This window comes from Meleagris gallopavo, chromosome 3 (genome assembly GCF_905368555.1).
Source record: "Meleagris gallopavo chromosome 3, MGAL_WU_HG_1.1, whole genome shotgun sequence".
Lineage (NCBI taxonomy): Eukaryota > Metazoa > Chordata > Aves > Galliformes > Phasianidae > Meleagris > Meleagris gallopavo.
In genome coordinates, this window is record NC_139406.1 from 18,705,220 (window position 1) to 18,849,398 (window position 144,179).

Here is a 144,179-nt window from a genome sequence, read left to right on the forward strand (position 1 = left end):
ACAAATCACAGTCAAATATATAGCTTTAACCAAAACAAAACAATGCTATATTAACATCATAGAAACTACGTAATCACCTCCATAGAACATAGGGAGTTTCAGTAGAGATTGGCAGCATTCAGCCTCTTAGTCTTACATCAAAATAGTCCTTTATTAAATGGTAAATACTAGTCTAGACCTATAGTCCTGTATGAATTACCAGCAGTTACCCAGTAATTTTGAAGCTGTATGAAACATTTTGCTCTCGTAATTACTACACGAAAGATAGTCCAAGATCTGCTTAAGCATATAATAACCAAGTAAGTTCCCCAAATACACTACTGCTACTCCCTTCCCAAGATTAAGTTTTAAATAGTATTTCTGTCTCCTTCCTTTTCCCCTTGGGAAATTTACCACAGTCTTTTGGCAGAAAAATGCAATGTCCATAAAATATAGGACAGTAGTGTGATCTTTTTCCTTTATTGAATGAAAGTTTTCTGTCATTAGCAGGCTGAGATGTACTCTTCTCCTTGAGTAGGAGTGTGGTGCTCATGGTCAAGATATCACTGAAGCTGACACGTTGATTAAAACAGGTGAATTGAGCCCCAGGCTTATCAAGTACATTTGGTTCTCTCCATGACTTAATACTAGGGCACATTTTATTGACATTTTGTGATTAAGAACTTGCAAGCTTATGTGCTGTTACTAGATCCATTATTTTTTCCTGGTAGTTACATCTGTGCATGGCAGATGTGCAAATAGATAGATTTTGCTCTGTAACATTACCCATTTAAATGATACACTTGTTTTTTTCTTGTTTGCAATTTAATTCTTTTAGTTTTCTCTTCTTAAATGATCTTCAATGAAGTGCTACTCTGATTTCACTAATTTGAGAAAAACATTCTTATGGTGTAATTACATTTACTTTTAAATTTATTTATAATATTTAGACATTTTGATGGAATAACAGTCTGATGAGGAAAAAACTTACCTCTTTTTTAAAATCTTTTCTAAAATGTAAGTGTTTGTGTGATATATTTTTACACGATGTAAAATGAAGACAAAATCACATCCCTTTTCCTCCTCTTACCATCTTCATCAAAGCATCTGAACCCACAATAGAACATGTGCTATTTGTGAATACACTCCACTTGAGGTTTGGTTTCCCCTAGCTTTCTGTTTGAGATTAGAATGATGAGAATTAGAAAAGAATGATGAACTAAAACATAGCTATTATAGCAATAATATCATCATAGTTTTGATGAGCATAACTCTTCAAGTTAATTCAGGAATCTATAATGTGAATGAGAAAGGTCAGTGGGCTTGAACAATTCTATATTGAATACCTGAAACTTTGTTTCAAAGAAGAAGTCAGTTATATAAGTTCTGAAATGAAAAGATGTCTAAAAACTTCCAGTGTAATTTCAATTTGTTACATTCAGAGGTTTAAATTATATTTTCGATGCCTGTGTTTTAGAAAATTGCACACACCATCAACAAATGAGTTTGTTAGATTTTCAGTTGTAACAAGACCTACTTAGCTGGTGTTAAACACAAATAGTAAAGCTCAAAGTAGTTCAGCCTACTACATTATAGGATCAAAATTTAAAAAAAAGAAGGGGGGAGGAGGGGGTGGGTAGACACAGCAGCCACTTTTTTCTAAACTGGAGGTTGTGTATAATCAGGAGAGGGAATGCTCACCTTTTACTTCCTGCATGTCTGCAGCCATCAGGATCTAAGCAGCAGGTACCTGCATTTGTACATAAAGTCTGAGATGTTTTGTCACTTGGACACCTGTAAAAGTCAGATCTAATGGGATAATGGCAGGCTAGGTGAATCAGTCCCATAGCTAGTATTTAGATAGTTACAGCTAAGTCTCTAGAAAAGCACAGTCTTGCCTTACAGAAGTACATGACAATGATATCTTAGTTATGTGACTGATTCCTTGTTACTCTGCCTTTTGGAGACCATTTGTAGCTCTAGCATGTTAAAATCCTATTTTTTTCCTCCATTGAAAAAGAACAGCCAAATAAAATTTTGCTATTCAGCACTGTAAATTAATGTCAGGACTAGTTCAGAAGCCTTTTTGTTATCATTATAGTAGATTAAAACTTGATAACAGCACAATAGCATAAAAAATGTAGTGTCATAATAGAGTGATGACTGCAAGACAAAAATATATATTTGTTAGGATTATATTCCACTTAAGAAAAAAGAATAAAACAGAATTCATCTCAATGATTCTAATGTGTAGTAAAACACTGATTTCTCCAGAGTAGTCCAGCAGTGCTTTAAAACATATGAGCTGAAGTGAAATGATACGTGGAAATCAAGTTTGATATTAGCTTAATGTGTTTCTGTACAATTAGAAATACTAGCAACAAAAGTTAAGATAATACTGACATGCAAATAATTCCTTTATAGTTTTGACATTGTTCAGGGTCTTTTCTCATTAAAGGAAACAATTACAGTAGCATGCAGAAATTTACCAGTGAATTAGTAGTTCTGTGATTTGAGATGCTTAGTTTCCTCCTGGGTGAAGAAGTTATTTAACAGTTTTTATTTGTTTGTTTTCTATGCAAAAGTAAAATGTATTGCATAAAATAATTGCCAGTGAATTAAGTATGGTTTAAAATATTTACTTCTACACAAACCTTTGCTTTTTGTTTGTTTGTACAGGGCCTCATCCTATCACATAATACTATTCTTTCTGAAGGACGGGGATTTTTCTTGTGCCTGTTTAGTTTCTATTCATACATTTAAATGTGTCCTCACTTCCCTGTCTGGAAAAGGAACTATATCATTCTGAATGTTCATTCTTTGTGTTTTGCAACAAGAAGGAAACTTAAGCTCTAGTAAAACAATCTTTTTCTCAATATTCATTAATCCTGTGGTAAGCCTATACATTTCAGCAGTTTGCCAATGTAAACAGAATGATGTTCATAACTTACTATTGAAACCCAAACGTTGTCTTTTCCTGTGCTACCGCTTGAAAAGTTTTTCCATTTTTTTCTGATTGGCAACCTTAGAAATGCTGATATTTTTAATCTTTTGGTGCCATCTTGTGGCAAGATGATAATTATAAGAAAACTCTAACCTGAAGTTCCTAAGTTTATCAGCAAAATACAAAAAATGGATGAATTTTCATAGTAAATGCGTCGAATCAACTTATGCAATGGAAAGGACTATTTTTGATTGTTTCTTTTTTTGATCTGTTCAACTGCATTAGTACAAATATTGATTTTAGAAGTCTCAAAGAAAATGACTACAATTACCATATAGAAATAGATTTTTAGTCCTTAATGCATTAGAATTCCGTAGAATACTTAAGTGCTTAACTAGTTCAAGGCAATTTCCAATAGATTTGTATTGTATTAGTTCATTAGATCTCTGTAGAATACTTAACTAGCTCAAGGCAATATTCGCTCTAGCATCCAGTAACATTGAGAAAAAGCCAGGGCCCATGCTAGCATTCTTGATTTTATTTTCCGGTCTGGTCTTTGGAAAATTTATAGCAGCCTGTGTGTAGTAAAAGCAGTAAAAGCACAGAAATATTTGGGTATTTTTTTTCCTTGTGTTTTCACTGGGGCTCGGCAAGATCAGTATGTTAGAATTTGAACCAAATGAATACAGTATAATACCAGCTTTTCTGAAGGTAATTTTTGTAGATGTCTGCAATCAGTACAAATTACATTCTCACTCAATCTCATAAGGAATTTTCTGTATGGTAGTCTGTACTTGCTTACTTATTTATCCCTGAGTTCCAGTCATGCTGAAAGTATCTAGATGCAAAAATCTTTTTCAGTTACTGGAAAGAAAATCAAGACGTCAGTGCTGCTTTCACTTAAGCCAGGGATTCTCATTCTTTCAAAAGAAAGGATGATTTTTTAATTTTTGTTTTCTTACGCTTTGTTCCCCTGACAGACGTTTATTACAACCTGGTCCACAAAAATCTTGTGGACTTTGAGGACCAATTGCAGATTATAACATTGTGAGTTACTATAACACCCCTTTTTCCACTTGAGGGGTCTGAAAGCATATAAAAATTAAAAGTTTTCATATTGCAGGGATAGAAAACAGATCTTGAAATTTTGAATGTCAGTCCTGTGCCATTACAAACAAACCAACAAACAAAAACAAAAACAGAAAAAAACTTACAAGTACTTTTTTTTTTTACTCTTCTGCCTTTTGTTTGGATATCCAAACTGATCTCAGCTGAAAAAGGATCTCTTACCAAAATGAAAACACTTTTCATGTTCTGAAAACTTTGAAATTGAAGTAGTATTTCAATTAGATATTGTTGTATTGGAAGATTTAACATTTTCTGTACACATGGGCAGTACTCATTGTGGATGCTTCATGAACTTACACAGAAAATAAAATATGATAAAGATATATATATATATATATTTCCAGCACTGGTTTGATATATATTAAAATCCTAGTCATTACACTGTCTTTTTTAATAGGTAGTCACCAGCTGATGTACAGTTGAATGCTGTACTAGCAAGTGAGTGTAATAAATCAGTCAATGGTTGAAAGGGGTTTTTGGATGGTTAGAGTTCCTGCAATTTTTTTATTAGGTTTACCTAGCTTAGCTAGATATAAAACTCTGTTGTATGTCAGCTACAAGGCAGAGGAGAATCACGACATTAATTCAATAAGATGCAAGATTTCAAAAGTTTTGTGTATGTATGTGAGGCTGTGTTCATTCAAATTTCTTCTCACTCCAGTAAAATTGTTCTGACTTGATTGTTTAACTGTCTCTCTTTGTATCTTTTGGTTCTTTGTATGATGTGCTTCCCATACAAGAATAAAGTGGTAGAGGAATTAATGAAAGAACTGTAACATTTTGTTCCAGTGCATTCACTTGGAATGAATTTCCTTCGGAAATAAAAGAGAAACCTAAGTCAGAGGCATATATTTTTTTTTTTAATAAAAACATTATTGATATTGATAAAAAATATTTTTATAAGCATGTTATAATATTATGACATATAGAGTGTGGCAATAATAATTACGTTGAAATCCTAAGTATTAATTGTACATCTTTTTGTTCTGTAAGAATGAGATCTTAAAAAGCTTTCTAGGAAGTTTCTTATCAAAAATTTCATGTTCTAAATATCTTATTCTGGATGAATCATTTTCATTAGTGTATGTGTGGTGCTGTAATTTTTTTCTGCAGTTGTATTTAATGTCAATGAAGTTCAGATGTATTATGTCATAAAGAAAATTAAAGAGTGGAAATATAGCATCATATATACTTCTAATTTTTATACTCTAATATGTTTATCTAAAAACTGAAGCTGAGATAGGACACCATGATGATAAACTTGACATGAGTGTAAGAGAATAGCTTTGAAAGAGGAATGTAAAACAAATGTAAGAGATAAAAAGGTTATGGATGGTTAGCGAGGTGTTTTGTAAAGATAAAACGGTAGAAACTATCAATATCTCCACCAAAGTTAGAGAGCAAAAAGGAAACTGTCAGAGTGATTATTTCTGCTTGTGGTTTTATAGAGGTAAAAAGAGAACAGAAGTTGTTAATGGTTTTGTCACTGTAGTCAGGAACTCCACGTAATTTGCCTATTACAATCTCAGAATCTGTTTTTGGAATAAGTGAAATTACTAGAATTTGTTCATCACTATTGCCAAAACCTTAGCATGTCCCCTCTGCAAAGTGTACCTGTTGAATTGTTGATTTTTATCTTTCAGTCCCAGGGTGCTTCATTTAGTTAGAATTTTAGGCAGGTAAGTAAATTCATTATTTATGCTGAAAACTGTTAGAACCTGGGTATAAAGGGAGACTGAAAAGCGACTGCCGTAGAACTTGTCTAGATGATCAAAACGAAAAAATGTTTTTTAAAACTGTTTCTGGGGTTAGTCCGTCAGATAAGATTGATTGCTGATCTGTGGAACTTGTATATTTAGTGTGTTCTTCTTCTGACTGTCAAAATTATTTATGTCTAGTGTGACTACCAGCTAGTCCAAGCAATGTGCTGTGGCACTGAAGGAAGAAAATTCATTCTGCTGTACAACTGCAGTAATATATAACTGACAAGTTTCAGGGCCTGACTGCCTAGAGAAATTCTAAGCAAGATAAAAAGGTCACAAAAGCACAGGATCCCAACAACCACAAGTGCTGTTCTTATATACAAGGCAGAGGTGTGCCATCTTTTCAGACACCTGCAGTAATAGTCTAAGTGAGTTTGTTGCTATGACTTTGCCTTTCAGAGATTACAGTAGTCAGGGCAGAGCAGGAAGTACTATTTTAATTAAACTCTAATAGTAATACTGTTTTTTTTTTGGGGGGGGGGGGGGTTATGTATTTTTGTCATCAGATTAAATGATTTTTCCTTGCCAAAGTGAATTTATCTGTTTTGTCACAAAGATGAACAGGGAAGCTGAACACCTCTACTGTGAGGAGAGTCTGTGAGAGCTAGAAATGTGTGGAGAAAAGGAGGCTTAGGGGGATCTCGTCAATGCCTTTAAATACTTGAAGGGAGGGCTTGAAGAAGCAGAGCCAGGTTTTTCTCAGTTGTGTCCAGTGCCAATAAAAGAGGTAACAGGAACAAACTTGAACAGAGGAAATTACCTTTGAACACTCCGAAGCATTTCTGTGCTGTGAGAGGGACAGAGCTGTGCAGAAATTAAACAAGGAGACTGTGGTGGTCTCCTCTTTGGAGATCTTTAACAGCCACCTGGACATAGCCCTAGTCATCCTGCTCAGGGTGTCCCTACTTGAGCAGGAGCTGGACCAGAGTGACCCAGATGTCCCTTCCACCCTCAGCTATTCTGTGATTCTGATATATACACTGTCTGCAAACAAAGTACTTACTTGCTTCACTACCTTTTACAGTGTAGATGCAGTCTAAACTGTATTTGAGGTATGAACAGATAGCATGTGCTTCAGAAATAAAATTTTGTTTTCCTGAAACAAATTTACATCTATGTCCTTTGATGCAGAGCAAACTATGGAATACATGTAGATAGCTGTCACTTGAGTACTGTAAGAATAATTCAGGAAAGGAAAGACAAAATAAATTGTATTTCCTTAAAATGAGAGCAAAAACCTGGCTAAAAAAACTATGTAACTCCCTGATTTAACAATAATTCACAAATAGCCTCAAAATATCTTGTGCAGGAAAGAAAATTTTCAAAGAAATTACACCCTTGTGTATCTAGAGCTCTCACTTTCCAACAGCATTCAATCAAGTTCTCTTCAAGTTAAGGAAAAAAATAAAACAAATCTCAGTAGATATTCAAGTAGTCTTAGATCAAACTACAGCTATTTTCTTGATGCTCAAATAGTTTGTGACAGCTGATTAACATGGGAAAGATACGGTAACAATGGCCAGTTCTGGTGCTTTCTGCTGGTCAGTTCACATTCTTCTCTCTTTGCAGTTTTTATGCTTGGAAAAGACCACACCAGAGTCTTTTGTGCTCCTCATTAAAATAGAATAGTTGGAGGATAAATAGGTGAATAGGTGTTAATTTACACTGCCTCTCTCTGTGGTTTTTGCTTTTTTGTTGTTGTTTGGGTTGTTTGTTTGTTTTTTTTGGTTGTTTGTTTGGGGTATTTTTGATACTTTTTCTGAAAGGCATTTTGGTTAACAGCAACAGTCAGGTGCTCTTGGTGATTAGACCGTGCTTGAAACGTTAAGCACTTGTTCACGTGTAAAAGCCACGTGTCTGAGGAGCAAGAAGATGCAGGGCTCAGCAGCACTGCAGAAGCTTCTTCTTGTCAGCAAATTTCTGACGCTTTTTCCCTAATTAGTGGGAGAAAAGAGCTTGACGGTGACTCTATAGGGAGGACTAAAAGCCACCTCCTGCAATGCATTATCTCTTGGAGGATATACTAAACTGTAGAAGTTTGAAGGCCATGCTGTACTGTTACACTAATATGACTTAATGCATGGGAGACCCCAGTGTTCTGCATATGACTGAAGCCTGTGCTTTATTCCCATTGTAGTTGGCAGGGTTTGGTCATACATACAAATGCAAGCATACTTAAATTGCTTGCGTTAAAGTGTGAAGTGTTGAACAGATTCATGCGCTTTGGCCAACTTAGTTCTTAAGGAAAGCTACGCTTTGTTCCCAGATCTTAATTTTCTTGCAGAAAATAAAAATAAGATGGTTCCGTATTTCTGATATTTACTGTGTGTTAACCATCAACCTTATCTCTCTGTGTCGTAGTCTTTGCTTAGCTGTGCTATTATGAGTGGTATTAGTTAAATGGTGTATGTTCAAGAGTTCTAATTCTTTCAGACATTTTATTAGTTTTCACCTAGATTTTAAGAAAAGGGCAATTTTCATTCCTCACATAATTCTTAGATTGCAGTGTGTGGGTTTTTTTTTTTTCATAACCTTTTAATGATCTCCAATAAGTATTTGTCAGGATTTGATTTAATTGACTTAAAGACCAAGGTGAGCTTTCTGCCTCAGTAATGAAGTGCATAGGACAGTTCGAATGAATGAGTTATATATAAAATATGTGTGACCAAAACTTCTCCTGCAAGAGAAGAACAAAATAAGAACATATACAGAGCTGATCATTCTTATTAACTGGGAAATGCACTTCCGCTTCAGAGTGCACCAAACAAAAATTTTCACATCCAAAGCAACACATAGAATTATATACTAAATATATTATCAAAATGCTATCTCACTAAAAGGACTACAGTGTTGTAAGTCAAACTCTGTCAAATACCTTAGAATTATTAAATCTGCTCTGTAAGATGGATAGAAAACTATAAGGGAAATCAAGTTTTCATTTCTGTTCTTTTACACATTTTACCCTTAAAACTTTTGTATCTGTTGTGTTTTGCTTTTTTGAGTTTCTGTTCATGAATTTTCCAAAATTATAAGCTTGTATCAAACTTGTTGCTCTGTTGTCTTCCAAACTTGACCACTAGCATTCTTTCTGTGCAGATGCTGGTATTTGGTATATCACATTTTCTGTTTAGTACATCTTATGTTATTTGCTTCTCAGTTTATTTTTCCTGACAACAACAGATGTTTGACTTTAATCTGTATGCTGTACTATTATACTTACGATGTTCTTGCAAATAGGCAATTTTGTGTGTGTGTGTGTGTTTCTCTGTTCTCTTCCTGGATTTTATGTTACATGTTGTGACATTTATACACTTCACAAATATGAAATACTACCAAGTGTTCATGCTGTAAAGCTGTAGTTCCTGGATAATTTTCAGTATATAATAGATATTACTTAAGAACATGTAATTAATGATATAAAAATATTCACTTACCAGCTATTAATAGTTAGGTATTGTTTTTTGTTTTGTATTTTTTTTTCTATCTATTTGTCTGCTCTCTCCTTGTTGCAGAACAGGAAGGGCCTCATGGTTACTGAAGATCACTCTACTTAGTCTGAAGTGCCATTAACTCCTAGAAGTTTTCTGAGTTTGCACATGGTCAGGAACTGCACGAATAATATTTACTGAAATTTAAAAGAAGTCATAATTCCATAACTGATGGGGTTTTTTTAATTGATCATGAGTATTTGTTCTAGAAATAGAGCACTGCTATTATGATTGTTAATAAAATCAAGTTTTCTTTTACTTTTTAGAGCCATCAAACAAAAGATTATAGATACATATATATAATACAAAGATACGTAATGGGTAATGTGTCAAGTGTTATGGCTAATGTGCAAAGTAATATTTATACTATAATAGAAGTGCCTAGATGTAAAGAGCAGAATTCTTTCTCACTTTCATCTTGGGAATTTATTCTACTAATTGAGCTGCTTTAGATATAGTCCTTTCTTTCTAAAGCCACTCTGGTGAGAGTCATCTATGCTTCTCAAAATCCCTACATCTGCCTTGAAAGCCTATGCTATGGGATTTGCTTGTGAAATGGTTGAGTAAAAGTGCATATGGGGGAAGAGGGGAAACAGGAAGCCTGAACTCCCAAATGGGAGCTGGAAAATGTATCCCAAGGTGCAAAACATGTAAAAATAATAATAAAACAAATGCAGAAGAATGAGAAAAAAAAGTCATACGTTCTTTCAAGTCTAATGAGTAAGTAGTTTACGAATTCATCAAAATGTGGATTTTATGTTTTTACATTTTGTCTCTAAATTAAAAATTAATTATTTCCTTCTTCTGTTTCTCCCCCAGTCACTTTAGGAATGTAGTATTTTGTATGTGATGATAAATGACATATCACATTAGAGCTAAGTGTAATTTGAAATGGCTGAAAGATCTAAAAGAATCAAACATCATATTGAAGACAGGTCATCCTTAATAGCAATGTGATTATAGCTCTCATAGTATTTTTCCTCTTTCAGACTGCATCTCTTCTGCATACTTGGAATCATTTCACCTTCCTTTCCTTGAAGACACAGTAGGTATATAAGCATTAACCACTGTGTGTTCAGAGCCTTGGGCTGTGTTTCCCAGTGATGCTGAAAGGTACTTCTGAAAATCCAGTATTCTGAAGTGATAACTCTAAAAAAGAAGACATAGAATGAGCAACTACTAAACAAAATATGAGTAGGCATTTAGTGTTTCAAATTATGCTAAATCCCTAGAGGGCTGTGGAAGCCAACTATAAATATTATTTATTTTTTATTTTATGTTAAATCTAGGTTAACAGGACTCTTTTTTTCTTTTTTTCTTTTTTTTTTTTTTTTTTCCTAAATTAAGATCTGCGTAATCAGGATTGTCTCAGAAAACTACATTCTCGTACTCTGTTCATAGTCATTGTGTGTAAAAAAACTAGAAAATAAATGTTATATATAAGGCCTTTTTTTTTTTACTTTTTCCTGTGTAAATAAAATAAAGTTCAGGGTTGGTCTTCTGGGTATAACACTTACAAGATTATGGATGGATAGAGGTGGAAAGGGAATTTAATCTCCAAGACAGTTTTAGGAGATGGATTGTACTATGTAAATGTGTGCTAGTTCTGTCTGTAGATGTAATTATCATTAAAGTTACAAAAAATTCATTCACTGGGCTTTTTTTTTTTCCCTCCCAGCTACAAATCATCTAAACCATTACGTCTTGTCATGTTCAGTAGAAATGGATAACAGATTATCCTCTGTCTCTTTGCATAAGTCTTTTATATACTTAAAAGTTGTAACTTTATCTTCCCTCTCACAGGATTTTCTATTAGAACCTAATGGCATCAGCTTGTTCAGTTGTACCACAGTGGTCATGGCAGTTTCACATTGGCATCTACGTATCTATATTGAGGTGCAGTGTTCATAAATGGATTTACTGTTTAATCTGAGCTCTTCCTGTTGTTGCCTGAGTGGTGAAGATATATTTCATTCTTCTTATAGGTAGTAATCCTCTTTGTATGTCTGTTTCTTTTTACGATCCAGATTATACCGTTAGATCATATTCAGTGATCTAATCTGCATATTCAGTGATCAGTTTGCCTCACTAGCATTAAGAGGGTTGGCATTTAACAATTTTTCTCTGTCCACAAGGCGTGATAATTATTCAATTATAGAAAGAATTTAGAGTGGAATTGGAGTGGAAAATAAGTTTTCCAATAAGAGACTCTAATTATTCTGAAACTGCTTCAGAAAATTCTTGTTCTAATAGCAAATTCATTAGGCACAACACTTTAAAAAGCTATAATTTGCAGTGGCCAGTATGTGGCCCTTGAGCCATGCATGATTCCCACGCTGAGGTGGTTTTGTTTTATCAACACAAATGTGCTGACGGATGGTTGCTGCACTTTCTGAACATCTTGTCACTGAATGAAGAGTCCTGCAGCCCAATTGACTTGAACACCCTATCCAGTGTCACTCCCTTTCCCCCAAGAGGAGTTCACTTGCTACCTAGGAGCTGTTTCTGAAGCTTGTGGTTTTTGTTTTTGAATACAGTCTGTTACACAGCTGACAGGACTACAAAAGTCGGCCATTTTCATCTGAGTTCCTCAACTCCTTTATCCTGACTTCTTGTTTAATGTTAAGATCACACAGTCTTGTGACCAACATTAATTAGCTACTTGCTCTAAATTTACCTTTGCAGACAATACTGCTAAAAAAAAAGACATTGCAATTTCCAACTTCCTATGTTCTATTTGAAAAAGCTCCATTTCTCCATTGATCATGGAGCCAATATTTTTAATCATCCTCTGTTGCTAACATTTTTAGATAATTATTTCAATCTAGATGTGTCTGACCTCTCATCTTGTGCCTTGACTATTTCCATTTTATCTCTTCCTTTGCCTGCTCTTCTTTTATACTCATATTTAGCAATATCATATATTTTATATTTATGAAATACTTGCTTCCTTATGTTTTGAATGAAAAGATAGTGGCCTAGCGAAAGTCTGTTCTTAACTGGTTATCATGTCCTACTTTTGGACAATAAAAGCTTTCATTAGTGGTATATTGTCTCAAGAGCCATCTCGTTTTCTATCCCTTCTGTTCTTTCCTGCTTATAATATTATCATAATCTTCCACGCCTGTGGGATATTTCACCAGTTCTCTATTGTGTTTATCATATGATTTTCAACTTATTAAAAAAAAACCAAAACTTCACAATTTTCTGGGTTTGTTCACTGTATCTTTTGTATTAATGTATAAATATCAAGGAAGATAGATAGCTAATGCAGCAATTTCTTCATTCTTCTTGGCTTACATTCACCTATTGCTTTTACTTTGGAGGATAACCTGGAATGGTTTCCAGAAACTGACTCTTTATACCTAAATTATATGTTTCTGTTAGCATCCCCTTATTTCATCTTATTTTAAAATCCTCTTTACTAAGTTAGTAAGTCAATTTTCCTTCCTTTTTTCCCCTCAGGTCTCATAAGAAAGAACTCAACTTTACCTAAGAGCTCAATGAAAAATGTTTCTGAAGTGGGAAGCCAAAACAGTCTGGGTGATATTGTCAGTCATTAATGTATTTCTAGAACATTATGTTTCTGATGTTTCCTTTCTAATGAGAGATTTTTCTAAAATGTAATGAATAAAAGCAATTTGCTAACAAAAGGAGACAAAAAGGTTATTACAGATGTTGGTGCTGTGGATGATACTTTATTTACATTCCTTCACTTTGATGAGGACTGAAGAGAGGTTTTGGGGGAAAGAATGTTTCCATATTAACTATGCAGCAGATTGTGGAATGGGAGCTGGGAAAAATTTGAGTAACAGAGGCTTTCAAGAGGCTGCTGCCCAATTGTAAACCATGAAAAGGGCTACACACGCAGTGGGTGGAAATGACAGTGGCAGTGCTGCTGTTGCTGTCTGCCTGCTATCTGTGTGACTTGTTGCTCATGATCTGTCAGGTGCTGTTTGATATCCTACCACCAAGTCTGCCAGTGCAAGACTTTCAACAGTATCAAAGCGAATTTCATCATTTCCACTTTCGTCACTTTTTAAACATCTGTCCATGTCTTCTAGAGCTGATGTGTTTTTTCTCTTCCCTATTATGTCATTCTTAAAGATTTATACTGAGTAATGTGGTGAACCTGAAATGTTAAGATTAATTCATAGGCACAGGAAAAATTTACACTCCAATCATATAACAATTATTAGAGAAGATGCATGTATTTTACTTTATAATAGTGTATAAAGAAGAGGGAGGAACTCATTGCTTGACATTTTATCTAAAGCTTTGCTGATGTGTACATACATACGAAATAACATTGCGGTTCTTTGCTTCCCATCACTTTGAGAAAAATCTTCATAGATTCTTTAAAATGCTTATATATACTTCAGATATATATCACGTTGTGCTCTGAGTGATATCAATGAACATCTTCAACTAGTATACTTCAGTCACTAAAATAGCTGGCTTTTTGTTGCTGAAGCAGAGAACAGATCTTTGACATACCTTTAGTAACATAATGCTAGATTCTTATGCTAGTCTGCCTTTCTCAAACAAGTTTTTGGAAGACCAGAAATAAAATTAAAATGTAAAGAGAAGAAGGGAAAGCAGTCAATATACCAGTGAAATTCCATGTTCAAATACAGCAAATAATGCACTGCGAATGTCATTGGATGAAAAACTGGTGCTAAAGCGAATTGAAGGAGTCATTAAAAAGTTAATATCATTTATCATTTTTGCCAATACTGCCATTTAACTTAAGTGACTTTTAAGGCTTGTTAGGAATCATTTTTTGTCCTGTTTGGATCCACTGTTTTTCACACCTTTGTGAATGGTTATCAACTAGCACTCCTTGTCATTTTGTCTAAAGTTGTAAGTTTCTTAAAACTGCTTGCTTTAACATAAAGCAACCTGCAAATAGGAAGCTTTAAAAGTTCAGCATTTGCTTCTTCATGTTGATGCATTGAGTCCATGCATTGTTCTCAGTAGGTGTGAAAAATACTTCCCGAAGCAACCTGACAGAGATTCAGCCTTCCAGAAGTGAGAAGCTAGACTCTGTCATGTAAATATGTCAAGACAGATGGGACAAAACTTTAGCTATTAATTAAGCTACAGTATGCCTTGGAAGGAAATAGATTTTCTTCCTCAGTTGTGGTTTTGGTCACAGAAAGTCAACATGTCTTATGAAAGTCAACATGTCTTATATCGACACTTCTCACAATTTCTATTTTTGCAAAATTTATCTGGGTACATTGTATCTGTATGTGTACTTTTTTATGTGTATCTTTGTAGATAATTTTTTCCCAGACAGCTTATAGATGACAGCATTAGTAGAAGATGTGAGAGCTGGATTTTCCTGGTAACCCTGCAACCCAGAAATCCTAAGGGCTGTCTATGACAAACAGTTCTATGTACTTTTACCATTTTAAAACCTCTCTGTGTTTTGAACGAATCTGTAGGTAGAAATGGGCTGATCTGGTTCTTTGCTAGTCCAAATATGGATATTTTACATTAAGTGTCTTTGCTGTGGAATTTTGCAACATATTATACATTGTTGCACTGAAATATTTGTATCACATATGTCTATTTATGTAAAATATATATATTTTACACATAAGTAAATAAATTTCCATTAGATTATTTGCTAAAATCAAGCAAGGAACTGATTCTTTCTTTGAGAAATTTTAAGGACTCTGCCTTTAAGTAGGCGAATTCTTGATACCCTAAGAATACAGCTTTGTCTAAGGGAGTTTTCTCAGGGAACTAGGAAGTATTTATGTAATTATTTATACACTAATGCAGAAAGGACAGGATGGAATTCCACTTATCACTGAGAAAATACTTTGTTTGAGTACACTGTTGACTTTTGAAATTAGATAATTATTTTTCTGCATTCTCCTTGTGTTTACCTATTTGGGATCTTCACATAAGAGATTTCAGTTGCTGTTGCAGTCTTTTGGTAAGTTTACAAAAGAATATTCTTAGAGAAAAATATGTACATGTTGCTTGAGACACCATCATGTGTACAAAAATTGCATTGAAATGTGGCATATAATACAGCAGAAGGTAGAATTAAGACCTGTAAATACACTTTAAAACTTTCTGTAGAGGAAACTACTTTGTGGTTAGTAAGCTCCAAATATTAATACATCATTAATAATGGATTATTTGTTTCCAATTAGAAAAGAGACCATTGCTTAAAAGTTGAATTTAAATTAATAGTTGTACAAATTCTGATGAGGCAGTACCTAACTGTAAACAGATAAAAAAAGCCATAGACTGGATAGTAATTTACAAACATAAAGAATTCCAATAATTTTATGCCTCATAGTTCTCTTGTACAGTTATTTTTCAGTCAAACTGAATATTGGAAAAAAAAATCAAACTCCAAACCCACACAGCGTTTTTTGCATAGAAATGGAAGGCTTGACTTCTGATTTATAATTCAAATATAAACATTCAATTTACAAATGTAATAGTCATTTATTCATCTTAGATTCAAAGTACCTAAAAACAAATAAAACAAAGCATAGAGTCAGCTGAACAATTTTAAAAGTATTGCGTAAATAATGAATCATTTTACTCCCATGTAAAACCACAGAATTCATAGCAGATAAGGTAGATTGATTTAAACCAACACACTTTACTGGGCTAAAGGTAATCATACATCAGAATCTGACAGAAAAAAAAAAGTCTTTATCTCTCTAACTGTTAAATATATATATATGTTAAAACTATTCTTTGCTTAACAAAAGAAGAAATTAGATAAACCTATATCATATGAATCCATTTCTGCTTAACCACGGTAATTGTAGTGCAGCATCCTTAAATTGCCTTGCAGTCTGTTTGTTAGTTTATTACCTGAATTTACAGCAATATCCTGCATTCACCTTTTGTTTTCTGGTTAATGCAGGTTTAGCTAGATCTTGATTTGAGCAAAATAGAAATGCCCTTTTGGATAAGGTATGGACAGGGATAGTAGTGGCTTTTACAGCTTTACATTTCTATTTTGTAGAAATTTGTAGAGTCGAGAGAGTTGTCAGGGAACAGATATTCTGGATGTAATACAGAAGCCACCAGTCATTACTGATGGGATAGTTCATATTTTGTTCATTAATGTTAATGCCCAATAGCCATGTAAAAAGGGACTACAGCGCTACAGGAAAAAATAAAACCCCAAATGAAGCACAGCTGATCAAGTTGATCAGAGGAGATTCAGATCAGCAGAGAAATAGTGTAGAAGTAGTTTTACTTGAAACGGAATATGGAATAGAATTATTAATCAAATATATATGACAAGCAGAATTCCATCATGTGCCACCCACAGAAAATTTCTAAGATAGAAGGAAAGGAAGAAAATAGGCATAGATAAAAAGCAATTGTCTATAATTATTTAGAAACTATGGATCACTGTAATCATTAGGAATTAAGAATAACATAAAAAAAAAATAATAGGTCAAGCCAGAAAATAAAATTAAAAAAAAAAGGGGGGAAGGGGGGGGGAGGAGCTGCAAGAGCTGTAGAATTAAAGCTGCAATTTGATATTTTAATAACTTTTAGTATTATACTAGTTTCTTCTATCTATCTCTGAGTGAACAGCATAAAAATTCTCTAACTTATGCTAGTTTCAAATAATTTGCTGATAGGCACTGTAGTTGTTGTATATGACATGCCAATTGCTAATTCACACTGTTTACTTCAAGTGTTCCAGATTTGAAGTCTGGTTGGACAAAAAAAACAGTAAAAACAACAGGATAACTTCTGCGGCCGAAGTAATCCTTCCCTAAGTCTCACTCTCCAGACACAATTTTACAATGTATCAAATGCTCTCAGTAAGAGTAGAAAATTCCTTTTATTGTTTCAATTGTCAGTAATAAAGAAATTGGATGTGAAATTTATTAAATTGTCGGCAAATAACGTTGCATCTTTATTCTTTTGACTACAGAATAGTGCAAAGGAAGTTTAATTTAATGTGCAGATGATACTATCATTTAGTAAAAAACAAAAATAACAAAAAACAACTTCAACTTAAAAAACAGTACACAATAAAAAGAGTATTCTGTTAGCTACTGTCAAAGAATTTAATAGTGTGTTGCTTCAGAGCTATCATTGCTGCGGGTCTCTCCACTGACCACTAGGAAGAGGAGAAATCAGAAAGAAAAAAGAAAACAAAAAAAAAAAAGGAAGGCCCTTTTTGTCAGAAGGATTATTAACACTGTATTCTAATGTCCACCTCTGTAGAGTGCTTCACTTTTCAAATTCCTAATTAAAGTGAATATAGCCTGAAATTCGTGGCCATTGGAATTAGCAGTGATAGATACATAGCAAATTAGGTATTGTAAACCTCAAATTATGTTTCCAAAATGTGTTAGTACCTTGGAAAATGGTGATGAAAACACCATATTATTCTGGTTGGTGTTTTTTTGTTTGTTTGTTTGTTTGTTTGTTTACGTTGTTCTAGAGAAACTAATTGGTGTTACAAGCAGAAAGAAGGAGCAGTGAAGTGTTGCCAGAACACAGATTAGCAACTATAATGCAATTTTCTGCCTGGCTTTGATTTCTCTTCCTCTGAGTAGAATGACTAGTGGGTGACTGTCACTCCCTTTTAATTATTTTTTTTGTTGTTGTTTCATCTATTATTAAAAAGTCTACACAATTGAATAATTTCACTGTGAAGATCCTAAGACCTGGTGATCAGCATAGTCTCCTGGAGATGAATGGCCTCAGTTAATATCTCTGCCTGATTAGCTGCCATCTGTATTAAATTTGTGAATGATTTTGGAGTTAATGAAGTCACACTTTGGAGAGAAAATATGCTGAGGGAAAAAAAAGATCCTTTTAAACAAATGCTCCTTTCCTTCATTGATAGTTTTTTCACGATCATATTTTAGAATGTGTAACACCTGGTATGATTAATGTTTTGATATGTGATAATCTGGGGAAAATATCACAAGTGAAGCTTTTTTTTTTTTTTTTTTTTTTTTTTTTAACATAGGCTTGCTCAAGCTGCTACATTTGAAATTGGAATTCAAAGGCCTCCGATCCAGAAGACTTTTCTTAAGGTCTGACTTTTTTCCTTCTTCAAGACAGCCTGTGAAGACTACCAGAAAACATTTCAGATCATTGCCATAGTGTGAAAAACCATTTACTTTCCTTTCACAGCTCTCCTAAGAACAAACAAAATGCCAGGCTTTGTTTAATCCAATCACTGAAATACTGGTTTTCACTTCAACTGGAAGACTTTTACTTCCCAAGCTAAATCATAAATATGCACAAATACAAATATGAGATGAGCATTCCTTTTAAAGTTTGTTATAATTCAGAGCTACCCTCTTGATTGCTTCCTTTCTCTACTCTGGAATATCTTCATGCTGTATTGCATTATGTTGTTACTTCCTTACTTGCTGCTAAGCAAGGTCTGGGAGTTGGCAAGGAGAAAAGGAAATTAAGGGTGCTGGTCCTCTACAGTTCTTCTTTATCTCACTCTCCACTTCGCCCTGTTTGCCAGTAAGGACATTGTTTAGCTGTGCATTCTCCGTTGGCAACTGCTCTTGCACTTATCATAAGCGGCTTCCTGAAAATGTCTCAGATCTCACATCTTTTGAAGATATGTGCTGCTTAAACAATTTCAGTTTTGAGTAGCTTCTTTAGAGAGGTCTCTCTTGTTTGTCAATTTATCAGTTTCTTAAACATTTAATTATCAGTCCCTAGTATTCATGCTTCAATAGGTCACCACCTTCATCTTTTCATCTGTAATCGGACAAATTTTAAGGACAGCCAGTACCAAGTGTTATTTTATACACATTTGAAAATGATATATGGACTGTTAGAATTGCTGTAGCTGTAATAATCCAAGGATTTACAGATGAGGTATAGGTTTTTTGGATGAAGACAATGTATTTGACATGAACTTCTCTGGATGTATTTGGAAAAATATTACATTCTTTCAAGGAATAGATAACTTTTTTAGCTCTTAAAGAGAAACAATGCACTCAAAAACTAAACACATGTTGAGGAAAAAGAGAGTTAAGTAGTTTATAGCCTGTGGATATACAAAGATTAGAAGGAAGAAAGAAGTTATATTGTGGTGAAAGCTCATGTAGAACTCATCGATCTAATTTTCTACAGGAGTGTCTTGCTGAGAAGACTTCCTCTTCATATTACTGAGGTAGATACCAGAAGTGTTCTTCAGTATGTTGATTTTTTATTTATTTTTTTTTCATGAAGGAGTAATTTTAAGTATTTGTTTTGTAAAGCAGTGTTCTAATGTGTGATGATATCAGGACTGGAAAAGTGGTTTCCATTCTGGCTTTTGCCACAAATTCAGTAACTCTTCAGTAAATTCATTATCTCTGGAATACATTTCTGGTGCTATGGTGAACATCCAAAAACATAACCATCAAACAACAGTATAAACAACCAGCAGATCAACATCTTTTTGTATAACCAGCAACTATGATAGGCATGTAAAAAAAAAAAACCCACAAATTGCACTATGTAAAAATGTTCATCAGATTTCCTCCAAGAACATTTCCAAAAGCCACAACTGTATCTCTTTTTTTGCAATGCTGCTGATCCGACTGAATGTGCTGTGTTGGCCTAACAAACATTTATTGCCTTGAAGACTGAGGAGGTAAAAAAGGTTGTATAACACATATGTAGATATTGCAAAAGATTTGAATTCAAGACAGCCTTGACACAAATGTGGTGCCCTGTGTCAGAATATGCATAATTTTATTTACCTGATCAGCATCTTCCTATATATTCCCACATAAGTGTCAGTGGATGCGTAAGGGGTATTTACTGACTGGAAAGAGTTGTCTGAGTGTCCATATAAGAGCATTGTTGGTGGAGTTTCAATGTAGATGGAGGCATTCTTATGAGAAATTTTCCTCATCAGTGAAGTTTCTAGTTGACCCACACCATTCCGCAGTTCGCCATGCCCAATTCTGGTGCCTTGCTGTGAGAGCGATATGCTACTTAGGAGTAGGTATCTACTTTAAAAATTAGTCACATTCTTAAGAGATGGACAAAAAATGGGTCATTTTTATTATGTGAATTAGAGATCTTCAGTTTATGCTGGTGCCAAACCGATTTTGAAAAGATTTTGATTCAACCTGTTGTATTTTGATTTAAAGAAAGGACTATTTGAGCAAAAAGTAGCATCATCACATGTAGATTACGCCAGTAACTTCACATTGCACAGACAATATAAAATTATTCTACTGCCTCCATGGAACACCTGATGTACAGTGCTTCATCTTGTTGATGTTATACACATTATTTCAAGATAGTAGATGGTATAATGTTAGGCACAGGTTATTGTAAAATATACACATATGAGGTTTATTCTTAACAGTGGTTTCTCACCATAGAATAACACAATACAATTTCCAAACTAATTATAAATTCTGACTCACTGATGATGGTTAAATTATGATAATTTTATCAAACCAGAGCAAATTAATATTATAAAAGGTAATACCAATACGTACTTTCTTTTTTAAAATTTCATTCCAGCCCCAAAATCTGTCAACTCACAATGTAATTTTTAATTTGCTGTTTAAACAGAAAAAAAGCTAGTGTAGAACTTTTTAATGTATTGAAAGAATTAATTGAACACAATTTGAAAGTGGCTTAAGTTTTCAAATTTTCAAATGCTGCAATTGCATCATCTTGCCATTCATTTCTGAGATTTGTGAATATTAAGCTGTATTTTTCAATACTAATGCTTCTATTCGAGAGATACATAGATATGACTGAACTAGCTTCCTTACTGTTATTCTTTCTTAAATTTCAGGTGTGAGTTTCCATGAGAAATGGTTGTTTCCATTTTTTCATGTCTGCTAAGAGAGAATGTAATTCTCCTGCTATCATCTAATTAGAAGGAATGGGACTAACCATGCTGCAGGCACAGGCAATAACACAAGTTTGAGGAGCCACTGTGTAGACATCAATGAACACTTTATTAAATTATACAGTTTTCTAAGCAGGCACGATCTCTCAGTGCCCCAATTCTTTATGCTTTAGTGAACTGCCTGTGCTCTCTGAAGCTGTAAGGTTTCAGCTTGAGCTGAAGATATAAACTCCTGATGAGATTATGGTGAGTTTTTAGATATTTGGCACGCTTCTGTGCTTATTCTATTTCTCTAATAAAGCTGATAGTTTGCCAGCAGGTGAAAGCACTGGACAGCAAAGACTTGGAAATTTAAAATTCCACCTGCCCTGAAGGAAAAGCATGTCTTTTTTGTACCCATTTAGCATTATTCATTACAGTTCACTTTACTCAGGAAAACCCTTCAGGATAGAGGGAAAGAATATTAAGTCCTCAGGTCTGGATTTTCGGTGCTCTCAGATCTGACTCTTTAACACATCCAGACAGAAATTTCTGATCTTTTTATTAAATTAAAATAAATAAATAAATAAAAATCATAACTTATGACAGATGGACTGAGTAGAATAAGAAATTGTGATATTTACAAATTGTATTTATTATACTCTTCAGTGCTTGCTTTTGTATCCAGATTACAGTGATATATTCTCCTCTACTACCAGCACTTCCTTCTCCTTTTTCCCTATCATACATGCTAAATATCAGAACAATGACTTTTTATTAAGTAAACAAGGGATGATAGAAAGTACAGTCAAATACTAAAACCCGTAACTGCTTTTGTTTGCTTATTTTTGTTGGTGTTTTGTTTTGTTTTGTTTTGTTTTGTTTTTTGATAGATGAAGTAGAGGTCTGCCTTTATAAAAGGAGTCTGCAAAGATACCTTATGGAAGGTAGCATGGCCATTGCTAAATGTAATGGGGATAAGCATTTAGGAAGTACGTTGGATGAAGTCAGGAAAGAGTAGGAAAGAGACAAACATTCACTTGCCAGCTAGGAGAATATAGCAGACGGTTAGTAGCATAAATGCGACTCCAAAGTACTATGGATGATGTCACAGAAGACCAGCTCAGAACTTACCTAACTAAATAGGAGGGAATTATGCGACAAATACTGTGTCATTTTATGTGGAATTGTGTGTTACAGTGGCTGGAAAATAGGACAATTGAAGTTGTTTTCAAAAGAAAACAGGAATTCTGCATGAGATGAAATTGAATAAATGGAAAAGAGTATGATTGAGCTGATCTAAAAAATATGTATTCATATTTAGGAAAATAGGGTGGCCATTGGTGACTAAAGGAAGACATAATGAGAAATAATGATATGGAAAATATGGGATGGAATTCTACAGGACAGAGCTAAAAAAGGACTTTGGTAAATGCTCTGCTCACACTAGCTGTATGTAACCCATTTCCCAAAGCAGCCCACTTAGCTTGCTCGTTTCAAGCTTCAGTCCCACCTCATTTTAGCTGCTGATTATCCTTCTCAGTGTTTAACCTGATCACTGTAACTGAAATAAATTTCTTAAACTAGTTGTGGTAGACAAATAGAGTAATCTCTTATTTTCAGCACAGTCATACAACTTTCTCCTTTCATGCTTTTTTTTTTTTTTAAATCTTGAGTGTTAGACAAATAGATGCAGTTAACCTCTCCTTTACTTTTTTTTTTTTACACACTTTGTTGCCAGCCTCATTTCTAATCGTTTGCATGTTTGTACTATGATGTTAAAAACTGGACATTTTAAATGAGTCTCAGTGGAGAGAAAGGATTATTTAGTACTTTAAAATAGTAATTCTGTTCATATATTTTCATTTCCTCTATATGAGTTTTCTTTCATTATTTAGAAGATGCGCGATAAAACAATCCACAGTACTGAGATTGTTCAGACCTATTATACTTCTATGCCTCAATACTCTCCAGACCTGTGTATATTCAGGTTTTTCCTATGTTATTTAATTTATTATGACCTTTCCACTTCTTTTATTGTCATTATTAATAACAATTTTAAAAATAATATCCAACACCTTTCATAGAATCTCCTTATATTTAGAGGTAATATTTTATTTTTTTTTTCCCTGATAATCATCATGAAAGTTACAAGTAAGCTCTCTAATTTTCATCCGAATTATGCAGAAAAGCACCAGACAGTTAGCAAGAGCTGTGTAAGTTCCCTTGGTCTCTATAATCAGATATGATAGAGGCATGTAGAAGTGACAACAGGATGCAACAAGAAATGAAATGCTCTGAGTACCTGACAGAAATGATAGATTTAACTTTTGCATATACACAAGTCACTTACCATTTTTTGTCACTGCTGCATAAAAAAAAATCCCCACTAAATAAGAACAAAAGCAAATGTGTCAATATTAAATTTTGATTTATCATAATGGCATGCTACTCTTGAAGTCTTGTTGTGGAAACAAAATGATGATGTCATAGAGAGAGATGACTTACTGTTAGATGTCAAAGTATGTCACAAAAGCCTCATTAATAAACAGTCAAAATTGTTATGTGAGAAGATTTTGTAAAATCTGCCTTTTCTCCGTTATTATGTTTATTATTTCAACATCCCACTGTGTTCTAAGACTGAGGGTTTCTGTCTTCCTCAAGGACAGGGAAGAATTGCAGAGAATTGTCAGCATACACTAACCATATACTGACTTAACAGTGGTTGGCAGAATCTTTAGCTTTCTGCTTCAAAATCAGTACATGTACAAGGGCTGAAAGTAATGCCTCCTTCTTTATTATGTTTGCCCATAACATCAGAGACAGATGCTGGTGATATGGCAGCAGAAGTTGAACTTTTTCACCAGTATACCATTACATTTTGTTGCCACGTGATAGATGGCAGCAAAAGGGCAGTCTGACAGAATGTTGTCTGGTGTGGAAGTACATATGAAGCAAAGGTGCGTCACTGAATTCCTCCATATGGAAAAAGTGGCACCCCTTGAGGTCATCAACACTTGCTGAGCATTTATGAAGACTAAACAGCGGATTATTGAAGAGCATTATGAAGAGCACAGTGGGGTGAGTGTGGTGCATTTCAACAGCAGCAACAGCCACAGTGGGTCACCTCTACTGGTACAAACTTGTGCAAGCACAGCATACAGTCTCTTGTTCAACACTGGTAAAAATGCATAGCTAATGGTGATGACTACATTGAAAACTAATGCTTTGTAGCTGAGAGTGTACTCTCTCAAATAGTGTTGTTGTGCTTTTTGTGTCTGTTGTAGTTTTCATGGAAATAAATAGAGGCATTAGTTACAGAGTGACCCATATATATGTACATATGATTAAAAATAAGACGTAAGGTTTGAGTCTATGAAATCATTCATGCCTATAATATTCATTAACTTTTATAGGAAAAGTAATAGTGCTCAGTATTTCCTTCTCATTTCTTTTTTTCTGTCATTCTCCCTTGAACTATGAAAATACCATAATAATCATACATTTCAGTGAAATAACTTTGAATATATTGGAAAATAGGATTACTATAGCTAATTAAATTACATAATTCCAGAAAAGTTAGTTTTCTTTTTTAGTTTAGAATCAAACTATGAATACTCAAATTCAAAATCCTAACTGGATCAAGTATTGCAGGACTTCATAAAGGCGATTAAGTTCTGAAGGTCAAAGGTACAGCTGACTACTTTGCAAATTCATGTTATAATTTATAATTTTGTAACTGCTTGGTGGTCACTGCACTGTTTAAATGTTCTGCTGGAGGCTACAAAATGTGCAGCTTATTGACAATTTACCAATCATCTCCTTAGTTCAGAACTAGGCAATTATACTGTGAACAGCTTTAGATTACTTCATTGGGATATAATAGATACAGCAAATAACATAAATCTATAATAAAAGGAATAATGATATTAGAATCCATTAAGAATCGATCATTTGAAATAACTTATTTGTTTGCTTCAAGTAAACTCTTACAAAACCTTTATAAAATGTCATCTTCTTCCCCTAAGGGATAAATTGTACTTGTAAGTTACACCTATGGAGATAAACTCTTTGTTGTATTTCTAAAAGTCTCTTGCAAAGGTATGTTTTTCAAGTACTTGCTTCTACAGCATTAGAATTCTCCTCCCCATTTTAATAAAGACATGGCAAAAATTATTAGAACAAAGTATGCTCTTCCAAAGCTGACCAAGAAATGGGGCATTTTCTTCACATTTTAAGGTCTGTAGCTTGTGCTGGTAGCTCTGTAATGGTGGCTGGAATGAGAACAAAGATGGCAAAAAATAAAGAGGAAAATATAAAATGTTTTTCACTGTGAATATATATAGGAACAGTTCTATTGATGTCACTTCTGCAGAACAAGAAAAAAACAAAACCAGAGTATGTTCCACCTTGTTCCACTGGTATAAAATTAAAATTTTGTTCTCATAAAATTTCAGTGCAGTTTAACCTAATTTGTTGCAATGCATCTTCAGTTTCAAAAGTGTTTTCCTTTTATAAAAAGACAGAAAAAAAATGTATAAAACACAAGATTAGAGATCCTGACTAGATTATGGCTCTCAACTGAAAAAGAAATGGAGAAGTCAGAAAGGGCAGTGCAGAAATATCTTCAGGCTAGTTATTGAAATGTTTCAGAATGTTTCTGTTAATATGTTGATTGAATGTATTAATGTCCCATTTTATGTGTCCATTAAATCTCATGAGTTCAAGTGAAATGAAATATGTCTTTTGCATCATTAGATGGTTTTCATAACTGAGTAAAGAAAACATAGTGTTTTTCAAATTTTGAGAAAATTAGACCTGAATACAGTGTGATTAATCTGTGGAAAGTAAGAATGGACTAACCATTTTTAAATTGTGAGCTGAAAGCTAAACGTGAGAAGATTAATAGCTTTGCCAGTGATTGATCCATCTCTTTCACACTGAATATTCCTAAAATAATAATAATGATAATTAAAAATAAACTCCAAACAGAAACCTGTATAAACAAGAGCAAGGTAGAGCACCATTTTTCTCTGTATATGTTTAATATAATTAAGTGGCATGTTGCACAGACATACAAAATTTTTGTATATATTTGGTATTTAAATTTTGCGGTCTTTTTGTTTTTCTTTTTTAATTTCTATTGTGGGAGAAATGGAGAAGTCATCCTTTGGAAGAAGAAAAAGATATGTGAGGAGAAAGACTGGCTAAATAATTTGATTTAAAATAATGTAATGCTTTTTAAAACTATTGCACTACTGTAAAAGGTTACTTGAAGCCAGAACTTAACGCTGTGTTCTCAGACACTCTTGTAAGTTACAAATTTCACTAAAACTTACACATTTAAAAAACAAAAAATTGCAGGGAATTTCAAAAAAGATGATACATTTATCTTTCTGCATTGACTGCTCTAGTTCTAGCAATATATCACATAAATCAAACAGGTAATGTATTACAGATTTGGGACTTGTGACTGTTTTCTGTACTTGCATATTAAAAGGTTTCCTGTATTTAATTCACTTTAACAATTGCTTTATTTTTCCAGTGCTTTTTATTTAGTGACTTTCTGCCTATTCATTGCTCTTTGAAAAATACGAGGGTTATTGTTTGTTATTTTTAAAGATAACTTATTGCTTTAGTGTAGGTGATTGTCAAACATTTAGGTCAGGGTGCTGAACTCTATCAAGAGTCTCAAAGGAAGGAAAAAGCCCTACTGATACATACATCCATTAAGCAACCATGCTTGCCAAGTCCGTGTACATTAGCTACTTCTGAAACTTTAACAAATTTCATCTGAGCTTTCATTCTGCTGACCTAATTTAACAAGAAGGAAATTCAATAACAGCCCCTAATATTGAAGCATTATTTCCCAAGAGGAATTTAGCAACACTCCTACATCAAATAATAATGTGTGAATAGTGGATTATATATAGGGATGGCAATAAGAAGAGGAAAAAAGAACCAAAAAAAAAAAAAAGAAAAAAACAACACCTCAAGAGGGAACTACTATATCTCCTTTAAAAAAAAAAAAAAAAAAAAAAAAAAAAAAACACTCACACAAAATAGCTTTTCAATTTTTACAGAAACTAATAAAAACCTGAAAAGCTAATTTCAAGTTTGAAATTCCTATGGTCTTTGAGAAAAACTTTTATAAGTTTCTGAGAATAAATCATAGTTTCTTGCTCGTTATATCTTTATTTCAAAAGAATGTAAATATGAGTTGTGATAAATAATTTCCAAGGTGAAGGACCACAAATTCAGTTTGTATATGTTAATGGCTTTAAACTGGAAGAAGGAAGATTAGACCAGATATCGGAAATAAATTATTTACTGTGAGGATGGTGAGACATTGGAACGGCTTGCACAGAGAGGTTGTGGATGCTCCCTCCCTGGAAGCATTCAAAGCCAGGCTGGATGGGGTTTTGAGCAACCTGGTCTAGAGGGAGGTGTCCTTGCCTATAGCTGGGGGGTTGGAACTAGACGATCTTAAAGGTTCCTTCCAACTCAAATCACTCTATGATTTTATGATTCTGTGATTATGATGCAATTTGACATATGTTATTAGTGGCATACTTTAGACTTCTTGTTTTGAATAATGTTCAAACTCAAAAATAATTTTTTTCAAAGTTTTATGAGAAAAGAAGAAGATGTAAATGATAGGATACATAATCTGTTGTTTATTTAGACAAAAATTATTGCTTGATAGTTACAGGGGACGAGCTTGGGGCTGAAGTCCTTGAAAATGGTGGCTGTGACAAGTTACAGAGTCTTCTTGGAGGAGAGGTGAAAATGTTTCTCCACAGATAACATAATTCTTAAAAGATGGTTCCTTAACCGAATTTGTTCAGTCATTAGTTCATTACACAAGCACACATTCTTTTATCTATTAGAAACCATTACCTTTTATAAGCTTTTCACTTTAAATCCCTGACATGTTGCTGTAAACTCTTTAATAAAATCATCACTTACTGGAAATATATTGCATACCACATTATTATCAAAACCAAACACCAAAAGAATGTCTGTAAATTTTTACATCGTTCCAATTTGAAAAATGAAATATTTAAGGTGATAACTGGCTAGAGTATAGTGTTATTAAAATGAGAGAACACATGGGACGGCTGTGCAATATTACTGATCTATCAAAAATCAGAAAAGAGGATTAAAAAAAAAACAGGGTTTTTACCAGTTGACTTTTGCTGCCAAAATTGGAGGAGTATACAGGGTACCGTAAATCCAGTCCATAAGTTTGATTTTCTGTGAACGTGTTAAAAAAAAAAAAGATTAAAAGCTTATTAAAATTTGCAGAAAATATATCCTATTAAGAAGGCGAACCATAATTTTTATGAGGTCCTGAAGGAAGTAATCATCAAATGATGTCACTAGCATAAGTACTATTCTTTAAGTGCCAGTATTGAAGTGAAGAGAAGCTGAAGAAACTTGTCTTGCTAAAATAAATAATGGCACTGTTAGAAGAAGGACAATCCTAAGCATAACAAAGAAAAAAAAGTGGAGACAAAGCAAAAATGATTTAGGAGATTGTCTTTCCTCTGCTTATAACTCTTCCCTGGATAAGATTTATTTCACTATTTTGCAAAATTAAAATTATTCAGAATACTTCTAGATCAGGCCTTATTTTTTGAAATATTTTCTACATTTTAAGGGGAAGTTTGTACTTCTCTACCTATTTTAAGATCACCTCAAGAACTTGTTATACTTAAAAGCTTGCTTCTTGTCATGTTGTATAATTTCTGATGCATATGATGTTCTCTTTTGCCATTTAAAACACCCTGGAGAACTGGAGTTTTACCATTTCCTCATTTCTGAAACTACTTTTTGTTAGCTTTTCAGTCCTCCTGATAGCAAGATTAATAAAACACCAGAATTCTTGTAAATCAAATCAGTCGGAAAACATCTGAAGTAAAGGCTGCAGTACTTAATGTGTATGTTCCAATAGTAATAATACTCCAGACTATTAAAAAAAAAAAAAAAATCTTAAAAGTTTCTAAATTGTAAGGTTTTAATGGGGAAATTTATCATCTGAGTACACACTTGTTCTTTCTCAGGAAGAAGCATGTTTGCAATGTTCCCCTCTTGCAAGACAGCCTTTAGCTTCCTAACCAAGTAGCTTTCCATGGCACAGTTTTTTTGATCTGCAGGGTAGCATGGGATGTTGGACACTAGTGAGTAAGTATATTCCAACTTACATTGTCTCTCCTCTGCTTTCAGGATCTGGTTACTATGTGCAGTCCAGAGATGAATTGCTGTAAAGGGCTTGGCTACATCAGGAACTAGAAACATAGAAGGCAAGTCAGGAAAAACAAAACTGTAGACTCCATTGCTGACCGGCTCAAACAGTATCAGTAGTGGATAATTATGACAGTACAGCAAGTTCTGTTACTTCTACTGCTCTGGATGTGGCTGCTGCATCCCTGCCGTACAGAAATGCTGTTCAGAAGGACTCCTGATCTCAGACCTAAAGGCTCTGTTGGACGTGCATCAGGGAGTGACGGAAAAGCACTTCACCGCCAGAAGCGAGGCTGGATGTGGAACCAGTTTTTCCTTTTAGAGGAATACACAGGATCTGACTATCAGTATGTAGGCAAGGTAGGTTTCTCGCTAATATTTCTGCATTATTGTCAATTTTCCTCATTGTCCTGATTTCATCATCAATTCCGACTCAGCTGAAACCAGGACACTCGTTTCTACAGAGCTCTATTTTCTACGTTTTACACTCATGCTTAAGAAGCAGATTTTTAGGTAATATATATATTACCACTGATTGTACTGTCAGACTTGCTAAAAGTAATATAGCTATATTCGGAAATATTTCAATGAACCAAATGAAGACATTTTTTACTAGCTGGTATTCCTTATATCACTCCTATCAGCAGCCCACTCAGTTTCTCTTTTTTATTAATCTTTTATAAAATCATTTTTTAAAATTATAAAATCATTTTTCAAATATTTATCTGAATATTTCATCTTTTGTATAGAAGAACACATTCATTTTCTGTGCATATGCTTGAAGAATGCAACCTATTTAAAGAAAAAATATCTGTCTTTAGTTCTCCTTGTGATAAATTGCACTGAGTAATGTCCATTAAAAAATATGTGAAAGGAATGAGGTGGCTAACAAGTGAAGTACAACAGAAGTCTGATGAAATTCTTGTACAGCTTGTTTTGCCATGCAATTTATCAAAAAAATAAGTAAGATGTAATGTCAAATAATATTCCAATAGGTACAAGAAAGTAATGAATTAATTCAGAATGACAATTTGCTTGAAAGTGGAAGTTAGTATAAGTCATGGGTACCAGTTAGCAACATTGGCAGATGATAAAAACATAAATTTCTTTATCTATATTCCAGATTTTCATATCAACGTGCTATTTCAATTGTAAAATACTGCAGAGAAATGTTGCCTTGTTGAAAATTACAGAATCACAGAGTAGCCAAGATTGTAATAGAGCTTTGGAGATCATCTAGTCCAACTGTCCTACTCAAAGCAAGGCTTTGCTCTGGGTTGTGTCCACTCAGATTTTAAATATCTGTAAAGATAGAGACTCCACAATCCCTCTAGACATCCACTTCAAGTGTGTTACTACACACAAGGTTAAAAAATTTTTCTTATATGGAAAGAGAATTTCAGTTTGTGTTCACTGCCTCTTTTCTGATCACTGGGCACCAATGAAAAGTGTCTGGCTCTTCATCCTCACTTCCTCTCATCGGGTAAAATTTATACATTAGTAGGATCCCTGCTTAGCCTTCCCCTCTCCAAGGTGAACATTCTAAATTCTCTGAGCCACTCCTCACATAAAAGATGCTCCAGGCTGTTAATCATCGAAGTGGCCGTTCACTGGGCTATCTTCAGTAGCTTCATTTCTCATTTACTAGAGAACTAAACCCGACACTCCATATGTGTCTCACTGGTGCTGAATAGATCAGAAGGATCACTTCAGACAACCTGCTGGCAACGCTTTTCTTCATGCAAGCCAGGATGCTGTTTTCCTTCTCTGCTATAACAGCACACTGCTGGCTCATGATCACCTTGCTGTCCTCAAGGACCACTGCATCCATATCTGCAAAGCTATTTTCGAATGAGTTGGTCCTTAGAACATACCAGTGCATGGAGTTATTCCTCTCCGGGATCATGACTTGGCATTTCTCTTCAATGAATGTTGTAAGGACCATGACAGATTTATTTTTTATTTTATTTTTTCCCAGACTATTAAAATCTCTGTGAATGGTAGCAGATCCATCTGGTTTATCAATCGTTCATTGTATTTTGTCAACTGTGAACTTGCTGAGGGTGCACTCTGTCGCATCAATTAGGTTGTATAGTCAATACATTTCTGGATGTTTCTTTTTATCTGATTTTCTCCAAACCCAAAGTGATTTGGATAGATGGATTACATAAAATGCCACCTATTTATTTTTTTGAAATATGATGGAGTTTGGAAATTATGGGAGCACAAGCTAGAAATAAATTATTTGTGACCAATGACTAGAAGAGAATGTTTATCATTAACAGGTCTTAGTCAAAAATAAGTACTAAATATTTTAAAATACACTACCATTTTTTTAAAAATTGAGAATAGCAGTTAGATGGCAAATGCATCAGTGAAAGGATCAGCATGAATTGCAAAGTGAGATTACCAGATTCATCTGGATTTGTGAATTTACATCTGCTTGCTTTCTGAGCTCATAAATGCTATATTTTTTTTCTTAAATTTCTCATACTGTATCAATATATCTGTCAAGGGAGATTGAAAACTGTTGAATATCACATTACTCTTGAAACCACTGGCTAAAATTCAGAATAGAATTTGTGTATTCACTTATTTACTTGTTAAGTCAGCATGAAAAGGCTTACCCAGAATAATGATATGGAAATGGGGTTCACTGAATGAATGGGATGCGTAATCCAGTAACTGTGGAAGAGTCCCTTAACTCATTCTTGCCTGTGAAACAGTAGCGTAGTCTAAACAGGAAGGTCAGCAGAACTGACTGGTTCAGTACATTCACTGGTGGCTTCAGGTCAGTATTTATTATTTTAGGAAATGAAGAAGGTGTGATAGTTTAATGTTAGCTGGCTGCCCTATGTAGACCAAGACTTTCTCTCATTCCCCTCCTCATCAGAAGGGAAGAAAATATGATGAAAAAGCTCTTGTGTCAAGGCAAGGACAGGAACATCAATTACTGCTGTTGCAGTCCAAAGTTAAGGAAGAGTAATTTAATTTAATTTATTACCCATTATTAACAGACTGGGGCAGTAAAAACTAAAATCAAACAAAAAGCATTGAGTACTGCTCTCCACGGCTCCCGGTGGGCTGCAGCTCTGGCCAGGGATGCTCCTGCAAGGATATCCATGGGCTGTGCCTCCTTCATGCCTCATCCACTGTTGCTTCATAGGCTCTTCCTTGGCTGCACAGGAAGATCTGCTCCACACAGCTTGTGGACTGTAGGGGAATGTCTTGCTCCTCCATGGGCCTGCCCTGGGCTGCAGAAAGCTGCTGTTCTGCGCCGCTTGCTCTCTTATGCTGACCTGGGTGCCTGCAGGGCTGTTTCTCACTCTTGTTTTGCACAGCTGCTGAGCAGCAATTTTTACATTTTCTTAACTGTTATATAAGAAGCAACACCAGTGATAAGGTCACGGTGGTTCCCTTTATGAGCTTGCTGGAAGTAGCTCTTATCTGAAATGGGGGCAGTCACTTCTCACAGAGGTCACGCCTGCAGCACTCCTTGCTACCAAAGACTTGAAGTGTAAAACCAATACTGATAGTCTTCACATAGTACATAGCATCCCTGGGGTAAAAATCAAAACTATTGAATAATATTAGGTAAATTTTATGTATGTAGAACCTTAAATAGTAGTTACAGTGATTGGTTATAGTAAAGGTAGAAACCATAGAAGATCAGTGTGGGAAAGGAGACCATATATTTGTTTCACAGTTTACTGATCTATATTAGAAGACAATAATTCTGATAAAGGATACCTTTAAAATTCCAGAGAAGCAACATGGGAATCTTTCAAATAAACCTTAAGCCTCATATCAGAAAAGCCATTTTACTGAGATTTGGATTTGGAGTTATGATTAATACCACCTTTCTATTATTATTTCTTTTTCTGTGCAGAAAGTCTACGTATGCTGTATTATTCTTTCTTAATATATTGAAAGCTTATTCACAGTTCTTATTTCTTTTTGTTAGTATATAGTTTAAAGGCCCATATATTATTTTTTCAAAGTGGTGCAGTTACAAGGAATTACTCATTTTCAAATTTGTTCTGAAAAAGAGCATATATTTTGAGTTTAACTAGAGAAAATTATTTAACATTTTTCCTTTAAATAATGACAGTTGTTCTCTTAATGAAACACTAGTGTACTAACAGTGCCTTAATCCACAATTATTCACAATATAATTGTGAATCACACTATAATAATAATCTAGTTCCAACCCCCTGGCTATATGAAGGGTCACCAACCACCAGACCAGTCTACCCAGAGCCACATCCAACTTGGCCTTGAATGCCTCCAGGGATGGGGCATTCACAACCTCTCTGGGCAACCTGTTCCAGTGCGTTACTGCCCTTTGTACGAAAAAATTCCTCTGAATATATAACCTAAACCTTCCCTGTCTCAGTTTAAAACCATTCTCCCTGGTTCTATCACTATCAACCCTCGTAAACAGTCATTCTCCCTCTTGTTTATATGCTCCTTTCAAATATTGGCCATAATGAGGTCTCCCCAGAGTCTTCTTTTTTCCGAGCTAAACAAGCCCAGTTTTCTCAACCCTTCTTCATAGGAGAGGTGCTCTAGCCTTCTGATATCTTTGTGGCCCGTCTCTGGACCTGCTCCAAGAACTCCACATCCTTCTTGTGCTGGGGTCCCCGCGCCTGGACACAGAACTCCAGACAACGCCTCACAAGTGCTGAGTAAAGTCAGACAATAATCTCGCTCTCCCTGCTGGTCACCCCTTTTTTAATGCTGCCCAGAACACAGTTGGCCTTCCGGGCTGCAACCATGCACTGTTGGCTAATGTCCAGCTTCTCGTCCACCAGGATCCCCACGTCCTTCTTCACAGGGTTGCTCTCAAGGAGTTCTTCTCTCAGTTTGTTTAAATACCTGGGATTGCCCTGGCCCAAGTGCAGCACCCTGCACTTGGCCATGTTGAACCTCATTAGGTTTTCTTGGCTCCACTTCTCCAGCCTATCCAGGTCTCTCTGGATTGCTTCCCTTCCCTCCAGTGTATTGACTGCACCATCAGCTTGGTGTCATCTTCAAACTTGCTGAGGGTGATAGGTAATTGGCAGTGTTACATAGCAACCACTGTACCTACAGCACTCCAAAAGTACTGAAGTAAGGTAAAATGCATGAAAAAAATTCTATAGGACACTAAATTTCTTATATGCATCTATGTCTTAGGTACATATAGATAATTGCTTGAAAACACTATTCTTGGTACAGGATGTTTTTCATTTAGATGGTTACAGTTTTATATGTAGTTTGTATAATTCCAGAAGTCTGTTTTTGTTTCCCCTTGGCCTCTCAGGGCCCTAACTATTATTAGATTTGACACTGTTAATGATCTTTAATTGAAAGCGAAAGCAAGGAAATGTAATTGTTCCTAAAAAACTGAAATGGTATTTTGGGGGATAGCTGGAGTATTTGCCTGGTTATCATCATTACTTTAATAATTTTTTGTTTTATTGATCCCTTAAGGAAAATAATATTAAAATTGCCATTTCTTCCAGGATGTACAAAGCAGAGGGAGCTCTCTGAACAGAGTTGTTAATTAGTTGAAAACCAAATGAACTTTCTAGTTCTTTCTCTCCAAAGTGACTCTTAGCAAGCATTTAAAAACTTCCCATGGCAATCATGTCTTTCACCTGCTACTAGTATGTTTAACTTCTGAGGCAGTGCACTGAACTGTACTTCCTCTATGCTATCCTATGGCAAAGGTTCTTATTGCTTCTGAATTCATAGGAAGTAAGTTTTGGTACAAAAGATAACTGTGATGGGTTGACCTTGATCATCTACCAGCAGCTCACTCAGTTATTCTGTCACTGCCCTTGACAGGACAGGGGGAGGAGATTAGATGAAAAATTTTGTGGGTCAAGATGAAGACTGGAAGGTCACTTACAAGTGACCTTCACAGGCAAAACGTACTAGTTTTGCTCTCTTACACAGACTCTTCCTGAGGTGTCGAGCCACAGCTTATGGGTCTGGCCATGCCCTACGATGGAGCTGTTGAAGTCAGCTTGTCTGGCATGGGGCATCCTCAGCATTACCTCATACTGCGGCCCCACAGGCCCCTGGAGCGTGTCTGGCACCCACACCCCATGCAGTAGCGTATTTAACTCATATGTTTTAAGTTATTTTGTATTTCCTTTCCAGGAGATCTCAGTATTATAGAATCACATACTATGCTTATAAGCAAGTTAACCTGTTATGAGTACCTGACAAACAACACTTTGATAACCGTTGAGCAGGAAGGATGGGTTTCTCCATGAGTTTGTACATCATTCTGACTGGTTTCATATACAGTTTCATATGCTTTCTTCATCCATAAATATATTTCAAATCTTCTCAGAAATGAATGTATATATGAGTAGAAAGCAGTATCTGCATATTGTTTTTTCTGTGCATCAGTGGCAGCTAGATCATAGAATCATAGAATCATTTGTTTTTCCATGCTGCAGGGTATGATGGTAAATGCAAGCCAGGAAAGTATTAAGGCTGCTCTTAAAATAATGCCTCCTATTTCATTATGTTGGTCAGTGACGTCAGAGAAATGTTGGTACTATGGTAATAGAGATTGAGCCTTCCCACCAATGCTCTGTTACATTATGTTGCTGTGTGACAGAAGACAGCAGAGGGGCAGTCTGACAGAATGGCATCTGACATAGAAGTCCCTATGAAGCAAAGGAACATCACTGAATTTCTTGGTGTACAATAAATGGCACCCATTGACATTCTTCAATGCTTGCTGAACATTTATGGAGACCAAACAGTGGATGTTAGCACAGTGAGCTGATGGGTGGGTTTCAGCAATGGCAACAGTGATAGTAGGTCACCTCTACTAAGTGCAGATTTGCACAAATGTGGCATGCAGGCTCTTGTTTAGAGCTGGTGAAAATCCGTAGCTTATGGTGGTAACCATGTTGAAAAATAGCGTTTTTTAACTGAGAATTTTCTTTGTGAAAGAATGTTATTGTGCTCTTTGTATCTGTTTTTCTTTCCATGGCAATAAATAGGAGGCATTACTTTCAGAGCAACCTATGTGTTAATGTTTTCATGGAGAGGAGAGGAGAGGAGAGGAGAGGAGAGGAGAGGAGAGGAGAGGAGAGGAGAGGAGAGGAGAGGAGAGGAGAGGAGAGGAGAGGAGAGGAGAGGAGAGGAGAGGAGAGGAGAGGAGAGGAGAGGAGAGGAGAGGAGAGGAGAACTGGGGGAAGGAGAGGGAGGAAGGGGTGGGGAGGGAAGAGAAAAAAAGAGTAGTTTAGTTGGAAGGGATCTTCAAAGATCGTGTTGTCAAACTGCAATAATAATAATAGAGAATCAGAACCTGACAAATCAAACTGTGATACAAACTGTCAGAGAGATTTCTTTTGTGATTGTGTATGGTTTTGATCAGCACACTGTCAGGTACATGTAAGACAGACTTCCTTTTCCAAGTACAGAAGAGATAGCAGTTACAGCATGAATAATCCATTGAGTAAAGGATTGATTCTGGTGTTAGTTTGATGGTGAATGATAATGAGGCTGAGAGGTCAATATGACCCCCATGTTTCCTGCTACTGCCTTTCTCAGTCTCTGAGAAAACTATTTTAACGTTTGATTTGTTTTTTCCTAATACTCCCAGTATCAGTGATCTGCCATTGTGAATCTAATTTCTAAAAAAGACAATTTTTTCCTGTGTAAACACAAAGTACAATACTGTTGATGAATTGTCAGGAAGAATTACAGAGGGAATAGTTATGGACATCCTCCCAGTGGATATAAAACCACCAATAAGATGCGTTCTGCTGTCATCGTAGATAAGAGTTATAGCTCTCTTGGACTGAGTCCAAACTCAGAGGTTGTATGAGATTATGCATTGCATTCAAAATAGCATAACGCTTCAAAATAGTATAAGAAACAGGGAAATAATTTGGTCTGAGCTCTCCAGTTCCTTTAACTTCAATTTCTCCTTCAATTTTAAAATGGTATCTGGTTGTCAAAGAAAGATATTCCAAAAAGGAAAGACTGGAATGATCTATATTCAAAGCCATAGCTCAATAAAACTAGAGTCCACTTCAGATTGCATTCATTCAATCAAGGATTTAAAAAACATCGTAGAAAAAAAGAATTTAGAAATGTTTGACCTACACATTGTTTGAAACAATAAATGTATAAAAAGCCAATAGTTTCTACATCAATTCAAAGGCTAATGCTTTAGGGGCTTTTTCATCTCTTTTTTCTTTAAATCAAATGCAGATGACCTTTTAAATATCTTGTATAAACAGATAGCAAGGAAGAGCCAGGGGTAATACTGAGGGAAAATCGGTGGCTTGCAACAAAATACCCATGAGGGAAAAAGTTCTAGGAAGTTAAAAGTTGATGTTTACCCTTTTAAAATGCCTTCCTGCTGGAAGCATTGCCTTATTTTTGTGAGCGTTTTCCTCTTTGAAGATAATTAAAAATAAGCTTAACCAAAAAGACTGTAATGGCAGGTTTTATCAAACCCTCCAGTGCTTTCTGTTTTATAGTTGTACAGTCAATGTATCTGAAGCCTCCCGTGAACAGAGCATCATTTGTTCTCAGAAGTAAACAACTAACATTTTCCAATACATCATTCATTTTCCTGACACTTCCTCAAACTAAATTATTTCTGTTTCCTGAAACTTTTCAAAACTATTTTTTAGAGGATGTTAAAGGAGGACTGAGCCACTAAGGGGAAAAAAAAAATTGCTCTATATTTTGACAATATTTTAGTCTATAGCAGTCTGAGTGCTCAATTGCAACTCTGTCAATGTCTTCTGTTAACTTTCCTAGCTGTAGAAATGTTTTTTTTGCCTTCACATCGGCTCTATGTCTTTCATGTTTTCTTTCATGCATCAATGACTTCAGTACAATTGTGTTATTATCTGTATTTAGCATTACTGCTTCATAGGCAGTACAGACTCACACTGAATTAATTTCTCTCATGTCACTTTTATTTGGACAAAGAGGTAGATACTGTCTCTATTTCTTGTGTTTTATTATTTCAATCCTGCATTTTTTGGAACGTGACTGCCTATATATCTCAAAGCACTGGTTGGAAGACATGAATATAATACATTCCCCCTTGATGTAATGTTTGGGATACTTCATTGCTAATACTTTGCTGAAGCATGGTTGTTCTTTCTTAAAAATTCTCAAGCAAATGACACTAAGACAGCAAAACTGGAAATAGAGGTTGGATTTTTTTATTTGAAATACTATGGGATAAAACTGTAGTTACAAAAATTCAAAACAAGATCAAAAACATTTATTTATAGAAAAACATGGAAGCATGAAAGATTGATATTCTGATTATTTGGTAAAGTGGGGACATGATAGAGTAGAGGTGGTCATGCGGAATATTTTATGCCTTCCTCATACAAAAAATGGCCAGGGAAAGAAGAAAACTCTTTCCACTTAGTTTAGAAATTGTCTTGTGTTCCTAGTTCTTTCTAAAAAATTGTAATAGATTTTGTAATTACTGGTATATATTACAATGATTAGAGGAATAAATTATATTAGACATGTGGAGACATGAAGTAGTAATTAAGATTTCATCCTTTTATTGTAAGTATTCCATCTTTTAAGAACTTTTGCATATTCTTTTCTGAGGTATGGCTTTTGATGTAAAATACGCACAAATTAAAATTTCACATTTTACAGTTCCATCCTAAATGGGACATTTAGGAAGTATTATTATTTTATAATATAACAGTTAGCAACTATTACTACCTAGGAAATTATCATGATTGTAAATTTTCTTGTTTAGTATTAGATGATAAAAATGACCTATATATTTCAAATTTTGGCAGCGAGTAAAATGACTACTTAAATTGTGTAAGAGGTGAAGTAAACAGAATAAATGAGAGAAATAGAGAAATCCTATAGTTTTTATAATGTAAAGAAAAGGAATTTAAAGAAATGCCCTTTCAGGAAAGTATACGAAAAACAGAAAGGATGGTTTGGCCAAAAAGTTAGATAATATAATGAATTAATATATTATAAATTGTAATGAACATAGCAGTTCAATCGTGAAATGCTAAATTTATATGACAAATACTTGAACTGCAGATGTGACTAAAATTGATACAAACAAATAGCATATAAATAAATTTATGAGAGGCCAAAGTCAGGAGAGGTAAAAGACATTTGTAAGCTGATAGAGTTTTTTTACTTGTAAAATCTTTCAGAACTGACCACTCTTTTTATTCTTTAAAAATATCTCTTGCTTGTAAGAACTAATGTTCAGGAGTGACGCTACATTTTCATACATTGATGCAACTGAAGATGCTCCACAAAGGATTTCTAAGAGGATTTAGAAATACCTTAGCTATCAACAAAATGTCTTAGGTCATTCAGAAAGAATAGCGAGCCTGCTCATAAATAACGCAGCTAGAAAATAAAGAAACTGATTGCTTAATTATCTCTTTACTTAGGTAAGGTTATGTGGCAGACCATTCTCCATGTGTCAGAAGTAGCACATTTGAAAGTAAAAGCCAAATAACTTAAATGTAAAGACTAGAGGACCATTGATCAGTGTGTTGCTGGAAAGAGCTGCATGGTGTTAGACTAAGTTTATCATTTAAGAATAATGGTGCAGATTTGAATAATGTATTTGTTAGGAAGGAATAATGACAACTATAGAAAATTTAGTCACTGACAGAGCAAGGAATACTATTTCGAGTACCATGTAAGACTGTGTACCTTAAAAGAGAATTATGAAGTTTTCTAGGAAGGGTGTAGAATTCTTTATAATGCAAAGAGAAAGAAGAAGGAAATTGCCCTAATGTATAGAGCAAGAACTAAACCTTCATGCAATGGCGTAATCCTGGAATAGAGAAAAGAATGAAAAATCTCTCAATGACTATATAGACAAAAATAACTGAAATTTATATTTATAAATAACAATTATACTAGCGCAGTTATTAAAAAATAATTAAAAAATCCCATGACATAACTAATATAATATGTTTTACAGGAAATTAGGAAACAGAAGATTAGGTAAAGAGTATTACTAAAGTTTTACAAATACCAGCAAGTGTCATATGGAAATCTTGGCCTGGCCTATTAATCAGTTACCAGAGTTGGAAATGATAATACATGCAACAAATTACTGAAAAAGCAAATAAACAGGAAAAGTAATTAATATAATAGTATATATAGTAGTATATAGTAGTATATGGTTTTTTTAAGAGTGTAATATCCAATATCTGTAGTTGAGAAATACAGTTCACTGTACGGTAGATGTTGTTGATAAGATAACATAAGACAAGACAAGATAGGATAAGATATTCTATATTAACGTTGCCAAAATTATATTCAGATATGTATTTGGCATCTTTCAGTCTGATGCTGCTTTCATAGGGCAGTTTTTGATTTAAATTTCAGTTAGGAATACCTGCCTAGTCTTAATATAAACACAATTAAATTAAGTTAAATTTACTTATGTAACTGTAATGTAGTTGTGTGTAGTGTTTTAAATAGCGTGTTTACTTAGTATTAGGTGTATAGTCATTATTTTTCTTAAGAGTGTTATTTTCTAGAATAATTTATTTTATAACTCATTGAAAGAAATAAATCTGATGGGCAAATAAATATGTGAGTTACATTTAAGGGTTTATGCATATTCAATATCTCCTCTCACAGATCTACCTGCAACACCTTGAGTATTCTTGTAATGTTACAAAATATCAGTACATCTCTCCTGGACCAGGCATCTCTTAAAGGACCAGCTTCACTGACCTCTTGGGGTTATGAAAGGAAATCAGTAAGGACTGTTCCAAGACACCTTTGTTTCTCTTTGTTTGAAATACTGTATTAAATGTAGTGTCAGTTCAGATTCATCAGTAATTTCTTGAGGCCAAAAGAAAAATTGAAAATACAACCATAGTCTCACCCCTCTACACCTTTCCTTGGGATTAAGTTCACCGTAATGTTATATCATGGAAATAATTTTTAAAAAAATTATTAAAATATTCCTTTAGTAATAAAACATCAATTTAGTTCTTAATTCTGCTATATACACCTCTCATCTAAGCTGGCATTTACCACTTTTGGGGTAGATGCTGTTATTCACTTCTCTATGGTATATTTGTTTTTGCCCCAAGTATATATCTTTGGGAGGCACATATACTGTAGAATATTCATGAGGAGAAATTGCAGACACATTAAACATAGAAGTTCTTCACTGCTCTTGCTAATCACATTTTATAGTGATTAAATTTGGAAACAAGAAGAATTGTCTTAGATGTATTTTTATGGGGCCTTCAGAAGTAGGAAAAAAAAACTAAGCATCATTGTTTTCAATTGTGTTGCACATTTGTTTCAAAGAAAAAATAAAAACAATGTTTTTTACATATAGTGCAAATTGTCCATTAAGATATATTTGTGCTAATTGTGCTCTGAAATATATAAAAACCAGTAACTAATTTTTTTTTTTAATATTGTTTTTTTGATTGTTTCTTTGTTTTTGGCTAGTACCAAGGGTACTTTAAGAAGACATATATAAGCTGTAACAAAAATATTCGTGTTATCAACAAAAATCATTACTTAAAATCAGTTCTTAGTTACTTCTTTGTTGTCATTAATTGGTTCTTAATTTAGCCCATTTCTTTAATGAATTGGAACCTGAAACAACAGGCATAGGCTTTTTTTTTTTTTTTTACTGTATTTGTTTATATCCATTTTAGTCACATCTGCAGTTCATGTATTTGTCACATAAATTTAGCATTTCACAACTGTCTCTTCATTCCATTTTTCCTATCAATATACAGTCATCTACTGGAGGTGTTAGGCCAAGATACCAGAAAGTAAGGGCATTGCAATTCTAGTGCCAATTCTTTACTTTCTGTCTGCATCTAACATAGAGATTGTGTTCATTACATTAATAGTAGAAGAAAACATGCATATTGGCTCATGGAAAGAGCCTTCAGTGTATGAAATTCAATTAGTCTCAGGTTCATGGTAGCTTCTGTATTTTCTAAAGTAGAAACTGTAACAGTCCAATGAAGCAAAAAGACTCTTGTTCTAGCTCTCTGAATATCAGCTAAAAACATTGGCATAAGAAAGGAGTATGATGGTTCATGCGATACATCGTAAAAAAGGAAACTGCCCTTCTTAGCTGATAATTAGCTGATGTCAGCAATCTAGGCCACCTACCTTGTCCAGACTGTGATTTTTCCATTTAGAATAAGCCACAGTAATGTGCAAAAGATGCAAATATAGGGATGAAGTAATATATTTGGTGTATTTCCACAGTCTGTGGAACCTGAGAATCTTGCAGACGATATCTCATGGTTGTGATGTTTGTAGAAGACTGAGAAAAATCACATTCTGATTCTTTGATAGAGGTTACTTCAACAGGGATGTGTACAAAATATTAAAAAATTTAATTTGTATATTAGCATCTTAAAATATTAATTATTAACAATAATAATCTTGGTCAGCAAGGAACAGTTTTAAGCTTTCCTTATAGAAATAACAATAATGATTTTTATCTCCTTTGGATAATGACTCAAATTAATGTAAACTCATATAATCTAAAAATGCACTGCAAATTGGTGCTTTTCATTTCTACCTTTTTGCTGCTCCTCAGGAAGCAAAATAGTTTCTTTCCTCATCTCGTTCTAGCTGTTATGCTTTGCTCTTGCTTTATGTTTCTTGAACTCATAAAATTTTTCTTTTTGAAATTTGCCATTTTCCTTTTCACTTCTTTGTTAACTAACATAAACAGGACTTGAAAACTGGCAATATGACAGAGTGAGAAAATTAAATGTGTGACATGTCTCATTAAAACTTAGTGTAAAATCTTTCTTAACTTAAAAAGAGTTGCTTTGAATGTTACCTTAAGGATAAATTGAAATAAGTTAATCTGGTGAGTAAAGCTGGTTCAAAGCTAACGTAGCTAGCATAGTTAAATCTAGCAACCAAGAGACTATGCAAAGGACATAAGAGCGAGGGCAAGGATGAAGGTCTTTTTTTAATAATTTCAGCTAACATTAAACAACTGCATCATTTAATAGCTCAGTTCATGGAGCTTAAAATAAATATCCCTGTTTGGGGAATTCTATGCCTATTATTCTCTGCAGATCAAATCTTCCCACTGTCAGAATACTTTTAGTGAGACTATTACATTATGCTAAGAAGTACCCAGTAATATTATCATTTGTGCTGTAGAAAACTTAGAGTGAAATTGTGAATGATTCCAAAGGTGTATTTTGGCATCATATGACTAATATGATTGCTTAGAAAAGAGTTAATAGGTAATGTTATAGCCCTGAAATTTGTCCATAATGAAGGGAAATCCAGATCTGGTTTGAATAAAATCTGAAAGATTAATTCTGGAGCATTCTGAGTTCTCGTTGTTATTGCAATACATGGATTAAATGGAAATGTTGGCAAATATTTTGCAGACTGAAATAAGAAAAACATATTCTAGATTATATAAAATAATAATTAAAAAAAAAACATTATTTTGAAGTAGGAGAGTAAAATTATGTTTAGCAAGGTGATAACAGAGTACTCTTGTCATTTCATGAAGACTTCAAAAAAGTGTAAACTGTATTAGAAAGTTTCCTATACATTACAGTATATTAAAACCATGTAGAAAAATGACCTGAATTATATTAACAACTACAAAATTCAATGTAAAAATTATTCTATTGTTTGTTAATACATCCTATTCCAGCCTCTAGATATCTAAATACCAGTCACTTAAAATTTATAGAGATTTCTGAATTTCAAATACAAATTTGTGGTAGAGATTTTAGTCTTTATCTGACATTAGCATAAATCATTACATGTTCCATAAGTATTCTATATAGTAAAATATCTCTATCTTGATCTACTCTGTATTTTCACGGTAACAGCTCCTGACTTTTGGAATGAAAATAGGGTTAAGGCTCTGTATGCTGTTAGAAAAAAAGCTCACAAAATTTATATTCAATTCGGAGATTTCAGACTAGCCTGGCAACCACAGGGGGAAAAAAAAAAATCACTCTTGTAATTGGCAAGTTTGATCTGAATCATTGGAAGACAATTAACATAGAATTCTCGCACTATAATTTTCAAGTCATTTTTAGAGGAGAATTATTATGTTGTTCATCTCACATCTTCTGAGGGATCATTTACAAATATGAAATATGAGCTAAATTTGATTCTAGCATCTTTTCATTAACAAATTGTATTTATGACTGCATGTACCTTAAAGAACAAGGCAATGTATCTGAATTAGATGCTTTTATTGTAATTGAGACAAAAACAAACAAACAAACACACACACAAAAGAAACTCTGTCTTGGATTGATACCTCAATTTCTTTTTTTTAAGTTGTAGTGGAAATACTAAGTCACAGCCTGAACTAGTGATTGAGTACATGGTGGGAAGGCAGGGTCAACTCAGGGAATCTCAGGTGCAAGCAATGTGCCTGAGTGACCAGAATGGGTAGAGCTAGGATCCACCTCTTCCCAGAACTCATTTAAGTGTTGGCAGTGGAGGAAAGGGTATCTTACTGGAGATCCCTGCTTACCTAAGGTCTTTTAAGAGTATGCTGTCTTTTTCCTTCATGTCTGTATCCATGACTGCTGGACTTGAATTTGGCCCTATTTGCTGTAGCTGAAGACTTTGCCACCTTGCTATTATCCTTGTACTTTCCACTACATTATATCACAACTGAAGTATTCACAGAACACTCTTAATTTCTCCTGCCCTCATTTATCATCTATTTAGCAACACCTTTTTTCATTTTTTTTAATTTTTCTCAATTTAAAAGCCTATTCCAATAGCTTAAATAGATGATTAAATATGCAAAATTGTATTTTATAGTACTTGCAGTTCCTTTATGACAAAACAGGGCTGTATAAATTTAAACTAGCAGGTGAAGTATACATACTGCTAGCACCTGAAATGGGAAGTTTTTTTTCTGCAGAGAAACAGTAAGAAATTCACTGGTACAACAGTTTTCAAAATGTCAGTAACAGATATGAAAATAAAACCACTGCTTCACAGCTGATCATTTGGTGCAATAAAATTGCTGACTGAAACAGAGGTCTCTCTGTTTCTGAGCTAGGCTGATATGAATAAGAGATGCTCATTTTCCAAAATACCTATAGAAAACATTTTGTACTAAAAGTTGTGAAATAAAAAAAGGTTTTTTTTTCTTTTTTTCTTTCTTTAATACTATAGTAGACTGGCAAAACTCTGCTGTCCTGATTGAGACACTACTCATGATTTTCAGACCCGGGTAAAGTTTGGTGGTCAAGGCTGCTAAGTATAGAGGGCTACCTGTAGCCATCTTGAATCATCTAACAATATCTAAATTGATAGAACTGAAAAACTAAAGACAAATGAGGTGAAAGGCATTCTCTTTCCTTGCTAATATAGAGTTCATTTTTACTTATTAATTATTTCTGGAATCTTTGCTCATAAGATCTTCTGAAATGTCATTCTGGACTTGAAGTTGCCCTGAACATCTGTGGACGGTTATGTATATATTAAAAAATTAAGAACTTCTTATTTTGTCAAAGTGAAATGATTAACAATTTTTAGAAAATGTAAAGTGTTACAGTTTTAAGTGTTCTAATAGGTCTTCTTTGTAAATATGCTGTTCAAAAGCACAACTATTTCTTCTATGTGAAGGTCTTGAAGTTCAACAACCTTTCCAGAAATAAATAAAAATTTATATTTAAAAAAATATAAATTTTGAATTGGAGGGGGAGAACAGGTTAACGATTTTTTAAAAGTGGCACATAAAGAACATTTGTCACTTTCAAATTGTTTTAGTAAGAAATTTTTATACACACATAGCAACAGGAAAAGTGAGAAAAAAAATCATCTGTGTTGATGTTACCTTGAATACTTACCAAATAAGTACGTTAAATGATCTTTACATCCTTAATTGGGTATTTTTTCAAAAGCTTCACATATTGTGGATTTTCATCTGTCCTCTGATGTAGTTCTCTTCAGTACGCTGTTTCTGTACTCCTGGTGCCAGACAACATCCCCAGGAAAAAGAACAGAGTTTTCAGGGTTGATAAATTACTAAATAAGTCCTAGGAATGTTTTGCTAAATATCACTCTCCCCAGAAAATTCCATGGAAGCTCTGTGGGTCACTTTTGACTAATACTATTTTTTGGGACAGCTTTACATGGGACCATAGTAAGATAATTTGACAGAAATGATGTTGCCCAGCACTGCTAGATGGCTTCTGAATTTTCAGAGACCAGGCGCTGTGGCCTCAATATATTATCACATGGCCATTGAGCTTGAATTTATAAGTATTTGTAATGCCAGACCTAGCTTTGTGAGACAAGTGGGAAAACTATAATTTTTCATTTTCACTTTTAAAAAATAATTTTGCCCCAATATTTCATACTCAAGGAGACCCTTATTTTTTATTTCTTGTGCAGATATCTGAGGAAAACATCCCCCTGTAAGTGTCCTTCATCATCTGCCATGAAAATACTTTATCTGGTGGTTACGGGCCACTAGTGACCTCCTAGTAGTAAAATATTTTTGAAGATAAAGTGGCACCCTAGGAAGCCCTTAAGAAGAAAGAACTTAGTAGGCTTTTGAGTTAAACTAAAAGACTTGACAAAATGGATTACCAACTGCAAAATATTGTCCAGTCCATGAAAAGAATGTATCCTAAAAGAGTAAAAGGTCACACTGAAACATGCTGTCTGAGAAGAGGACGGAGAATTAACGTTTATAAGAAAAATTAATTTCCCAGAAGGGGAGTGGGAATGTCTTGAAAACTACTCTTTGAAGTTTGTGAGAAAAAATAGGAACAATAAATAAATAAATAATAGGACTTATCTACAAAGGATTTCTTCTACATCCATTTTCCTACTCACCATGTTTAGCGGAGGCTTCTATTTCATTCTTGTGGAATGAAATAAAGAAAGTAAAAATAAGTTTATTTTGTAAAGTAAATATGCATTAGATATATTGGTGTTTGCAATATTTAATATGCTATTCTTTAATTAATATTTATTGTGTTTCTAAAAGTTTATTTCAAAACTGAAAGGAAGTAGAAGAAACTTTATATAGAACACCGAAATAGTTAAATATCAACTGTAACTTTCTAAATTTCTTCCATAAATGCTTTCATTCAAGATCCTGCATGAACGCTTTTTGTTCCACATATTGTGGATTAATCGCATATTGTGGAACAGCAATCAATCAGTGTTTGAAAATATTTCATACAGAAAAGTTCACTTTTTCACTGGATCTTATTCCACCACTCCACTATGGATGGTTTCAGCACAAAGGGCAAGGAAAGTCACATTCAAAAATCTGATAGTTTGATATGATATCCCTGGAAATGACTTAAAACAGATGCTATGGAAAACAGTAGAAGGGCGCCACAGAAGAAGAGAAAAAAATCCACTTTCTTCTTTTCAAGGGAGATATTTATGTTGTGTGATGTTTTTCATGACCTGAAATGAGCTTGAATTAACAAAAATCCTTCAGATAACTATATATGATCTTTGTGTAATTCTAATTGTTGTTTATAACGTGTGTTCAGTTAACTACATTTAGAAAGGAAATGGTTCTGTCAAAAAGTCTTGGAACATTCTGATATTTTTAGAGTCTTAATTTTAAAAACAGTCACACTCTAATTTCTCGTACTGAAATATGTACTGGAAATAATGCAGATAAGAAAGTTTTATAGATATATTTTTTTGCATACATGTATTTGAAATACTACATAAGAACTAATGAATGGTCTTCAGGTTTACGATATAAAAATCACTAAAGAGCTGTCATTTATACTTACATCACCTGCAACTCCCTGAATCTCTTTAAACTGATCATGTTTATCCTTTCTGTATGGAAGTACAAGTTTAATGAACATAGTTAATGTACACAGGTAGCTTCTTGTCTATATGCTACAAAATGTGTTTCTTATTGCTGCATGCATAAAATCAAAAGTATTCAAAATATCCATTAAAATTAATCGAGACTTCTTCTTCACATAACTCTTCTGCTGAATCTAAAAATAAAATATGCATTTCATAGTGATAATAGACCTGAATTCCAGATTCCTTCAGTTAGATATGAAATCAATGATACAGGTGCAGAAAGGTGATGAGAGAAATTGTGATAAGTGTATCCAAAGATATAATTAGCCAACTATAATAGGTACTAAAAAAAGAAATGCAATAGAAAAGGGTTTTTTCAATATAGATGTATTCAAATAAGTCTGTAGTGAAGGTCGTTAATAAATGAATTATATTACTTGTATATTAAATAGTATTGACTTTACACCTATTATCTGAATTCCTAATAAATTTGTAAATTTCCTTGAGGTTATTTACATTTGTTGATGGAATTAAAAGGATAATGACTTCAAATGAAATAGTCTGGTTTAGAACAAATATAAATAATACAATATATAAAATCTAAAATTAGTCTGACATGGAGACTGTTGTTCTGTTTTCCTTAATTGTCATGTACCCTGCCATGTTCTTTATCTGCTTAGTGAATTTACAACAAGCACAGCAGGTTGTGAATTTTTAATAGGATCTCTTCAAGGAAGGAAAAGGTCAGTATTAACATAAAAATCTTTAAGAATTGTGGTGCAAAGGTTTCTTAGTAGAGAACAGGTGTTGCTGCAAAACTGAAATCTGCCATCGCAGTCAAGTTAAAAGATTCTTGGAGCTATGTTAAGAATCAAATGCTTCAGTATAACATCATGACTTCTAGTCAGAAGTGATTGAAAATGACTGTTTTCTTGTTTGATGGATTCAAAATAATTTTATTTATTATAATAATAGTAACTAAAAAATGTTTTCATTACTTCTAAATAAAATGATCTATTTTTGTTTATTTTTCACTTCAGCTTCATTCTGACCAGGATAAGGGAGATGGATCCCTCAAATACATTCTGTCAGGAGATGGGGCTGGTACTCTTTTTATAATTGATGAGAAAACAGGTGACATTCATGCTACTCGGAGAATTGACAGGGAGGAGAAAGCCTTTTATACACTGCGTGCCCAAGCTATTAACAGAAGAACTCTGAGACCAGTGGAACCTGAATCTGAGTTTGTCATCAAAATCCATGACATCAATGACAATGAACCAACATTTCCAGAAGAAATTTATACTGCTAGTGTTCCTGAAATGTCAGTAGTGGGTGAGTGCTTTATACTGCAACAAAATGCCTGCTCTAATTATGTTATTCAAGAGATATTTTCCCCATCTTCTGAAAATTCACTTATATCTGGAGATCTTTATGGAAATAAGTACTGTTCAGGTTTGCTTGCTCTTACAAATACTAGAATTTCATCCAGAAAGAGATATTGTGATTTCTACTAAGAATGTTTAAAACATTAACTTAAAGTCATTTGGAATATAAACAGAAACAGAAAGTAAATAATGGTGATCACTTTCCTCATTAAGAATTATTAGAATACGATCAATAAATTATTTTTTTTGAATGCTTAATGAACTTTTCTTTCATTTTACTGGAAGTGCCCAGTGATGATAAGCACTACGTGGAGAGCTGTCTTGTCTTTCACTCTTTCTGTGGCCAAGGAAAGTTATTTGTTTGCTCGTGTACTGTTGATGCACTGCCTGTATGTAGACCACCTGCTCTTCATTCTCCTCTTTGCATTCAGTTTCAGGCAGAATGCTTATCAAGAACTTTACACTAATGAAACCCTTGTCATTCCTTGATATATATGTGCCTAGACTCTTCCAAGGGTTTTTTCCATCATGACTCCACATCTGAGTAATGCTGAATTGTGAAAAACCAAACTCAGTTTGCTAAGCATGATCAAGTGTTAAGGGTGAGATAAACACTATTCTCTGTTCATGTCAGAATTTTATCAAAATTAATGCATGAACTAACAGAATGGATTTTTATCCACAACTACAAAGTTCTGGCCTGTACCATGCCAGGTAGTCAGAATCAAACTCTGCAGTATTTTGGAATGCAGGCTTATATTTAATACAGATCTATCTTTAGACTTAAACAGTCTAAAGTTTTCAAAATATTCCCTTAAAAAAAAATAATTCACTTATTCGTTATACTACCGTAGATAAAATGTTAATTTCTAAATATCCAGAAAATGTCCACAGTAGTTTCAGTACTTTTTATAAATTATTACTGTTTTAATTATTGCCACTGAATCCACTATTCGATCAAATAGTGCATTTAGATGCTTTATACATACAACTGTTAGAGTTTTTTTACTTTGGTTAATGTTTAAAGAGTAGGAAAATAATTAATAAAAGATAATAGCAAAGCTCTACAGCAATACATGAAAGTGAAGTACAAATGTTCTATTCTTAAGAAAATATTTCTGTCTTCTTGTGAGTTGTGATTGAAACATTAAAAAGTCATCATTCAGCAATAAGTTTTTTGTATTCACAAATGGAAGGCAGGGAAAGCAAATGTATTAGATTTTTGCATATAGTATCTAAATCACCTGAACTACCTAAAGGAGACATATAAGAAAGCTGTAAAAGGGCTCTATCAGGATAAGAACTAAAGACTTTGAACAAAAAAGAGGGTAGATTTAGATTAGACATTTTCTCGGGTTGGTGGAAGAAGTTGTCTAGAGAAGCTGTGGATCTCAGTCCCTGGAGGTGTTTGAGGCCGGGCTGGATGGGGCTTTGAGCATCCTGGTTCTGTGATTCTGTGGTTGTATATTGGTCTGCACTGAAATTCCATCTGATGCAGAACTGAAAAGGCTTCCTTATTTATTGTTCTAAAATAGGAATAAAATGTAATACCAATTTTTACTGGTTTTGCTGATTGGATTTCTAGAATCATGCCTTTTTAAAAATGTAGATACCTTTAGGGAAAGTATATTTAAAGAACATTACAGAATATCCTGGAGACATGTCAAGATTTCAGTTGAATTAGAAGAAAAAAATCTTAGAGCTTCCATTTTCTTTTTCATGTTGACTGTGGACTAAGGAAGTTTAAGACTTAGAGATAAAAGAAATGTAGAGATAAATTGCAGTCTAGCATTGCCTTGTTTTTCCCTTCTTTCACTTTTTTTTTTTTTATTCACTTTCTTACACTGAAATTCTGGTTTTTACTACAGTCTTCCGTTCTGCCTCTTCTTCACTCTCCGTATCTTCTTGACCAAGACTTCTTTTCAGAACACTACACCATTTCTTTTATATGATGTTGCTTCTCTGTTCATCTATGGTACCTAGATACAATTTAATCATTATTTATCCTTATTTCATTCTATATCTTCAGTGCTAAGCAAAATTTTATGAATCTTTTTCCCAGAAGCACTTTGCATTTCTAGCTGTCGTGCTCCCCAGCAGCTATTTTCCACTTATGCACTACAGATAACAATATACACTTCAGTATAATCTCCCACTGGCTTTACATGTGTGATCTACAGGTTTGGTCTCCCACAGTTAGCTTGTCATCCCTAACTGTGGCTATCTTTTTGTCTTCAGACAGCATTTTGAGTTATTATTGTTTGGGTTTCTCCCCAGGCTTTTTGTTCACTCCCTCATTAGTGCTGCTTCAACAACTTCCAGAGCTTACTCCTTTTCTTCTGCCATAGCATTTATCTCATTACACTCATTTCTTTTTTTTTTTAATAACAATTTTTCTTTACTCTCCTTTTCATAGTTCTCTCACCAAATCTTTTATATTTCATGACTTGCAGTTTTATAATATTAATATCAGATTATGAAAATTGTCGTCATATTACATATTTAGATATTTTACAAACCATCTTAAAAGTACCATTTTAGAACTACAAGCATTGCCTGACATCCTTGTTTCCAGCTTATTATTTTCCAAGTTATAGTATGACCATGTAAGCAAAGCTTGCTGACATAGACTTCTCTGAATACGCAACCCTTTCCACTTCTGTTATTATGCTGTATTAAATACTTTGTTACAGGGGAGAACAGATCTCCTCTTTTCTACTAGATTTCCTCTTTTCTACTAGAAAGATCAGAAGGTTTCTGCTAATTCAACTTGTTACTTGAATGGATAATTTACCACTGAGGGCAGTTGTAGTTAAATAGTTCATAACTCACTTGAGTATAGGAAATAAGTTACAAATTCAACTCTACGATAGATATCTGTTGTTTATATCCCCCTCCTTACTCCCAGTTAATTATCTTCAGTGATTCTTCTCTAATACCTCTATATCATAAATGCACAGTGAGGCTGAAGTCATTAATACTTGTATGTTGTCTGGAGACGTTTGTAAAGAAACCACTTAAAAGGGCCAAGTGTCTTAATTACTGTTATAGTATCAGACCTTAGGGAAATTCAAACAGTATAATTAAAATTATTTTCAAATATGCCTTCTGACAATTGCAATAACCTGACAAATAGCAGTTTGTTTCTGGGCCTAGCACGCATCCATCTAATTCTAGTTTATTGTATAATAAAACTTACAAGAATATGAGAAGGAAGTTATATAATTCAAAGTCTTATTCATGCCTGAGTAATACTATTGCTATATTCTTCGTAATGTCATCGCTGTGTCCCTTATGTCCTACTGTAGAGTTCAGATTAGCTTTTGGATCCTGAAGATCCTCACATAAAAGGCAGAGAGCAAGACTTGGACTAAATGGCGAGGACTAAGTCACATCACAAAGCATCATGAATGATCAAAATCAGTGCCTTGGGATGTCCAAACTTCAGACTGGTGCATACAATATGCTACTAATATTGAGTTATCAGTTCTCTTCAGTGACTTCAGTGGATGAATAAAAGTAGAAGAATTTTACTTTTTGTTTGAATAATTACATGTTAGTCTGCGCTTGCATATCAAAAGTATTTGCCAGTTTGTGGAGGAAAGAGAAAGAATTATATCCTGAGAGCTGTGTACATAAAAAGAAAATGACATCACGCTGAAGAAGCACTTGTCTGTATTCTTTTAGTTTTCTTTTTCTATTGTTTTATTATTTTAACTCCTTGTAGAACTTAGGTTACCGAACATTATTTGTTCTTATTTTTCTTTTACACAACACTACTTTGCTATTTCAGAGCAAGTAATGTTTAGGAGCTAGCATGCATAATAGTACAGCAGTTTGCTGCATGCTAGGATGGTCTAAACAGTGTATTTCAGATTCAATGAAATACTCCATATTCAACCACAAGGCCTCTGTATCTTTTAACAGAAACATCTTTAACAGGTTTAAGACAGAGTTTAGTGTGGCCTATATGAGACACTTGTGAATCAGAAATTGGCCAAGTTTTTAAGACAGCTGTCCCAACAGTATTTTAGTTAACAAATGTTCTCATTTTCAGTTTCCACCCTATTCTGGATGCTTACTAAAACAGTCATTAGTTCTTTGGAAAGTGTTCAGAGCTTCCTTTTTTTTTTCTTCATTATACTTGTGTAGCTTTTTTAATTTTTTAATTTTATGTTTGAGGCTCTGTTGTGTTAAATCAATGATTCATTCTATTTTAAAATCAATAATAATGTACCTAGGAATTTGCCTGTTATTGACTTCTTTATGAGATGCAAGTACTTTTAGGGCCTTGCTGAAATAAGCATTTCTGTTCTAATACAGTTGAAACCTAAACATTTCTGAAAACTCATCACTGACTAAACAGTTAGGTGCATAATCATCATTGATACTGGCAAAACTGTTCACATGATTGAACAACTGATTTATCAAAAGTAGATCTGTCATCAACTTCTAAGTTCTCAAAGAAACAGAGGAAGCTTAGCTTTTATTTCTATTTGCTTTCCTATGCATGTTAGAATAAATATGTAATGTAGCTGAGAGGGAATAAATAGTTCTTCCGTGTTACTTGAATTTACAGATGCTTTATTTCACAATATTGGGCAGTATTTAGTTGAAGGGATAGAACTGAGGTAAACAAGACCTTATGATAGTATTTCTTCTGCTAATATCTGTATTTCCACTTAGAGGATAGGTAGAACTGATGACCAGTTTTTTCCAACTTCTGATGACCTATTTAAACATTTTTTTCTGTCACGTGTCTATGCTTAACATTTTACTAATATAAAATGACATTGACAACAAAAGCAAAACAAAAGAAAACATAAATTGTTTTGGGGAATGAAAAGCAGAGATCTATTGCAATAAAAATGAACGTGTCCTCTAATAAGAGAAAGTGAATACATAAATATGAGTGAATGATAGCAAGGTAGGGATAAAAATTCAACCTCTGCTATCACTTACCTTTATTAATTGCATCTTAGTTACACTTGCGGGATTAAGGAAGTTTAGATCTAATTTATATAGAATGGAACAGAAAAGTGTGAGTCTGAAGTTGATTATAAGATGATAAAAATATTTGAAAAATCCAGCATTAGATGAAAATTTCTGTGGGGTCTACTCAAATGGAAATTAAAGTTCTTGGATCTCTATTTGGTACCATGTGAAACTAAGCTGACTTTTGATGCTTAAGGTACCTCCGTCGTGCAAGTAACAGCTACGGATGCAGATGACCCTTCATATGGTAACAGTGCCAGAATCATTTACAGCATACTTCAGGGACAGCCGTATTTCTCTGTGGAACCAGAAACAGGTAGGGAAACTTGCTCTTTCATTTTGAAAATCACCCTAGGAAAAATTTAAAAGCTAACTGAAATGGAATAATGTATTTTGCTGTTTTCATCATAACTTATTGTGAGTTTTTACATTTATATTAAGAACTATTATTACTGTTAATGCTATGAAGTGTGAGTAATGATACAGTGGTACAATTGAAATAGCTACAGCAGTTTGAGGATCTAAGTGATAAAGGCAAGAAGAAGGATTTGTGTACCAGAAAATGTTGCTTGGGTTTTTCTTATGATTCTTGTTAGTCTAATAATGTGTTCTTTCTACCCACTAACCTTGTCTTGTGTAAGTATCTTGAATCATCTTTAGCTTGAGATGTAAACTTGAAAGGGAGCTGTGATGTAGAATGAAGGGGGATTTTTTTTAACAGATTGCACTGAAGACTATTTATAAAGCTTATGAACATAAATTTGTACTTTAAAGCATGAAATGAATATTTTAGAAATACATTTCACAGACTAATACAAATAAAAGATGCAGTAGATTGCTGCATGTCAAAAATAAAAGGATGATTAACAATTTTTATTTGGTCTTTATTTAAGGCATCATCCGGACTGCTTTACCAAATATGAACAGAGAGAACAGGGAGCAGTACCAAGTGGTTATCCAGGCAAAGGACATGGGAGGCCAGATGGGTGGATTATCGGGGACCACCACTGTGAACATCACTTTGACTGATGTCAATGACAATCCACCTCGATTTCCCCAGAGTAAGCTGCATTTAATTGTTGTCCTGCACTATAAGAGCTTCAAACTAAAGAGTTAAGCAATGACCATCTGGTTTAATTTAGAGTAAATCTAGATTACAGGGCACACATGAACAACAGCAAAAAGGCTTATATACTGACTTATTCACTATTATTAAAGCAGAATATTAAATGTTACAGCACTTGTTTGTTAGGAAAACATTTACATGATCAGCTATAGCGATGGCAGGCCTAGGATACCTTCCAGTTGTATGGGAGAGGGTGAGAGGTGAATTCATAAGAGCATTAGAGCAGTTTTTCTTTCCCCATAGCTATTGCTTAATTCCTAGAGATTCCCCTACCAGAAAATAAAACATGTAGTTCTTGCAGATATACAGAAATGTTTGAATTGTATTATCTGCTTAAATATTTAATCATGGAGAACCTGGAAAAGGAATTACTTGAAGGAAATCAAGCAGATTTGTACTTTTCTACTTATAGTGCTCCACAATCTGACAGACTTCCGAAAGTGAAGTAAATGACATTTAACTTACTTTTTGATTACTTATGTTGACCAAAGCATTTTATACTGATTTTTGACTTTTGATAGTATAGCTATCAAGGCATTTTATCCTCAAATTAAAGTATGAAATCATTATTAGTCTCTACATAACGTGGACATTTTATCTAACTAGAAATGCATTAAAGTTTATGTATTTTAAATGTATTTGAAATATTTTGCATGTACTGAAATCATAATATTTGCAAAATGGTTTGGTCATAAATGATTTAGTTTATTCTCAACAAACAGTTTTTCTTCTGTGTAACTCCACTAAATCCAGTAGTTACTGACGATCATCCTCTAGGCTCAAAATAAGTGACATTGGTTCTAATGGTTCTGACTTTATTATGTTCTTTATGGCACAAATTGAGTATGCACTTTTGTTCAATTTAGCATTGTAATTAAAGCATATATGTATTTAGCTAAGATGTTTATCAGCATGGGACTTAAAATACATTCAAATATGAATATCACAAGCAAAAGAATATTTACAGTTTGTGCATAGCTGCACAAGCCCTATTCTGGACAGAATTTATTGTTAATTTGTCTTTTTACATCCTTCTGTATCCCCACAGAATGTTTTTAAGTATTAAATAAGCAGTTAAGCCTTCCCTGTTCTCTTCTCTCTTCTTCCTTCCTTGTTGTCTTTCTGTTTTGTTTTTCTTATTCCTTAAATATTGTGTGAAATTAATACCTAGAGCAGTGGAATCAACTTTCTAGACTGTGTTTACATGACTTATGTGGTAGTCCACCACCATATTCATTGGACTCAGATGAGGATCTGGAGTAGCATCCCAGGAATATATGTGCACTTTTCAACTGTCAGTATGAATCAGATGGGACTTTTTGTTTAAATTAATTTTAATTCTTGGTGGACTTTTGTTTTACTTTGTTTTTCTCTCTGCCAATAGCCATGTTAACTACAAACGTTTCACTAGAAATGAAATGTAAAGTATTTATAAAGGTTAATGAAATTTCACTGGTTATAACAAGGTTAAAAGTCAATGGTTACTTTTTTTTAAGAATCTTTATTTTAATCTCTAAATAGAATTCAGTGAGACTGTGAGAACTGATGCCTATTCAGTTCTGTCCTACTAATAATAGACTCCTGTTAGTTTCATAAGATTATTGTATTCTTCTGAAGTTCATCAATTATTAAAATTTTTCATGTTTTCATAGGACTCAGGAGCACAAAAGGATGAATTAAATTTCTCCCACAAAGAAACTCATTGGAATTATGAAAAACTATGAAAACTATGAAAAAAAGCATTGATTCCTTTTTGCCCTAATGTAGAGACTGGGGCCTCTTCAGATTATTTTTCCAGTCTTAAGAATCCCTTAAAACTGTATCTATATCAGTGACTGTTCCTCTGAGTGAATGTTCTTCTTGATCACATGCTGACATTTAACACAGAATTTTTCCTCTGGACCCACTCCAATAGCTCCACAACCTTCCTGTGCTGGAGGGCCCTGGGTTTGGACACAGCATTCCAGACAGGGTCATACAAGGACAGTAGAGGAGATCAGTTACCTCTCTCTTCTTGCTGGCCAATCTTCTTTTGATGTAGCCCAGAAAATTCTTGGCCTTCTGGGCTATGAGCACACACTGCTGGTTCATCCACCAGGGCTCACAATCCTTCTCTGTAGGATTGCACTCAATGAGTTCTTCTCCCAGTCTGCACACATATCTGGGATTGCCCTGATTCAGGCACAACACCTTCCATGTGGCCTTGTTAAACTTCATTAGTTTCACATGGGTTCCATTTTCAATTCTGTCCAGGTCTCTTTGGATGGCATCCCTTTCTTCTATTGTGTCAACTGCACTGCTCAACTTGTTCTTCTTAGCAAACTTGATGAGGATGCACTCTATCCTCCCTGCGTAGTTGATAGTGATGTTAAAAAACACTTGTTCCAAAATTGACACTTGGGGGCCCCTACTTGTGACATGGAACCATTGACAACAATGCTCTGGCTACAGTCATCCAAACAATTCTGTATTCACTGAATAGTCTACACTTCAAACTCATCTCTCTTGAAATTAAAGATAAGAATGTGATGTAGATCCATGTCTAAATCTTGTGTAAGACCAGATAGCCTACGTCAGTTGCATTTCCTTTGTCCACTGATGCTATTGCTCCATCATAGAAGACTATGAGATTGGCCAGGTGTTATTTGCCCTTGGTGAATCGTGCATGTGCTATAATATCTATTCCAGGAAAATCCACTCGATCTTCTCAGGCACAGAGGTGAGGCTTACCAGCCTCTAATTCCCCAGGTCTTCCTTTGTCCTTTTCAGTTACTGGGGGTTTCACCTGGCAACCTCAACTTTTCAAATAAGATGGAGAGTGACTTGACAACTAGATCAGCCCTCACACTCTGGACACGTGCTCAAAAAGTTCATCAATCTGGGCACACTTGCACCCATGACATTCTGTTCTTCCTTCATGCCTGATTCTGGAATTCCCCACAGCTGAAGGTCTGGGCAGGTCTTTCGCTCCTCTGAGGGTGACAGATCAGCAGGGAAAGGCCTCTCAATATGGGTTTCTGTCTCAGCCTGCCCATTGTGACAGGTGGTCACCCTGTTTGTGTCAATAGAGTACTGCACTGTAGTGTTCCCAGATCAGACGAAAGCAGCACCTTTTGCCCTTCCTGCTCTGCCTTCACAAACCTGTTATCAAGGTTCTGAACAGAAAGGCAATTGAAGACAGTTTTTGGATCATTGTTTCAGTTGTCATACTTTCAACTGTTTTCCAGAAGTAAAGATATTGTATACACTGACACAAATATGTAGACAATCTTTCATCTTTCTTCCACTTTCTTTGGCATATGGAAAAGCTCTTTTCTTCTCCATCTCAAGATTCTTTCAATCTTGACCAACATCTGCAAGAATATCACTCTCTGGAATAAATGCAAACAGTATATGACTCTCACTGGGGAAGAAGAACAATGAAACAAAAGGGATTTACAGTAGAGTTCTGAAAGACTAATCTAGTTTGTGTAGTTATGTTCTGACACAGTGGGTAAAGCTACACTACCTCCCATGCTTAATGTCCTAAATGATTTCTAGTCATCAGTGACAAAAATAATAAAAGACAATATTTTATATTACAGTGCAGATTTCTATTAATGTATAGTTTCAACATAAAATTTAAAATCGTCTGTGCTGGGTCTGGTCTTGTTCAACATCTTCATCAATGACCTTGATGAGGGGATAGTGGCCACCCTCAGCAAGTTTGCTGATGATATGAAGTTGGGAGGACTGGCTGACATGTCTGAAGGCTGTGCTGCCATTCAGAGAGACCTGGACAGGCTGGAGAGCTGGGCAGTAAGAAACTGGATGAGGTTCAACAAAAGCAAGTGTAGGGTCTTGCATGGGGGGAGGAATAATTGCATGCACCAATACAGGCTAGGGAATGAGCTGCTGGAGAGGAGCTCTGCAGAGAGGGACCTGGGCGTCCTGGTGGACGACAGGTTGGCCATGAGCCAGCAGTGTGCCCTTGTGGCCAAAAAGGCCAATGGCATTCTGGGGTGCATTAAGAAGAGCGTGTCCAGCAGGTCGAGGGAGGTGATCCTCCCCCTCTACTCTGCCCTGGTAAGGCCTCATCTGGAGTACTGTGTCCAGTTCTGGGCTCCCCAGTACAAAAAGACAGGGATCTCTTGGAAAGAGCCCAGAAGAGGGCCACAAAGATGGTGAACGGCCTGGAGCATCTCCCCGATGAAGAAAGGCTAAGTGAACTGGGTCTGTTTAGCCTTGAGAAAAGAAGACTGAAAGGGGACCTGATCCAGGTTTATAAATATCTGAGGTGTGGCAGCCATAGTGGTGAGGCCAGTCTCCTTTCAGTGGTACGTGGAGACAGGACAAGGGGAAATAGACATAAGCTGCAGCATAGGAAGTTTCGCACGAATGTGCGTAAGAACTTCTTCACGGTGAGGGTGACGGAGCACTGGAACAGGCTGCCCAGGGAGGTTGTGGAGTCTCCTTCTCTGGAGATATTCAAGTCTCGCCTGGACGCCTACCTGTGCGACCTGGTGTAGGGAACCTGCTTTGGCAGGGGGGTTGGTCTCGATGATCTCTAGAGGTCCCTTCCAACCCCTACAATTCTGTGATTCTGTGATTCTGTGATTCTGCGATTCTGTCTTTCAGATGATAGATTTCTGCTTATTTTCAGCATCTGTTTCCACTGTGTTATTTGTACTTAGCACTTTTAGATAAATTAACAAGGTGGGCATTATAGTGGAAGTCAACATAGTGTCCAAAATGCACTGATTGGGGATGTAGTTTTAAGCAGACAAAAACCAAACAACTGAAAAGAATAGCTGACACACAATAAGGCTAATTATAATATATAAAATACTTGCAAAAAGAGCAGTCTTTCACTGTAGTCTCACACAGGACTGAATAAACACTAAATAGGAGCAGAGGTCATTTTTTTTTTCTTTTTTTTAACATTAACAGATTACACAGAGATTAAACACTAATGTAGCAAAGTACACAGATTTAGGTTTTAGATAGAGGTAATGAATATGTCAGAGCAAATGCAAGATAAATCACTTGACTGAAACACCAAAAATCAACTGCACAGAAATTAATTCATATAAATAGAACATGGAGTGTTTATGGTCATAAAGTATTAATTCTGGTGCTGTATGCCAGTTTCATATCAAAAGCTACTGAAAATTGTAAGAAATTCAATTTTAGTCTTTCCTATTCAAGATTTAATAAATAAAGTATATGTGAATATGTTTGAGGCTTTTTTTTTAGATTGTATTTCTTTTTTCATGTTGGCAACTACAAAATAATGACAAAGTAATTCTGCAGAATAAGAGAAATTCTTCAACTTTTGAGTTAAAAAGAGTGCTTTTGTTTTTTCAGTCAGTATCCTCAAACACAGTAATAGTACCTTTGTCACTCTGTAGTTGCCTTGCAACATACTCTATTAAAAGAAATTGAAAATCCTCACTTCTGTTTTCCTGAGGATATGTTGGGATTGTGTGGCCACTTCTGTTCCCCAAAATTCTTTCTGATCACACATAATTATTAATTTCCTTTATTGATTTACTTACTTGGGTATATGCATGCTGCTTCCTGAGTACACCTGCTTGTGGATTTTCATAACTTTTCCCCCTATTTATTTAATACTTTACCTGATCATCTAATTTTGAAAGCCAAAATTTCAATTTGCTTCTTTTACTTGTCTGGAGAAGTCAGGGAAGTTTTGGTCTTTCTATTGCTTTCCTGATAGTATAGATGTAAAATACATCCCAAAAGATTCACATTAAATACTATGCAAATTAAATTATGCAAATTAAAAAAAATACAATTGATCATTTTCTGGAAAATAAAAATAGGAAATAGAAGGCCTTTTCAACTCTATTTTTCTAAGATTTTTTTCTCTGATTTTGTTTTTCTACGGTTTTCACTCTTCTACCCGAATTCTCCCCTACATATGTTTTTTTGCCTCAAATGCATTACAAAGGAATATCTCTAGTATAAAAGATAAACAAAATTCTGCACATGATGTTACTTAATGCATATGTAATGGCTTATGGGGCTCCTGAGTGGCTCTTTGTCTCTTTGACAGGTACCATCCATCTCCGCATTCCTGAGTCTTCTCCAGTTGGGACAGCTATTGGCAGCGTCAAAGCCACAGATGCAGACATTGGAAAAAATGCAGAAGTAGAGTACAGAATTGTAGATGGTGATGGGACAGATATGTTTGACATTGTAACGCAGAGGGACACACAGGAAGGCATCATTACTGTGCGGAAGGTGCCTATTAAAAAGTTTCACTAAATGGCTTTGATGTCAATGTTATGCAACAAGTGTTCTTTCTAAAAAAGTGCTTAGATCATGTGATGGTGATTCTAATGTTTAATATTTGCAAATATTTCCCCGCTGGTGACTGAATGGTACTATTTCCCTTCAAGATAAACTAGAAATGACACAAGGAAGCAATATCAGTGAGACACAGAGATGCAGGTTTAAAGCATTATTGCCAGCTAGGCATGCAAAGAAATAGGCCATTCACAATGTTACTACTAATTATTTCTGTGATTTCTAATATATTTATCTAATATTCATGCAAGTTATTCTCTTCAGCAATCAATATGCAGTTAACTCACTACTGAATAACATAGGCTTTCCTTCTTTGAGATTGTCATCTGCTCAGTTTCAATTTAGGAGACCAATATATGCCAAGAAACACAATTACAATTGTGGAAACTACCACAAGCTATATCGTTTTATTACTGTTTCCAGCAGGTCAGCTGGTTTACACAAGTAGTGCATAATGGTAGCGTACTTGTTTTAGAGGTAGCTTTAGTTCTGTTTTCTGTCGCTAAGCACTTTCATAGGTGTAAGATCTCAGAGATAGAAATGTCATTCTCTTGGTCCTCAACAATTTTTCCTCCAGAAGTGCCCCAGTCCTTTTCTTCGGGATTTTGAGCATTTCTAAAGAATCTATGCAATATTTCTAACACAAAATAACACCTTAAGCATTATGTAACAAACAAAACACTACTATTCAACAGCATCCCTTTCCTAATCTCTTGCTAATGACAACGAAAGTAAAGATACATTCTGCAAAGATGACAGGGAGTTCCTTTTTGTAATCTACGTTACTTTGTGTTCTTTCACTGAAATTTATCTGAGAAGGTTTGAAAATACCAAGTTAGGGACCGGACTTTTTTCCTTTTCCTAGAAGTCTGTGAAGGCTTGGGCTGTTTATTTCTTGCTTGCTTGAGGTTTCCTACACAGACTTCTATTATATTAAATCAATAATGTCTTGAAAAACATAGACTAACAACTGGATCAAGTGTGAGAAATTCATGTTATAAGGTATCAGCTCCAAAAATGTCACCAATGAATTATAATGAATGAATTCTTCTCTTTTTGACATTAGCAACCTGACACTTTCAGAAATTACCAGGATGCTTTCTTGTATTGATAAGTAGCTTATCATTCAGAGAGCACAGATAACTGTATTAACAAGCAAGAAAAAAAAATGCTCCGACTGTTCTATTTTGAAAGTATTTATTATTTACACACTTTATGATTTCAGTTTTCACTGGTGAGTAACTACAAAAAAACTGGTATTTCTCCACCAAGTTCATCAGTTACTACATATCAGTGTAAGATAAAGATAAAATAATTGCTTAACTTCATTGTTGCTGTGTCACAATTTTATATATTTGGACGAACATGGCTTCTTTTACTCTAGGCTTGAAGGCAGCTTCCCTTAAAAGCAGCGTGCTGCACTTTACAGACAGTATCAGTAGTCACAAGTTTAGCTTGTATAACAACACTATGATGCACTTCCTACGTATATTCTTAGATATTCTTTCTTTTGCTCTGAGTACTTTTAAAAGAAAGTTTGAAGAAGTGTGAAAACTACAATTCTTTGTCTGGACTGTGTCTTTCTGCAGTCCAGAAAGGGTGTCTTCCTAGCATCTTGCATGAATAATAATTTGTATTTAAAGGCAGCAAAGAGAAAAGAAACAAGTCTTCTACCACCCATTTTTGATGAAGGAAAATGAGTTTGGTATCTCCATGAGATTTATAGGGAATTAAAGAAGTATCATTTATTAGCTAATACTTTCCATCTATGAGAGTTGGAAACATTTGAAGGAACAGATGAACGTTACTTTATTTTCTTGTATCTACAATTGTTTCTAGCCTTAAACCTTTTGCTTCCATTTTAAAAAGGAACTGCTGACAGAAATGTTAAATCTGCGAAAAAAAAAGAGAAAAAAGATGTTTCTTGAAATTCAGTGATGAGGAACAAAATTAAGTTCTTACTGTATATAAAGCACTTTGAATCCCTGTCCTTAAAAAATAAATAAATAAATCTACCACTGATTTTGAAGGCCAGGTATTTGTTTGATAATTAAAATACAGAATTTTGAGGTGTGTATATTTTGTGAATAGTATCACTATTATGCACCTTGTTCTGCAATATCAGAATTTTAAATTAGTGTTTTAAGACTTTTAAATGCTTATAATATTATTTTATATTCCTATGCCTGTGAAAGAACTGCAAAATTTACCGAATGACTAGTAAATTTGTGCTGACAAAATCTTTCTGCAATTGGTGTTGTGTTATTTCAAGTATTATTTAGTTACAGAAACTCCCCTTAAAATTTCTGAAAATTCTGAAAAACTGAGAATTTCTTAGTAGGGAAAGTGGTTTTTACTCTGGAAAATTTGAACTGTGTTAGGGTTCTCCCAACTTAGAACAAGACCTGTGAAGGCTTCAGTCCTTGTTTTATTGTATATATAGGTTAACATTTGTTCATACATAATGTAATTTACTAGCTTATCATCATCTTCATTTTTAGCCATTGGACTATGAGACAAGAAGGCTTTATACCTTGAAAGTAGAAGCTGAGAATACCCATGTGGATCCACGCTTCTATTACCTTGGGCCTTTCAAAGATACAACTATTGTGAAAATTTCTGTAGAGGATGTAGATGAGCCTCCTGTCTTCAGCAGATCTTCTTACCTTTTTGAGGTTCATGAAGATATTGAGTTGGGGACAATAATAGGAACAGTAATGGCACGAGATCCTGATTCAGCTTCAAGCCCTATAAGGTAATCTCTGATTCTCTGTAAAGAAAGAATTTTGGTAAAGAAAATATTAAAAGACATAGTAGAAGGTGCTCATGTTCTTTCTTATATTTACTAGTGTGCCAATCAGACAGAGTTGAAAATGATGTTATCTATCTGTAAGCCCCAGACACTTCAGAGAACAGGCATTCACTTACACACAAGACTGAGAATAAATGCTTCTTAGTACTTCCTATCTCAGAAAACTTAAAATTGCACACTGATTTCAAGTAGGCTCTTCAGAACTGCTTGCTTCAGAATATGAAAAATTGCAAAACTAGTGTTTTAGTGAGAGATTTAACTTCTTTTGCCATTTAGTCCTGGAAAATATGCAGTGCCAGGCTCTGGTTCCTGCTATACAGGCTACCAATGTGATTGCTGCATAGAATAGAATTATCCTAGTGTTTACTTGAATTCCCTAAGAAATTAGACACTCAAAAACTAATCTTCAAAATATCTCTTCTATGGATATTGCTTGATGCTATTTGCTAGATCACATCTAGCTGGATATAGTTAACTGCATCTTGTTTAGTTAGTTTGCTTATTGTTGCTAAAATACATAACTCTTAAGAAACAGATAAGACAAATCTGTCCAAATTGGATATGTCTTGCCTGAAATGCCTAACAAAGTATAAAAACTATATTTGGCAAAAAAAAAAAAACACATTATTTACTAACGTTGAAGTAAATTGTCATTTGCAGCTGAATGAGGCCCAGGTGGAAAATACTGTGTTAGGAATTGAAATTGAATCTAATTTTCTCCTATGGTGATTTAAGTGTATAGAAAAGATAGCAGATGAAAGCACCAGGCCTCTAAAATTGTAGAATATATAAATAACTTAGCATTCCATCTTTATCCACTCTAATTTCATGAGACAACTGACAATTTTAGCAGTTATGTTTCATAATTGTGAGTGGAAAAGGAACAAACTTGGCACTTTTACTCATTTTGTTGCTGACACAACTCGATGAACTGAAGGACTGTATTTCCTTCATCAGTATTACTTACAAAGAATAGCAATTTAAAAAGTGTTTTATATAATTTTTCTGTGTTCTGTTGATGTCTTTGTTATTTTCCTTAAAAAAATATCTTAGAAGAGGCAGGTTGGCAAAATGAAAATAATGAAGAGGAAAAAAAAGCAAATAATGAAGGGGTTTGTTTAGATTTAGTTTACTACAAAAAAAAAAAAAAATTAAAAACTGTGATAATGTTCTTCATGGTACACAACTTTTTTTTTTTTTTTTAATCTTTCTTTTAATGCTATACAGTTCAAGACAGGAACTTTAACACAATTTGTATTGCATAGCTCAAATTCTTCTCTTCAGTATTTGCTTTGTCTCACAACTTCAAAGAATAATTGTGTACCTAGAGTAAGCTCTTACAAGATTTTACCTCTTCCAACACCAATATTAAATACAAAGTAATATGTATTCACCCCTAACTTGAGCTGACATTTAAACCAAAATATTTTTGAAGCTGTCATATTTTTTTTACATTAAGGCAATTTCTATATTTAAAAGCTAATGTTTAATAAAAAAAATCACAGCTTCAGTTTGTAAAATTAATTGAGGCTTCAACTTTCTTTTTAACTACTTCTTTTCAAATACTAGTTTTTGTTAATCAAAATTCTAAATAAGTTCAAGTTCCCATAAATTTATTGTTTGCAGGTTCCTCTTTCAGTATTTTTTTTACTTCTATTCAATGAATGGAGGGTTTTTTGAACTATTAATTCCAGTAGAATTTGCACGCCATCTGGAGTGGGTAAAACTATATACTTATCTAATATGACAGATAGTAAACATGAAACGGCATAGAATTTTATAATCAGACAATATGGCATAGATTTTGGAAAACAGTAAAGTGATTATTGCCTATTAAAAATAAATAAATAAATAAATAAAACACAACAAAACAGATTACTGTCAAAATAAGTTATTTTCTTCTTTAAAGCTCCATGGATGAAGGAAATCAGTTTTTCTATCATATGAACAGAATAGTCTTAAGTATAATTTCTCTGAAAAATATAAGATTTTGTTAAATTCTAACTTACTTATAGACAACTGGGTGAGGAAAAAAATTACTTGAGCAAGTTTTTCCTGTAGTTTCAGAAGATTTTTGACTGTTCTAGTTTTCTTTAATTTTGTTCTTGTTTTGTTTTTACTCATTTTGGTGTTGGTTTGGATTTTTTTTTTTTCTTAATTGTTGTTACATATTTATTTTGTTGAAAGTGGTGAAATGTAGAAATGAAATTCACCAAACTTACAGATATTTTCACATCTCAGCATTTTTCCATTTCACTCAATCCAGTTAAATATTATATGTAAAAATTGGCACACAATGAAATGTTTAGGTCAGTCATAAAAGTTAATAAAAACATAAATGATATTTTTAACACATTGCACAATAAATTGACCCAATACTGCCAGAATTAGACAAATGATCTTTATCTTATAAAATCTTACATTTTACTCCACATCAAAGGCTTAATCTTAACTTTGAAGGCAGTGTTGAATATTAGAAAAAAATGAAGTAAAGAACAGTTCGTTGATCATAGTTTGACATATCTGCCATTTTATGATAGAAGAAATTTTTCCTGAAGATGTATAGCAACTATAACACCATGAAAGATGCTTTAACATTCATAAAAGTGAAATTTCTGCATATGATCTAATTTTTATAGATTTTTTTTAATTCCATCTCTGTTAATTTAACATATCCTAAAGCACAGAAATGGAGTTTATAAGAATACTTTTGAAAAGCTCAGAAATTAGCTGTCAGTCTCAGTCTGAAGGAACGGAACATCAAAGAGAATTTTCCTTTCAAGATTAAAACAATTCTTTAATTCTTATATTGAAATTTTGACTTAATTTTTTTGTGATCCTCATATATGCCTATGAATGTTCTGATGAATGTTACACTGCTATATCATACTTATGACTTATGACTTATGAAATCTATCAATTTTTATTCCTCATTCTAGAGAGCTAATCATAAGAATTTTTACAAATTTGCATGTACAATTTTAGATATAATCTCTACATTAACTACCAAAGATCAGTAGGAAAAAAGAAAGGAAGCTCTTCATTTACAGAAACTGAATATTTGTGTTACAAAAAGCAATCTTTTCAATATAATGTATAGAACCCAAAAGCTGTATTGACTTGTGAAACAAATGCTATCTTCCATTTTTTATCAATTAACAACATTTTTTCTTTCTTTGAATATAGGTTTTCTCTAGATCGTCATACAGATCTTGACAGGATATTCAATATTCATTCTGGAAATGGATCCATCTATACTTCTAAGCCACTGGACCGTGAGATATCACAATGGCACAATCTCAGTGTTATAGCAGCTGAGATCAGTAAGCTAGTTTGGTATTTTTTCATTCCACTTCCCTAGCCTTTCCATTCCAATCTATGAGATATTCTGGGGAATTAAGTTGGGTATAGCTAACAGCAGCTATCTCCATGTAGCATTTTTCCACCTCATCTTCTTCTAATAATGAGCATTAATATCCAAGCTACTTCTGAAATGTTATTCAATTAAATAAATTGTTTCCTTCCTTTCCTTTAAGGAAAATGGCAGGATTTTGATGTTACAGTAGCAGAGTTCAGGATTGTAATCTATGTTTTATGTATATATATTGTTTTCTTTTTCCTCAGGGGAAAAAAAAATATCTTTTACCAACATCTACAATTCTTGGAATCAATACATCTTAAAAGTTAGCTAGGTTGCACTTGATCACTAAACCATAACATTTCTTGGACTATTCAAATTATAGCCTTGTAGATATTTTCATGTTGAAAGTACAAAGAAGAAAGATGAGGTCCTTCTACACAGTTGAGATTAAATCTAATACTCCTGCAAGAAAATTTTCTAAGTGACAAAAGTCAGAACTTTGAAATAGCTAGAGTGGATCTTATGCTTTCAAAGCCACTGAATTTTTAGGGTTAACTCTAAATCACTACAAAAAGCAGAAATTGCTGATCATTAGTGAGGTACAGTTGGCAGGAACTACAATGCAAAGAACTCAGTGGAACACCATGTCCACTCATTTAACCACTCTTAGCCTTCCCAGTCCTATTTCTGTAGTCAGGACCCCAGGTGTCTCCTGCCATGGGCTGGTTATACCAAGCACATCCAGTAGCTGTACATTTTTCTGGCAATGCATGTTCCTAAGCTTGCCCTATTTCACAGCCTTGCCCACTATTGTAAGAGTAATACTCAGAAGTACTTACATAACAAAGAAACTTATAATTTTATACCTCTATCATAACATTAAACTTACTTCCTTGTCAGGATAGTTTGAGAGAATTTACACTGCAGACCTAGATAGAGTAGCTAAACTTCTCCAAAGGGATACAATAGTTTTGGAGAAAGTATGGAAGGAGGAATTTAGTTTAAAAATGTTAACTCTGAAAGTATGACGCAGTCAGAGATCAACTGTAAGAACAGAACATATTTGGAAAGTTAGTACAAAAATGCAAAAGGATGTGTCCAAAACCTGCCATTTTAAACATTTCAGCATATTAAAAGACCAACATCACACTCTCCAACAAAAATGTTTTAAGTTACATATGAATTTAACGTTTCATGTTTTATTTGTTGCATCTTAAAAGGAAAATAAAACCAAAACAAAAAAATCCCAAGTAATTTTGAATAATTTCTATTGTTATTTATCTATTCCATTAAAATAGCAAAATCATATCATTGTTAAGCTATTGGATATCCACTGCAATTCCAAGTAGTAGTTGCATTTTTAATCTAAGGCATTATTTCAGATTCTTTGTAGGTCAGCTCGATCTGCAAGGGAGCACATTCTAAATGATACTAAGGTTAGAACATTTGAGGAGATGAGTTAAAACCAACAACAGTAACTGCTTCTAAGGTCTGAAAAATTATATGTGTATTTTTTAAGGGAATTTAAGCATAAAAGCTCTAATTGATTCTCATTTTTATTGGCATACTTTGACTTTTTTGAATTTTCTCCCTGCTTGCTAAGGCATAGGAGAGCTTTAATAATAAGTCTCTTTTATGTTAAACCAATTGCAAATCATTTTATAATTCAAAACCTTATATCAGAAAAATACTTGAATCCACAAAATAAATTTGTCATTATAGCAATGGACATACTTTCTATGTGCTATATTTACATTGAACATCAGCAGTGGCAGCCACTAATTTCATGTAAATGTCTTAATTGATCACTAGATCCAAATAAATATATATTTTTTTTTAATCAAGGTCATCCTCTTACTTTTTCACCAATTTCAAACCTAATCTTAAATATCTCTTGCTCATTAAATTTGGAAGATAGAATACTTTTGGTAGTAAGTTAAATTCATTCTTCTTTTTCTCTCGTCAGACAACCCCAAAGATACTACCCGTGTTCCTGTCTATGTAAGAATTTTGGATGTTAATGATAATGCCCCACAGTTTGCTGTATTCTATGATACTTTTGTTTGTGAAAATGCAAGAGCCGGACAGGTATGACTTTGATAAAACACTTTCTACTGTCTAATTTGGCTATGGTACTCAATTGTTGATTATTCTTGCCTATTATTTGGGAGAAAATATGTTCAAAACATCTTTCAAATGTTGAAAATGAACATAGCAAGTATCATACTATGTGAGACTTAGAGTGAAATATAAATTTATTTCAACAACAACAGCGTGTGAATCAGCACTGTCCTCAACCTAACACTGTAGTATTTTTGCCTATTTAGATCAGCTCAAGAAATATGGATATAATTAGCTTTGCCGTTACCTTCTCAGAGAAAGCGAAAAGACCTTTTCAATAACTCACAAGTGGCAAACCTCACATATCGTTTCCATGCTAGTGGTGATTACACACATATGCATCTGTCCCACTTTCCTTTTCTTTTCCAATTGTAATATTTGTCTTTCATTATTCCAGCAAAAGTTTTTGAAAGTAAAGCACAAAATATGTATTTTTTTGAAATGGCAATATATGATTTTGATTTGCTTCTTACAGAAGGCATACTTGAATTTAAGCAGGACTGCAGTGCTTAATATGTAGTTCCTAATAGGCAGCTGCATATTAGAACCGCTAAGAACTGTTTGCCTATTACAGTGCAGCATGTCCCAGAGCACAGTCAGGCAGCAATAAATGCTCTAAAGTGGTCACAGTAGAACCTTAATGCAAGCATTTCAGATGGGAAAAGTGTTAGCTTCTCTTAACTGTTTCAGTCCTACAGGTATTACATTCAGTTTGCATCACAAGTTTTGCACTCAGGCTGCCATTCTTTTTTCTAAAGCAACAGTAGTCAGAAAGTACAACAAAGAACCATTTCATGGTTATAACATATTAAATACTTTAAAATATTGAGCAATATTTGCTACTAGTAGAATTTCAAGATGATTAGAGCTGTATAAGTAGAAACCTTGGGCAAAACATCTAGAATTTCTGATAGTTGTATCGTCTCCTATGATAGTTGTATTGTCGCCTGTGTATACTAATATAAGATTTTAATTAATTTAAATTTAAGATATAGAATTAAAATTAAAAATGTAGAATACTGATTTTTTCTCCCAGCACCAGCACCTCTGGCTGAAAAAAAAACAGCAATGCATTAATGCACAAATTAATCACAAATCTCTTCACATTCAGAAATGGTCATCAGTTAAAAAAGAAAATAAGAAAGCACTCTAAGTACTTAAGACTAATAAATAAGAAGCTAAATGCATGTACAAAACTATACATGTTTTTTTGAATTATAAAGCTCAGAAGGGTCTCCCTTGTTAGAATGAAGTGCCAATATTAGATATACTACATTATGATAACTAATATTATATTTATTATATAATTATAATAAATAATCATTTAAAACAGTCTGATTTTTAAATGAGTCTTTAAATAAAATCAATTCACAGGAAGAGAAATGAACAATACAGTTCAGGATAACAAGAATAATCTATTTGAATGTAATTATTTTCTCGCTTACAGGTAGATCAGTAATGAGTCATTACTTTAGAATTCAGTCTGTCCTGAGGGATTGAATTAAATTAATCCATACTAAGTATGGCTTGGATCCTCCCACATCAGCTATTTTTCTTTTCTGTACAATTTTCTCTTCTTTTTTTTTTTCTTTTTTTTCTTTTTTTTTTTTCCTTTTTGACTGTTCACCATGCTCTGTTATTCTGGTCACTTTTTTATATATATATAAATATATGCATGTGTGGGATTCTAAATTTATGTGAAATGGAATAATAATGAGTAACATACATACAGCCAATGGTATAGGCCTTGCAGTAACAGATCTGGATAGCCACAGGAACACAGCAATGCTCTGGTCTTTTTAAAGACTATGCCCTTTCTCTGAAGGACTTCATTCCTGAGCTAGACACAACAGAGAGGTATACTGCATGTTTCCTTGCAGCTTTGAAAGCCTTAGTCAGAAATAATTAGGAAAGTTGTGTTTTTTTCTGTTAGGGTCTCCACGTATGCAATCTTCCTGCTATAAAGCTTCATTTTACTGAATCTATACATACCTACTATCTTTTTACTTGCTGCAGCATTATATAAAATCAGTCTATCTCATTGTGAATTCTCTTTCAAAGATACTTTAAAATATGTATGATTTATTTTTTTCTTGTTTTTCCCTAAATCTTAAGTCCTCATAGATTATATAAACAGACTTGATTTCTTTCACCACTTCTTTTTTTTATATTGCTTCTCATCAACTCATTTGACTCATATATTAAAAAAAAAAACAAAAAAAACCACCTTTATTTCATCAGGAATATTTTTCCAACAATAACATTGCTTAAAAATGGTGCAATGCTATAATGCACCTGAGTTCCTCTGGATTGGCTCTACCTTCCCATCAGGTGCTCAATCACTCGTTCAGGCCATGATTTAGCATTTCTGCTACACGTGGCTTTTGATATCTTTATATTTCCAACAATTTCATTACATTTTATATATTCCAGTGTTTATAGCGGTGTCAGAATTTTCTTCTTGAACCATTTTATTCAATAATTCTCAAAGCTTTACTCTGACTTACTGCAGTAAAATAAAACTTATTGTTTTGTTTATGGAATTCAATATAATTTTCAAACTTTTTTGTTGTTGTTTAATAACATCTTTTATGATTATTTTCTTATTTATTTTTGCATAGAGTTTAAAAACAAATGCTTAGCTTATTTAAGTTAAAAAAAGATCATTTACATTTTCAGAAGACCTAAAAAACACAAAGGTGAGTTGTTTTGGAATAAACAACCAATGCAGCAACCGCCTTTCTACTGTTTTATCATTTTTTTAGTGGCTAACAACATTCTTTGACTAGTTTTGTTTCCTTATATTTCTGCCTGTTTGAAACTGGAGAAACTGTCTCATCTTCCCACCAGTTATTACTGCTTCTTGCCACTGAAAAGCTACTTGTGTGAGATTAATGGAGGTATCCCACAGTCAATTAATATGAGAAAATAATGCTGTATGAAACCATATAAATTGTAGGATTAATACAGTTATTAACAACATCAGAAAATATATGCAAAAATGTGATAAAATGTTTCCACCTTCTGTTTATTTGTTTTGTTTAAGTTATCCCCAAATCAACTTTCTCTCCCCACTTCCTATCCCAGTGGAGTTAAACAGATAAAAAAGCACTAAATGTAATATTTCTGTTTTGATACACTGCTTGGAGCAATGAATAATTTCCAGGCTTGCCCCTCATCACCTCTCAAAAACAAATAAATTTCTGTAAATATTCTATTCATATTGATACATATTATGTCATGCAAGAACCTCTTTAGATTAGTAATGACATTGTGTTAGCACAATTACCAAAGCAGCTCCTCTAGCCATAAAAGCTATGAAGAACAATTTTCTTTCAAATTCAGGGGAAAAAACAAAACAAAACAAAACAACAACAAAACAAACAAACAAACATAGCCAGATTTCTATTCTTTGAAATTCCATTGACAGCATTTAAACTTCCTGATACAAAAAGCTATTTCCTGGTAGGCTTTTGTTTTCTTTCTGGAAGCTTGTTATGTTAAAGCAGTTTCTCATGAAAAGGCATAGGGATAGTCGAACTTGGTCATATCTATTTTTTTCTTCCGTGTTCCATGTACTTCAACAGGATTTGTAATTAGATATAAGTGCTCCGATAGATGTTTATTCATTTATTTAACATTATTTAAAAAAAATGATACAAAATGGTACAGACAAATTTAAGAGAATGAGAATTGAAAGCATTAATGTTTCAGTATCATGCAGTTTCTCTATAAAATAACAAGAATATACATTACCAGTAGCAGATATGCTGTAAGACAAAATATCTATATTTAAAATGTAACACTGAACAGTATGTGGCCTGTAAGGCTGAGTTTACTGCCTACCACTTCAATTCTACTCAAATGCAGATTTATACTTAGAAGACACTGAGAAAGGAAAAGGCTACTAGGAAACTAATACACATCTTGATTACAAATAAAGAGGTGTACCCAATGAGAAATGTTGTCTTGTTCTTCAAGTGGATTTGCTTATATTTAACAGACTCTAGTTACCCTGTGATCAATAACTGCTCAGAGGTTTCTGAGTCAGGCAAATAAGAGTATACTAAAGGCTATATGAGTCCTTGAAGCTTCAAGAATGAGTCTGTCTTAAGTAAAATACAAATAGTATTCCAGGTGGCTGCCTAGCAACTGTGCAAAAGGGAAAGCTAGTGCAACACAGCTCTCATGGTTAATTGCACTCATAATTAGTTCCATCAATTCTGTGCCTGTAAACAGTTGGATAATAATCAGATGAAAATTGTTGATTCATTGGATTTACCTGCAGAACACAGTGGTAGAGTGTGCTTAAAGTGTTTAGATTTGTAAAATGATTAAAAATTTGTGTGAACAAAGGCATATTTTCATAAGATGCATACAGTGCCCCAGGATGGCTGAAAATGAAATACTGGAGTAGCAATCACAATAAATACAGGCTGAAAAGCTGTAAAAGAACACTTACTGGAAGAATCATTGTCACATTGTAGTTGCTTGGACTGGGTTAGACTCCAACTCAAGCCTTCATTAGACAAGACTTGGAGAATAGAAGGAACTAATGGCTAGTATGAAAAAAACTGTAAACAGTGGCTGTTCTACAGTAGGGTTACCAGTGTCTCTTCTTCTTTGTTTTGACAAGAACCTGTGAAATAACAGACACTGGAGGAAACAAGTATAAAAGAGCTACTTTGACAACAAAAAACAGTAAAGTACCTGAGAAGCATACTTCAACCTACCCTCAAACAGAAGTTGTGACAACTCTTTTTGCTCAAGTCAACACAAAGCAAGCCAAATATCCTTTTTGGACATGGAATCTTATCTGCCATCCAAGTCTCCGATGATGCTGTTATTGTCTTCAAGAGATACGGAATAGGCAAGCAAAAAAATCTAACAACCCATATCACTGGCTGTGGTCTACATCTGTATTTTGAGTGCGTCCTGGCAAGATATCAGGACAGGAACCAGCTAGACAGGTCTTAGTCACTGGTATGTTGTAGCCATGTATTGTCTGAATACACTTCAGAGCACAGTCCTTGAAAGACTACATAAGAATGTGCAGTGCTTCAAAAGACTGACAGAAAGATGCTGCTTTCTTCAAAGACCACATGTACTGATGTAAATTAACTCCATCCACACTGTTGAAAAGCACATGCTTCTTATGATGACATACAGGTGGAACTCAGGTGCTCTAAAAGTAGTGCAAGGAGAACTTTCCAGGCTGACATGTGAGATAATGAGTGCTTGCTTTATGAATATATGCCTTTATTTGAAAAGTAGCTATTAATGGACTTCCTGTGTAAAATTTCAGTAATATCTTCACTTGCAAGAATTTCTGTAAATATATTAAAATAGAATTAAAAAATATATCTCTGGTTCCAATTGAGAACAAAAGCAAAACAAATGATGCTTATTTTTGTGGTTTTTTTTTTTTTTTGCAATTGAATTTAGAGATGTTGTAAATAACAATGTATCTATGCACATTATCTCATTAAGATTGTCCCTGAAACTTTGCCTTTTAAAGATACACACCAGCATCTAGTGGAAAAATGCATAATATTTAGTCATTCAAGTATTTGTTAGTATTTTTTAATTATGCAAAAATTTTCAATTCTGAAGGATGTTTGCAACCTAAAAAAAAAACTATTAAGAACCTACAAGCAGATTTTTTTTAATATCCTAAGTAAGCTAACTATCTAAATGACAAATAGAATGAGTATTTGAAGAAGTTCCCAGAGAACTTCAATTGCTACAAGAAATTATAGACAAGTAGAAGATATTTTCCTGCTTCCTACTGTTCTGTTCATTGATTGGCACTGCTGTAGCAGATTAAAAATCTCTGAAAAATTTTAGGCAATAAAAAAATTTATATACTCATTCTAAATTATAGGTATGGGCAATCAGAAGAGGATTACCTGATTTTCATCAGTTTAACACCTACAACAGACCACTTTCATGGTCTTCACTTGTGAAATAAAATTGACTTCTTTTTTCTTGACTTAAAAAATACCTCTAAGTTTATGAAAATCTCTAAAGTTTTTTTTTTGCTAGTTACTTATACAGTCATTAAATAATTAAAAGCTTCATTCTTAAAAGAACATATTATGCTTTTATCTATTATCTTTTATTTTTTACCTATTCTGCTTTCCCAGCAAGTTATTGTAGGTTCGTGTGATAAAATAAATTTACAGAAAGAGAAAACCCTGGATGAGAAAGCTTGCAAGATGATGCATTAAACAAATCCAGTCCCTGCCTCTTGAAGAAATTTGTTGCTGTATTTGGGATGTACAAGAGAGAAGTTGGGAGTTAATCATGCATTTGTAAAGGCAAGCAGGAGAACAGTGCAATTGTTGATGTTAAAAATGATCAGTCCTGACAAAATCTGCGATATGAAGAGAAATGGCTGCATTTGGAAGAACAGGAAGTGGAAAAACAGAGTTTAACAAGTATGCCACAGGGAAGAAATAATGTCAAAAATTTGAAGTTATTGCATGCTTGGAAAAATACTGCAATTTAAAATGATGGATTAGATATGAAGAATAAAAAAGATCTAAGTTAAAGATTTCTTGTAGTTTAACACAGAAGGTAGCTAAGCACTACATAGTCACTCTCTCACTCTGCCTCCCCTTTCCCAGTGGGATGAAGAAGAAAATTTAAAAAAAGAAAAAGAAAGAAAGAAAGTAGAATTTGTGGATTGAGATAAAAAATATTTACTAGGACAGACAAAGGAAGAGGAAAAAAAGGATAACAGTTAAGATAATTATATATATATACAAGACAAGTGATGCATAAGCAATTGTTCTCCACCTGCTGAATGATGCTCAGCCAGTCCACAAGAAGCTGAAAAATTGAAACATCCTTGCCTTTGTGTAGCACTGCTCAACAACATCATGAAATATCAGTGTATTATCAAGATTGTTTTTCCCCCAAAGCCAAAACACAGCATCGCATCAGACACTATGAAGGAAAAATCGACTCAGTTCAAGCTGAAACCTGGACAAGAGTAAATTATTTTTGGCACTTTTAACTGAACATATACACCCTCCGAAAATGTTAATCATAAGTATTTTTTTATTGCTGTGGGACAAAACAAACAAAAACAAAACCAAATACTGAAACACAATCAATGAAGATGTAAAAAAATATATTTTATTTGGAAAGTGGCATCTTGTCAGCCTTACATCTAGAAATTTCAGTGGATAAAAAAGGCACAAGTTCATTTACCTGACAGATAAACAAATGTTAATGAAACCCTTGCTGTTACTTCCAAATAAAGGTATTACACAAATCTTTTTGCAGGAATTGCAGAAAGCATTCCATCCAAGTACCAAACAGATACGACATATCTGTGACACTGGATTTAATCTGAGGTGGTGAATCTGTACATTATCTTATAATGTGTCTTACAAGTAGAAATATAATCTGGTATTTAGTAGAAAGATAATCTAACATGCATTTTTTTAATTATGAAAATCTTTTAAAAATAATTTACTTTAATAAGAGATAGGAAAATCTTGCTTTAGAAAGAAATGTTCTTATTTTGAAATATTATTTGAAACTTTAACTTCCCTATTAGAAGCATTCTTTGGCGACATAACATTTTCATCCCCAAAGCAAAAAATCTCCCCTGAATTCTTCTCTTAGGTGTTGATTTTAGTTTTGTCACTTATATAGTTACAAAAATATATAAACATATGTTGAAAAAAGAAAAAAAAAGAGAATTAAGTTGCCATTTTGCTTGTGAGCACGTACCACCATAGAAAATATATATGGATGTTAGAAAGCTTACATATTTGTTTAAAATTTGTTCAGTTGATATGTCCTACAGTTTAAGTATTATATCAATATCCATATAGTTCAAATAAGAAGTTTCTTCGCTCTTCTAGTCTTAAGATATTCAGACATCAAAACCTAGATTCACTTTGGTTTTTTTTTGTTGTTGTTTGCATTTTTTTTTCTCCTGCAGCTTATCCAGACCATAAGTGCAGTAGACAAAGATGATCCTCTTGGGGGACAAAAATTTTTCTTCAGTTTAGCAGCTGTTAACCCTAATTTCACTGTTCAGGACAATGAAGGTAAAATTCCCTGATCCATGGAAGTTTGATCTTTACTACCTGGCATACATTCCTGCAATATTTTGAATTTACTTCTATTTTCTATCAATAAATAGAGAAGCCCTTAAAGCTGCTGTTAACATCAAGATTAATTTTATTTGAATGTTTGTGATCTGGGACTCCTATATGTTCATCTATGAAGGGAAGGCAAAACTTAGTTAGGAAAAAAAAATAGGATAAAATAAATTATAAAGAAAATCAGTGAAAGTTGGTTTGGAGTGAGTAGACAAATAAAGGGAGGATAGGACAGAAGAAAGCTTAAAAAATGGCTTCACCTTCCAAGCTCAGATGTTTCACTTTAGCTTTCTGTCACATTTATGTCACCTGATTTTCTGTTTTGCTTCTTTCTGATGATTAATGAAAATTATGGCTGGCAACACACAGCCACTTTAGCTTTGCTTTGATCCTTGATCAGTCCAGCTTTTATCAGGAGATGTGTACAACACATCCATTTCAGCCTTCATCATCAGTTCAGTAGGGAGCACTTTAGATTACAAAAGAAATAAACGAGGGGAGATATAATAATACCTAAAATATGTTAAAGTTTTTTACTTGGCAGTGGGAATAATCCTCTATCAATGATGAAGATTACATGAAGTAACAGGCTGCAAACACCATGAGGAAGAATTGGTTGAAATAAATTATATCAGTAGATAAAGTGAATAATTGAAGTTGAATGTTTAGGTACCTTATAGATTTCTCACTAGCAGAGAAAGGTATTTAAAAATACATCAGACACATTGGTTTTGATGTTGAGTGAAAACAAATAACATAGATACACAAAACAAATCAAAGAATGCAGTAAAAGAGAACTGTGTTTCAGTTCATGGAGGCCAGGAAGAAAAAAATCATTTAATTTTTCAAACTAAAGTATGTTCTAATGACCATGCAGAGGCATTGACCTTGGTATTTCTGTTCTACATGAAATTATTTTCTTTATTTTGTATTAATTATTTTAATTCATCTTGAATTTGGCTCACAAGACATTTACCATTTACCTCAAGGAATTCATCTGTGTGATGACAATGAAATTTTCTTCCTAATGGACTCAATCTGTATTTTCTCCCTTTCGAATTTACAAGTTAGCAACTCTAGTGTTGGGTCACAGTTTTATAAGTATAAGGTAGCTTTGACAATAGAAGTAGCAGTCTTTTACTGTTACTCAGACCACCTTCATTCCTTTTCTGGCTACTCAGTGAATAGATTTGATGCTGAAGCATACTGCATGCATTTTATTTTTGTGGGCCACAAGTATAATTTAGTAAATTCACTTCTCAAAACTGTCTTTTTTTTTCCAACAAAAATGTGCAAAGGTACATAATTCATTGTTCTACAGTATGTTGAAAGTCTTTTGGTGTGGAAAATCTCATCCTGTATTTACTGATAGCATTCCCCTGAGTGCTGTCACAGAAGATCCATAGGAGGAATCTCTCAGAAAAGAGAGCTTGTTGAACAGCGTGAAGTGGAAGGTTATTTTTTCTCTGTTGGCCACTTCATTTCAGGGCTTTAGCCACGGAATGGAACTGTGTCGTGCACTGCATGCATTAATCCATAAAACATTTTAAGCTTTCAGAAATCCTCTTTTCAAATTGCACTCAGAGGTGTTGCAAAGGCACAGAGGAGCAGGCCAGCTGTATGTAAAAAATTATAAATAGCTTTCTGATTAAATAGGAATGTCACTAGAAAAGTCGGATATGACTATGAAATGAGGACTAGCCCATTTCAAAATACTAACGGTGACATAAAATATTATACTTTGCATGTACTATATGCGATACATTCTTTATTTTCCTATGCAAAATAATTATATTTTAATCTATCTAGATAACACTGCCAGAATTTTAACAAGAAGAAATGGTTTTAGTCGACATGAAATAAGTACATACCTCTTACCGGTGGTGATATCAGATAATGACTATCCAATCCAGAGCAGCACTGGCACACTTACCATCCGAGTTTGTGCCTGTGACAGCCGAGGGAACATGCAGTCCTGCAACGCGGAGGCCCTTCTCCTCCCTGCTGGCCTCAGTACAGGGGCACTGATTGCCATTCTCCTCTGCATCATCATCCTGCTGGGTAAGAAAAATGTATCTTTCTCCCTAGAGCAAATGCTTCAGGCCTAACATACTTTACAAAATCATGCAGATTGGCAGAATAAATGATCATGGGGTTTACTTCTTTTGCAAGAGACACTCAATGCAAAATTAAAAGAAATAAAGGCAAAAACTGCCTGACAATTGGAGATAGTAAAAATGAAATCAAGTTTCAGACCGTTAAATGCATTTTTATTATTTTCTTGTCTTTAAAAGGATTATCAGACAGAAGGAATAATGTAATAAAAAATCACTTTCATGTCTTTCATTTTAAATTTTTTGAGATAGAGAATGTCTTGTTTAAATAAATGCTTAGTCATCGTGCAGTTTGTATTTCACACAGAATTAGACAGAAAATAATATTTTTACCATATTAAATCAGTTTATCCAAAGGTTTCTGTGGTGTAATAAAAAATTTGTAAATTTTTTCAAGTTTCCATTTTGTGTTTCTCAGAATATCACTTAATGATCTGTAGTTCAGATGGAAAACAGTTTGAACATACTCCATACTAAAAAATGCAAAAAAGACCTTCAGAATAAACCTGGCTATTTTAAAACTCATCGAAGTTACCAGAGGAGCACATAGACAAAGCTCATGGTTCTCTGCAAAAAATAGCACATTTTGATACAGTCTCTACTGTGATATAGACAGCGATGTTGATCCATTTATCAGGTAGAAATGAACTGGCAAAATGTAGATGAAATAAAGCTGTTGTATCTGATGGAATCACTACTAAAAATTGTTCTATCCTTACCTGTTCTTTCCTCTCCCTTAAAGTTATAGTGGTGCTGTTTGCTGCTCTGAAGAGGCAACGAAAGAAAGAGCCTTTGATCCTGTCTAAAGAGGACATCAGAGACAACATTGTGAGTTATAACGATGAAGGCGGTGGAGAGGAAGATACCCAAGCCTTTGATATTGGCACACTGAGGAATCCTGCAGCTATTGAAGATAAGAAGCTTCGACGAGACATTATCCCTGAAACATTATTTGTACCACGGAGGACTCCTTCAGCACCAGATAACACAGATGTGCGAGATTTCATTAACCAAAGGTTAAAAGAGCATGATACTGATCCTTCTGCACCACCGTATGACTCGCTTGCAACCTATGCCTATGAAGGAAATGATTCAATAGCTGAATCTTTGAGCTCCTTAGAGTCGGGTACTACTGAAGGAGACCAAAACTATGATTACCTCCGAGAATGGGGCCCTCGGTTTAATAAGCTTGCTGAAATGTATGGTGGAGGAGAAAGTGACAAAGACACTTCTTAACCTACAGTAGGCTACATTTTTTGTTCCTCTGAGCGGAAGTAATTTTACAGATACCTTCTGCACTCAACAGTATTTAACATTCAGGAAAATTTTCCTGCCACTCAGCACAATGATTTCCTTTAGAATTTGTTTTCAATTTGTCCATTTATGTCATTCATTCTTTCTAGTAGGATGCCACTTGGAACACGTACAGTATTTTATTTAATCACCTTCCAAGAGCCAAAGCTATGGAAATTCAGTGTTGTCCATTTTAGTAATTAAAATTAAAAATACCTTACCTTCAGAAATTTGAACAGGGTGATAATCCCTTAAGCAACCTCATGTACAAGCCGCTTCTGTTAGGTACATGTCCTACCCTTGCAAGTGCAGCTTTTAAGAAGGCAAAGAAGAAAAAATCCAGTATGTTCTGTTCTGTACATTAAAACTGAAACAAAATGTACACGTGGTGTTAATAAGTGTAATATGCAGCTGGTTTAAAAAAAAGTTTGTGCAACTTCATTTCATCAAATTCTATCTGCCGATGTTTTATATTTATATTTTTGTATTTATTTTTAAGAAATAAACCAGTTTTTACAACTATTTTGATGCTTGCTTGCCTTTTCTGGCCATCAGTTCCTGTCTTGAAGAAAGCATGATATTTCTCCACAGGCAGCACAGACAAGTGTCACTGATTCTATGCTGCTGTCTGCTGCATGCATGTAGTGCAGCCAGAAGTACATAAACTCACGGGGAGAGGATCAGGTCATAGATCTATTTGCTTGTTCAAAAGTGTTACTTTCTACAATTGTCATGTTTAAGAAAAGTTTTATTTTTGAACTAAGTTAATGATATCTTATGTAGAAAGATGAAGTGCTATTTTGTCTTGAATTACATAGCTCTAAAAACATGTCGATAAAATTAACCCACCAGAAGAAAGAACTTCTTTCTTCTTTGGAAACTTGGATTATTTATTCTAATTCTCCATTCTGGATCATGATTGCATCATTAGAGGTGATCTCTAATTGCAGTGAAGAAAGTGTAGAAAGATGTTAAAGCAATGATTTTTAAGCACCAACCTTCTCCTATGGCAAATCACTTGATGACAAAACACTGCATTCTATTGCAACTATCTGAGGATAAAGCAATCTCCTTTAAAGCTGCCAGGCTGAGGACTGACAAAATGTCAGTAAAACTAGCACAAACTCCCACCCAATCTTCTCAGTTTTCTGATGGCTTGGAAAAGATTAGTAAAAAGAAAACCAAGCTATTAGCCAGCCATGATAGAAATCACGCTCTAGCTATCATATAAATCACACTCTAGCTATCATATAAAGTAGGCATTCCAAAATGTTTTAAGATATCTTTTCTTCACACAGTCTTTAGATTACACAAACTTATTCAGCGAACAAGCATTCTGGGAACTATAGACATTTCTGAGATTAGATAATTTCAGAGGAAGAGCAGGATGTCGTAGAGTCTACATTTACTTATTTATTGTGAAAGAAACACATGTGAAGGACAATCTCTCCTTTTCTATCTCCCTTAACTTCTTACTGGCATAAAATCAACAAATATTGAAAATACATTAGGTCTTTGTAAAGTGCATTACTACATTCTTATTATATCAGATATTTCTTCTCCTAAATTGAGAGATTAAACGCAGCGAAGTTGAAAGCTGAATACAGTGCCATTATGCAAGCTAGTTTTGTTCAATGAAGAATGAATTTTTATTGACTTAATATCAAATTAAGTTATTTGATCCATTTGAAAATTATGGATTTCTCTTCATTTCAATCAAAAATATCTTCATTTTGATATTCTTTAAAAGAAAAATAATTCCTAGAATATTAAGAAATATCTTAGATATTTAGATATTATAAAGTTCTTTTGACAGTGTGACAGGCCATGCAAAGAATTGATTTTTTTAATGACTGTTTAGTGAAATTGGTCTCATATTTCTTCCCTTCCTAACCTTCGTTTGTCCTTTAGTAGCATGTACTAGTAAAAAATAAACAATATTCATTGATTCAATATGTTTATAGCCAAAAGACTCTTCCAATACTGTTTTCTCTCTGTAATAGTGTTGAGTTCAGATCAATGCCACCCAATATAATTAACTGAGTACATACCAGGACAAGATAAAATAGGCTATAATACAGCTGTTTGTCATTTTTTGCTAAAAATAGCTTTTGGATAAATAAATGCAGTCTACACTGTTACATGCAACTCAGTAAGAATCTCTGGGAAAAAAAAAAACAACATACAACTCTCTTAAATATATCAGCAAATATCAAAGAAGATTCTATTATTTTTGTTTGTGCTACAATAATTATTTCTGAATATTAAGTTTTTGTCTGTCATTGTCCTTAAGGAGGCTATTTTATAATCTTTTACCAGAATTTGAAACCATATTTCAGACGGAGCTTGTGAATGACTTAGAGGACAGAACTAACAAATGTTTAAAAATTCAGAAATATTGAAAATTATGGCCACTGGTTCCCAAGAAAGCAGTTGGTTCTTAGAGTCTATTCAAACAGATATTAATTGATTAATTAAAATAAAAATATTGGAAAGGAGGGATGTACAAGATCTTGTATTAATAAATTGATATGAAAATAATAACAACAAAAATCATATTTGGTAGGGCCTTCAGGGAAAGTGTGGATGGTAAGAACTGTCAAAAATTAAATAAATACTGAGTAAACCACCCCAAACAAACAACACCTAAATCAACAAAATCCTCACACTGCACGTAATCAGATAACTGTATGCAACAGTTGCCACCCCTGGGAGTTCTGATATTTTTAATTGCTCACTGTCACTAGGTGTAGCATTTCCAACACTGGTATTTACATAGCATGTAAAAATATTATTCACAGTCCTGGAAAAAATGTTTTGTAATGGATCAAATTATTTATCAATAATATCACTATCTATCAATTGTCTACTCTTCATTCCTCCCAATCATTGTCCAGAGTGACACCATTGTCCAAGAATCAAATTTTCCAACAATAATTTTTGAATACATCTTTATGCTGCCTATTACACAAGGTTACAAGTAAAATAATCGTATGCTACATTATTAATGTCCAAGCCTCTTCTAAGTTGTTTTTATTTGAGTAACTACATAAATATCTGTTAAGGGCTATATAGCTTCTAACCGTGCTAGACACAATTAGTGGAGACTGACAAATCAACCATTGCCCCGTGTACTTTTCAGACTAGTTTGCCTTTATTGTAACAGAAATCAAATTATTTGCATGGTCCTCTGTATTTATCCAACACTGGGAAGGAAAGTCAACTAAGTATTTTCTCTTGCCCTATTATTAACTTCTATGAAGAAAAATCAATGAACATATTTAGAAAGCTTGATAGCAACATACATGCAATAACAGCATATCAACAAAAGAGTTTAGGCTTCCTTGCTTTTCTCCAAATCAGGAAATTACTGATGTTATTACAAAAGTTATTAAGAGCTTTCCACAACTTTATTATTTTATCAGAATCTGTTCACAGCAAGATTTCAAGTACTGAGTGAACCTGATGAGGTTCAACACAGCAAAGTGCAAGGTTTTGCACTTGGGTCGGAGGATTCCCAGGCACCTATACAGACTGGAAGGAGTGGTCCTTGAGAAGATCCCTGTGGAGAGGGACCTGGGGGTCTTGATGGATGAAAAGCTTAACATGAGCCAGCTCGCAGCTTGAAAAGCAAATGGTATCCTGGGCTCCATCAGAAGATGGGTGGCCAGCAGGGACAGGGAGATGATTATCTCCCTCTACTCTGCTCTTGTGAGGCCCCATCTGGAGTACTGTGTCCAGGTCTAGAGCCCCCAGTACAAGAAAGACAGGGAGCTGTTGGAGATTGTCCAGAGGAGAGCCACAAAGATGATCAGGGGACTGGAGCACCTCCTCTATGAAGACAGGCTGAGGGAGTTGGGCTTGTTCAGTCTGGAGAAAAGAAGGCTGCGGGGTGACCTCATTGCAGCCTTTCAGTACCTAAAGGGAGCCTACAAACAGGAGGGGAATCAACTCTTTGAAGGGGTTGATAACAGCAGGACAAGGGGAACTGGTTTTAAGTTGAGGGAGGGAAGATATAGGTTGTATGTCAGGGGGAAGTTCTTTACAGAGAGAGTGGTGAGGTGCTAGAACAGGCTGCTCAGAGAGGTTGTGGATGCCCTGTCCCTGGAAGTGTTCAAAGCCAGATTGGATGGGGCCCTGTGCAGCCTGATCTAGTATTAAAAGGGGAGGTTGGTGGCCTGCATGTTGCAGAGGGATTGGAGATTCATGATCCTTGAGGTCCCTTCCAACCTTGGCCATTCTGTGTTTCTGTGATTCTGTATTCATAACATTATCTATTGTGTTCAATGTATTATGTAAATAGTAAACACAAGGAGATAAAAGTAAATAAAAGAAAATATGTGAATATAATTTTTTTCCACTCAATAATGCCTATAAGCCAATAAGGCTTCTCTATAATCTCTGCAGTTTTATAGTGAAATATTAATTCTCTCCTCCAGTATGTTTGAATTGGTTGAAAAATCACTTTCAACTTAATTGAAGATGTAAAAAATAGCAACAACATCACAATCTTTATTTGCAATAAAGCAGATAGGATCCTTCTTTTTTTGTTCTTCTTATGTTTTCTCTTTTTTACAGTTAATCTTGGTTGCATTCTAAAGGAATATTATAGAATTTTAGAATCATTAAGGTTGTAAAAGGCCAATAAGATAATCTATCCATCCCATCAAGGCAGGAAATCAAAATGACGGCTTTTAAAGTAATGCTTTTTCTTGAATGCAGATTTCTCTTTAAAAAAACAAAACAAAACAAAACAATTTTTTTAATAAAGGGGAAATAAATCTTAACTATGATTATAATTGAGATTAAGACCAGTAAATAAAATGATAGTCCTATGAACCACAAGGACATACTGCAACCATGCCTGGACAATAAATGAGTATATATAATCAATTTAGACTGATGTGAAGTGATGCAGTTATTATTATTACAAGGAGAAATCTTCTAAAATCTAATTGTATGAAAACCTTAGCTCAGTATTAAGTAAATATAGAAAACCAAGCATTAAAAATTATACAGAAAGAATAAAAAATATATACTGATATGCTATCATCTGTTATTTATTAATTGTCACATTGAATGCCCTTATAATCTTGCTCAGATGACATAAGTTAAGCCTAGAAAAGGTAAGGATGTTGAGAGATGACCAAAGGCAGATATTCTGGGCTTTTTTTCTTGTTTGTTTTGTTTAGGTTTTGTGAGGAATTATGAAGCAGGCTAGGATTATTCAGCTGACATCAGAGATAAGTCTATGAAAACATGAATGATGAAATAGGAAGAATCTGCTGTTCACTATGCTTTTTAGTAAAAGAAACAGGAGTCATTCCCTCTGCCCCCCAAAAATCATGGGTGATTTTACAAAAAAATGCTTTAACAACAGCATCTAGAAGAAAAGATGGCAATGATAGAAAAAAGAATTCCAACTTGTTAAACTCAGTTAAACACACCTTGCCTTTTAACATAAATTGGTTCAGAATATGAATTTATTCTAAGAAAATTTAACTTTTATATTTCAAAGACTTTGCTAACAGTTGTTAGGTTTAATATTTATATATTTAGGTTTTGTATTTAAATTGCCATAAGTTTCTTTCTTTGGATGAAGTCCATCAGACACATTGAAGAATATTATATTAAATTTATCTGCCATAAACAGCATTTTATTTAGCAACAGAAATGGGTGAAACTTGCTGATGAAAACTGTATTATTGGAAGGAAACTTGTCTATCTCCTCTTCTCTCCTCCATGTTTGCAAGTATTGTTTTGCTAGCTACACTTTATTGATGCATTTAAGGCAGAATAGGAAACAAACAAACAAATACACAAAAATATTTTGACTGTCAATATTGTGTATATGGCAACTGTATGCATGTGTGTCCTTAATAAATAGGCATGACATGGAAAACATGTTTCATTCATATTAACAAGAACCAATTTTGGAAATGTCACAGTAACCTTTCTAAATGACACTTCCAGCAGAGAAACTTTAGACAGCTCCCATGCATAATTCTGCCAAAAAATGCAAAAAACCTTTCTGTGTCATCATCTCAAAACAGTGACCTGAGAAGTCTTGACATAAATGAGGCTGGGAGTAAAGGAAGTGAAAATAAATAGATTTTTAAAAAAGCATGAAGGTTGTCTTCTGGCCTTCAGTTACAGTATCTGGGGAAAAAAGAAAAAAAAGAAAAAAAAAAAAGCATAAAAGAACTCCATTGTTGCTAAGAGTTGAATCTCTCTGGCCTTATTCCATAACAGCTCACCATCAAAAGACACAGAGAGAGAGAGAGAAAGAGGGAGAAACCTACTCTCCCACTGAAAATTTCCCAATACACAAATTATTTCCATAGCTCCTATATTGTCACTTACATTAGATCATGTTGCTCTATTTTCCTTAATTATACTTTGGATAGGCTTGCTTTGGGAATGTTCAAGGCTCCTACATAATGACTTTTTTGGCAGAGATTTAACTATTTTTTATATGGAAACTGGCAGATTGGATTACACATATTCTAACAAAAACTACATTCTTACCAGACAAGTAGTATTCTACCTCTATTACAGAATCTAAAAAGAAAATAAAATAAGTATTGGTAATCATTACTCATATAGTCTGGAATTACTGAGTTCCAGTTTTGTTAAAATCATTTCTGATATATAAAACCATCAATCCTTAAGACTGACAATTTAGAGTTAGGTATTTCAACATTTTCTGGATTTAAGAGTTTTTTCTTAGCTTCACATTTGTAAACTGGAGATTTAAAATGAAAACTATCAACTACAACAACATAAACAAAAAATCCACAGCCCTAGGCCTTGGGGATTTTTCTGATTAAACTAGTTATGAGACACTCTCCTTCTGTAGTGATGAGCAGCATAGGAATGACTGGAAAAAACATAATACTTGATAGCCTGTTGTAAGCAGAATGGAGCAAATGAAATGATGTTTATTGGTCAAGGATATTAGTTATTTATGAAGTGCATTCTGGCTATTCTTCACATTCAGTAAAGCAGAAACCTTAAAAAAAAACAAGACATATGACTGCATTTAAAAACTAAATGCACATAAAAGGAAGAAATAAGAACGAACAACCTCAGTAATGGCATTTTTTGCAACCTTTGTACTAAAGTATTTTTGGAGTGCATTGGCAACTATTACGTGCTAAAAGTCATCAATTTTTTCTTTTGAAATACAAATCTTTCCATACTGCATTGTGTAATAAATAATGCCATGGGTACAGTTTTTCAAATTTCTCTGTTCTAAGACTCATTTATAACTTAAGCATTCATAAAAATTTGAATTAATTTCAAATTTGATTAAGTCTAGATTGCTTCACTGTTCCCTGTCTAGCAGAAAAGACTCTACTAGTCCTAAAAAACAGAAGCTTCTACCAAACTGCCCAATGAAACTTCAGAATGCTTCTATGATTTGTATCAGGGATATATTAATAGCAATTAAAAGCTTTTCAAAAAAATCAAAAAGAAAACTTGTGGGAGTCAGTGCTATAACACATTGTGATGCCTCAGTCAAATGCTGTTATTTTCAGCCAAGACTTTTTTTAAAAAAAGGTTTTTATTAATGTAAACAAAATATTTACAAAGAATTTCTGACCATTAGCTCTAAACATTCATAAATTACTGAGAAATATTAACTCAAAACACCTCTGTATTTATTTTCTCTCTCACTGGACAGAGGTTTGCAGCTAAGATAGAACACTGACATAATTGAACACACAAGATATTAAGTTTCTGCACAGAAAGAACATAACTGCTGAAATGATAAAGACTAAGAAGTCAACAATATTTTGTTTTGTTTTTTAATAACTTTCCCGTAATACATTTATTTCTGCTGTATCAAGTTCTTCCTAGGCAAAGTTAATGATCAGGGGCCTCTTTTGAAGGACAATGAAGCACAGGTGTGGTTATCATGCTGCGGTGGATTGACCTTGACCATCTGCTGGACACCCACCCAGCTGTTCACTCATCCACTACTACAAGACAAGAGGTGAAATGAGTAGTTTTAGAAGTCGAGAGGGTTTAGATAAAACAAGATTGCTTATCAGTTACCACGATGGACAAAACAGACTTAAATTGCATAAAATAAGTTAGACTTCCTGATAATTAAAATATATTGGGTAATGAGAAATAAAAGACAAAAAATAAAATATCTATCTCTCACCATGTATGTTTTTCCCCAGGCCAAGCTTCACTCCTCCATTCCCAACTCCCTTCCAGCAGCACACAGGCTGGGGAATGGGGCTGGTGTCTGACCCCAGCAGTTCCTCCCTGACAGTCCTTTTACCTCACAATGTGCCCTCTCTTCTCACAGAGGCCACCCCTCCAGCCTCTCTTACCAGCACCTGGGCATCTTCATCCAGTGCTCCTCCCTCATATCAAAAGTGCAGACACATTTTCATTTTCTTTTTAGTTTTAATTTTAGTTCAGTTCTGGATAGTTTATTGGCTTTTCCAAGTGCAGTTGACCTGTCCTAACATTAAGAGTCACTTTCCTGAATTTTCTCCCATTTGGGCACAGAACTTTAAGCCCTTGTCCCTGTCATTTAGTGTTTCCTTTGTTTTAAGATAATGGAGACCTGACGGAGAGAGAGAGGAAGGGCTATCACAAAAGGCAGTTTGAATAGAAGATTCATATCCAGTGTTATGAGCAACATGTTGAATAGGGGATTGAATTTTTAATTTTTAGTGTCAATTAAGTTATTCTCATTGAACTAAGTAGGGCAAAATGTTGGACCCCAAGACTTAACACACTTTAATTTCTTCTGGAAAATATCTCCAGAGTTCCCTTTGACATTTCAGATTCATGAACACAAGAGGTTACTCAGTAAGTATTTAGAACCACTGAATATTGTGTCCATAGATAATATTGTGTCCACCTAGATATGATTAGCCATTCATTAATTACAGGTTTAAACTCAGAACAGTCTCTTTATCCAATGCTTTGTACAGATGGAAAATACCGGTGGAACACAAGAGGAGAGAAGAGAAATCCAAATGCGAGGAGTATTAGAATCTTTGTAGTTTGTACTTGGTGACCACTACAATTAAAGGACAAAAAAATCAACTCCTAAAGGAGAACAAGATCCAGAGAGAAGCTGGATGTCCTCTTTACAAAGAGGAATCCTCTTTGTAAACCTGTATATTTTGAAATCTCTTATTGCCCAACTGAGTTGCAAAGCAGGAGAAGAGAGAGATAAAACTGAATTCTAGGGATATGCACCTCAAAATTCATTATAGTCTCTTTTGGAGGCCTATGACTCAGTCTCAAATGGGATTTGATAGTTGTTATGTGACAGAATTTAAATACACCCTGGGATTAGTTAGTAAAACTATGAATGTTTGCTCGTTGTGATTTGATTCACAGGCATGTCTTGACTCATACTATAAAGCTTCCTTTTACTCTTGACTATCAGAATAATATCAAATTTCTAAAGCGAAACTACTTGGATGAAAGTGGTTTAGCCTTCTACATTTGGTTCAGGACATAACATTATTCTTGCAAATACAAAACAAGCTTGTAAACTGAAAAAGTGTATATTAGTTAAGAGACCAAACAACCCTCAGAGTATCTGCTTTCAAGATTAGAGTCTGTATAGCTCCAACGCTATAAAGCTGATTGATTGTTCTTCATTACTAAGAGATGCTAGCGCTTTCATCATCAAGAAAAGCATGTGCTACAAAACATAAGTATGCCTTAATACAATTAACTAGAATGGCAGTAGACTTTGTTGAAAACACCAAGAACAGATTTGAGTGTACCTATAAAAAGCTGTAATTGGAAAAGAAGAGAAAATCTTTCTCAAAGTTTGTTAAGAAGAAAAAATAATAATCTACGAAGCTAACAAGAATATTCAAAGTTTGGATAGCAAATCTTCAGCTTTGTAGTTATTTATCACTTTTCTCCTTTTCAATGAAGACTAAACATTTCTGTGATTACATCCATTAATTTAATTAATATAACTAAAAGCAATATTAATCAACATTTGTGCGCATATACTGCCTGTGTAAACACACTGAAAATAACTCCTTCCAGTCAGTGTCCGCTATTTATAAAATTCTAAGCCATTTAATGCACAAATAATCTTACATAATCTATTAAGGGGAAAGCAATTCATTTTTAAAAGGAAAATGCCAGACAGGAAAGGGTAGCACTCCAGTTTTTGCCTAGCAACTAAACAGTATAAAATGGATGAACATCAATTCATACCGCAATTGGATAAATTAAATCTTATTTATAAAATAACAGAAGCTGGACAATAAGTTCCACTGATTCTTGAGCTGTGTAAGTATAAGACAAATTGTTAATATAACAGTAGAATATTACTGCATTGCTTTTGAAAATGGCAGACTTTTTTCTATCATGTTAGTTTTTTTCTCCCGTTAGCAGTAGATACACTTTAAACAGTTGAAAGGTTCAGTTCAGTTTTTACAAGCACAGAAGTCAGATGATGACATCCACAACCTACTTCAAAGTTTTTAGGCTCTAGAACCTCTTGGTACCTTGATATTCTGTTGTTGATGTTAAATAAAGTAGAGCCCTAAGTCTGGCAATGGAATTTGATTTACTGTAAGGTAATGTTCATGTAATTTCAACAGCATCCAATCTGAATTAATAAAAATCAACTACTTCATGGTATCTGAGTTTCCCATCACTTTCACAGTTAGAGTGGATTTTGTCATGTACCATTCAGAACAGAGAGAAAACAGGCAAAGATAAAAACATATAAATAAATAAGAACTTCCTATTATAATATACTGCATTTGAGAAACAAGTATGTACAAGGAAAAATCAACTTGTTTATTTATCCTAAAAGTCTACCAGTCCCTCATTTGTTCCTCAGTGAAGAACTGTTACAGAGCTAAAAAATGTAAAACACAAGACTACATATTTCTTAATTTTCTTAAGTATAGCTGGTCATAAAGTAATCTGTGTTCTGGGCATGAAGATAATTAACTTCGAAAAGACTTTGCAGTAGATTCTACTACTATATCCTGGTGTCGTTCCAAAAGGAAGTTTTATTAACTTACTTTCTGTGTCAGATGGATAGGGAAAAGAGCAGGAAAGAAATAAGAAAACCAAAAGAAGAAAACCAAAAAAAGACAGTGGAACTTCAAAATCTGTCCTGATTCATAAAAGCAACCAGAAACAATGCAGTTTGTTTTCACTTTAACTTAGTATCCAAAAAACTATGTAAGATTGACAACTGCCTGTATCTTTGTCTGAAATTTCTATGACTGAAGATCTCCCATATCTCTGACTGACACTGTTACTTTTCGGTGAAAATATTACAATTAGTATTTCATAATTTCTTTGAAAATCAGACCTATACATGCTCATAACACATTGCATTAAATGATTTCAATATACTTGGTTACAGATTGGTGTTATCTTATCCAGAAGGATGGCAAAAATTATACAAACATGGTCCATTTTGTGATCTTCTTTGTTAAGTGCTATTCCTAAAAGATACACATTTTGAAAATAACACCAGGGCCACTAAGGGGAGATTCAAGCTTATCTGTCTGCAGAATATTCTATACACTAACAAAGTTCTGACTTTCAGCCCTGTATTTATAATGCCCATGGAAGATATAATCTCTTCTGCTGAATATGCAAAGATCAGCATATATCAGTCATATTTTCTTCAGTATATTCAAATAAAAAGATGAGATGTTAAATTTAAAAGCTAACAATGGTGACTTAATGCTTTCTTATTAATTCTTGAAGAAAAAGTTATCTTGACATCCAGCAAACTGCAGTTTATTTTTACAACATGTAAAACTGCAAGTAGGTTAAATGTTAAGTATTATGACATTGCCAAGATCTTCTAAAACTAAACTCTTGCCTCCTATCTTAACTGCATACAATGAGCAAAAGAAATTTTAAAAAGTATGCAGGAATCCAATAAAGGACTTCAGAAAAACAAGCATAGGTCATGACATTTCCAGTGTACTGGAATATCAATTTTCTCTTATTGAAGTACAGCTAGTTCAAATTTCAGCATATCATTAGAAGTATTAATTTTACAAAGATGAAGTTGCTCACTAAACATTTCATATAGATTTTTGACTGCACAAGCTATGCTATTATATGACTAAGAGAGGTATATGGAATAGCACAGGGACTTTGAACTAGAACACCATATTTCTTTTCTAGACAGAATCATTTTAAAAACATTAACTATCTCAAACAGTGGGTGGGTGAACCTGCCCTTGTCTCTGTCCATGAACGCTTTTTTCATTGTGTTTTCTTCCACTTCAGAAGTGGTGGAGTTCAGCTGTTCATCAGGGTGAAACCACAATGCTAATCACAACTTTTTATTTAAGTACTGTTTTCAGGTGTGGAAAAGAGCAAGTTACATTGTGACAGAAAATGTTTATTAGTTTAGCTTATTCAGAGACACTTGTACTTTTTTCATATCTTAGTGGGTTCTTGCTAACAGATCAGGACATAATGAAACACTTTTTTTTTGTTTGTTTATATTTGATGGGGCAACTCATTAAACCAAGCAAGGAAGTAAAATCACAGTGTAGTGTAATGATATATTCAGAAATCAATATACTTTTTAAACTGGCTTAAAATCCTTGTCTTTTGATTTGTAGCTCTGTTCTCCCGCCTCCCAAACAATATTACTATTCTATTCTATTCTATTCTATTCTATTCTATTTTTTACAATTGGACTATGATATTTTCAGCAGTCATATTAAGCAACAGTACTACCAAACTGCTTTGAACTTAATATTTTGGGCTCAATCACGTAATGAGAGCATTAATTCCTTCCACATGAATTATTAGATTGTTGGAATCATAGTTTTTTTCAACTGTATTATTATAAGTCTTTTATGTAAAGGATACACAAGTACTAGATGTTCCATAGTGGCATTATAAATGTAATTTGTAAAGTACTAAGACGAGTTAGAAAAAGGACAAAATTAACATCTTTCTCTTGCAACAGTGTAACACAAGACCCCATAACAGTTTGAAGGCATGCAGCAAATTGCCAGGCTACACTGTTCTACCATACCCACTGTATAGAAAGACAAGATGAACTGCAACATTTTCCTAGCAAAGATGCCATCATAGCAGCTGTGAAACAGTGGGCCACCTCTTCTGGTTCAGATTTTTATGAGCACTGCATGCAGGCTCTTGTTCATTGCTGGGAAAAATTGCATAGCTAATAGTGCTGTCTATGTTGCAAAATAATATTTTGTAGCAGAGATATTGCTCTATCAAACAGTGTTATTGTGCTTTTTGTATCTATTGTAGTTTCCATGAAAATAAATAGGAAACATACTTTTGTAGTGATTGATAGACTGCACAGTAGAGACTGCACACTGACAACTTGGGATTCTCTTCAGCATCTCTTCTGGATGAACTCTTAGAAATGTTTTAGCTCATTTTCAGTTGGCAATGGCATCCTATTCAGGATTTAGACTTTCCTGGTCAGTTAAACCTTCTGATGCCTAAATGCACGGTTATTGTAGCATCTTTCCACAGAAAACCACACTTATGATTAAAAGATGTATTTTGTTTTTCAAATACTATGATATGAAAATACAATGGTGTTGAAAGCTTTCCTGAAACACATTTCCTTCCAAGGTGATTCATTCTTCATTAAGGCATTCATAGTCTAGAAAAATGGACATAAAATTTTCTAAGGAAGTTATATCAGTGGTTGCAGAAGGCATATTTTTCAGGCTGGAAAAAAAAAAATGTAATTTTGTACAGAGTATTATCTAGGAAAAAGTGCTTTCTAAAACGTAGCAATTGAACACCTGATTTAGCCAACTCAAATTCTGGCATCATAACATCTATAGCAGTGAAGCAGATCTCATTTTCCTCCATGCAAATTTTGAAGGAGGTACAACTTAGTTATTTTGCATTTTAACAGAACAAAATAAAATATTGACATGCTCTCATGCTCCTTAAAGTAAACGTTAGAGATTTTTTCTTTAAATATCTTCTTCTATTTATTTTTGTTTGATTAAAAAAAAAAAAAAAAAAGCAGGCAGGAGTTTCCCTTGAAAAGCACAAATCCTTATTTCTGATAAACCTTTTGAAAAGGTGTTTCCCAGCTTATTTCTGTGGATGTTACATCCTATCAACTTACTTTTCATGCTAGTTCGTTATCTCAGGCATTTTTTCCGAGTTTGCTCTGCTTCTCCTTTTTACTGGCAGTGTGTGAGAGTTTGCTTTATAAAGTGAAGGCATCATTTTGTGAGGGAGACCTTATCTATTAAAGTCAAGTCAAGAAAGACCTGAATTCTGACTTTCTCGAACACCCGCTGCTCTGCAACCTGTTCTGCAAAGCTTGACTATCTGTACTGTTTTGCTTTTATTCTGATCATTTACTAGATTTGGCTAAGAACAGAACAGATGTGATTAAATGCAGGAGACATCTACTAACATTCAGTGCTGGCCTAGAGGAAAAATGGCACATGTAGCTTAATACAAACTGTTACTTCTGAACTTATTTTTGCCAAACCACAATACTCCTGTGGAAGGCTTCAATTTACTTGTGATTAAACATAATGCCACCCACACAGATGGACAAGGAATGTAGGTGACCAGAGGTCATGCATGCACATCTGTCATTGAGTGGGGTTTGAGGTTTTTTGTTTCCTGTTTTTAGGGGCCTTTGGGGAAACATTTCCAGTCATGAATTTGAAAATTGGCTCATTGTTATTTATGCATAACATGTGTGTTCTAAGAACAGTAAATTATAGAAAGTTTTTTTTTTTTTAATTACAAATAAAATAAGTCTGAAAAAAATTCCACTTCAGTTAAATAAAACTTAAGTCTAGTTTAAGATTGAGAAAGCTCCATCTTTCTTGACTCTTCTTGTTTTTTGCTAGGTAAAGCATTAGTAATTAGTCTTGATACAGACACCATGTGTGAGTACGAAACTTATTTACTTCAGCAATTAAAAAGAATTTAGGAAAAACTCCATTCCAGTAGCTTATTCCTTACACTCCTATATGTTATCACTTTCCTGCAGAGTATGAGAAGCATCAAACATTAAAATATGTATTTTCTCAAACTTATAAAGAAGAGGTAAATACAAATAAACAAATAAACCATTTCAATAGCGATAACAGTAAGCAGGTACTTGCATGGAAAGACATTAACTTCACATGAATAGTAGAAGCGTGTTTCATTGAAACAAAGCAAAAATCTGCATAAGAGGTGTTGCACGTTAAATAGATTTGATTAAATTGTGCTATGAGGTTGTACTCTGGTTGGAATTGCTGCTGGTCTTTACATCTTCATTTCATTCGTTTTCTTCTAAGCTTTCTATGTCTATGTTGTAGAGTGCCTATCTGAAGACAAAAATCTTATGTGGTGTTCAGAAGTTGACATGAATACATCCTTTCTGCATTTCAGAATTATGGGACTAAAACTCAACACTCCAAAATACATATGCCCATATCCGTGCAGTGCTGAGATCAAGTGCATTTTGTACTAACTACAGCCATCAGGATCCTTGACAGTATTGTCTCCCTCTGTCTGACTCCAGTGGCAGTAAACATTCCTGAAAGACAGATCAATAGGGAAATGGCCGCAAACTATCCTGAGTTCTTCTGTTCCAGAAGATGCATACAATTATTCTTTGATTTCAGTAAGTCCAAGTTGTCTTTAAACTGTTCAAGTTGCAGATGTTAATCCCATCTCTCTAATCTTTTTTTTCACACCACGCTGTTTTCAAAGTGTAAGCAACATATCAGCAGAGAGAGACTGTATTTACCTCTTTAAGGCCAGAAACAATGAATGTCATTTAAGCATTTTGCATAGATTGCAGTAAGTACAATACTAACTTGCAGAGCTCTCCAGTACCTTCTAGGATCAGGTCTCAAAATTGCCTTACAACATTTTCAGTTGACAATGACATTGTATTTAAGGCTTCTAGAGATAGTTCTGGTCAGTCATGTCCTATGAGCTTTCTCAGCTTGTTTTACATTGCTTCTGCTGTTAACTTTCTCTGCTTTCTTGCTTACTTATGAAAATTGCCTAGATCGTAATCTGATCATGCATATGAGAAGCTTCTTTAAAACTGACCAAATGCCAACTTAAGAACCTTAAAAATGGCCCTGGGAAATAAGAAATAAAACATTAATAGCTGTTTTAAACTTCATGATAATATGCCAAATGAAGGCCATACAGATTAATATCATTAATGCTTCATTGACTGCTGCTACTGCCTAACTTTTAGGTAGCTACTTTTTTCTACTTTCTCATCATGTGCAGTCATCTCTGACAATAAAATTACATACAATTTGGATTTTGTTAACTGCATCTTTACATCACAATTAGATAAACATAAGCTAGCAAATATAATTGTTTTTTTGCACTAGACTGAAATGAGCAAATGACTTTTTATGAAGACAACAGTTTTCCTACATACTTGTTTGAAAGTGGAGAGCTGAATCCGCAAACCACTGGGCCCAAGGTGATTGTACTCCTTCAGGTGAATATGTGGATCCATATCCTATATGAAAAGTATTCTTTAAAACACTTGACCACAACCTGTTCCTACCTAAGATTCCCCAAGATCTGGACACCTACTTAAATATACTCATTTTGAATATGTTAGGTTTCTGTTTCTCTTTCTCTTCACTGCAGCTTCATCCAACAAAACACTCTTGCTTTTAGTCAGATAGATATGGGAAACAGAACTAGGGAAAACCATACAGTGAGTTTTCTTCCTTTTTTTTTTTTTTTCCTCTTTTTTTTTAACAAATGAGGAAAGAAAGAAAAACATAGGCACTATATTTCATTCTGATGCAATATCAATGCACAGCTGGAGATGAACATGCTTTTGATGCTAGATGAGTCCAAATGAACGTGTGGAGACATTAACCTTTTAGGAAAAAGTTAGTGATAACGAGCATAGGAGAGATGTCACTTTAAATGTCTTTACTTGTTATCTAGAGAGCAAAACAAAGTACTGAAGCATTTGGTGCGTGGATTTGTCTAATGCAGTCAGAGCTGTATTTACAAAAGCTTTTTAAACTTACTGGAAGGACAAACAAGAAGCCTGAAACATAACATGAGCACTTATTCATTTACATGAGGTACTGAAACAATTTTCTAGAAAACAGATGTGGTTAAGCAATACAGATGTGCCAAATTACATCACAGTTGACACTAAAAATAGAGGTTTAATTCCTACAAGGTTATTCCATGTGTCTCATACATTTCTGCATTATTCTGTCACCTACTTCATGATGACTAGCACTTGTTAGACTGCAAAATAATTTACTAAAAGATGAACTAATTCATCTCAAAAACTCTGCAGAAAACTATTCTCTCTTTCTCTCTCTCTTTCTTTCTCTCTTTCTCTCTCTTTCTTTTTTCCTTCAGCTTTCAGTTGTATTTGGTAAAAAAAAAAATAAAAATAAAATAAAAAAGATCAGTGGATCATTATAGTTATTGCAATGGGAGCAACAGAAGCACATTTTCTTCTGCTGGAGGAAATCTGTGGCAGCAAGTTTGCCTCTGAGACCAGTTGTTAAGATTGCTCAGATGAACTTGAGATACAACCTTGTCGTTTAGCATAAGGCATAATGCCTAGTACGTGTTTGAGATGTGCACAATACGCATTTGAAATATTTGTAATAGTTAGAATGCAACTTCCTTGGAGGAGAAGCTGGCTTCTCAAGAAGAATTTTAAAATGAATTATGAATTTGTAATATGTTTATCATCAGTTTCTGTACAATGTTTTGGTTGTTGGTTTTTTTTTTTTTTTTCCACATGTACATAAAGGACAAAAAAATTTAAGAATGAAGAAAACAAACAAATTGTAATGACAGAATAGAAGAAGGCAGTCATGGTAAAAATGTTTTGAATGAGACCAAATTCCACCAAGAAGAGGTTAGAAAAGTTTTTGGAGCATTTTGGTGCATCTGCATGAAGTCTCATAAAGGTAGTCATAACTCATTATAAGTCTGATAGGGACAACTCTCATTCTGATAATGTAGAAAACTAGAACATAAGCTCCATATACAAATTTTTAAATTATTTTTGTAATAGTCAGTTATATTTTTTACTTTTTAAACTATATTTTTAAATGAAGTTTAAACTTAATTTTTAAATTATATATGTATAATACATATTTATCTTCTGTGCCTGGGTATATTCTCCCATATAAAACATTTATGTCTCCTGTGTTGATGGCACAATTTCTTTAGGGGCTTTTTTTTTTTTTTCTGGGCTAATACCCAGAATAATTCTTCTCCACTGACTGCAGGTCTTTACCAAATCAGAGCAGACCTTTCTTTGTCACAAAGATCCAAGAAGAGCCATGAGATGATAACATGACCAAGAACATTCAGCTTTTTACATAATTCCCGTAGTTTAAAATTAGCAGCATCTAAATATTTTCTTGATGCACTAATCTCAGTATGAACAATGTATCTAATTAGAACAGCCAAAAGAGCATTGAATTTTCATCTGATTTATACATATTAGTTCGGGGAGAATTAATTTTAATTTCCTTTTTAAATACATGCAATCTTTTTAGTAATTTGAGACTCCAGTTTAGTTTTCAAATCTTAAATTGCTTGAAGCTGAATATGCCAAAGTGTATCAAGCTGTTCTTTGAAATGATATCTGAAGACCTAGGATGTGATTTGCTGCTTCTTCCATTGGTATATATCAGGTTTAATTCTGCTGAAGCTCATAAACAACAGCAGCATAAAATTACTGGAAGAGAAGCCATTTCCTTTGAATTCTTTCCACATTTTTTGTCATTTGTGAACTGGTTCCTGAACTTTCTTCATCCCGATTTTTCTATCACCATAAAAACAATTTCTAGAATATTAGAGAAAAAAAAAAAAAAAAAAAAAAGGAAAAGTTCTATTTTACAGTCAGTGGTTGTCTGATCTCCATTAGCTGATAATTCATTGCATTCTTCACAATAGAAAATCTTCACTATGATGATGATGAGGCACTGGAAGAAGTTTTCTTAAGAAGTTATGGATGCTCCATCCCTGGAAATTGAGGCCAGATTGGATGGGGCTTTGAGCAACCTGATCTTCTGGAAGACATCCCTACTCATGGCAGAGCAGATTGAGTAGATGGTCTTTAAAGATTCTTCCAGCCCAAACCATTCTATGGTTCTATCATTCCATGAATACATGAAAATCATATTAGCATGTCTGATTTTTTTTTATTCTATTTAGGACAAGTAAGCTAAAGTCAAGCTCCAGATTAAACCATCTTCAGTTTTCTTAGTTAATGAAATTACAATTATAGCAAATTTATTCAAATACAAGTGTCTGTGACTACACATATGCACAAAAATTATATTTTAAAAGTGAAACACATGGATACAAAGCTAACAAGGAGTTAGATTACATAGATTCTATCCCATGAAGATCACATCACAAAATATTTTGACAATACCTGTACTAAATAAAACTGACCCGCTAGTAATTTGAAACAGCCTCGGTTTTCAATCTGGCAAAAACCTAGGAAATACCACACACTTGGTGTTATAATTATGAATGATGATTAACTGAAGCAATGAGACAAACAAGCCAAATAGCAAAACACCATGAAAATTAGAGTTTTCATGTGTATTATTTCAAGCAGCTGTCAGTTTTGGCACAGTTGAGTTCCATATGCTTTGGGTGATTTAACATATATGGAGGAAAAGACTGTTATAACAAAATATAAAAATGTGCTAAATGGATTACACAGCTAGTGAAAAACTTCTGCTGTCAGCCACCAGTTCTCAATGAACAAATGCAGCTCTTCTAAAGTATCTCAAATATCCGTTTTTTGCAAAAGAACAGTAGTTTCAGTGGTGAAAGTAACGCATAACTAATGACAGAAGTAGCTTGATGATCAATGTACATTTCGCATTAAAAACAAAACACTTTTTCATTCACGATGGTAAATATGACAGTCCTAATATAAATGGAAGTGTTCTCCAGAGGCATTTGCTTTAAAGTTAAGGTCATTATTTCTCTTCTCTTTCTGCCTCCATTACATGCTCCCTACACTGGCGATGAGAGAAGGGGCAACCTCCAAGAATTGATTAGTCTGCCACATGCTCACAGGGTGGCTCCAGATGACATTATACACACTATAGGAATACAGACATCTTAAAGCAGTTCTGCACCAGTTCTGTCACAGTAAGATAAATGTAACATTATTGCCCCTAGGGCTTGTATGTATTTCATAGTACCTGAATGATTAATATTAGCTGATTATCTAGCATAAAGCACTCTAAGTAAAATGAGAGAAAGTAGGCTAAGCTTGTATCTTGCTTAGGATCATTTCAGCATCTCTTTAAAATTAGATACATTCATTATCTTCCAGGACAATTTCTGTAACTATTCATTCATAGAATGGATACTATTCTTTCTTTGCCAAAGCTATATTTCAAACAGTTAGTACATGTCAGGACATTAGTATATGTGAGTGGGAAGATTACAATCTCTTTAGTATTATTACCAAATTAATATTTTAGATCAAACATTCCCTGACTGTATCTCCCATGTAGCTAACAATGATCTGTAAGCTATTTCCAACTTTTTTTTTTCCTCTTCAGCCTGTAGAAGTATAGAATGTGAAGTAAGAACATAACATTACCTTTTCTGTATGGGACAGACTTCAAAATGTCTCTTCATCTCCATATCTCTTCCAAAATATTAAAGGGAAAAGAATGTTTGGATTCATTGTCCATGCGCAAAATCACCTAAAATTGTATGTCCAATAGCTCTTGGATGCATAGCATCTATAAAAGTTATTTTAGGTGTGCAACATCTGAATAGTTGAAATCTCCCTAGCAATCATTTTCTACTGAAAAGGGTATCCAAGGCAAATATTATCACTTTAACAAAGCTATGAGTACTCTTAGTCATATAAGTCAGCCTTGGAGGTCGATGCAAAGTAGGAAACTATGGCACACAACAATTGCCAAAAACCAATAAAATTTATATCCAGCGAGACTACCTATTTCTACTAGACTATTTGCATATTCAATTTCTCTCTTTTATCTCATATTCCGATTTATAATTACACCATTTTCTTTCATATAATTCTTTACACTTTACATAATCAGAATATCACTTCCATGATGTCTGAAATCCTTTTATATATTGCATGTCAATATACTTTTAATTTATATGTATTTAAATATATTAAAATGCTTTATTATTTCTGAAAAGATTTTAAGACAGTTTAAGGAAGGATATATTTTATAAAGTCTTTTATACAGAGATATTACTTGTAATAGTTCTCTGATTAAACTTGCATATCCTTGGCATCCCCAATGAATATTAGGATATTGTTATAAGTGTATAAATATGCTATCAACAGTTAATCTATAAATTAAATTATCTGGGATAATATAGGTAAGGAACTCTAATCAGATTCTGAGAGACTGAGTACTTAATGAAGTGAATTAGTACTGACCTATTTACAGTCACATGGTAGCTACTTCAGATGATGGCATCAGACTACTGAAGATACTTTTCTTCTCAAGCTTTTATAACCTATTACATAAGGAGTAACTAAGTTATATTTAACAGCACAGTTTGAACCTTTTATAAAACTACTCTCACTATTCATTGCAAGCTACAATACTATTACAGTATTGTGATTTCCCTTGTATTTTGAAGAATAGCAATAAAAGAAACTATGTAATATCTTTGCTAAAGATTGCTACTTACTAAATTTCAATATTGATACTTGGTTTGCATTGTCTTGGAGGAAATACGATACATGTTACTCAAGAGAAACTATTTAAACTCAGGTTAATTCAGTACTGTAATCTACAAAAGGTGAATTCAAATTGGATTATTTGTTGAAGGACTGAAAAATATCACAAAAGTAAGGGTACTACGTAAACAATACCAAGATCCAGATGATGAAAGTCGCAATGTAATAGTTGTTACGATTTCTACTTTTTTTCTTTCTTATGAACAGCTTTTTATTCTAGTACTGAAGATAAACAAATTAACCAAATAAAGTAGGACATCATAATGATATATTTTAAGAAAGAGTGAAACCAGTTAGCTTTTAATTAACAGGGAAAAAAAGGAAAAAAAAAAAAAAAAGAGAGAGAGAGAGAGAGAGACATATCTGTAGAAAGAGAGAGGAAAAAAAGTAGAAAAAGAATATCAGCAGACTAACATTCACATGCATAGAGTTGTTTAGGATTTAACTTTTCATTATCAGGGCATTCAAAATTCTGACAAAGTAGAATTTGGAAATGTAGAAAGAAAAATGCAGAATACTTTTAACACTGAATTTTTTAAATCTACAGTCATCTCTGGAACTCATTTGCTAGTACTTAAGATATCTTATGAACTTACAATTTTGTTTTAATACTTCTAAATATATATTTTTAATCATGATACATTTGATGCACACATACACACACACAAAAAAACAAACAAAAAAACCCTTAATTTTTAATATTACCACAGAAATTGTAGCTCAATGTTTACAAAATCTACATCTGCTAATTAACACAGTTCAGCATGTACTGAAAATTGGTGAGCAAATAATTGCAAAGAGAAGTTATGCAGGCTTTAACCTCTCATACTTTGAAAACTTTGGGAAAAAGAAAAAAAAAAGCTCAACTATGGAGGAATTGAGTTTACAGGACAATTTAGGTTAGTAAAGGTAGATTCATTCACAAATTAATAGTATGCTTGAAGAATCAGAGACTTAGATCTTAATAAGAAAAATAAACATATACACATATTTTGAGGATTCCACACATCAGATGATTGATTTTTTTTTCCTTAACTACATGAAATAAGGATTCTTTTATAGTGTAGGTCTAAATACATGGCTCTACATGAAAACGTGAATAACAGAACTGATATATTATTCAAGGCCCTAAGAATGCATTAATCAGCATTCCTTTTACTTGCTATTGCTGGCTGTAGACTCACTTTGCAAGGGAACCGTGCACATAAACACATGTGTAAACACACACATAGACACTGAAGCAAGGCTGTTGTATGTGAATTCCTTGCTAGTAGCTTACAAAACAGCCATTCAGTTTCTGCTACATCTTCAGAATATAGATTATTTCAAAAGATATTGTTTCCACAGCTTTCATGAAAATGAATACCCAGACAGATAATTAAAAACAAACAAACAAACAAACAAACAAACAAACAAAACTATTAATTCTCCAGTTCACAGGAAAAAAAAATAGAAAAAAAAAAAAAAAAAGAAAATTGAGTGAATTCAAAGAAGCTCTAGTGTGAAAAGGTAAGTCCACCAAAAACTGTTTTCAATAGTTCTACTATGAAGAAAGATCCTGCCTTAACTTCCAAATCAAAAAGAAAAAAAGTTTTATGTACAAAGTAAAAAGTAGAAATTAATGAGATGTAGAGATCTGTAAAGTTAGCTCAGTATTGACATAGATGTACAAAGTCATAAAATCACAATTTGGTGGAAAAGGGTTACATCTTCTCATAAGATCTTTTTCCCATTCTCCTTATTTTTAACATACAGCTGTTTCTAGCTACTCAAAGATGATGAGTATTAATGTGATTTCCAGTCATAGAATCATAGAATCATAGAATGGCTTGGATTGGAAGTGACCTTAGAGAACATCTTGTTCTAATTACCCCTGCCGTGGGAAGGACACCTCCCACTAGACCAGGCTCAAAGCCCCATCCAGACTGGCCTTGAACATCAAGGAGGGGGTGACCACAACCTCTCTGGGCAAACTTTTCCAGTGTCTCACCATACTCACAGTCAAGAACAATGAATGCAAAAAGTTCAGATTACTTATACAGCCTGGCAATAAAATAAATAAATAGATAGATAAATAGATAAATAAATAAATAAATAAATAAATAAATAATAATAAAAAAACATTAAATAGGTATGCAAGTACTCTCACTGATTAATTAATCTAGATCCAAAGTATATTTACCTAAGCACAGCATGCATTTTTATAAAGGTTTATGTTGAATTGTAGGAATTCTTTCAAACTATTCCTCACATTATATAAAAGTGTATGTCTGCTGTATTTATAGACCAATATATTCCTTTTTATTGTAGCATTACATAAATGTATGGTGTATACAAAAGATACTAAGGTTGTATCTTTATATATTATAAGTATATATCTTTATTTATTATGTATCTGTATTAAAATGACATCTTTATATACTTTTATTAATATTAAAATAGTTTAATGGTTATTGCTCTATTAATAAGATTTATAGATCATCATCCTAAGAATTATTGTAATACTAGTAAGATATATACAACACCTCTGTAATGGTTACTGCATTTTAATAAGATATATAGAAGACATAAGATGGTGGAGTACTACATATTTGCCTGACTACAGAACAAGCTGTTACCATGATCAGTATAAGAAACAGTGGAGAGAGGTCAGTGATTACTCCATGTAAGAACAGCAATACAGCAACCTTAGCAACCTAAACAAGACCCATGGAAAATGAAGAATGAGAAAAAAAATCATTAGAAAAATCCGACAAACAATGCAAGTTATTCAGTGAGCAATCTAAAATTAGACAGTAGAAAAACATTTCCCATGTATATAAAGTGTATTTATATGAGGTTTATATAGAGTTTAAGAATATTCAGCCTCTGACTTTCCAAGAATGCAGACCAAGTCATTCTTTACTAAGGCAGCAGTACAGTTATCTGTACTGTGGCAGCATTTAAAAGTTTCTCTCAGAGCTACTTCCTCAACACAGTGGAACTCAAGTGGAATAACTATGGAGAGAAGAAAATAAATAGCTTAGACTTAACAGTATCTGATAAATATTAAGTTGGAACTAAGGCTTTTCAAGAAGCTCGAGAAGCTGAGTTTTGAAAATTTTTACCTTAGATTTATTTGTTCAAATGGTTTAAATAACAAAGTCCAGAAACATGCAAAATGAAAAAATGTGGCAGAAAGGACAAGAAAAGTTTCACATAGATTTAATTTCAGAGTGCTGTTTTTCAGAAGGAAAGGTAAATAAATGTGCATAAATTAATAGATTTTTTGTGGAGAGGAAGATACTCTTCTGGAATATAGCACAGAAATTTTATATTGGCTCTTCAACCTTGGTAGAGGAATCCAAAGATTATCTGAAGGATAATAGTAGGCCTTTAGTATTTTTTATTTGACAGCTCATATCTCGAAAATGTCTGAAAATAAGTGGCATGATCTTCAGGTCTTCAAATACTTTTTTTTTTTTTTCCCTCTCTCTCTCTTTTTGTTTGTCTCACAGACCCCAAATTTTTGCAAATTGAGACCCTCTTGTTTGCTTCAGTCCACATGTCTAAGTACTGCCTGTAGCACTCCTACCCTTCATGAAAGGAATTCCTTTTGCAGCACTACTTTGTAAAAATTGGTAGTAGAGTGTCAAACGGTATGAAGTATCCCTGTTGACTTTATCTTTTCTGAACAGGTGGGTAGCAATCTGTTTCTTGTGTCTCTACAGGCTAAACAGATGAGTATCTGGTGAATACGTAGTTATAAACTTTCTCCTTCAAAAGCACTCAATTATACAGATAGCACATCCTACATGCTTTCCTTTGTAACGTTTCCTATCTAAAGGAAAGAACAGGAGTAAAAATAATCATGGCTTGCATCCTGCACCTGTGTTGGCCAAACCTGAAGAGTAAGACAACTGTAGAACGAACTTAACAGAAGAATATGGCATTGTTGTAAGTAAACAGACCTGTAAATTATCTCATGATGAAGAATGAAAGGAAGTAATATCCTATTTGTAAGCTCTTGATCTTGCTCTGCTCTGGTCACTACTGAAAGAAAGAATCATATATTCGAATGACAAAACGATTGATACTTTCTGAAAAATTGGGTTTATTACAGCATCAAGTGTTAGCTATTAAAATAATTAAAATCATAACATTACTAAATGCTGCTGAATATTTTAGTTGGAGACCCAGGACTATAACATTACTCACATGAAACTGAAGTTATATCTCCTTCTAAAGTTGTATTGCAACAGAATTCAAATGCTGGAAAAGCTACACCACTGTGTTTTGTTTTTATTTTCCTAACAACAAATAATATGTTCCAAGGGCAAATTAAATTGTGAAGTTTAATTTACAAGGCAAGTGAAATGTACAAGGCCTACTCTGAAAGTAATGCTTCCTATTCTATTATGTTGGCCCATGGCATCAGAGGTGAATGGTGATGGTTTGGCAGTAGAGGTTGAACCTTCCCACCAATATTCCATTACATATTGTTGGCGTGTGACAGATGGCAGCAGAAGGACAGTCTGTATGTGTGAATTGTATATGAAGCAAAGGTGTGTCATTAAATTCTTCCATGTGGAAAAAATCTTATCTTACTCACTGACATTCATCAGCGCTTGCTGAATTTTTAGAGAGATCAAAAAGCACCTTCTGTTCAGGGTAATGAGAAATGGATCAAGTGGACAACATTTTCCTATCAATGATGCCACCATAGCAACTGTAAAACAATGAGTCATATCCACTGGTGTAGATTTTTTTGAGCACAGCATCAAGCTCTCGTTCACTGCTGGTGTAAATGCATAGCTAATGGTGGCGATTATGATGAATAATAGTGTTCTGCAACTGAGAATTTTCTGTCAACAATTTTATTGTGCTTTTTCTAGCTGTTGTAGTTTTCATGGAAATAAATAGGAGGCATTACTTTTGGAGCAACTTACAGTTCTCTTCCTCATTTTGCAGAGATCTCCTTTTGGTGATTTATTTCCAATATCTTCTACTTTTATCAAAGAATCTGCGTTTTCCTTCCTTATCTCATTATGGTTTCATGTGCAAGGTACTGTAGGAAATCACCAGACATTCTGTGTAAAAATACAGAATGACCACAAATCAGCAGAGAATTGCAGCTTAAGCAAGCATGTGATTTATTCAATGTGGTTATCTTGCACTGGGCTTGAAAAAAGGCTAGAGTTGAACATCTTGTATACCTGGCCAATGCACCAGACAGACTAGAGATATGCAGTTTAACATCCTGCCTGAGGCCTATGGACTATGGGAGTTGAATGATGTTTGGAGTGACACATCCTCATGTTGTTCCAGTAAAAATGTTGTTTCAGTAAGGACGGGAGAGCAACCCTACCTCTGTTCCAAACATTGGACTGAGCACCTCCCCATCAATCCCTCCCACTCTCCAGTTAACACAACAAATCTTGTTAAGATTCCTATCAACACACAGGACTCAGTCCCACCTCATTAAGACAACCTCTAATGCTTTGTTGAGAGGAGATACTCCATCAGCTTGGGCTTATTATGGACAGATCTGACCCATCGTCCTCACCTAGTCAGCAGGAATGCCTCTCACAGCAAGATATCACACCTCTGCTACTCTGTGGATGATATTTGAGTGATTTATTGATTAATTAACTGACTAGCCTTGAGATAATAGTACTAACACAGCTAGTTCACTTATCAGGAGGCAATTCCATATCTGTTATCTGTCTCCTGAAAAAAATCATTTATTTTCGGTTGTACAAACCTGCTACAGTGAAAGTCCTGGGGAGCTCTGTCACCCAGACATTTGTGAATTTGTTTCAGTGGAATTCCTTGAGAGGGCTCTGAAAAGAAAGTGTTGACTATGATAACTGGCTACACACTATCCTTTAGCCATCAGCCCTTGATCAATCCAGGACTTGGACTGAAGCAAGCTGCACTCAGACTACTCTGAGAAGTTTAGAAAACGATGTTCTTTTCTGAACCTTGTATTTCATTGGTAGGTTTCCCTAGTGAGCCATCTGTCAGACTTATACCCTTAATACAACAGATACTCAAAGGCCAAGCATACTTCTTGAGGCATATATGGATCCATCTCTTCCACTGGTCTTCCAGGTTTCTAAAATATACTAAGTTAATTCTAAGACTTTCAAGCCTTTGGGGTGTTGCATTGTAAGTTCTGAATGGGTTCAAAAACTATCAATGGGCAGTTAAACATAGAGGGGAGACATAGTGATCTCACCAGTCTTGTCGTTTTAGAAAGCCAGCAAAGATTGATGATAGAGCTATGCTAATTAGAAGCTGTTCTAAACAGAACTTAGAAAAAACTGTAGAAGTTTAATTATCAGCCTCTATGTTAAATCCAGTTTCTGGATCCAAGTTGTTCTGCTTATTTTTCAGAGAAACTGAACTCATAAAAATAACATATCCTATAATGACTTATACCTTAACTAAACTTCTACTTCTTAAACTGCATAATTCAACCTCATAATTCAACCTCATCTCTTAAGCTGGAACAGCTTGAGAAGAAGGTTTCATCCAATTTTCACAACTCCTGCGGATAGGAATTCGTCTCCTAATCAGGGAGAATAAGAAAAATCTCAAGTGTTCTTCATACTCCAGTCCTTCAGCAATAAAACTCAGAGCACATCAATTCATAGATTTCAATCCATTTCAACATGTGTATTTATCCCACCTTCAGAGCTATTCTTCAAAAAAAATGAAGTTCAATTTTAGCACAAGGTCTGTATAACGCTGTTTCCAGTGCAGTGGAAAAAATACAATGGACTGTGTTTTCAGTCCTAATAATAAGAGGGGGGTTCCTTTGTAGAATCTCTTTTTTCAAGCTTTCCAGAGGGAGATATTAAGAAAAAAAAAATCCTCTGACAAATAGAAGTGGAAATACCAAAGACATGTTCCACTACCTACTGAATGTTCAGATCAGGTAAAGAAGTAATTTTGTGAATCTGATTATTACTGTAACCAAAACAAATGCATTCATGATTTCCTCTGTTGCCTCAGAACTAGCTCTACATCATCTATGCTCTACATTTGGCTGAAATATATTTTGCTCCCCCAAAACTCTTTTAAATGTTTTGGGAAAGGGACAAGTGATGGAAAACCTACTGTTCACACAGTTACAACAAACTACTGACTACATGTAATGATTTCCCAAATACTTTAATTTCCTTGAGCAGGACAATTAAAAAAACTGAAATAAAGATTTTAGAATTCACATCTATGGAGAAATGCATTTTTGAAATTAAAAACAGTGCTACTGAAAAAAAAAATATTTATATAAATAATTTCAACTAATGAGCACCATTACAGAGAAGAATGTAAAGTCACAACAAAAATATGAAGTAATCTGAATGTAATGGAGCTGGACTGAAGTAGAATTCAGACCTATCATATTCAAATCCAGACATAAATATTCTGCAGAATAAAAAGCACTCCTACATTCTGTTTAGATGCAAGATCAAGTTGCATCTAAATACTAAATAGCAATATAGTTATAGTATTAAAATGTAAACAATGACAGGAAAACAAATAAATAGGAAATAATGTACCAAAATCATACTTGGAATACGCTTTGAATTAATAGTGTAGATTGATTGTGAATGATGTTTTTGAAAAAGAAAAGTAAACAACTTCAATAAACTGTCCATAAGGACACTTTGCATCCCACAGTACCTTTTTTATAGCCTAGTTTTAGGGTGCCAGGTTATAGAATCTAATAACTAAAGAGCTTTCACAGAGTATAGTCAGAGCTACAAGAGGACAGATCAAAAGAAATAGAAAAAGCAAGCAACTTTTCACATTCCTACAAAACTTCTTGACAGATGCTAAATTGAAGAAATTATCTGATTATAAAGCAATCATGAACATGATTGGAACATTAGTATCCTGAAAATTTCATCCAAATTACCACTTGAGATTCTAAAATTACTCTAACTTCTCAAGGAAGATTACTTAAAATAATTTTTGAAAGAACAATTTTAACAGTTTAGCAAAGGCCAATGAACTTAAAGCTCAAAAACAAATGAAAAGTGATTTTTAAAAATTTCAATATATTTTTTCATAACAGAACTCTGTTTTCAAAACTATGATGACAGAACTGGTTGTTCTTGTCTGTATCATCCTGTCTATCCTCCAATCTAATTCTGAGCACAGTGTTTCTAAATACAGAATAGTCTTATTCTTTATCAATATGAATTCTGACTAAATATTTTTTTTAAGTTTACTCTGAAATATGAATGATAAATACCACTTTGATTTAAATACATACATTGAGCACTTCACAAATTATCACCGAGGGTTGTACGAAACCACCATACAACCCCATGCAAGTGCAGATGGCCAGCGATAGTAGCCAAAAGGGGATGGAGTTTCATGCTTGCTTAACCTTATGAATATGTAGGCAGTGGGAGTTTGTTTCTTCTGTATTAACAAGATGGATTAATATAGAGCTGCATGTATAAAAAACTGGAATGAGCAGAAGAAGGGAAGAAGGTGTGCTTGATTTGTAGAAATATTTCACCTGGCACCTTGTGCAGAAAATAAACAGTGTGTCCTCTCTAAATATACAATGTGTGTTTTGGGAGAGCACAGTGTTTACATTTTCAGTAACAATACCAGTTGCCCAAAGTTAGTAAATGACCCCTCCCTGCAATGAGGGTAAACATGCAATGATAAATGAGTCATTTCAATTTTAAAAGCTACCTTAGAGATATTATCAAAATCTCACAAAGACCCATCTTTGTAACTTGCAATTTAAAATATTTATATTTTATATTATATACATATAATATATATACATATTAAATCATATGTATATGATATATTATTAATATATTATATTTATATTATTCTTCGAGTTACCTCTTCTGTTGTTTGTTCTTATAAAATTGTATAATGATTGACATTACAGTAACTTCAAGGGAAAATTCAATTCCAAATTTAAAGACAGAAAAACACATTGTAATTGTATAATTATAGCAAATAATTCCAAGATTTTTACATTTGATTAACATTATAATTTCAAGACCGAAAAATACTTTGATTTTTAAAATATAACTTGAATAATAAAATACAGTGGTATTACATAGTATCCTCAAATAATGACACTCATTCTTATGTATGTACAATTAGTGCATAAGTTTAGTGCACTAAGTTTATTGCCAGTTCTCTACAAAAATTGAAAGTAATCATAAATTTTATTTGAATGACTAAAAATAGTTGACAACTTTCTAATAAGAATTTTAGATCTTAGAGAAATAGAACTTGTAATGTCAACTTGTTCCCTAACAAAATTGGCTATGGGGGGACAATGGGGACCCTATAAAATGTTACTTATTGAACTGTATAAAGGAGAAAATAAATAGTGTAACATATGAGCTAATAACTTCCAAGATATGTTAAATATTCAAACATCAGTACATGCTTACCAGTTACTTTTTTACCAAGCATTACAGATATATTAAAGGCTCTACTTAAAAGAGCCTACTATAAGTCACCTCAAAACAAATAAGTAAAATTTCTTCAAGTTATCCAGGAAAAAAAAAAAAAAAAATTAGAAACATTTATTTATTTATTTAATTTTTAAATCAAATCCTTAGATCTCTCTGTCTGGACCTCTCTGCACGGAAGTCTCTTTGGAACTTCCTTACTGGATCCTTTCTAATGTCCATTTTTATGTACATTTATAAATGCACTCAGCATTTTTAATGAATATTTTAATGGTGACCTAATTTACTAACCTTGAAGCTATTGATTTCCTTAGATTTTAATTATTTAAAATCTTCAAAACATTTGTAAAAAAAAAAGCAGTGAAACAAAGAATGTGCCTATTCCAATTTATTGCTCTTAAAATTTGAATGTTTGAGGCTGAAAAAATCATTATCTACTTATTGCTCAGACCTGTAAATCCAATAAAAGTGTGTAATATTTGTTGTATTCCTATGTTAATATTTATCTACACATTTTCTTTGTGACATAAAATGCTAACTTTCATCAACTAACAAATTATGTGAATTATTTCTTACTAATATATCCTTTACTTAAAGAAGAATAACTAAAATAAACTATATTCTCTCAGGGTTTCATTGTACACTTGGGAGTGCATTCAGACAGCTGAATGACAGCATGCTTGCTTCAGGGTTTAAGATTTCTGTAGACAATGGATATATGTACGCCTTTAGTTGATGTGCACAACAACGAATGTTCCACCAGCTATTATGAAAGCTGTAGCAATTGCTACAATAGTGGCTTCTATGTTAAATGTCTATCATTACATTCCATGATACTCTTTTTGATTTTTTTTTAATAAATTCAAGAATTTATTTTATGAAACTATGAAAATTGAGAGTTAAACCGTAGTATGAACAGCAAAAATCATACTGCACAGCTTTTGCTGCTGAATGGTGAATAATAAGAAGTAGCTGAGAAACTATTGCTTCAGTAAGTGGAATAAGGCAAATGTAAACATTTGTTGAATAATAATATTTCTTGGTTACCTCAAACACAGTAGTGAATAGCAAACAATTGATTCTCTCTATTGCAGAAAGGTGACTACAAAACCAGCATTCACCTCACTGCGCACATTTTAAACTTTAATATTACATATGGTTTAAGGTGCTATATTAATATCACTGTAGCATGGCTGTCGGAACAATGTATTTCTACTACATAATAAATGTTGAGTAGTACTTTTAAAAAGGACAGAAAAAACATATTTGGTAAGAAAATAACGAAAATTTACAAGCTCTTTTCAGAAATGGAATATCACAAGAAAGTAAAAATTTAACTGTCTCTACCTGCATGGAATCAGAAGTCTTTTTTTTTTTTTTTTTTTTTGGTCATATGTTTGTATGTTTTTGAATGTTTTCTTAACTACATCGATTTTTGTAGAGCCAAGACCTACAGTTTAGATTACATAAATTTTAGTTCTCAAAAGCGTATACATCTATGCAACATGTCTACTCCACTTTCTACATTTTTCAGTGGAATAATGCTTTTATTGCACGGCAGACTATATCATTTAGCAAAAATGAAATACATAATATGCTTTAAATAGTTCTAGTAATTCAATGGATTCAGTACACCGTATGGTTTATTTTCAATCTTCTCTGCAATTTAAATTTTAGGATTGCTGAGACTATTATCATTTAAGTGTTACTTCTGATTGGAGCTGGAAGCGTAAGAACTCATGTTTTCTTAATTTCAAAAAAATGTTTTCAGAGTTGTATACAGAGTACAGATCTTATATGTGGTACCCTATAATGCACATAATACAGATTAGTAAGTTGTTGAGCTATAATATTACATTAACCTTATGTCCCAAGTGTATGTTCTATATCTTCTTGCATTTACATATTATGCTGAGCATATTCTATATCTTGTTGCATTTACATATCATGCCTAGAAATTGTGAAATGCTCTATTAAAAGGATACATTTATTTTTAAAAGGTAATGAAGTATGAAGTGTTTGATTTTAAATTCTAAGATGATTGCATGTTGGAATCCAAATTGATTAGAATTAATAAGTACAGTGATATTTTATATTACAGTAGAAAGAAATGATGTAGCAGCACTTCAAAACAAGTATCCTGTTATTATTTTCTACTTTTCTTATTAAAATGTATTGAGAACACATTACAAATCAATTAGAACAGCTGTCATTGATTATAACAGATATTTTCTTAGTAATAGGGAAAAAAAAAAAAGAAGAATTCATGTTATTAGATATAATTACAATGTATGGACGTTAGCTTGTTGGCTTCTGTATTATGTTATCTGATCCTCTAAATGTTCTTGGAAGGTATTCAGAATATTAAAACAACAAAGATTACACAGACTTAGAGGAGTAAATGCAGTACCTCTCAAGAAGCACTCAGAATTCATTATATAATGTCTTTCTCTGATTCTTTCAGCATACTGATGAAATATGTATTCATTAACATTTTACCATACGTATCCTATCCCCAATCACATCCACTGCATAGTCTACATACATCATAATTCTAACCTGCAAGCTTTCTCTTAATTGCCACATAAGAGCTATGCAGCACTTTCCTTCTAATATATCTGTACTACTCCATCATCTTGAAGTAGGATATAATTCCATGTAAAGGTGTATGTTTTTTTAGTTCACTGCAGAGAAGATACTTAAATCATGTATAACAACACTATACTATTCTATTAAATGCCAGTGTTTTAGTTTGTTATTTGGAGAACATTACAAATTAAAGCAACATCAGATATTTTCCCTCATCCTCCTTAATAAAATACCAAAATATTTTCACTTCATTTAAAGTACAGAATTAGAAAGATGTAGACTTAAGTCTGATATGGAGTATAAATCAACTTTCTATGTATATGAAGATGTTATAGGAAGCACTTGAAAACTAAAAAGCCTGGCATTCATACAATACTGCATGCATAATTTCCCCTTGCATATCACATCCTTGAGATGAAAGTAATTTTAAAACACAAGATCAGAGAAATATCTGCTAATGTCACTAAAGAATTGGGCTAAAAACAATCACAGAAAGCAATATAGGCTCTTTCTGGTCTGTGTACTATTTAATATCTAATATTCCTTTTCACAAAAAATCAGGGAAAGAGGTAACAATTCTTTCTGCAATATAAAGGTAAATTCTAGTTAGAGAAACTTTTAGACAGATTTAATGATTTCCATAGTTGGCCAACAAAACAGTTGGAGCCATTCTTGCAGGACTGAAATATCTTCTCTATCTGATAGATGGTGCAACCAGAACTTCAATTGCAGCATGAAAGACATTGAACAAACTGTCAGCATGATTTACATACAAGTTGTCAACAGCATCTGGGTCGCTGTGTAGAAGAATGATGGGGAACAGATGCTTCTAGAAATGTTCCCATATGCCCTATCTGAATATACATTCCCCGTGAAACAGTAGGTGTAGCCACGAAGTGGCTATAAGAGATCATCTTGCTCTGATTTTTCAATTTTAATTCTTATTCCCATAACATAAAATCTCTCCCAAATTATATTTGACATTATGGGTACAAGTCTGATGTGCAGCTCATTGAGGAAGCCCTCCCTTTGGGTCACAAGACTTAGGGACACTTTTGCTTCCTAAACTCCTTGTCAGTGAGGAGTCTGGGTGCAACTAGGCCCAATCTAAGTCCCAGACTTAGTGAACAGTTTATATCTAAAGGACTGTATGCAGTAATTTACCAGAGTTAAAGTTTTCCTGTCAGAGCCCTTTCTTTCACTGAAACAGATTCACAAATGCCTGCCTACCAGAGCCCACGCAGGACTTTCACTGGAACAGGTTTAGTTTTCAGAAGTTTTAGCAACCCAAGCTACTAAGCACCCTATATAGGGTCTGGCTGGGATGAAGTTAACCTTCATAGTAGTCCACATTGTACTATTTTGCATTTGTTACTAAAACTGTGCTAATGACTTACCAGCTTTTTGTCTCAACAGTACTTGCACAGCATTAAAGCTATCTGTCTGTCTTCTCCCTTCACCACAAGGTGAGTATGAGCAAGAGTCTGGGAGGGGACACAGCTGGGACAGCTGACATAAATTCACTGAAGGGGTAACCTATATCATATGATTCTGTGCTAAGCTATAAAAGATCAGACCAGGGTGAACTCTCCACAAACTCAGATCAGAATAAGGAAAAAGTAGAACATTCCTCTGAATATTCCTCTGAACTTTTATTTACTGTATCTTCAACTACAAGGATTGGGAGTTTTGTATATTAACTCTACAACTATACATGACAAGCGTGTGTTTTATAATTTCTAATTATCAATCCTTGAAACTATATGAAATAACTTTTTAAGCTAAATAAAACAATAGATGTAGTGATTGAATGGAGTTTGCTCCATAAGTTTTGCTGGTACTTCCTATTTATTTCCATGGAAACTAGAAGAGACATAAAGAGCACAATAACAGTGTTTGATAGAGCAGATTTTTCCTTACAAAACATTATTTTTCAACATAGCCACCATGATTAGCTATGCATTTTTGCCAGTAATTAACCAAATTCTGCATGCCTTGCTCATAAAAACCTACATGGCAATTCACACTACTGTATATTTTTCATGATCCTGTCCCCACTGCTGAAACACTCCACCCACCACCTAAGTGTGCTCACACCCACTGTTTGGTCACTGTAAATGTTTGGCAAGGCTCCATGAATGCTGATGGATGTAATTTTTTACACATGGAGAAATTCAATGACACACCTTTGTGAATCAGCCCTTCCACGTCAGATGCCATTCTGACAGACTGCCCTTCTGTTGCCATGTGTCACATGGCAACAAAATGGAACAGAGTATTTATAGGAAGGTTCAACTTTTGCTGCCATACCTCCAACATCCGCCTCTGACATTGTGGGCCAATATAATAAAATAGGAGGTATTACTTTCAGAGCAGCCCTTGTATAGTCACTAAGCTAAATCCATTCACTAAAATGAAAGAGTGTCATGTAACAGACAAAGAAGATATGTATATTTCACATTCCATGCAGGTTCCAACGGTCATCCCCAAAAATGTAATTTTGGACAAATCTGACACCTAAAGTAGAACGAATCACTCATTTTTATAGTAATACTGGGATGGCAAACAGTAACCTCAGCTGTAAATTTGATCTTACAGTTTTAGATGATGGAAAAACTGAGATGAGTGGATAATAGATTGTAACTTCCTTTCAAAGATTATTTCACTTCCCCCTGTCAGCTGCATTTCCTACTGAAATATCTCTTGCTCACTTATCATATGCTTAATTTGACTACTCACTATATGATGAGTCAATGCAAATTATACTTATTCTGGGATCGAGAATGTTTCACTTGCTCAGCTAATGACATGTTTGGTGTATGCTGGTCTGAAGATCCCAGAGTAACAGGAGGTCTAACAAGGAGATAGATAAAGGGGAAAACTAATAGTGAGGCTAGTTGCAAGAGGGAATGGGAAATATGCGGGGGAAAAATAATTTATTTAGAAGATTTAAAAATAATTAAGCATGGGACGGTGAAAAAGTGCCTTCAAAAAACTAAGACATCAGACTTTCAACATACAACATTCATCCAAACTGAACACCCACCTACTTTTATCTGGAAACCTAGTGAATGAAATTAAAAGATTAATGGGATAATTATGACTGAATAGTTGTTTGTTTGGTGAGGAATGCAATATGTTTATTCTCTTTTGTCCAATAGAAGCGTGAGACCCTTTCATGAAAAAGGCCTCCTGCTCTGCAGTGTATGCACTGGTTTTGACACTACTATAGAGATCTCTACCCATCTCTAATTCTGGATGCAGAGGGTCTTCCTCAGCTATTCAGCTGCTGAGTATGACTGAAAATAAAATAGCTCCACTTCCATTCCTTTCTGCTTTCTTTTATCTGTTTGATAGGAAATGTGATTGGAATCATCACTGAAATTAATCAATTTGCCAACACTCCTCCTTTGACAAACCAGATTTCCTTAAATGAAACCAGCTTCATTCATGGTTAGAGTAACTCCAAGGCAGCAGCTTTTAAAGCAATTACTCTCTGTTGCTAGTTCTGAATTATCCCCTTCCTGACCTGCTTGTAAATATTGGGCTAAAAAATATAGCAGAGAATCACAGAATCACAGAATCACAGAATTGTAGGGGTTGGAAGGGACCTCTAGAGATCATCGAGACCAACCCCCCTGCCAAAGCAGGTTCCCTACACCAGGTCGCACAGGTAGGCGTCCAGGCGAGACTTGAATATCTCCAGAGAAGGAGACTCCACAACCTCCCTGGGCAGCCTGTTCCAGTGCTCCGTCACCCTCACCGTGAAGAAGTTCTTACGCACATTCGTGCGAAACTTCCTATGCTGCAGCTTATGTCCGTTTCCCCTCGTCCTGTCTCCACGTACCACTGAAAGGAGACTGGCCTCACCGCTATGGCCGCCACACCTCAGATATTTATAAACCTGGATCAGGTCCCCTCTCAGTCTTCTTTTCTCAAGGCTAAACAGACCCAGTTCACTTAGCCTTTCTTCATAGGGGAGATGCTCCAGGCCGTTCACCATCTTTGTGGCCCTCCGCTGGACTCTTTCCAAGAGATCCCTGTCTTTTTTGTACTGGGGAGCCCAGAACTGGACACAGTACTCCAGATGAGGCCTTACCAGGGCAGAGTAGAGGGGGAGGATCACCTCCCTCGACCTGCTGGACACGCTCTTCTTAATGCACCCCAGAATGCCATTGGCCTTTTTGGCCACAAGGGCACACTACTGGCTCATGGCCAACCTGTCGTCCACCAGGACGCCCAGGTCCCTCTCTGCAGAGCTCCTCTCCAGCAGCTCATCCCCCAGCCTGTATTGGTGCATGCAATTATTCCTCCCTAGGTGTAAGACCCTACACTTGCTTGTGTTGAACCTCATCTGGTTTCTTACTGCCCAGCTCTCCAGCCTGTCCAGGTCTCGCTGAATGGCAGCACAGCCTTCAGGCGTGTCAGCCAATCCTCCCAACTTCGTATCATCAGCAAACTTGCTGAGGGTGGCCACTATCCCCTCATCAAGGTCATTGATGAAGATGTTGAACAAGACCGGACCCAGCACAGACCCCTGGGGGACACCACTGGTTACAGGTCTCCAGCCAGACTCTGCACCACCAACGACGACCCTCTGCGCTCTGCCAGTCAGCCAGTTCTCAACCCACCTCACTGTCCACTCGTCTATCCCACACTTCCTCAGCTTTGTTATAAGGATGTCGTGGGAGACAGTATCAAAGCAGAGAAGCTAAAGCTCCTTATGCAAATTAGAAATATCACTTTTGTATAGATTCATCCAAAACACCAATAATTCTAATCAGAATTTATAAACAGAATTTTGCATTTTTTCATCATCTATTCAACTGATATCAATGAAGATATGAAATGCGAACAGAAACGACATAGAAGGCTGCACAGATATGTTAAATTTGTGAAACTGCTGATACAGGTGAAAAAGTTATTTCATATATTCTGAAATCCTTTCCTCTATCAAAAATACATTGTTGATTTTCAGTTTTTGAAAATATGAGCTAGAATAAATCTCTTGTGATTTTTTTGAAGATGTGGAATGGAAACATTTCCAACATTATAGGTTAAAGATGAAGCGAACTACAAGATACTTTATGTATTATTAAATTCATCATTTACCTCCATTCACTAGACAACAAAAACATTTAAAAAGATAGAATAGCATGTTACATTGCTAGGTCAAAAAGAATAATTTATCATACTTATTTTTATATACAGTTTAAAATGTTTTGTGCCTTAGTTATTAGTGTCACAGATGAGACGACTTAAGTAGGCACGGGGGGCTGCTCATCTGCATTTACATATCATTATGTATCAAGGTTTTTTTATCATTATGTTGAACAGTATGGTTAAATTTTATTTATTTTTTATTTATAATCAATCTATTTAAGTTTTTATCAGAGAACTTGAAATTAAAGACAAATACATGGTTTATTTGCATTTCAGAAAAGATAGCATCAGTAGCAATATTGCGTAGAAACTATATTGAAACTAAACATAGCAGAGAGATTAGAATAGCACACAGAATATGGTTAAATTCTCCAGAGATGTTGACCTTTCTCCAAAATTCTACTGCCAAATATCTATCTTTTAGCACAATCAAAAAAGTATGCTTTATCTTGAGATAGGTAACAAATAATAAAGATTATTTTTTCCTCCAAATTCTACCTACATACTATCTTGAGGTATTTTAGGATTTGTTTTTTTTTTTTTTCCTTTTGTAAAATGATCTCTGAGATAAATTTAACTTTTTATTTCAGTTTTCATTAAGCACAAATATTTTCAGTTTACGCTCACTGATCATTTCACTTATCTATTTGCTTAGACTGCCATGCCATTGGAGGGTTTTGTTTTGCCTTTTCTTTCAATAGTGTGTGACCCAACCAAAAGAGCTGTTCTCAGAGTTGATCTATTTTCTACTGTACCATTGGCAAGTTAAAATTCAGATTCTCAGCAACATCTTACCATTTCAGTGTCAGATACTCTCATTTCAGCAATGTTTGTTAAACATAATATTTAACAACATTTTGTTATCAATCATAAATTTTATCTTGTGTAACTAAACCAGCTAGCAACATAATATTTTATTATGTGTTGTACATGTAGAATCTTTTAAAATTAAACCTTATTCTGGAGTGTTCTGTGATTTCTTGTATGGAAAAAAAGAAACAGAATGTTGATTACATGGTCTCTTTATGTCAGTAGGCACCTCCTAAGAACAATTCACACAAAAAGAAAATGCTTTAATGATACTTAACAACTCTCTGATCTTGTGTTTCACTTAAGGATAAGGGAAGGATACTCCACTCAGGTGAAGTAGGTTTCACCCAGATCTTTGACATAAAAAAAAAAAAAAAAAAAAAAACCACAAAAAAAAACAGTTAAAAGAAGAACAGAGGCTAGAATATTATAATCAGCATCATACCAATTAAGTAATTTTAATTCAGTTTTGCTCAATAAGATCTCTAGCAGTGAACAGAATTATAGCAAATAACAATGGTGTATGAAAGAATGGAATTTTTGTACAATACGAGATGTTCTGCTCTCAGCGACCAACAATAGAAGTGCATGAACTGTAGGTGTGCAACAATACTACTGTTAAAGCTTGTTATAGATGACTAACTCTCTAGTGATTTGAGCCAATGGCTTAGTGCTATAAAGCTGGCCTAAACATAGAGGCCTGACTGAACATGGAATTATGTTCCATAATCAGCCAACTTCAAAATAGATTTGAAATGGCTGAACTCTCAAAAGGAACAAGGGTGTCCACAAGCAGTACATCAATGAAAGCTGTAAGAAACAGTATGATAGAATGTGGAAATTTTAAAAATGTATATATTCCAAAGACATTGCTTCAATTGCGTGCATCTTTCAAATTCTAAGATTCTTACAATGCTGTGAAAAAAATATACAATCTGGGATTCAAGAGATCCCAGATACCAACATAAATGTAAAACTTAGAGTGATCTTTTATAATTAATTACTAAATTAAATAAATAATACACCTGACATGGATTCAGTTAGTAACAAGAATCAGCCTTTATATCAGATTTACAATTCATAACTTGTAATATTCATATCCTCTGACTCAGAAAAAAAATGCAATGCTCATTTTTATTGAATGGGATCCATAAAGAACAGGTAGAAATGTTCAAAAGTGGAATCAATAAAATTATCTATAAGATGAATTTATTCTGCAAGTGATTTTAAGCATGAAGCATTCCTATTAATAGATTTGTGTAGCTAAAGAGCAGGAAAAATCAAAGAGTTTGGAGGCTATCTATATTGTACGTGTATAATTCAATTTTCTAGACAACTGGAATGATGTGATAGTGAAAATGGTGAATAGAAGAATTCATGTGATGTTACAGGCATATGTTTCTTGTGAAATTAATAAGAACCTGTATTCATTATAGGTACTGTAGACTTATGTTCTACATAAGGTTTGCCAGGGACTTTTGATTTACTCAGACTTTACAGTTCATGTTCTATTTGACTATGAAGCCAGCTTGAGAACTTCCTAGTGTCTTTTACACATGGTTACTCATACTTTCAGTGCTTACAATTCATTGTCTCCTCTGTTATGTCAACACGAGTTTCTGAAGGACTACCCTGTATGTGACCACTGGAAAATATCCAGGTTAAGATGGCCCAGAATATGGATATGAGTGTTAATAACCTAAATGTCTGGCAAAACACTACTGAAATAAATATATTGAGGCTCATGCATAAAGTTTTCTCCAGTAACTGTAAATAAGAACAAGGACTTCTACAAAGTCATCAGGTATGTTCTGGAAGAAACACTCATTGAAATTCTTTGCTGAAATTACTGCTGCTCGTTAAATACATGTGTACCTTTTTGAGTAATATCTGCTCATTTAACAAGTAGCGCACTGAATAAATGAGTTTCAAAAATGAATTATATAGAGATTGTATCTATTTTCCTGCTCTCTACAGTGACATGAAGTATTTTTTATAAGGTTTCACAAGAAGTGTGTACATTAATAATGACTGGAATTTTCACAGACGCCAAATGTGAATTTTAACTACCATAGGCACCTGTGCATACTTCTTTTACTCACTAGAAGAGTGTTGGAAATTTTCTCAGTATGTAACCCCCACTTTCACTGCAATATGTTAAACGCATTCCCATTTCTCCATGCTACATGGCAAAACAGACTATTCTTACCTCTCTGCCAGCCATCCTTAGGAATTTTTAAACCTTGTCCTGTTCCTGGCACACATAATCATTATGCTAAGTAAATCAAATTAGTTTGTGCTCACCTTAGTTTCCGTAGTTTCTAGCTTCATGGCTCTTTACCATTACAATTACAAATAGATTTGCATTCTTTGTTGAAATTCAGAGATAAAGACCTTACAATATCTTCTCTCAGCTGAAGATGAAGTTATTGACCCTTTGGATTAGAATCTGAAGTCTAATTCTAACACAATATTGTAATGAAAAATAATTATTTCTGCCAGCATGTTTTCTCACTCCGAAAAAGATAAGTCCGTGAACCATTTAATAATGAATCAAAATTCACTTTCAAAACTATAAACTTTATATATATATTTTTACAGAATATTATTTTAGACTTGCCTGACAGAATTTTTTAAAACTGTTCCCCAAACTTAGAATTTTTAAAAATAGAAAGCATCATTACCTTTTCCATTTGATTTTGACTATATCTCAGCAAGATAACAATTGCTGTCTACTTTGACAATTGTTACCGTTTCATTTGCAGAAGAACGAAATATTACTAGTGGTGGAGGATTGTTAGACTTAGGGCAGTATGGTTAGGTTATGGTTGTACTCAATGATCTTTAAAGTCTTTTCCAACCTGAGCAATTCTATGATTCTATGATTCTATGATCATTCTATCTTAATTAATGAGTACCTTCTAAGTATATAGGTATATTAATTACTTCAAAATCTAATCACTGGAATTATAGCCGTCAAAGTAAAAGCTGTATATTAAATAATACAGTACCCTTATAACCATCATACTGAAAAGTAATTCTCTATTGAACCTGGGTATTTATAAGTTAATAATGATAATAGTATTTATTCAGTAAGCGCAGTGTAAATGGTACATTCCATCCCTTTCCAAGACTAACTGTGCCTCAAAAACTTAAAAGGCAGTTCATGTTTCAAATGTACACATAAAAAATTTGTGGTGGTTCTGAAAAAAAGTTCAGGCATTGCAGATAAAATAATTCCTTATAAAGTGTATTCTGTGTATCTACTTCTGCAAGCATGAATATCTAACTGATTTGTAATAGTTTTGTGCTTTTATTAACAAAACCATTGATGACATCTTAAAAAATAATTTCCTTACTTTCAAGGCATATCTCTTGTTTTCATTAGAAGTCTTCTCTTGCTTTCTGTTCACAGTTTGTGGGCTACTTATCTAAATTACAATTCATGTCTGCCTTCTCTCACATGCCATGTATAAATTTATGCTAGACAAGTTTTTGACCACAAAATTTTGTAGATGGTTATTTCAGTTTTGCTTCTACATGTTGTATTCATCTCCACAGACAGTGTAATCCAGTTTTCAAATGTTTGCTTTTCTAAGTTTTCCTTTTTCGATGGGTGATAATGTATGGTAAGAACTGTTATGAACATATTTGTAGTTGCTCTGCCAAAGCACTGAACACTGTCTGTTTGTTTTAATTTAGACATTTTTTGGACTTGTTTTTGAGCAAGGTCAGTTTAAAACAATTTTCAGCCTTCAGCTAGTGTCTGTAAAAGAAGCATTTGTTATATGTGACCTTATCAAGACACATGTTTACATGACCTATTAGTTACTTTTTTTTTTGAAGGTATTGAAGAATAATTGAACAAGACAAAAAAAAAAAAAAAAAAAAAAAAAAAGTTTGTCAATAAGAATTACCTGAAAACGAAATAATAAATCATAGACAAAAAAGATATTTTCATTTATAAGAGTCAATACAAACAAGGAAACCTTTTGATAAATGATTGTACTTTCCTGCTTTTCACTAAAAAGCATTAGGCTTCATCAAAAAAGGTAGTTTCTTTCTTGCAAAGTTTTCTTTCTATAGATAATTTGGCTGCCATCTATGGCATGTTTAAAAATACACATTGCCTATAGATATTAGAGGGGATGAAGGCTAGTAGAGTTGCATCTATCAAGTTGCAACTATCAAGTTGTCATGACAAAAGTTTTCTAAGGTAGAAATCAAACCATTTCATTAGCAATCATTTAAGTGAAGCAGGTATCATTGCATTCTGCTCAGAGCTATCTGACAGATGAGAGAATAGGCCTGCTAATGAAGCATTTTGCTCATACCTGCCTTAAAGGAGTGCAGATAATGTAAAAGATTATCATTGAGATTCACGATAGACACTGTAATAATCATATTCTTCTTGAGAACAGAGGATTCCAAGAAAAATATGTAGTCAAATAAATCTACTATCAGGCACTGGAAGCATTATTTTGTCTTAAGTATGCTAGAGGTAGATCTTTGCATTATCAATAATCAACAAATAAATGAAAATGACACTTTTCATTTAATTGACCTTTAAATCATTATACTACTTAAAAAAAAAAAAAAAAAAAACAAGACAAAGCAAAACAACAACAAAAAACCCCTCAGTGTTAGTTTGAAAAATATCATTTGGTACTTTAGCTAAGTATCAATTTGACAGATGATTAATACACCTCCAAGGGCCGTCCTCAGCCTCTGTATCATGTAATTGGAAGATGAGAACAGAATTTTTCTTTCTCCCTTTACTCCTGTACCCAACAAGGGAACATAACTCTAAGTATAAATGTTATAGGAAGTAATCATTTGTTTTTGCCTGAAATACCCAATCACAAAGATATTTAGAAATGATTCATTGCAGTCTTGAGTTTGCCTACTTGTGCCCTACAGCACAGTAGGATATATTATAGTTATCCCTATGTTTTTTTCAAAATGATGATGCAGATAGTAAAATACTAAAAAAAAATATGAAAGCTCTATAGTATAGCTGAATTATACCTGCAGGAGGAACATTTAAGGTCTGACACCTTTTTTAGACTACAGCATAATTGGTATTTAGAAGAGCATTTTCAAGAGTGTTTGTAGGATATATGAGTTTTTAGGTTTAAGCTGTTGTGATCTAGATATCTGGAAAACTTTAAAATAAAGTTGCATGTTCTGTTACCACCTTTGATTTAAAAAAAGAAACCAATCAACCAACCAAAACAAACAAAAAAAGAACACAAATCCAGCGAACCTGAGATGTAAAAATCTGTATATTTTGGGGGAATCAGTGTAGTTGTGGTGGAATACTGCAGGTATATAGTTGCCACTAAGAAAATATTTTTACAGCTTGAAGTGGTAAACATAGAATTTAAAAGATATTATGTATTGGAAGCAGTTTCTTGCCCTAAAATAGAATGTCAGGTTTACTATGCTCTCAGTAATAAAACACAGACGTATTTACTTTAAGGACACACATTTTTTAAATCAATATTAATTCAGTTAGCTTGCAAATAAGGACCTGAGTTTCTGTTTTCAGTTTGTCTAGAAGAGTTAAAATATCAGTGCCTATCATGAAAATTTATGCTTCTTGAAAGGTTCAGAGACTACATGCACTTTTTTTCGTCTTAGCACAGATAAAGGAAAAATACAGTACACGGGTAATACAGTAAATGAAAGCAAAACATGGATTTCTTTTATTTTCTTATCTGTGAATTAAAGCAGTAGAAGCAATATAATATTGTTATTCACAGATACATATCATACCATTTGGATATGGCATCTGCATGAACTAATTAGACCATATAATTGCCATCAACATATTTCTCGTTAATCAAAATACATTTGAATCCATAAGAATGAAATTTTATTTTCTTTTGATCATTCAAGAATACTTCTGATCACTCTGTCATATTGTTAAACAAGAGCTGGAATGTATAACATATTCCATTTTGATTGTTACTAGTAAAATGATAAAAAAGACTTTAGCACTTATTGAAAATTTTCAGATATTAGCACTTAGACAACTATTATGAATGTGAAATAAACCAACCAAATATTATGGCAACAAAGATTACTAACAAGAATCTACAACGTTGATCAAAATTCTGACAAACGTAAATACTGCCTGATACTTCAGAGAATATTCCTACTAAAAAGCAGGACTATTTTAATAGATTCAGTAGGAAGATATTTTGTCCTTTTCTCCAGATAAGCTCTTTGAATGTTTGATCAAAATTTTTATGTTTTCTTTCTTCTGTTACACTCTCATGACTGACATCTTATTACAAAGGGGTCAAATGTGATTCTGATACATAACTTTAAACTGAGGTGAACAGATGATTCAATTAATTTTAGTAGACTAGAAAATAATTTGGAATTATTTTAACATCCAGAAAAAAGGTGTTTTTTTCTTGTTTCACTTGTTTGGTTTTTTTGACTTGAAATTCTTTGCAAACTTAGGTGATTTGTACCAAAAAAATGTATATATTTAATACCCCTTTCCCTGTACACAAGGGAGGATCACAATACTCATTCTTTACATACCACTTCCCATGCATTATATTTTTATTTTTCCATTTTTAATTCAAGGACAGAATATCTTTTTCTCTTGCTCCACAAACATGAAATAACTGCAAGGAAAGATCTGTGCTACAAACATTCTGAACTGGCTGGACACTGGAGCCTTTCAAAAGAGAAAAGAACTTGCAGCAAAAAAACAAACCAAAACAAACAAACAAAAAAAAAGCAAACAAACAAACAAAAAAAAACATGAAAAAACAAATTCCAGCACACCTAAGGCAATGAGCTATGTATAAGCCTGTTCCCTAAAAAGAGGAAACTTCTCCAACTTTCTTCCCTATTATAGTATCTGTGACCAAATGGAAAACAGTTCTCAGTTCGATGGTGTTTTCACAACTTACTTTTAAAGAAGAAAAGTAGTTGAAATTAAAAACAAACAAACAGCAACAAACAAACAAACAAAAACAACAGAGACTGATAATTGTTAAATAGAAAATATCAATAATTCTGTCATTGATAATCCAACAGACAAATAAAACCCCAGAAATGTTTTCTCTTTCAATGTAAAGAACAAAAAAGAAGAAACTATTATTTTCTCCTTCAGTATCCGAAGGAGATATAATAACTGATATAATAATTAACTATAATTAATAATAATATGATAACTGAGACTGTTATAATCGAGTATTAAGGATATGAATTCAGATCTAGGAATCTGATTCTTTGGTAGATCATTTTATTTTCTATTATAAAGCGTTGAAGCAGCATTGTGCATTTTCCCTTTTCAGAAGATAGTTGTATAGATTCATAGAAACAATCAACCTTAATTAATTATTTTTCAACATAGCCACCACCATTAGCTATGCATTTTCACCACTGAAAAACAAAAGCCCGCATGTCACGCTTGTAAAAATCTGCATGGACGTCTGAAATGCGACTTGTCTTTTATGTCACTCTAGTCACTGCTGAGACTTATTACCCACCACCTCACTGTGTTCACATCCACTGTTTGGTCTCCATCAACATTCATTAAGCATCAGTGAATATCAATGTGTGCCATTTCTTGGAGAATGATTTTTTTTTGAGAAATTCAGTTCTACCCCTTTGATTCTTACTTGCTTCCATGTCATAGAATCATAGAATGGCTTGGGTTGGAAGGGACCCAAAGGATCATCAAGTTCCAACGCCGTGACATAGACATATTTTGTCTGACTGTCCTTCTGCTGCTATAGAATCATAAAATCATAGAATACTAAAATCATAGATAGCTAAGGTTGGAAAAGACCTTCAAGATCATCAAGTCCAACAACCACCTAACCATACTACCCTAACTCTAACAACCCATCACTAAATCATGTCCCTGAGCACCAAACAGATTTTAAACACATTCAAGGATGGTGACTCAACCACTTCCTAGGGGAGCCTATTCCAGTGCTTACTAACCCTTTCTGTCAAGAATTTTTTCCTGATATCCATCCTGGGGCATATACTCTCCTGGGACAACTTAAGGCCATTTCCCCTCATCCTGTCACCTGTCATCAGAGAGAATTGCACTCACTACAGGCACCTTTCAGGTATTTGAAGAGAGCAATAAGGTCACTCCCCTCAGCCTCCTTTTCCTCAAACTAAACAGCTCCAGTTGTAGGAGCTCCTTGTAGGGCATCTTCTTCAAGCTCCTCACAAGCCTTGTAGCCCTTTCTTTGGATCTGCTCCAGCACCTCAATGTCCTTTCCGTACTGAGGTGCCCAAAACTGAACACAGTACTTGAGGTGAGGCCTATCAGTGCCGAGTACAGGGGCAGGATTACTTCCCTAGTCCTGCTCATCACACTATTCATGATACAAGCCAGGATGCCATTGGCTTTCTTGGCCACCTGAGCACACTGCTGGCTCATATTCAGCTGACTGTCCATCAGTACACCAAAGTCCCTCTCCATCAGGCAGCTTTCTAGCCACTCCTCCCCAAGCCTGTAGGGTTGCCTAGAGTTGTGACCAAAATGCAGGACCTGACACTTGGCCCTATTGAAATTTATACAGCTTACCTTGGCCCATCAATCCAGGCTATCCAGGTCCCTCTATAGTGCCTTTCTACCCTCCAGAAGATTAACGCTCTCTCTCGGCTTGGTGTCATCAGCAAACTTACTTAGGGCACACTCAATCCTCCAATCAAGATCACCAATAAAGAAATAAGAGTACCAAGCCCTGGGGGACACTACATATGACTGGTCGCCAACTGGATTTAACTCCATTGACTACAATGTGCGCCCATCTCTCACACAACAATAAAATATAATGGAATATTGGAAGGAAGGTTAAATCTCTACTACCATACCACCACCAAATCCACCTCTGAGATTGTGAGCCAAAATAATAAAATAGGAGACGTTACTTTTGGAGCAGTCCTTGTATATTCTTGGTAAGCCTGATGTTCTATTGCAATAGTTGCCTCTCTACTTGGCTTATTAAAAAAAGATCTGCAATCCTTCTCCCTGAGACAAATAGGAAATTCTTCTAGACAAAAATGAGCTAAAGCCATTGATTCTTGGGTCAAGGATGTAGCTGTCCTGGCAGGAAGACCTTGCTGGGATTGGGCATGGTGGAGACGGGGTGAATGGTTGGACTAGATGATCTTAGAGGTCTTCTCCAACCTGAATGATTCTATGAGTCTATTTCAGAGAAAATTCACCATTTCTAAAAAATCACAGAATCACAGAATCACAGAATCGTACATTTTTTTTCATAGTAGTAGTTTCAAACATTTCTTTTCATAGTAGGTGTAAAGAAATCCTATAAAAACATGAAATGAAGAGGTGCTATCTCTGCAGATGCAGAAATTTAAGAGCAGTGAAAGCACTATGTACTTTTAATGTCTGTATGAACAATGTTTTGACTTGCACCTAAAAAATGGAGGACTGTAATAAGCTTTACAAAACCTAATGATTCTTGGTTACTCTGGACTCATCCAGCTGATCCTGTGAATCTACAGACTTGGCATGCTTCTCCCTTATCCTCAAGCTGAAGTCCAGGCAATCTTGCAGCCTGGGGGTACCATTCCTGTCTCCAGACAAAAAGGACCTAAAATATCACATTGAACTATCCTGTAAAACAGGTTTCTATGGGAACTGAAGAACTACAATAGAAAAAAAAAAAAAAGAGAAAACAGCAACTGCCAGAAGTGGATGGGGTAATGAGGCAACTGCTATGACTACACAGAGTTTCAGCCCATGGACAGTGTGTTTAAGGAGGGAAGAAAAACTTAGGAGATATCCACATTCAAATAATTATTATCAAGAAGTTATAAAATATACTAGGGCATGAAAAGAAATTACTTAAAATTACTGAATCTGTGGAAAGCAGAGGCTGAATGGAAAAGCTATTAATTAAAGAAGAGAATAATTACAAGCGAGGATATGCAGTCTGTGAACAGCTCAGGTTATGGGAGATGATAATTGTGAGAGTAAGAGGGTAAGCGGAATTGATACAGGGAAAATATGACCAATTCGGAGGGACTGTGCAGTGAACTACAGGCAAGATTTACCAAGTACAACTGAAGTGCTTAAATGGCACAAATTGAAAAGAAGAATGAGATTATTTCATTGGCTATTGCACTTATTATTCTGATCAAGACAATTTTTAGACAGTTGTATACTGCACTGTTGAAGAAAGAATGCCTAAGTGCCAACAAAAGCTGCCTACCAATATTTTCAAGCAGTTCTAAAGCATTCACAGGCAACTCTTAATTGTTTTATCATGAAAATAACTATGTATATATATTTATTAATTTCATATGTCATGTATAGTCTGAGGAAAAGGAGGCTGAGGGGAGACCTTATTGCTCTCTTTAAATACCTGCAAGGTGCTTACAGAGAGAGCGGAGTTGATCTCTTCTCACTGGTGACAGGTCGAGGGGAAATGGCCCCAAGTTGCAGAAGGGTAAGTTTAGGTTGGATATCAGGAAACACTTCTTTACAGACAGGTTTGTTAAGCCCTGGAATAGGCTCTCTAGGGAGGTGGTTGAGTCACCATCCCTGAATGTATTTAAAAACCATTTGGATGTGGTGCTCAGGGAAGCTTTTTTTTTAGTGAACAGAAATAAATAGAATGAATTCTCTACAGTAAGACATTCTGGTCCAAGAAACTGGGCTTCAATATCAAAACAAAAAACAAGAAACCGATTAACAGTAAAGGAAATTATCAACACAGGACTCCACAATATATTAAAAGAAGTAAACAGTTTGTTTCATACTTGTGAAGGGACTATTGCAAATTCAGAAGGCTATTATACAGTAAAACTAAACATACTTAGCACCATCTTTAGAAAAAAAAAAAAAACTGTAATATTTATTTGCATTATATAAATATTTATAGTGGTAGACTAACCTATAATAGTTGCATGAAGATATTTTGATTTCTTCCTGAATATATTTATTCTTTGATAAATCTCTACTCATTCAGATGCATGTATGTTTTTCTTTTTAACCTCAGTGAATCTTTGCATACAGGAATCATGCAGAATAGGAAAATATCCTTTTTTTAATTTATAAAGATGATAAACTTTCAACAAACACTAAAATTTTTTTCCTTTTCTTCTCCTCTGCCAAGAATAGAAAAATAATACACATTTCCCATTATTTCCTTGCTATACAAATCTCATAGGTATCTTATACTGGCACTGTTCTTTTCAAGTGACATAATCATTTCCTATTGTTTCTCTTTTGATTATCATATTTCTTAAGTTTCAGTGCACAAGTTACATTTCTTAAACACTAGTAGTGGGTATTTGCATAAAAAGGTAGGGGACAGAATTCTCTCTGAAGTGATGGTAAAGAGCTCTGATACACCTTCAGTGCAGAAAGAAGCGTGATTAAAAGACCACTATATGACTGAGTGGCAGCAATTAGAACACAAAGTTATTTTGTCAGTTGATGATGGCAACTTTTATCCATGGGTCTAAGGTTAATTACACTGCCTTTGATGAAATGTCTAAAAAAATGTCAAGAGGACATGCTGCTAGCCAATGGCTGAAAATCTATTCCTTCTGCTGAAATGTCAATAACCTTTCAGGCCTGGTATTATTTTTTACAGAAACAGATAAGACTGCTTGAAAAGGAACTGTTGCTCAGTATATCAGCCAAGCTATATTTTATTATTGATTATTTTATCAACAACAAGAAAGTCGAAAAAATTATGAGGTAGGGTTTTTGTTCGCTTTCCAGTCCAGATAAACTTGCTATGATTTAATTGAAGAATAAATCAGGGAAATGTTGAAGCCTTTTGCTTTAAATTCCAAGATGCCTCTTAAAATAACATATTCTAAGTTTGAAAAAAAATGACACTTTCAGCGTGTGGGAAAAAATACAATGCAAACAATCTGGCAGAGACTAGCTTTTGAAAAAGAAAGTAATTGCAACTGTGTTAGTGAAATAAAAATGGGATGTGAATGTTAAAACTTGTTTTTTGTTTTCTTGTTTGTTTTTGTTTTTCTTTTTTTGCACTGAAATATAGGTCAGCTTAGCAGGAGAACTTCTACAGTGGAAAAATATATATATTAAAGAGAACCGCGTGGATCACAGGTCTAGTAATGGGATTTGGAGCCCTTCAGTTTGAGGCCATGGGTTCAAATCCACCCCAATTTAGAAACGGCCAAAAGTTAATAGCAAGTAAAGGCCTTTTGTGACTTGTGTGTGAAATGATAAAATATCAATCCTTTCTATTGGATGAGTATTTATACTGGTAAAATAATAATAATGATAATAAAGTTGAAAGATTGTGGACTTTTCTTTAAAAGAGAAAGATCAAGGATTGAGTCAATATAAAAAAAATCTAGTCTTCTTGAGCACTTTATGGTTTGTACAAATGTATTTCTATTTTTTGTTTTGGAGTGATCAGCTTTTGAAAAAATATTTTGAGAAGTCATATGTTAACAGTTGTTTTATCAATATCTAGCCCCATTTTTTCACCATCTGATTGTGAGCTTCTCTACTAGTTTTAAATTAATTAGCTTAGTCATTAACTGAATGTGACATCTTATTTGTCATTGGAAAGAGCAAACTGAGACAATTAAAACAAGTATGTCAGTGGTGAAAATAGGTCCTGACCATACACACAGATTGTTATCTCAACAGTCTTGTTTTTGAAAAGTAAGTTTAGATTTTTAGTATGGAATGGAGACTATAAACTCTGAGTATTACATTTCATTAAAAATTCTGAAAAGAAATTGGAACTAGTTACGAAGTTATTCACTGCTCAGTCTTACCTATTTTTACCTACTGAAGGATCAAAGGACAACTTCAGCTTCCTTTCTGGCACTTGAAGCTTTTAAGGACTAAATACATCAGCTCCATTTTGAGAAAAAAGCTGTCAGCAGCATTGTTCTCAATAATAACTATATTTTATTACTCAAATTAGATACCAAACATATCACCTTTTCAAGGGTCTTTTAACAATAAGATTAAATCTGCGTGAGAAATAAGACATATGTTAAGTACAGAAATACAGGGGGGTTGCTTTCCTTGAAATTCTGGTTAGTTGGAACTACTGTGAAATCCCTACAAACTCAGAAGGAAAATGTACCTTAAATTATCAATACAATTTTCACTCAAACTGTCAGTTGTGGATCTTTTTTCTTTAATAAGTTGTCTAAAGTATCTTTCAGGCTGTGCTATTCCTCTTTGATGTTACATCAAGTGAGGAAGATTAAAGCCTAGCTTGAATTTATCACCAATGACATTTCTGTGACTTTGGTCCATCAATCCTTTGTGATGGGAAGATGTCAGAACAAAGTCATCAGAAGTTATGTTATGTCACTCTACCTAAACCACAGTGCCAAATAAGCTGATCAAGCATACTGCTGTGGAATCTATATACCTCCACAGGTTACATTTATAGATACTTGCCCCGATTTATAATTCTCCTGAGATGATGAAATTCACAAGGACCAAACAATTTTTGACTAATTGTAACATATCTTGCATAACAGACTGATCCCCTAATATACTGAATAACTTAAATTTCTGAAGTATGTTTCACCACTTTGCTCTTTAAGGATTCATAAATTGTAGAAGTAGGCTCTCAAAATAAAAATACAGTTGAAATACATAGTTTGTCTGAAAGTAATGCCTCCTACTTATTTCCAAGAAAACTACAAGAGGTACAAAGAGGACAATAACACTTTTTGATAGAGCACACTCTCAGCAATGAAACACTGTTTTTCAACATAGTCATCAACATTAGTTATGCAGTTTTGCCAGTGAAGAGCAGGAGACAATAGGCTGTGCTCACAAAAAATCTGCACTGGGGACCCACTGTTTCACAGCTGCTATGATGGTGTCATTGTTGGGAAAATGTTGTCTGAGCTGTCCAAATTTCACTGTGCTAATATCCACTGTTTGGTCTTCATCAGCATGCAGCAAGCATTCATGAGTGTCAGTGGATGTCATTTTTCCAAATGGAGGAATTCAGTTCCACCCCTTTGCTTCATACACACTTCCATGTCAGATGCAGTTTTGCCAGACTGCCCTTCTGCTACCATCAGTTGCACAGCAATAAAATGTAATGGAATACCGGCAGGAAGGTTCAACCTCTACTGCCATACCACCAACATTCGCCTCTGATGCCATGTGTCAATATAATAAAATGGGAGGCATTATTTTCAGTGCAGTCCTAGTAGCTCTATGGAAGTTGATGAAAGCTGCAGCTTCTGTGTAGTTTTTTCTTATAACTTTATAGATATCCTTCTCTTTCAACATGAACCTAGAAAACTCTTATACAAGACATTCAAATTAACTGCTAATGCTCGGTGTAAACTGAGGTGATACACCCAAATAGAGTTTTCTTAGTACCTACATTTTCGACTCATTTTCTAATAACTGTTCTTTGTGCTTTTTTTTCCCAATTGGTTTTGTCAAAACTCCAGAAAATTATTTTGTAGTGCTACTTGAAATTACTCTACATTCATTGACGCTTAACGCCCCAGAAACTACAGATCTGTTATTTGAATAATAGTTGTATTAATCCTCTAGGATTGTGATTTGTAATACACAATGGAGAATTTCAGCCTATGTACTTCAGTTTTGAATTGCTCAAGTCTTACGTACATTTGTTGAGCCTTAATACACTACCTCTTTTTCTTTCTTTCTTTCTTTTTTTTTTGCTTGTTTGTCCATTTCTAGTTAAATATCCATATTCAGCTCTACAAAGTGGAAGTGTTTTAAAACAGTTCTGACATTGAAGCCTAATATACCTATAATGTCTGAAGTACATATGCACTTTAGATTCTAACACTGGTGGCAGTTTTAAAGCAGTAATTTTACCCAAATTACCGCCAAAATAGAAAATAAACTTTAGATCATTTTCCTTGATAGATTATGAGTGTTAAAAAGTTCACAATGTTCCAATTTTAGTTTAAAAGTTATGTTAATTACTTTAAATAATCTTAGCATTAAAAGCTATAATGAAGCCTCTTGTTTTGTTAAATTATCTTGTATATATACCCATCAGAACCATACATGGTAAACAACTAATATATATTATTAGTAACTACTAGCTTTTAGAGCCAGTAACACTTAGTGTGAGGAAACAGAGGGTCTGCCAGTAACCACAGTTCATCTCAAAACTATCTTACCAGGTTATATTTCAACTCCAAATATCCAGTAGCAATTTGTGATACTGATTATTAATTTATATCCTGGTAAAATCAGAAACACAATTGAAAGCTCTTAAAACATCCCTTTTTTTTCTTTTTCTCATTTTCTTTTTTTCCTCATATGTAGTTAATATCATAGAATTAAGTAAGGGGCAAATAACATAAGAGAATTTAGAAAATAGAACAAACAAAAGACAACTTATATGTTGGCCAAAACTTAATGTAAAATAAACACAGTAACTTCTGAAAGATTGGCAAAAATATTCCTTTTTTTTTCTTCCCAATAATATGCATTTTTGTTCTCCTGATTCTTCATGGGGTAATTATGTATTGTAATTTACAAAAAAATGACCAAAAATCTGAAACATCAATCCTTACACTGAGAGTGATAGCCAGTGTTGGCAACACTTGTGTTATCATCACAAATATTATTTTAGATAATTTGGGAAAAATAAAACAAATTTCTTTATACATTATGCTACTACCTAGGTCTTCAGCTTCTGTGGAATGCTCCCTTAGAATTCAAAACAAGCAGAATTGCCCCTTTCTCACAGTATCAATGAACTAAGGGTTCAAGAGAGTTTCAGATTAGAAGCTTCCTCTGCTGTTGGCTGAGAATCATAGAATTGCTAAGGTTGGAAAAGACCTTCAAGATCATCAAGTCCAACAGCAACCTAACCATACTACCCTAACTCTAACAACCCACCACTAAATCATGTCCCTGAGCATCACATCCAAAGAGTTTTTAAACGCATTAAGGGATGGTAACTCAATCATCTCCCTGGGGAGCCTATTCCAGTGCTTACCAACTCTTTCTGTAAAGTTATTTTTCCTGATATCCAACCTAATCCTCTCCTGGTGCAACCTGGGCCATTTACCCTCATCCTTTCTCCTGTCATCAGTGAAAAGAGATCAACCCCACTCTCACTGCAGGCACCTTTCAGGTATTTGAAGAGAGCAATAAGGTCTCTCCCCTCAGCCTCCTCTTCCCCAGACTAAACAGCCCCAGTTCCTCGCAGGGCAACTTTAACAGAGACACAGAGTGGGAAAATGCTACAATACATCATTGCTAGAACCCCTAGGATGCAAATCAACATGAGATAGATCAGAGAAAACAAGATGAAGAATAAAGATGTTTAGATGTTCATGTGCATGGATGTAAAGGAAAGAGGCTATTGAAGCTTGAGATTACAAAAATGAGAACAGGGAAATTCCAGTGCCTTTTTTTTTTTTTTTTTAGCATAGGGATGGCTTATAAGAGATCCTATGAACAGATCTTGTATAGAGTGTGATTTCTCAGACTGTTGTTCAGAAAACTATATAGTCCTTTTCCATTGAAAATCAGGAAGAAACAACAGGAGAAGGAGGATGGGAGAAGAGAGAGTCTGACAAAGAAAATTTTATGAGCCATTATTCATTACCTTTCCTTCACGAAACAACCTACCTATCAGAGCTGCCAAGAAAAAGAAAAACCTTCCGGGGACAGGGAGAACTTCTATTTCAAAATGAGCAATCAAATTATCAGAGTCTCTCCACTGGAAAGCTTCAGTGGATGACTAACTGCTGCCTTCTGCTCATTACTTCTCTCAAAAGATGAATTGAGGTCCTTTGTATTCTCCGGTAACTGAAGTTTCCGTTTTGCCTTTTCTATTTTTAAGAAGTAGTTACAGATGAAGAGAAACTGTGCTGCAGTAATAGAGCTACATCAGGAAATATCCTCCTCAGCTGCTGTTCAGAAACATTTGAAATGCCTTCTAATAGAATGCTGCTTGTCCCATAACATTTGTAAGTGACTGTGATTCAAATGCAAATTTCTTCATTACATTGAATTGCATTAAATTTTATAAGTACTCTGCTTCACATATCCCCTAGAAACAATTTGCTGAGAAAATAAAACGGTGTGGTACAATTATATGCATCCATTAGATTATACCTGGAAACAGCTTTATAAACATATTTCATTTTAGTTGCTACTTAATGATTTAGTTTTAGTGTGTAGCTTATGGAATCAGGCATTGCAGTGCAATGAGCTAGAATCATGTTCAGAGTTAGAAACTTTATTAGTTTGATTATTATGCCAAATATGACGAGCACATGTAGATTTATAGAACATGGAAAAAGTTGCAGTCCATTGACTGTGCCCTTTTTCAGCCTCCAAAGGCACTTGCTAGAAGGTCACCTCAGCATTGTTAGTAGCAGTTTTCTACCGAGGGAGTAACTTACTAATAATTTTGACAGCAGATAATAACAGGCAGATTTTTTCTTGACAGTATCAAAACATAAGCTGGGATGAGGCAACAGAGATGAGATCATTCATGCTCATTAAAAAACCTTTTACAATGTACTGAAAAGTAAGAGGTGTTAGAATGGGATGGAAAAATCCCAGTACCCTTAATTACATCCTGATTGTCTAAATTCACTGGCACTAGAAGCAGATAAAGTGGTCTTCAAGGATTATTTGGAAATGCTATGGATTTCTGCTCAACCTATCATACCAGCAACTAAAATATGCCTCACATACAACTATCCTCTACAATACCAGCACCTTCATGTTCAAAACTAATGCAATTCAACCATATATAGAAAGATGGTTAAAAAGACGGATAACCATTGCATACCCTGCTTGGTTGGCAGAGATCTCACTAACCCAGTAACAGGTTAAAAAAAATAATAATAAAAACAAAAAATGCTCCAAAACACAGCAGTTTTAATAGGAATAATGCAATAGTAGATTATTTTCCAGTGTCTACCTAAATTCTGTCTTAAATTTAAAAACCTAATAATCAGATTCCTTTTTCTGCTAAAAAACAACAACAACAACAACAAAAAAAAACACTAATAAATCAGATTTTTTTTACGGACTCTTAAATTTGATCTGTAAAAAAGAAAGCATGAAAAATCAATAAATCAAACCAGGGTTATATTAACGTTGTCAACAAAACTAAACAAAACAACATAACCCTATTAATTCATCTTCTGTTTGTTCAGGTTTTTGGGAGATGGAATATTCTTGCAATGAATACACTACTTCTAAGTCACTCTGAGTATAAATCTGCACAATATCATGTGAATGTATCATCTCTTTCAGAGTTGCTCAACTTTGGGTCCTTCTCAATTCCATGTTCACTGTCTCCCAAAATGTCCTTTCCTCACCTCTCTCCTGTGTCTAACTTCTGAGCTCTTGTTTACCAGCTAGATCTCTGAAAACACTATAGAACTGTCCAGAAATTGCAAAGGAAGAATCATATTACACGTTACTTGGATAGCATTAATTTCCATATTAATTTTCTTATTACTATGGAGAACCTAGCTCATTTCACTGCAGAACAGCAACCTGCTCATTCAATTATTACTCAAGCAGTTTGCTGGATTTGACTTATTTTCCTACATCTAGGCAAAAAACCCTCCAGAGCACTTTCCTTGGAAAACAGAAGTACATTAACTTTAATAAATAAAATGTTTTGTAGTCTGACTCAGTATTTACAGCTGAATGGTTGGCTTATTTCACAAGTAAATTGTTCCATTTAGTTACCATGAGACTTAATTCCCTAAAAAAAAAAGTGAATAAAAACCTGGTTGCTGAGGGACATTCCCTCTGCCTCAAAATACGTACAAGTTTTCAGATATCATTAGAACAACTGCAAGAGGTAGCATATGCAACTGATGATTTTAGCAGAGATTTTTGATTAACAGGTGGAGCTAAACTGTTAATGGGAGAGATCTGCTGGTTGAGAGTTTATTTAATCGTGATAGGCACGTGACAGGTAGCACAATGATAATGAGAGGCATCAAAGTATCATCATCATGAATGTAGGTGAAAGTATTGCTCCTTGCTGGCACAGAAATAAAGAATTGCAAAGTAGAAGGTCTCAAAAGCTACACATTACTCTCATACTCTCAAGTATTCAGAAATGTTACCTTACATACAAGACAGTGATTAATGTTCCATTAATACATTTCTTTCTTCAGAGTCACTCTTTGAATCATAGAATCACAGTATCACAGAATCATAGCAGTTGGAAGGAAACTCTGGAGATCATTAAGTCAAACTCCTTGCTAACGCAGTTTTCCTACAGCTGGTTGCACAGGAAAGCATCCAGGCAGGTCTTGAATATCTCCAGAAACGGAGACTCCACAGCTTTCTTGGGCATTCTGTTCCAATGCTCTGTCATCCTCACAGTAAATGAGTTTATTCACATGTTTGTGTGGAACTTCATATGTTCCAGTTTGTGCCCATTGTCCCTTGTCTTTTGCCCTGAAAAAATCCTGCCCCTATCCATTTTACTCCAACACATCAGATATTTATAAATATGGAAGAGATCAGTAAATTTTGTAAATCAACATATCCCAAAAGGAGCTATATGATATTTTAAAGTGAACTAAAATAAACCTGGTAAAAAATGCAGTAAGGTTATCTCAGTGAATAGTTGAGTTTCTTGGCAGCTATTCTAAAAAACCTCCTCTTCTGTCCTTAGGGTCGGGAAATAATTCTAAGACAGGGAGATTAAAAAAGAACTTGCAGCAACAGAGAGACTGCATGTGTAAACAAAGAGACACAGCTCCTCTTTTGCTCCATATTCTTGGGCTACTGTTTTTAAGTATGAGCCAATTTACTTAAACACATTTTGCACTATAGGACAGTATATAGAAGTAGTTTCTAAGAGAGAACTCTCACTAGACAAAATGACAGATATTGTGTCACTTAGAGTTATTTTTTTCCTGTTTGGCATTATCATCAACACCTAGAAATCTTAACTGAGAAACAAAACTTTAACAGAGAAACTGAGAAAGCATGAGCATTTAATTTTCATTTTACAACTTGTTAATTTTCATGACTGTTAGGGGAAGTGAACAAGACAATATTAGCCACAAATCTGTTGATTCCCACACTGCTGTTGGTTCCACGTTTTTTTGGTAATTGTATATATGGAAACTTCGTTCAGTTGAACACCTACAAAAATAGAGAATGTTTTACTAAAAGGTAACATAGTTTCCCAACTGAAGCGGACACACAAACTGAGTGCTGAAAGGTATAAAGATATTGTGGAAATGTTTACTTTCATGAAAATCATTAAGTATATTTTCGATGAACATCTTGCAGTTCCTTTATTTCGCTGCCCTCTAAAGGGCACGTTCAGTTCTCCTTCAACACAGTCTAACTGCACAAAGCCTGTTTATACTTCGAAGTATAATCTTTAGAATCCTAAACGCCATTCTTCAAGATCTGTTCATGACATCATTAGGTTCCTGTACTGAGACAAGGATCTAGATTTTAGCGATTACAGGAAATACAGCTTTGGCTATCTGTAGTGAATGGATAACTATATGGAACACAAAAGTTCAAAGGAGTTTGCATGAGATATTATTGCATAAAGAGGTGGCAACTACAGTCAATATCCATTCTATCTTTTACTCACATTATGCTTCTGCAGCTAAAGAGATTCTAGAAAATACATCCCCTAGCTTCCCTATTTGAAAAACCAATATAAATATTATGTTTAATTAAAAGAACACTGCTAATTATACTACTGTTTTTTCATTACTGTGCGTGAAATGAATATTGCTGAATACTAATTTTCAAATAAAAATATATATCTTAAATTATCAGTGTCATTTTACATTCACAAATAAGATATTAAGAGTGGGTTAGAAAGGAATGCCATTGAAGCTTTTCTCCACCTTCTAAAGGGCACATTCAGTTCTCCTTAAGCACAGTCTTGCTGCCCACAGGCCTGTTTGTACTCCAAAGTATAATCTTTAAAATCAGGTTTCATTTTATTCTCCTCTGCAGAACAAAATACAGTCATTCTGGATTCTGAGCTTTTCCTAACATACTTCACATACATTTTTTTGACACACACACTTATTCAGACAAACCTAGTAATAAACAAAAAATGTGGCAGGTGAAGTATGTTTTTGAAGTATTTTTTTATTGTACTGCAAAGAATACTAATACTGCTTATGTAATTAAGTACCTTTTTTTTTCTATTATATGTAAATACATGTTTAAATCAGAAAAATTTGAGACAATTCAAAAGTAATATTTGTTTCGCACTCTTCCACCTTGTCATTCCATAGGATACATTAGCTACACATTGGTTCATCTGGAGATTGCCATATATGCTTTATATGTCTTTCAGAAGTATATAAGGAACTGAACAGTTTCACAAAGTGAGAGAAAACTAGAATTTCCTCCAAGTATTCCTGTGACTGTAACTTACATAAAACATTTTAGATTTTAAACATTATAATGTTTAAAAATAAATCTAGATGTTCCTGATCTACTTAATTCAGTAACTTTTTAAAAGAGGCATTTAAAATCTCCTAGAAGAGATTTATTTCTGACTTTATCTACTGATTAAATATGGAAATGGAGATCCAGAAGGTACAGGGAACAGGGGAGGATCTGAACACCAGTTTCTTATCATGGAGAAAAATATATATAACCAGAGCACTGAAAAAGTTGTAGGATGAAGCTTGTGCAAATGCTGAATAATCCATCCTGAAAGACTATCTATTTACTTACAACAAAACTTAACAAAAACTGCCATCTAGAGGCAAATGATCACATACTGCTTACATACAAATGAAATATTTATGGCTACTAAATTTCTGCACAGATACAGTAGCTTCCATGCCCTCCATGAAGGCAAATGCACACCCATATGAGTTAAGTACCATATTTTCTATTTGATTTATACTTTTCCTATAAGTCATATTATACTTTTCCTATTTCAATTCAATAAATCTTGCTATCCTCTTAACAGTGATGAAACAGGCAGTTCAACATCGCCAGAGAATAACATGTAATAGTCAGATGGGTATGTAGTTAAATCAATACTGAAATATAGTGCGTACTTCTGTAGGTGGATCAGTACGATTTCAATGTAGGCAAAGTATTTAAAATTTACAAAATGAAAATAAAATCAAAAGTAAATCTTGTAGATTTTTGGTAACATTTTTGCATTTGCAGTGACAACTTCTCCAGGATGGCTGTGGGAAATGAGGAGGATAGCTGCCCTAGCAGAAGTAGCTCGTAAACGGTCTTGTCCTCATAAAAAGCAAGGCCTAAACTGTACACATGCTGCCTAGCCGATTGTCTCAATTAACTTTCAATTAGCAAAGTACTAATGTTCTAAATAATTCAGAATGCAGCTGTTTGCCCAGAAAATAGCAGTGGATGCAATATGAAAATGCTCAACTATTTTAAGCAGTGGCAGTGTGGCATATTGTTACATAATGCTTTTCATTAACTACCAAGAATATGAATATAATATCTGTGACATGTGTTTCCCCTTTCAATAATTATTAAAGTCTCCTGGATTTGGGAAAAGAACACTGTACAAAATAAATAGCCATATACTTCTTATTTTAGTGTTTTCAAATTTGAAAGGCTACCAGAAAAACATTATTTTGCTAAACCTAACCCAGATTTA

At 34.1% G+C, this 144,179-nt stretch overlaps 1 protein-coding gene across 1 annotated transcript; it reads left to right on the plus strand.

Annotated features, from left to right (window-relative positions):
- The first annotated feature begins 29,505 nt into the window (after nucleotides 1-29,505).
- CDH10 (cadherin 10) lies at nucleotides 29,506-82,327 on the plus strand. The gene is made up of 11 exons (XM_010708469.3): nucleotides 29,506-29,736; nucleotides 49,215-49,509; nucleotides 54,754-54,873; nucleotides 55,451-55,618; nucleotides 61,739-61,926; nucleotides 64,494-64,747; nucleotides 67,991-68,127; nucleotides 70,132-70,253; nucleotides 78,247-78,355; nucleotides 80,219-80,470; nucleotides 81,266-82,327. The coding sequence occupies exons 1-11, from the start codon at nucleotides 29,506-29,508 to the stop codon at nucleotides 81,757-81,759; spliced, it is 2,370 nt and encodes a 789-aa protein (XP_010706771.3). The 3' UTR covers nucleotides 81,760-82,327.
- The last annotated feature ends 61,852 nt before the right edge of the window (nucleotides 82,328-144,179 follow it).

Bases quoted from the DNA above. Each gene is read 5' to 3' on its own strand.
- CDH10 (XM_010708469.3), top strand. From the start codon at position 29,506: ATGACAGTACAGCAAGTTCTGTTACTTCTACTGCTCTGGATGTGGCTG. The intron at 49,510-54,753 runs GTGAGTGCTTTA...TTGATGCTTAAG, and splicing joins TCCTGAAATGTCAGTAGTGG to GTACCTCCGTCGTGCAAGTA. The intron at 54,874-55,450 runs GTAGGGAAACTT...TCTTTATTTAAG, and splicing joins CTCTGTGGAACCAGAAACAG to GCATCATCCGGACTGCTTTA.